Below are 144,179 nucleotides of genomic sequence, written 5' to 3'. Positions count from 1 at the left end.
TAAATAGACATCTCTTCCTACTGGAAAATCTGTTAACAAATAATTCATTAGTAACTAGAAGCTACCACAAACCTCATATTCCTAGGAAAGAAAGAGTTCTATTAGAAGAATTTGTGTGCCTAAGGAGAAACACTGTGACATGGTGGAGAAAATACTGCACTAGAGGCCAAAGATCTTGGGATCTAGTTCTGAATTTTTTCTGTTGAACAAGCCATCAATATCCCTGGACTTTAGCAACTTCATTGAAGATGGAGAGATTAATATCTACCTGCCTAACTCAAAGGTTCTTCTGAGGATACCCTAAGATAAAATATATACAAGCACTTGCAAAACTATCAGTTTCACTATCAAGTGTTATTTAATGATTTCAGTGAGTTTAATTGAACAATTGAGGATAAGTTGGCAGGTTATACTAACGTAGAGATCTCTATACCAGGTGTGCGAGATTCTATGGCCACCAATTCTTCATTACATATCCTATTGAGAGGTGATGTCTAATTCTCTTCTCTTTGAACTTTGACCAATAGAATGCGACCGGAGTAGTATTCTTTGACTTCCAAGGCTAGGTCCCAAGAAGCCTTGTAGCTCGTGCCTTGGTCTCCTGGAATATTTGCTCTAGGTGAATCCAACCACAGCATAAGAAGTCCGGCCAGTGTGAAATCAATATACTGTGAGAAAACCTAAGGTAGCCATTAAGGGAGAGGGCATGAGGAGAGAGACGCCTGTCCAGTCGCATTATTTCCAGCTATTCCAGGCTTTCCAGCTTGGGTCCGGACAGGTGAATGAGGAAGCCATATTGGATGTTCCAGCATTAGCAGACGTGACGTGGGGAAGAGCCACCTTGGATATTGTGACACATACACAGACAAAATACTTATTCTCAGTATATACAAAGAATTCTCATAACTCAGTAATACAAAATTCAGTTTAAAAATGTAGTTCACAAAAGAAGATATAAGATATAAACTCATGGAAAAATGCTCAACATCATTACTCATCAGGGAAATGCAAATTAACACCGTCATTACATATCACTTCACAACCATTTGATTTGTTAATATTATAAAGAATGATTACATCAATGCTGGCAAAAAAATAGAACTCCCATACCCTACTGGTGGGAATGTAAAAGTGATACAACCACTTTGGCAGCTTCTTAAAAAGTTAAACATTCACTTACTGTAGGAACCCAACATTCCACTCCTAGGCATTTACTCGAGAAATGAGATCATATGTCCACACAAAAACTTGCACATGGATGTACATGGCAGCTTTATTTGTAATATCCCAAAACTGGAGAAAAGCCAAATGTCCCTCAACAGATGAGTGGATAAACAAACTGTGATACATCCATACAATGGAATGCTACTCAGCAGTGGAAAGGAATGAATTATGGATACACAGAGCAACATGGCTGAATCTCAAAATAATTAAGCTGAGTGAAAGAAGCCAGACAAAATGAATATATATATTGTATGAGTTTATTTATATAAAATTCTAAAGAATGCAAACTAATCTACAGTGATGGAAAATAGGTCAGTGATTGCTTGAGGACAGAGTAGAGGGAGAGATGGATTGCCAAGGAGCACAAGGAAACTTTTGGGAGTGATTTTAATCTTGATTTTAGTGATGGTGTATACGTGTGGTAAGCAAAATCTGAGGTGACCCAAATGATCTCTGCCACCTGGTGTTCACTCCTTTGTGTAATCCCCTTGCTTAAGTATGGGCAGGAACTATGGTTTGCTTCCAACCAATAGAATATTAAAAGTGGCTGGGGGCACCTGGGTGGCTCAGGAGGTTAAGCATCTGCCTTCAACTCAGGTCATGATCCCAGGGTCCTGGGGTCGAGCCCTGAGTCGGGCTCCCCATTCATTGGGGGGTCTGCTTCTCCCTCTCCCTCTGCCCCTCCCCCCTGCCCATGCTCTCACTCACTCTCTCTCTCAAATGAATAAATTTAAAAATCTTAAAAAAAAAAGTGATTGGCTGTCACTCTTGTAATTACATTATTTAAAATTCCATCTTAGCAGACTGGATTTAGAGACTTTCCTTGCATGCTTGATGAAGTGATCATGCTGGAGAAGCTGACGTGGTAAGGAACGAAGGATGGCCTCTGAGAACTGTGAGTGGCCCCTGGGGCCTGAGGGTGCCCTCAAGCCTTTCATCATACATCCACAAAGAAGTAAATTCTGCCAGCAACTTCAATGAGCTTGGAAATGTATTCTTCTTCAATTAAGCCGCTGGATGAGAATGCAGCCCAGAAGACGCCTTGACTGCAGCTTTGTGAGACCTGAGCAGAAACCCCTGTTAAGCTGTGTGCCTGGACTCTTGACCCACAGAAATCATGAGGTGATAAATGTGTGTTGTTTTAGGCCACTAAGTTTTGGTAAATTGTTATGCAGCAATAGAAAACTAATACAATACATATGTCACACTGACCAAATTGAGGTCCTTGGGGGACCTCAGTCTTTTCCCTCAAGGACTTCAACTAAATTGGATGAGGCCCACCTGTATTATGGAGGGTAATCGACTTTACTCAGTTTGCTGATTTATGAAATAAGTCAGAGAAGGACAAATACCACATGATTTCACTCGTATGTGGAATTTAAGAAACAAAACAAATAAGCAAAGGGGAAAAATGAGAGAGAGAGAGAGAGAGAGAGAGAGAAAGTAAGAAATAGACTCTTAACTATAGAGAACAAACTGATGGTTACCAGAAGGGGCTGGGTGAAACAGGTGATGGGGATTAAGAAGCCTGCTTGTCATGATGAGGTCCAGGTGATGTATGGAACTATTGAATTACTATATTGTACACCTGAAACCAATATAACACTGTATGTTAACTGGACTTGAAATGATAAAATTAAAAAAGTTTGCTGATTTACATGTTAATCACATCTAAAAATTCTCTTCACAGCAACCTCTAGATTGGTATTTTACAGAGTACCATGACCCAGCCAAGTTGGCATGTAAAATTAGCCATTATATATGGTCACAGATACAAGCAGATCTGGCCGCTCTGTGCCTCTGTCTCTAGTGGATTTAATGGATGTGAAGTTCAGTGGATTCACCAGCCCTGGAGGAACTTGCAGGTCAGAAGGGCCAAGAGCCTTGGCTTACTGCCTTTTGCATCTTTTCAGGCTAGGGGGCGGGGGCAGGAGGAATGCGGCCATACTCCGGGGTCACCTTGTTACCCTGGAAAGGAGTTTTTGTGTCAGTCACAAAGCCAAGTTACTTCTGTGCTTTATTTCTTACCTACTCCTACAGCCCACGCACCCTGTCAGTGCTCCAGGCCCCGTCAGAGCCCCTGAGAGCTGCATGTGGCTGCCGTCAGCTGTCTCACATAGAACTCTGGCAGCACTGGACGTACCACCGGGCTGGGCACTCAGCAAAGCCATGGAAAAGGTCTCATTCCTTACAAATAGTTGATCATAACTGTCATGTCCTTTCATAAGTATTTCTTTTCCTAAACACACTTGATTTCAGTCTTACCCCTTTACAACTTTGGACATACAGGGTCATCTTGGTGGGGGAGGAGGGGGCAGGGGAAGGCGTGAGAGCACTTTCTCATTTTAACAGATGTTATTGGGCAACGGAGCTAAAGGCAGACTGAAAACAGTGAAATTTTATGTTTAAGTTGAATAATAAAAGTAGTTTGTTTCTGGGCATTTAACTGTTTCGGTAGAGGAAAGGAATCCTAGCCCCACTGGGAGGGTTTCTTTTGTGAGCGTGCAGCTCCCTCCCACTTGTGATCTGATGTGGTGACAGCTCATTTTGCAGACAGCACAGCTGGAGAGACTCCAGGTCAGCAGAACAGAGGGGGAAGGAGGAGGCTATCTGGTGAGACTGTAGCTAAATGGTAGCTCTGCTCTGCTTTCCTGCAAATCCTCCAGCTCCGAGGTCCAGGTAGAGTGGATGGGGTAGAAACAGAATGTGATCCCTGTAGTGTACTTGCAATTATGGATGGTGGTGTCTCCTTGATTTTTGCTTATGCCACATAAGGAAGTCTTATGTGAATGGAGAGGAATAGTGGCATGGGATGGGATGGGAGGAATACATTTCAGAACTAAAGAAATGATATATAAATATTATCAGTATAATTTTATAAAAAAGAAAAAACACGTGTATACCTTTCATTTGAAACTTCCTCGGTTTCCATCGCCCAGCTGCAGAAGGCCACCCAATTAGTTAAGAAGAAAAGGGCTTGAGGTCATGGCTGGTTATTTCATGTGTACTAAAATAGAGGAAATGGCTACAGTTGCTTTGCCAGGGGTGTCCAACCCTGAATTAGACTAAAAAGGCATCTTATAGCATCAGACAGCTTAAAAAGATGTAATAAGGGAACTGCTTTCTTTGCACATCTGTTCAGAACATCTGGCTCTGGAATGAGCCTGGTAACTTTGACGGTTAGTTGGTGACCCACACACTGAAAAAGAGGCAAAGCTCAAGTCGTCAGCCTGGTCTGTAGAATTTCCTGGTGGCAGAACCACCATGGCCAAGGGTGAAAAGCAGCTGGGGCACGGAAGCAGCTGCCAGTGTTGCCTGTCCTGAGCTCATCCCTGACCAAGATGTAGATGACTCAGGTGCTCAGAAAGCAGTCCATCTGAACTCTGTCCCCGATGGCCCTTTACCACAAGCGTTATGGGGACATTCGAGAAGCTCTACCCCTTAATTACTGCTCCATCTCCTGTGTGGTAGTGGGTTATTGAAGAGATGAGTCCCGTGGCTGGTAGCATTTTCCAGAGATAGCCCTATCATCTCCCATCCCACATGCTCATCTGCAAGGTCACTGTCAAGAGGCAGGGTCCCATTGCCCTGCTCTTGAATCTAAGCTGGCCAGGGCGACTCGCTTGCAGCCAGTTACGTGTTGTGGAGGTGATGCCTGTGCCTTCTGAGGTTAGGCTGGGCGGGCCCTGCAGTTTCCACTTGGGTCTCTCTCGGAAGGTGTGTCCTCTGGACATCCTCCTGAGGTGATCCCTCTCAGAGCTCTCGCCGTGCTGTGGGAAACATAAGTTACCTAGGGAGGCCATGTGCATGTGCTAGGTTTGGGGTCATTTGTTACCCAGCAATAGATAATCAAAGCACACCCATAAGAATGCTTTGGGAGGAATCTGAATGTCATTCCCTCCACTCCCACCCGCTCCCTCCACCCCAGGATCCTTTTCTGTGTGCCTAGCGCTATATCAGGCAATGGGCACTTTGTAAGAGAAGGAAAGGGCTTCCATCTGCCTCTTCTTTGTAGGCGCTGGAAAAAGATACCTGTTCCTCTGGGACAATGCAGCCCAGGCCCACAGCCCACAACCTTGCAGGTCAAGTGCACGGTCCCATTCAACCCCCTCCCCAAGCCGGTCAGATTTCCTGTGCAGGGTCCAAACTGCATGATGATACACAGTGCAGTGGCCCTCAAGAAATATAAAAGTAAGTCTCCTCAAGAAGTTTACATTCTCACTGATGATATAAAATATGTGTGGTTAAAATAGAAAAGTATCAAATGCTAAATCATGTGATAACACTGATTTAGAAGGAGTTTTGTAAAAATAAGAAAAAAGAGTTGTAGGAAAAGCAATGGACTTCTATTTTATTTTATTTTACTTTATCTTATCTTATCTTCTTTTATTTTTAAGCACTAGACTTTTAAATAGGAGATCTGGGTAGAGGAGCAAGGCTCAAGTCACGTTCTGCTACCAACTAGCATGGCCTTGCTTGGTGCCTGGGAACAAATGCTTGAATTCTTTGGGCTTCAGTTTCCTTCACCTGGGGAATGAAGCAGCTGACCCAACTGGTGCTTCTCAAACTTTTCCATTGAGATATCCCTTAGAGTAGAGCTGGGTCTGAGGATTTAGTCTGAATTGGCTGCCAAAAGATGGATTCAAAAATCGTATGCACATCTCATTTCTTCATATGGCTCACTTCTCACTGCCTTCAGTTTTTGGGAAAAAAAAGTCACATTAGTAGAAAAGTGTCCCCCAACCATCATATTTAAAATAGCACAGCTCCTTTACCACTACCATTCTCTATCTGTGGTGGATTAAAGATGGCCCCAAATTCTTTGATACTCCTCCTGCTGAGAGAGAGGGTCTCTGTTCACTTAAATGTAGGCAGGTTCTGTGGTTGCTTTGAGCAATAGAATATGGCAGATGTGGTGCTGGGACAGTTTCCAGGCCCAGGCCTTAAGGGATTGGCAGCTTCTACTTCCTGCCTCTTAGAACAGTTTCTCTGGGTGTTATTATTTGAGACCACGAAGCTGAAGTGGCCACCTATGGGTCCTCCAGTCAACAGTTCCAGCTGAGCCCAGCCTTCTAGTCATCCCTACCATGATACCAGACACATGAACAAAGCCATCTTGGACCCTAAACACTAGGCCATCTGCCAGTTGATGTTACTGTGTAGAAGGACTGCCCAGCCAAAATGTCTGTCCCCCAAAATTGTGAGATGCGATAGAGCAGTTCTTATTACAAATCACTAAGTCTTGAGGTGGTTTGTTACACAGAAATAGATAACTGGAACACCCACCCTCACCCTGCCTTATTTTCTTTACTGCCAGTAGTGTCTTGGATTTGGCCCATATTGGCTTCTGAGAGCTGATTATTAAATTTTCAGGAATTTTGTGAGCCAGTCATTAAAGCCATCATTAAAAATTATTCAACCTACAATTAAATGAACTATATTTTTAAAAGGTAATAAATCCTCAAAATTCATCACTTCCTGGTTATTTATTACATTCTACTCTTGTCTATGCTCTTGAGGGTATTTATGTCTCCTGTATCTATCCGTATAGTGAAGCTACTCTACAATAGAGTATGATTGCATGTCTTTTCTCAAATATAAGATCAGTGACATCACATCATTAGCTTGAAATTGACCATGGTGGAAGTATTCACACTACAGAAATGGTCCAATGCCTTCCAGGAAGCTGGTTATTAAACACAACTACAACCATATATTGCACTTATTAACCATCTGATACATTAACTATTTATTGATCGTTTGCTTACTGTTTTCCCCCCAGTGGAATGTAAGACTTCCAAGAGTAAGAGCTTTGCCTTTTTTTGTTGTTCATTCTTATATCCCCAGAGCCTAGAAGAGTGTCAGGCACAGAGGAGGTCTTCAATATTTTTGCATGAAGGTGTTCTGCTCTGTTACTGTTATATGTAGTGAATGTAGTTTGCCATGTTCCTCTTCTCTGGAGACTGCTGGCCTCACTCCTGGCAGCTGTTCAACTGCCCTGCTGGCCATAAATACCTGATTTAAGCTGTACCAGCGAGCATGCCTAAACTACGCATTTGGAATCAGCTGAGAGAACCCATGACGATAGTTGTGTGTCTGTGTGTGAGAGGGAGAGTTAAGAGATGAGCCAGCAATTGGGTGACTGGTATTTTAAAATGTATGAACTTGCAAGATATTGATGGCCATTTCTTATTCATCATGAGAACTGAACAGCAAAGAAAGTCTTCTTTTAGGAAGAATGAAGCCATTTCTCCAAGAGAGGAGAGGAGAGGACTTCCTAATGTTAGCTTCTCCTGAGGTCTCATGTGATCTTGCCTTTCGGGTCTGGCAGACTCCCTGTATCTTTATAAACATTCTCACTGTGTGTATTCGCCTACTTAAGTTGATATCTGTTACTTGCAACCCAAAGCATCCTAAGAAACACAACCTCCACGTTTGTTTTAGGTAGGCTTTAAAATTACTTAGGAAAAAATAACAAAAACACTTCCTATGGGTGTCTTCGGTAATTTTGGAAGGATGAGTCACATTTAGTCTCTAGTGTCTGGAAACATGTACACTGGGTTTAGCTCCCAGCAATTTGTGTTCACTTCTCAGAGGCATGGTGTGTTGAAAATTAGGTTAATATATGATTGTGGGTTCAAATAGCACCAGTGTTCTTGTTCAGCAGTTCACGATCTCTATGAGGGTCATGACTATGGAAAAGACACTAAGAACTGACAGGGTGTGCAGTGCCACATCAGGGGAAGTTTTACTTAACTGTATCTCCCTCTTATATGGTCAATTCAGGGGAGAGAGAAAAACTAATTTAAGATAGTCTCTCTCTCTTTTTTATTCATAATGGATTTTATTTTAAATCTAGACATGTGCCAGATAAGCATCAGGTCAGATAGTCTTGTTTGAGGCCCCTGGGTGGCTCAGTCGGTTAAGCATCTGCCTTCAGCTCAGGTCATGATCCCAGGGTCCTGGGATGGAGCCTGGTGTCAGGCTCTTTCCTCAGCAGGGAGTCTGCTTCTCCCTCTGCCCACCCCCCTCCCCACTCATGCTTTCTCTCTCTCCCAAATAAATAAATAAATAAATCTTAAAAAAAAAAAGTCTCTTTTGCTGTTGTCAAAGAAATACTTGAGAAAGGGCTTTTTTATGAGTGAAGGTGATTGTTGATATTATTCTTAATTTGTCACTTACACCCGGAAATTTTCATCACAAGTAAATGAACTGAAGATCTCAAACAACTGGTAGTTCCCCACAATCCACACTTTATGGTTTTTCAGATTTCATTTTCCTCACAGCAGCCCCCTTCTGTGCAGGGAAAATGTTTACAGTCTGGCCTTGCACGTGACAATGGAGCATGGCTGGCCTGACCGACGACATTTGCTGAAGAAGCCCACTTCGGGAGGCACCTTCATGGTTAGCTGGCGCACCGAAGCCATCCACCCTATCTGGGTTTCTCGTCTTTGCTTGGATGCATTGTTTCTTTTCTTTCCTCATGAAGAAACATAACAATCCAATTCTTTTTTTTTTTAAGATTTTATTTATTTATTTGACAGAGAGAGACACAGTGAGAGAGGGAACACAAGCAGGGGGAGTGGGAGAGGGAGAAGCAGGCTTCCTGCGGAGCAGGGAGCCCGATGTGGGGCTCGATCCCAGGACCCTGGGACCATGATCTGAGCCGAAGGCAGATACTTAATGACTGAGCCATCCAGGAGCCCCAACAATCCAATTCTGAATTTGTATATGGACTGTGTTTTCTTGGTTACACCAGCCTACGTTTTTTAGAAAGGGGAGTTTTCAAAGTTACTTCCGATTTCATCCCTTTTGGTCTAAACCAATTCGTATCCAAACCACTGTTTTGTTGTTACTGCATATTTGTTAGATTATTTAAAATGACATTTCATTACCTCACTGAAGTCAGGAAGAGTGTGTGGAGCTGCTCCTGGTGAGTTCAGGGGAGGCTTCCTTCCACACAGGCCATCGGCCCAGGCCTTCGGCTCCTTTAACTTAAAACACATTTGGCCACATCAAAGGGAGAGGGAAAGGTTTTCCCTTTACATGGGCTGCACCTTCCAGAGTCATTCTGAAAACCTACCTCAAAGGAAGCTTTGAGCTACTCCTCACTTACTTTATTTGCTTTTTATTGTGCTGTGCTTTGCAAAGACTGCTCCCTTTTTGGTTGCCAAAAACTCTGTTGCTTTTCCTTCAAAATCTACACAATTGTTTAAAAATATTTTGAAATACTTTTAAACATGCAGCCAGGTGCAGAGAGCAACACAACCAATACCTGTGACTCACCACCTAAATATAACAAATATTTAGCATTTTGCCATACTTGCTTTAGGTCCTTTTTCTTGAAGAAATCCAATATTACAAATGGCAATAAAGCCCCTTTTGTAGGCTCTCCTTGCTTCTTCCCCTTCCTTCCTCATGACTGGTTGTTTTAAAATGTCACTGCAAGAGTGACGGCTTCATGCTGTTATTCCTCAGGGCTTTCTCCCACGAGAGGTGCTGTGATTTAGGCCCATTTACATCTTCTTGATAATACGACTCATATTCGAAATGAGCATCCAGGTACATATCCTATGCTTTGTAGAGTGACTAATTGTAATGGGGACCGTGCTATTTTCTCTCCTTTGTTCCTACTACGGTGTGAGGGTCCTCAGGCACCTCATGTCTGTCACAACCTTCAGTGGTTTCTTTTGATTTTGAATTTCTCCTACATTCCACAGTTTTACCAGTGTTCAGTTTATGCTTCAAACTTCCTCCAACTCATGTTCCCAGTTGAAATTATTACCCTCTTAATAAGGTAGATGAAGAATGACATTAAGTTTACAAAACTGAGAATTTTGGTACTTCTGGGCTAAGGGAAACTCAAGAGGCACTTAAGTGAACCAGCAAGGGAGGACAGCCAAATGCTGAATCATCTGATTCTCTTAGAAGTGGAACCTTGGCCTTAGAAGTTTCCAGCGGCCAGCTCAGTTCCCTGAGTCTTGCCTTGCCATCTGGCCAGCATCCTGTCATTTCAGGGGCCATAATGTTACGCCCACCAGGCCCTGGGCTCGGATCCACCTCCTGGGCCTTTCTGGCCTGTATCGGGCTGTGGCCACAGGAGAGAGAGGGCAGCGTGAGCCCAGGAGTTTCTGACAATGTACACTCTTCCCTCGGAATTACAGGAAGTCACTGTTTCCTGTCTCCCTCCAGCTCAGCCTGAGAGGACCTGTGTGTCCCTTTCCCGATGCCCATCCTAGCCTCATCTTGGAGCTCTGCACCCACTTCACCTCCCACACCTTGGGGGCCTCCGCTCTAGGGAATATTGATATTGCCCAGCATGGCAGCCCTGAATTTATGTGGGCTTTAAATATTTTTTAAGAAATATGATATACTTGGGTGCCTGGGTAGCTCAGTTGGTTAAGGGTCTGCGTTCGGCTCAGGTCATGATCTCAGGGTCCTGGGATGGAGTCCCACATCGGGCTCCCTGCTCAGCAGAGAGCCTGCTTCTCCCTCTACCCTCCCCCTGCCCCCCTCGTGCTGGCTCTCTCAAATAAATAAATAAGATCTTAACAAAAAAAATATGATACACTTTAGGTTTCTTTTTTTTAAATAAAATCAAAGAATTGAAAAAATGTAATTTTCCACATAGACAAATATGCTGTGGTGTTTTAGCTACAGACTGAGGTGGCATAAGGCAGCCTGTGTGCTCACTTCCAAAAAGGTGGATCCCATTTATGATTAATGAAGAATCTGGAAGAAAAAACAAATTGCAGACAGCCCTACCTTCGAGGTGCCATCTACCAAATCTCTGATTGTAAAGCTACAAAATATGCAAAGGGCGTAGGAAACAGGGAGGCTAATCCACACGGCACATGTCCCAGGTATCCAATATTTACCGAAGAAACTCCATTTCTCTAGGAAAGAAAGCCCTGACTTGAAGAGGCCTTTGTGCCCAGGGACAGCTGTCCCTTCAGCACACAGCACGTGGCCTCTGAGGGCCGGCCCTGCCAGGGTCCCATTCACTAGTCACCTGGATGAGTCCAGTGGCCTGGGCCAGGGGAAATCACGCCAGGAAGAGCTAACGCTTGCAGAGCGCACTGCCCAAAGTGGCTGATAGGCTTTCTTTCTCTTACTCCTCCGGACGGCCCGGTAGGCAGGCATTAGGATCCTCGAGGTGTCACAGGAGTGAGTTGGAAGGGAAGGCAGCGTGACCCGGAGCGGGGACCCCGTGGTATTGCTGTGTTCTGTTCCACCCAGCTCCCGCCCAGTTACCATAAAGCCACCTCAGCAGCCAGACACTCCTAATAGCTCACTGTCTAGCAAAGGCTGCATTGTCTTGGGAGCTTTCAACACAGCCCTTTTAATTAGAATTGCTTCCTAATTCAGCTTCATATATCTTCTCTCCTCCCACACAAAGAATCCATTGTGTTGGTCTCAGGGACAAACTGGATGCTCCTTTGATATACTTTGCATGTAAATGTAAGGAACAAGACTCATTTGATTTCATTATATCCTTTATTGATGCGCCTGCTGCATTTTATTGTCGGTTTTTTGTGACTAGAATTCCTAACAAAGGAGGGAGTGGGCTCCTAGGCTGGCAGCTCCGCGGAGCGAGGATTTACCACATTGGGCTCTAAAGGGACCTTCACTCCGCTGCTGTTGTCATTTCTGAGCTTTTAAAGAGGGCTGGGCGTTTTCAAGAGCTGCTGCTATTCTGTGACTCTAAAAGTGTTATCAAGCATGAGACAAATGCAAGATACCGTCCTTGCCCCGATGCAGTAGGTGGGGAATTTACGGAACCTGCCAGAAAAGAGGCGGGGTGACACTGTATCACAGGGGGAAATGCGCTGGCTCTCAGGCCAGAACTGACAAAGCTGGTACCAAATCCTTCCTACCTGCAATGACAGGCTCCTGGGACTACAGAATGGGGTTAATTATTCCCAACATTCTTCATTGTAATTCTAAATGAGATAATGATTGCAAATAGTACATAGTCATTGAACTGAAAATGCCTGAGGCATTCTCCTGCTGGAGAAACTAGCATTTTTTCTTTTTCCTGTGGCATGTTTATTTCCTTCGGCGCTGTCTTTTTCTTTTCTTTTTTTTCCCCAGGTTTAGTCAGTGTTTTTTAATCATTGGAACCTCTACAGCTCCAAACAGAAACAGCTAACAATGATTAGAAACTTCACCCTGTACTTCATTGCGTTCTTGCATTTAATCCTAACAGTAGTCTTATGAAATTGGGATTTTGTGATTTTCATTTTACAGGTAACAGATGACATAGAGTGGCCAAGTGCTACCCCTGGGGACACAACTGGTACCCTGAGGTTCCAGGACCTGAGCCCTTGGAATCGACTGTGAAATATAAGACACTCTCTCCTAAGACCTTGAGCTTTACTTTCGTGAACATCCTGATTTAGAGGTCTGTCCGTATCCCACCTAGAGGCCCATGGGATCTATAGCCCTCCTGGTGGAGATAGCTTTTAAATAGCCCATCAGCCTTTTTTTTCCAGTGTTCCAGATCAATCTGTGTTCATATCGCTGTCTTCCACAAGGCCTGTCTGGGACCCTTCCACATTAGCAGAGGTTTCTATGGGTACTGCACTTGACAAAAACGAATTGAGCATAGTTTTTGGTAACTGTAAAAAGTCTTGATATATAAAAATTCATATCAATACAACAGAAGTCTTAGTTTGCCTAAGTATATACCCTACGAAAACCAGATTTGCTTTACTTTGGCTTACTGTAGAGCTCCTTCAAATATTGAGCTCCCTGATGGATTGAAAATGAGATTCAACTGATGACAAAGTTGATTTACAGCTTTTCAAGAACTAAAGCATAAAGAAGGCAACTAAAGGTTTCTCAAGGCTTCCACACATGAGTGAAGACCAATTCTCTCCCCTTCTCTTCATTCCATTTCCCACTGAGCATCAGAATGATAACAAATCAGGGATCAGACCGTGCTTTTCAGTGACCCCAGGACTCCCACACTGTTCTCTTCAAGTCTTTGAAAGAGTATCTTCAGATTTGCTAGCTGATTGGAGAGTTGGATGGGAGAGCAGTAGGGTCTAAATACTATTATTTTTCAAAAACATTGCAAAGGAGCCAGAATTGCTGACTAAAACACATAAAGGCTTTTGAAGATGATCAATAACCTTGAGATTATGTTTCTGTTTTCCCTTAGCTCTGCAAAAGAAATTGGACTTAAATAGCAAAACCAGCTATGATTATGAATGCGCTTCAGATGATAATCAAACAATTGGTGGTGTTTACTTCACATCTGAAAAGAAATCTATTACTGCCTTTCTCACTTCTGTTTCCCTGTCAAGCAGGCAGTCCCATGCTGGGCTTCTTAGCAGCTGAGCATTTCCAGTTAGCTTTAATCATCATCCAGCTCATGATTTCCTTGGTAGGTTGGGTTTCCTATTTGGCCCTCATTCCTAATTTTCTTCTCCCCTCTATTAAGTTTAATTTGTGTTGCAAATTACCAGTCACAGGGTGACTTGAAATGGCATGCATTTGTGATCTCACAGTTCTGTGGATCAGGAATCTGGGTATCGCTTAACTGCCTTCTCTGCTTAGAGTCTCACAAAGCTGAAATTAAGGGGTCAACTGGGGGTATGGTCTCACCTGAGGCTGGGGGTCCTCGTCCAAGTTCATGTCGCTATTGGCAGGCTTCATTTTCTTGCTGCCATAGAATCAACAGCAGCTTGCTTCTTCAAAGCCAACACCTCTGAACTGCAGACTCTTCTAAAGGGCTCACCTAGTTAAGTCAGGCCCACCCAGGATCATCGCCTTTTGATTAATTTAAAGCCAACTGATTGTAGACCTTAATTACATCTGAAAAAACTCTCTTCATCTTTACTATATAATATAATCATGGGAGTGATGTCCCATCACCTTTGACATATTCTATCTAAGTTGCAGGTCCCACGGATGCTCAGGGATTTGGGTCGTGGGAGGTAATCTTACATTCTGCCTACCACATCCTCCTTCTGGATGAGAACTGAAACAAGGCTAGTGAGCATCACTAGCCACTCTCTCATGCATTCAGGACAGTATAATGTAGATTAATGCTCAAGAAAATGTCCCGTGTCATCCATGTACATCATTGAATCATATCCCAAAGTCGAAGATCCCTGTTTCAAGGGTTTAAGGGTTTTCCCTTCTTGGACAACTTTGACATTAATGTCACTTTAGATGTGGAGGTGAAAAATACATACAAGACATCATTTTGGATGTTTAATTTTTCTTTTCTAGAGGGTATCAGGGAGCAAAGAAAGCTGAGTCTATCAGCAGGACTTTTCTTCACCCTCAAATGGAAAAGCAAAGGTGCTTCAGGATAAGAAAATTGATATGGGTCAAAGATCCAAGGGAAGTAGTCAGCCTCCCCTATGTTTGGAATAACGTGAGTTCATTCTGTTCCTTAGTGTTCTCAGAGGAAAAATGCTCTAATCATGTTTACAGTAAGGCTGGGCCATGACTCTACTATTTGTGTTAAAAACATTTCTCCATAAACAGAGGTATTGCTTTCATTGCCTATACCCTTCTACTTTCCTTTTTTTTTTTTTTAAAGATTTTATTTATTTATTTGAGAGAGAGAGAATGAGAGATAGAGAGCACGAGAGGGGAGAGGGTCAGAGGGAGAAGCAGACTCCCCGCTGAGCAGGGAGCCCGATGTGGGACTCGATCCCGGGACTCCAGGATCATGACCTGAGCCGAAGGCAGTCGCTTAACCAACTGAGCCACCCAGGTGCCCCTACCCTTCTACTTTCCTATAACACTTTCTTTTGATTGTAGGTCTGGGCCTGGAAATCCTGATATTAGAGAGGCACCCAAAACATGTGTGCGCACATGAACACATGTATGTTCACACTTTTCACACTTTCTCATTACTACTCTAAGTATGACCCTAAAATGACAATAATGCCACCCATTTATTGAACATAACCATGTAACAGCCATGTTGGATACAATATTACTAATATATACCATTAACATATATAATTATATATAATACAATACATATACTATTCTCTCTCTCTCCATGTATGTATATATATATAATTGCTAATGTAATATAGAAAACATTGGGCTTACCCTACCTTTGAAATTTATAAAAGGTTTGAATGCCCTAATATTCTGTGGAAATCCAATGCTGTTACCGAGATTGGGGTAGATTCTTATGGTTACTGTTAGCTCTGATTTCATGTTCATACTGCATTCTCATTCTCATTGATATCTGGCCCTTTGCAGCTCTTTCCTTAACTGTGCAACAGACCCATGGACCCCGACAGAGACATGGATCCTCTCTCTGGAAAAGAACTGGCTACATAATTTGGAGCTCCTTCGTCAAAAATAACTAAAAATTTCAAGATGGCAATAAGAGAGCATTAAAGCAAGCCTGGGGCCTTTCTAAGCTTGGGGCACTATACAACTGCATGGGTTACATGCCCACAAAGGTGGCCCTGTCTGAGAATTTTCCCAAACACCACTCCTACAAGGCAATAGGATGGACTACACATTTGCTAAAGTGCCTAGAGTAAAACAGCAGGGGTCAGCTCATAAAAGAGAATTTAAGATTAATTAGCTCCCACAAATTTGTGTTCATATCTGAAATTTAGCCCCTCTATAATTCCCTTTTTTTTTCTCTGATAACTTTCTAAACCATGGCTCATGCTCAGGGTTTGAGTTTGAGGCTCTCGTCAAAGTATTTTGCTGGGCAAAAACTTGACCTACTCCTAGAAGAAATTTTTTTCCTTCCCAGGGTTGGAAGTAGTAATGGTTGTATTTTAAACAGCAAATCATTCTCTCTGCTGCAAATTAATCTCTTTTGTATAAAGTATTATTATCATCATTCTCAGTGTACCAATAGGGAGTCCTGATGCTCAAGAGAACATAGCTGGTAAAATGGTATCTAGCACCAACATTTATATTCTTTCCACTGTGCTTGCTGCTCTTGAAATCTGGAAAGGTTTATGTGAGATTACAAATGAGCCCCCAGTGTGCCAAGCCTATCTCAGTGGGGTGCAGCTTGGTAGAAATCTTTCAGTGGCTCCATAGAACCCAACAGTCTGGACTGCTGAAGTCAGATTATCCTGTGAAGCAAGGTCAGTCAGCCAGAGGGGCATCATGGAAGAAGGTTGGGCTGTGTCTCTCTCTCTCTTCTGGGTTGAAGGAGTATTTAAGGTCCCTTTCTTCAACTCTCTATAGAACTGAAGATCACGATTGATACCCTTATGCTCTGTGTACAGTGAGAAACATCACCTTCTCTTGGGACTGCCAGAGCCACTCCTTTAACGGAGTTTCTCTTTGTCCAAAAGGCATGAAGAACACTCCAAAGCTTGGCAGACATCCTTAGAGACATTCTGTCCATCGTTGGTGTTGTCAGTGTTTTGTAGTCATCCATTACCCTGTCTGAGGATCACCTAATTCAAAGCCAACTGAGCCATCGAACTATCTGCTGTCTACTTTTTGCAATAACTATCAGTGTGAGAATGCCTCTTTATGAAAAGAGTGATCATATAATTCTGGACACTTTTGATTTGTTTTGTTTTTTCAAATCTGGACACTTTTTTTAAAGATTTTATTTATTTGTGAGAGAGAGAGAGAGAGAGAGCAAGCAGGGGGAGCAGCAGGCAGAGGGAGAAGCAGGCTCCCAGCTGAGCAAGGAGCCTTTGGCAGAACTCGATCCCAGGACCCTGGGATCCTGACCTGAGACGAAGGCAGCCGCTTAACTGATTGAGCCACCCACGCGTCCTCAAATCTGGACACTTTTAAGAATGACAAGGGTACTAAAAATAATTATATATTTTAAAAATTGTGTATTTATTAACTTATAAGTTAATTTTATTAGACTGGTAGATTATAAAGTCTGTTCAAAAACTATCTTAAAAAATGAAATTATTTCTAACTAAAAATAATATATCAGTGTACAGAAAGAAAAAATTTAATTATTTATATCTATTATCTGAACTTAAAAATGGCATCATCAGAATAATTATTCTTGGTAAATATTAATGTGCTTGAATCAGTTTCATAATATTCTGTCTAATATTATGCCATTGGTATTTTTCTGATGAATTTATTTTGTTCAATATGGTCTTATAAGTGAAATTTTTACATATAATTACTCACAATCATCTTTTTTTTAAACGATTTATTTATTTATCTGACAGATAGAGACACAGTGAGAGAGGGAGCACAAACAGGGGGAGTGGGAGAGGGAGAAGCAGGCTTCCCACCGAGCAGGGAGCCCGATGCGGGGCTCAGTCCCAGGATGCCGGGATCATGACCTGAGCTGAAGGCAGACGCTTAACGGACTGAGCCACCCAGGTGCCCCTACTCACAATCATCTTAAAGATGGCATTTTAAGGTTAATAAATTTTAAAATTGTTAACACCTTTAATTGGCTTTTGTCTGAGAAAATACTCCCTGTACAGATGCTAAGGCACTTGTTAAGCTCGGAGTAAATTTTGCTAAATGAAATATATTTTCAATTTAATTTTTTATTTGAATTTTCTCAAATGAAATATTCCATTTTCAAATTGAATATTTTAGCTCAAATATCTTCACAAGGGCCATCTTTTTGCTCTAGAGTAACTATTTCAACAAATAATCTTACAAGCAAAAACCCATTGAATAAAGTTTTCTCTATTTATGACTCTTTTGAAATGTTTTGCCAAGTTTAGATGTTCCAAAACTGTAGATCTTCTCAAATTTCTTTCCATTCTGGTAGAGAATATAAATGTATCCTGTTAAAAACAGGAATTTTATCAAAAGATACTTCATAGAAAATGAGATATTCCAAAGCACAATTACAGAATTTCAAATCATATCTGAGAATCATTTTAACTCTCCTATGTTGTTCATGTTCTCTCTTGCTTATGTAACAAAATATTTCAGTATCTTTTCAGATGTGAGCCTAGTTTTCAATAAATATGATTTCATTAACCTTCAGAAGCTGAAATATTTGGCATTCCATTCAATAAATACTTTAAGTATTTCCAACAAATTTTGAATAAAATGCAGCCCAAATTTAGAAAATTTGCTTACAAAAATGTTCAATGTCATCAATGGGCACAGAGGTTGATATAGACAATAGTTCTCCAAAGGCTTAAGCATTTCTCAAACATTATAAATATCAGACAGAAAATAAAAAAAAGCATGCAGTGTCATGCTGGCATAATTTAGAATGTTCAACATCAGCTTTGCGGTTCAGCAAAGCTATGTATATGTTATCATATTTGTTCCATTTTGTTAATTGCAGCTTCTTTTTCACTGGTAGAATCTAATTTGATAGAATTGATAGAATCAATTTGTTTGGATATGACTATAAATTATATGAACATTACACTAATTCTTAATACATTTCTGCTCCATTACTGGAGAACACTGTTTTTTACCATGATGTTCTGCTCCACCAAAACTTGTACAGTTGACCCTTGGATAACATTAGCTTGAACTGTGCGGGTCTACTTATATACAAATTTTTTACAGTTCAGGACCAGTATTTTCTCTTCCTTATGGTATTTTGAATAACATTTTCTTTTCTCTAGCTTATTTTCTTGTCAGAATACAGTATATAGTACATATAACATACAAAATATGTGTTGACTGTTTACATTATCAATAAGGCTTCTGGTCAACAGTAGGCAATTTGTAGTTAAGTTTTGGGGGAGTCAAAAGTTATGCACGGGGGCACCTGGGTGGCTCAGTCAGTTAAGCCTCCAACTCTTGAATTCTGCTGAGGTCATGGTCTCAGGGTCCTGAGATTGAGCCTTGCCTAGGGCTCTCTGCTCAATGGGGAGTCTGCCAAAGATTCTCTCTCCCTCTCCTTCTGTCCCTCCTCCTGTTTGCACTCACTCTCTCTCTCTCAAATAAATAAATAAATCTTTAAAAAAAGAAAAGTTATGCACAGATTTTTGACTCCAGAGAGTGTCAGTGCCCCATCCCTGCATTGTCCAAGGGTCCTTTGTATTATTATCACCACAAAAATAATTTTAATTTAATTTATTTACTTTTTAAAAAGATTTATTTATTTATTGGGGTTGGGGGGCTGCAGAGAGAATCCCAAGCAGGCTCCATCCTCTGCTCATTGAGCCCGACACAGGCTGATCCCATGACCCTGAGATCACGACCCTGAGATCATGACTTGAGCTGAAACCAAGAGTTGGATGCTCAACCAACCAACTGTACCACCCAGGCACTCCAATAATTTCAATTTTAGTTTCAAACTTTTAAATGGAATTTTCAATAGCATTCACGGTAATATCAGGTGTGGAAGAATTAACATCTAAAAGCTTTACTCTGATTCCATGAATTGGATGAAAAACATTGAACCAATATTACAATTAAAAGATTTCTGGGGCACCTGGGTGGCTTGATCGGTTAAACATCTGCCTTTGGCTCAGGTCATGATCCTAGGGTCCTGGGATCAAGTCCCGCATCAGGCTCCCTGCTCAGCAGGGGGGGTCTGCTTCTCTGTCTCCTTCTGCCCCTCCTCCCTACTTGTGCTCTCTCTCTCTCTCTTTCTCAAACAAATAAATAAAATCTTTTAAAAAAAACCGGTGGCATATAATTGTGATTCTGTTAATGGAGACAACACGTAACATCTCGTTTTACTTTTTCTATGTACCCAAGAAAACTTGGAATATATTGAAATGTGTTTAGAAGAACAGTCATTTGATTTAAACAGAAAGTCATGCTTCACAGAGTGATGTGTAAATGCATCTCCTGAAGCTTTAGTGGTAAACTTTTCTTTCAGCACATTCTTCTTAAAGTAACTATTAATCATTGATACTAATGCTTCCTTAGCAGATTTAGTCTTCTGGTGGCATCTCATCAGTGATATCACTATGATCCCCATGAAGAATGATAAATGTCAACCAACTTTTTGTCTGAGAAATATGTTCATCATCAATTTCCTCAGACGTTTAGTACTTAATTTTTTATTAAATATACTCTTATTGAGTTCATTGCTGTAAAAAGGATTTATTGCAATATAAACACATGTTTTCAAAAATAAATAGTTGCAAACTTACAATAAATGGTAAAACCATCATGTAAAAACTTAATCTCTAGACTCTTCATATGGTTAAAGTAGGGTATTCCTATGTCCCATGTTTCTCATTGATCCCAGCATCTTTCTGGCTCTGAATTGGCCATAGCACTGCTGGCTGGTCTACCAAGTGGCAAGCAGGGCAACAAGTTCAAAAACTTCTCCTGCCATCCCTAAGATCTGAAAGAGTAGGTAGCCCTTGGTTACTTTTATTTCAGTTCTCTGTTGTATCAATGAGTGCCCTGTGTACAACCTTAAAAGAGAGATATTAGTTATGTATCACATGGAAAGGGTCAGGAGATGAGAGACAGAGTGTCACTGGCAGTCTTTGAGATATAACCAGGGGTTTCAGTGAGAACTTGTTCACTGCACATGCATCTTATATACTATGAGATGGGGCCTGGCAGAAGCTGGAAATAAGAAGTGTGGGGGCCTCTGAAATCTACCCCAGCTTATTTTAATGCAGCTAGTCATACTTCATTAAAAAATGAAAAATCTAGAAAAAAAGTGCTAAACCACATGGGATACTAAACAACAAGCATAAATCAGGACTGCCCCAAGCAAAATGGGAGATAGAGATATCCTATTGATGAAGAACCCAAGTTCTGCTCACTAATATTCTAGGATCCACCCAAAAACCCTGGACACTTTTCAAAATATCTCCAATTAGTATTTTTATAATGTGACATGTGAGTGAATTAGTTGCCAATGCCAGACAGAGCTCTTCTATTATTTTTTTTAGGTAAGAAAAGCTAAAGAAATATTTAATGATGTAGAATCTGATATAAATATTATAGATAAAACTTTGCATATTAGGAGTGAAGATTATCAGTTTTTGTTTTTTAAAGTAAGGAAGTTAAATTTCATTGTGTTTATCTCCATGCTTTATGAGATACTATTATTTTAGAAATGCCTTTTACTTACAATAGCTAAAATAAAAATGGTGCCAATACCAAATGCTGGGGAGGATGTGGAGAAACTGGATTTCTAATAGTCATTCTGGAAAATAGCTTGGCAGTTTCTTATCAAACTGAAAATGCGTTTATTGTTCAAACCAGCAGTTGCACTCAGGCATTTATTCCAGAGAGATAAAAACTTACGGTCAAACAAAAAATGTATACACATGTTCATAGAAACTTTATTTGTAATAGCTTAAATCAGAAACAACCCCACTGTCCTTCAATGGTTAAACAAACTGTGGTACATCCATAACATCCATAACATAGAATACTACTCAGCAATAGAAAAGAATGAACTATTCATATATGCAATAGGTAGGAAGGATCTCAAGGGCATTATGCCCAGTTTAAAAAGCCAGTCCCTAAAGGTCGTACACTGCATGATTCTATTTCTGTAATATTCTCAAAAGGACAAAATTATGGATATGTAGAAAATATTTATGGTAGCCAGGAATTAGAGACGGGGTAATGCAACTGTAAAGTAGAATGAGGGAGTTCCTTGATGGTTATATGAATCTACATGTGGTAAAATTGCACAGAACCACACACATACACACACATACACACACACACACACACACACGTGCGATTTCCTGGTATGGATAGTACACCATAGTTATGTAAGATGATGATTGGGGGAAATTGTGTGAAAGATACTATTTCTGCAACTTTCCATGAGTTTATAATTATTTTTAAACACAAAGTTAAACAAGCAAAAATGTATTGGCTCTTTTATAGTATATTTGGTTTTATGATATCTGTTTATCTAGAGAGAACAAGTAATGATCAAATGATTTCAAATTCCAGTTATCTTTTTTCTTTCTTCCTATCTGTATTTCCTATTTGTTTTGCAGTGGGGATGTATTACTAACATAATAAAAATACTGAAGAGCCAACCAGAAATACATCAGGGGCCATATTTTCCATGCCATGCATAAAGCATGACCCCAGTAGGTGCTCAATGATAATTTACTGAACAAAAGAATGAGTGTTCAAAAGGTGCTAGACAGAATTCAGAGCAGGTGGAAAGAGAATCAGAGAGAGGCTAGAAAGCCAACAACTAGCAATTTCTCCCTAAACCCAGGGGCACATAATTGGAATCTGTCAAGAGAGGACTGATAATCTGCAAATGTGCAAGAAACCTAGGTCAGAACTGTTTAGACCAGGCTTAAATGCCTGATAAAACCTCACTGAGTTCAGAGAATAAAACTTGGACCACGAATACATCCGCTTCCATGTTGATAAGCCAAGATCAGGTCAGGTAGGGACCTTTGGATTATAAAAAGCTGAGGAATCTGAAGTCTCATCAGGCACAGGTACCATAACTTGGAAGGACCTAGATCTGAGTCTAAAGAAGGAAAATTGCATGTCTCTCAGAGCAGAGCTGTGAAAGTTTCAAAACTGATTTGAAAGCTTCTTGGAGCGAATCATTACCTTAATCCTATAGGTCAGATTTAGCTCATGACAAGGGAAAAATGGAGATTGGGTTCTTTGCTGGGCTTAAGTCACATAAGATTATCCCACAGGAGTTCCATTAACCCTGTGTTCACTAGCACTTGCCCTACCACTAGTAACTCACCTTGGTGTCTTCATGGATGCCCAGAAAAAAGCTCATCTTGTATACCGTATGCAGTGTGAGCTTCTCCATTATTCATGTGTCAACTGCACAGGCACATTTCAGTACCTGTCTTCCCTCTGACAGTAATTGTTATTATGTAAACAATCTAATCTGACTATAATTTCAACTGAACCAAAGTAATCAATATTGAATGTGCTGTTCCACCAACTTGCTTCTTTCCTAGGTGCGGGGCAGCAATAACGAACATTCCATTCTGTGGCCCCATGGAGTGTGTGGGTTTTCAAGGTTTTTAGAGGGGTAGGGAGTACTTTCTTTGAAGGAGAACATACATTTTCAGGTCAGTACCCCTCTTCTTCATGAATGTTGAATGAAAGTGGTCATAAAGCATCTAATTGGTGGTAATGGAGAAGCAACATACTGTAACTCAAGAGCAGAATTACAGACTTTTAGAATTACTTTTGATGGCTTTTGGGGACATTTTTCTGGTTGAACAATTAATTCTTGGGAGCATGACTCTGTAAGCCAACCTAGTTTTAGCAAATAAGCCACCTAATTTCACATCTAGTCTGTGGTCAGTATCTTTCACGGTCAGTCCCCTGGCTGACGCATATACTTGGATTTTTGAGCTCCCACCCTTGCATTTTATGGTTCAGGGAAACTGAGGCCACAGATAGAGTAGTGACAGAGCTAGTCAGTTCTCACCACAGTGCCATTTCTCCTAAGCCATGCTCTTCATCGAGGCACCAACTTTATAGGCTGCAGGACACCAGAGGACCAGAGACCAGTTGTTAGGAGTGACGGGAAGAGGGCAGTTAGAAGTGATATTACTCCGTGGCCTCCAAAGCCGTGAGGAATGATGGTAGCAAAATGTATTCATCTAATCCATTCGGCAATTATTTATCGAGCACTCTTCACATGCCAGGACTGTTTTAGGTGCTTGGGATACAGAAATGAACAAAACAGCAAAATCCCTGCCCTTGTGGAGACCACATTCTAGTCATAGTAAAAAGGAATACAAGCACCTACTATGTTATGTCCCAGTGCTATTCTCAATGCTGTGGGTGGGGTGCCTACTCCCAAACATCCTCTGGCTTCTCAGTCTCCACCCCATCACACTCAGCCCCAAAGGTTTGAGAAAAAGCTGGAGTAAAAGTATGCAAAACCACAGAACAAAGCTGTCTAGGTCAGTCCTGGGGGTTTAGAAGGGTTGTGGTATTAATTCTAGCAGAATAAGCCAGTACTTTTTGTCTATACCCAGAGAGCATTTGTTCTTGGGGGGCGCTCTCCTATCCTTTGAGAATAGCTGATGCTGTGGTGTCTTCTGTGACAGGAGAGAGTCTAAGGGGGGAAGAGAGAGAGAGAGGTTGAAGGCATATATTACAAACATGGGGATGCTTTTCTTCCTCTCACAATTCCTTTTTTCCCTCTTGCCTTGACAGTCTCTGGCACTGCACGGAGAAGCCACAGGCAGTGCCAGAAAGATGCCTCCCAGCTCTCAGGCTGATGGTGTGTACATCCATTTGAACACCCAGAGGTCAAGGTCGCAAGGACTTCAAGAGGCTACTATGGCAGTACTGGGGAAATTGCCTTCTAGTGGCCGCCATCATTTCATTGTCTTCTAAAATTGTACACTAAATGCTACCCCTCTTCTCCCCAAAAGAGCCTGCCCAAAGTTGCCAGATTCAAGGAGTAGGCCTCCAGGGCAGTGCCTGTGGTGTTTTGTTTTGGAAAGTCCTGGAGTGGAGCAGTTTATGAAGTCATCTCACTAAGCCTTCCTCTGGCAACCACGCCTATTTCCAGCCCTCAGCCATCAGCTGGAAGTGTGGAGATCTCTTGCCTAGGCTGGCAGTTCCCCCTTTGAATTGCTAATTTCCTCCCCGAAGGTACATCCTAACTTTGTTAGCAGGTCTGACACTGTCTGGCTGCTTGCAGAGAGCAGCTAGTACCAATTAGGTGCTAGCACTGATCTAGGCCTGGGAGGCACAGACGGGAGAAGAATCCTTGTGCTAAACTCAGGTGCCCACAGTTTAGCGGGGAGATGGCCAGGCAAAGACGTAATTGCACCCTGGTGTGATATCATACCGTAATTGTCAAAGAAAGGGTGTGGAGGGAGAGAGCAGAAGGAGGCCTAATCTGCTTGGGAGACGAGGGAAGGCTCTCTGGGGGTGGGGGTGGGGGGAAACCTAGAGCTGAAATTTGGAAGGAAAGAAAAAGCTTCCAGGGATGTATGGATCAAGCTGGAAGAAAACCAGTACAGAAGGCATGTGGCATTATGCCATATTTAAGGCACTGGGCTGCGCTCCTGAAAGAGAGAGGCACTGATGTCCAATTCCTACTTGTCTACCATCAGGGCAATCAAGTCTCTAGTTTAGAATTTGATCATTACTTCCTTTGAATTCTCATCCAAACCTCCTTGAGAACAGGTGCTTTCTCAAATTTCACGTTTCCTCCTTTCCTATATTTATAGGAAAGGATAAATATACTGCCTTTACCAATCAGCACTAAATAATGGGAACTGAACTATGAAACTGAATAATGCATTGATAATGAAAGATGAAACTGGGAAATAAAAGTTGGAAGGTGGCTGGGCCAGACCGTGGAGAGCCTTCAATACCTGGCTGTGGAAACCGGGAGTAGTTTGGTGGCAGAGTGCGAATCCGTCAGGGACTAGGACTTCCGAGACAGGTCAGAGCTAGAGAGAAGGGTAAGCACTGGCTGAAAGCAGCGAAATGGTACACTTCTCAGGGAAGAGAGAACCAGAAAACAAAAGAAGCGAAAGCTGCAGATAGAATCTTGAGAGCACCACAATCAGAGAGCAGACCCAGAAAAACTCATCTTCCAAAGACCTACCTAAAGCTGCAGTTTCCACGTCCCTACGTGGGTGTTAAGAGCACCACCTGATCTGGCCGCTGCGAGGATTCAGTGAAATATCGCAAGAAAAGTGTTTGGTGCGGTGCCTTAATAAATATTACGTTTTCTTATTATTATAAAGGAGTGATATTCTTTTTTTTTTTGCATTGGGATAAGGTCAACTGATGTACAAATGCTAATTGTTAATATGTGCATCGATGATTTGTTGCCCTGTAACTACGATATATAGAAGTGACAAACTCATTTCGGTGTTTGCCTTTTAATTAAAATGGGTATTTCAGCATTCTAACATTCATTTTTGAAGGAACCCCCTACTGAGCTACAGCATCTCGGGCACAGCAGGGGGATACTACCATTTTTAAAAAGCCAGCTAACAATTAATGTCATAATTTTATATTTATCCTGCTAATTATAGCGAAGACAAACCCCAGTTTGTCCACGACTGTGCAAACAAACAAAGAAGTCTCAGCACCAAGGGGCAAGTTACTTGCAAATTTGCATATTAATTACTGTTTACTGCCTTTGCCCCCGTGGCTGATTACTTCTAACAAAGTGCATGGTATGTACAGTGGCTTGGATTGTCTGAGACAACCTGAAATGCAGCTCACCACCCTAGGAGCAGGCATGGAGAAGGTCACAGTGCTTACTTCCTAACGGTGAAAGGACCAGAAGGAAGCAGTCCATGCCTCCGGCTCAAGAGATCTTTATGTAAGTAGCCACAAAGAGTTCCGAGGCGCATTTTAATAAAGACCAACAGACAACAAAGATGGTCCTAGAGATTCTCACTCAAATAAGACCGTCTTTGCTTTAATATATTTTAGAGCAATATTATTCTTGATATGTGCTATGCAATGTGAAAGGTAATATACATTGTCTTTTGTGCTTTAAAAGGTTACTTGCACATTAGAACTAAACTGTGGTCACAGTGCCCTGGAATGGAAATTTCCTAAAACTCAGGGTTCTACTTTATTTCCTCAGTGCTGACACCAGCTGCTAAGAGGACGGGGTGTTCTGGGAGGAGCCACCCATAACCCAGTCCTGTTTTCTCCTGAAGGTGTTGGATAGATGGGGACATTCCTGTGACTAGCTTGGGGAGGGAAGTCTAGTGTATATTGGAGAATTTTAACTTGGTTGTAATTGGAGACAAAAATCACATTAGTTGGTTTAAAGACACTATGTCTGAAAGAAACTCTTTGTGCTTGCAATTTAGAGAAAGCAAGAACAGCCTCCTCTTGAGACAAAGTCCTGTCTGACAAAACCTTTGATGGAGGCAGGAGAAAAATCAATGGAAAAAATTTAATCTTGACATAAGCATAATACATTATGCATGATAATCTTCAGAATTTGAAAGCCACTTAAAGGCAATCATCTGAAAAAGCAGTGACTGGTTTACAAGGTGACTTCAGCTTCCTGCAGTTGTGTGAAAAATGTTTAGGAAGTACAAGAGTGTTGAAACAGAATGACCCCTCTCTGTTTTTAATCTCTAGAAATAAGAAAATGAATACTTTCACGTATTGTTTAAATAGCCGCTCCTTGGGAAATTTCACAGTAATATGATAATAATAATAATAATAATAACAATAATAATAATAATAGCTAACCATTATCAAGTGCTTGCTTTGTCCCAGGTACTTAATATGCATGATCTTATTTAATCCTTTCAGTGAAGAAGGGTATATTTTTTATCCCCATGAAAACAGCTGAGACTGAAGCTCAGACAGATTAGGGAATTTGCCCAAATCACAAAAGTAGAATGTGGCAAGGCTGGAATTTGAACCCAGGCAGTCTGAGTTTATGGGCCACCATGCCATGCTGGCCCATTTTATGCTGCTTCTCATTTTATGCATTTGGAAATGGAGTTTATTTTCCTAATGCCCCAAGATTTATTGTAAAATTGGAATTCTAGCCCAGCTTTCTGAGTTCCTTAAACTCATTGTCTTTATATTCTTCTATGCTACTCCTCTATTTAAAACTGAGTGTTGGGATTTACAATATCCTAATATCTTAGGGCAGAGGTCAGTGAACTCTGGCCTGTGGGCCAAATTTACCCGCTCCCTGTTTTTATAAATAAAGTTTTATTGGAACATAGGCATGCTCCCTTGTTTAAGTGTTATCTGTGTCTGCTTTTGTGCTGCAACTACAAAGCTGAGTACTTGTGACAGATACTGTAAGGTCCACAAGTCCAAAACATTTACTATTTGGCCATTTACAGAAAAAGCTTGTTGACTCCTGACTTATGGAAAACATTTCCTTTCTTTTTCCCAATTAACATGTGACCAGGTTTTCAGGAGCAGCAGCTTTGAGCATGAGAGTTGGCGTAGTGATGCCTAGCCCAGCTAACTGTGCTTATTTTATTTTATTTATTATGATTTTTTAAAGGTTTTATTTATCTATTTGACCGAGAGAGAGCACAAGCAGGGGGAGCAGCAGGCAGAGGGAGAGGGAGAAGCAGGCTTGCCGTGGAGCAGGAAGCCCAATGCGGGGCTGGATGCGGGGCTGGATTCAGGGCTCGATGCCAGGACCCTGGGATCATGGCCTGAGCTGAAGGCAGCCGCTTAACCAACTGAGCCACCCAGGCGCCCCTAACTGCTTATTTTAAATCTGAGAGGTTGTCCGGGGCTAGAAGAGACCAGGTGGGCTTGAGGACAGAGGCTGTGGGTGGCTCGTTATTGATTATCATTACTGGTCTTTGGTGCTTTCTCCTTAATTGTTCCCAGAACCCCAAGAAATAACTACTTCCCACTGTATCCCCAGACATAGAGTGGGCACACGCAGATTATTGCTGGATTAATAGTTAGAGCTATCTTTTTGAATTAATAGTTAGAAATATCTTGCAATTGGTCCATGAATTCTGTTTCCAGCCAGTCTCCCCTCCAATGGCACCTCCAACAACTCGCCGGATTGTGTTTGCTAAAACACCATTTTCATCTTGTCATTTTCCTGATGGACGTGTCTTCTAACAGCTTGCCCTTCTTGGCTTCCAGGATGGAGTTCAAATTCGTTAGCCTGGCAGTTATGATCTCTGCTCCCGCCACCCCCCCCCCGCCCCGCCCCGCCGGGTCCTTTCCTCCACTCCTACTTACCATAACTTATTTGCCACGCAACACTTTCTGTTTTTTCAAGATTTAACTCGGGACCATTTGACCACTCAGGGAGGTCAGGTTTGCCGGGTGGGCCAGATCACAGCCGATTTAGGAAAAGGATTGACATGATCAAAACGATGCTTATGACATGCAAAAGAACCTGTAGGGGGGAGAGACTAGAGGCTAGGAGGCCAATTAGGAGTCTATTTGAGGTGATAATTGTGTAGACCAGGGCAATGAGAATAGAGAGGAAGGGACAAACTGGAGAGATACTTGAAAGGAACAATTTACAGGAATTTGATAAATTAGTAATCTGAGGGATGAAGGAGAGGGAAGAGTAAATAGGAAGAACAAGAATTTTCGTTTTAGGACTAGTAGATTATGTTGTTATTGACCAAAATTGATACTCTGGGAAGAGAGGCAGGATAAGGGGGATGAGAGAAAGTGAAGTGCATCTGGAAATAAGATTGAGATAATCCTTGTGACAATTTAGTGGTTTATATGGAATAGGACATGTGGCATTAGTGTCAATTTGGGGGTCAGGACTAGAGATTTTGATATAATAAAGTGATGACAAACTGACTCATTCATTCATTCACTCAAAATATTTATTGGAGCAAGCACAGAGCACCAGGTACAGTTTTAGGTCCTTGGGGTATATCAGTCAACAAAACAAAGATCCCTGCTTTTGTGGGGCATGCATTCTAGCAAGAGAGACAGGCAAGAAACAATGAACATGATAAATAAGTAAATTGCATAGTGTAATAAGGTGTTAAACGCTATGGAAAAAAGACAAGGTGAGGCAGGGTAGGGTGGCTGGAGGTTGTGGGGCAGCGTGAGGGCTGTTGCCATTTTAAAGCTGATCCCAGACAACACCTAGAGCTTTTTTCTATGACCAGTGGTTTGTTATTCATATTCTGACCCAGATGACGGAAGAAGAAATTATAAGCCATCAGCTCCTGTGTGATATTTTAATAAAGATTCTTCTGTATGTCACATCTGGAGGCAATTTGGAAAAAAAAAAAGGGAAACTCTCGTGGTTCCCATTTCCTGAAGGAGTAGCACGGCAATGAAATTCAGATGAGTTGAAGCTGATAATTTTCAGCAATTTAAATGTCGTTGCCTTTCCTAGAAGGAAACGCTTTGTTTATAAACACCTAGGTCAATAGGAAAGGTAGTCTCATTATTCGCATTCTTCCGATAGGCTCCCAGGCAGAACACATGGGTAGAAGCGGTACACAGAGGACTGAAACATAATCACAGAGCTTGGGGTTTTTGTTCTTTTGTGGTAACATGGAGGAAAGGTAAAAAGCTAATTTTACTCTTTTTTGGAAGACAAATTTTACGGGATGACACATTTTTTTGGTAAAGACCAAGGATTCGAGCAATTACCTAGCAATGCGTGGGGAATATAGACTATATGTATCTGCATTCTTCCCCTCTTGAGTTATTAATGATCAAAGTCTGCACTTGGGGCATATGATCTCAGTTTTCTGTGTTTCTTCAACAGGATCCGGTGTGCCGAAGATCCACTTTAGTTTCCACAGCCTTCCATTGCCAGGCTGCTTCTTTAGGATTCTCAGAGGACGGGAGATATTTAAAAAGGAAGGAGGGAAAATGGTGGGATAACATGACTCGGACAAGGTCGGAAGACGCGCTGGTGCAGATAACAAGAGTGGTATGTGTTACAGTTCGAAAACGGGCTCAGCTCTATTGAAAACAGAGAAACTTAATTCTATGATGTGGAAATGAGCTAAAAGGGAAAGGAAAAGGTGTGCCTGTAAACTCTGGCCTTTTTTTTTTTTTTTTTTAAGCCCGTGGATCCCCCAGGTGCACGGTGCAGCATGATGCATAGGCGTGATGCATAAAGGGACACCCGTTGTGCAGCAGAACCAGGTTTCCCTCCCTTTGTGCTGACTCAGCCAGCTGCAGCTACAGCAGCACTTGGCAAGGTAAGATCCCGGCTTCCTGGAAAAATCTTGGGAAGAGCCCTGTGTGAGTCAGAGTATATTTGGGTCTGTCAGGTACATGTTCAGTAAAACAGAAGGGCTTGGGGTTTGAAGTTTGTTGTTGTTGTTGGCTTTTTTTTTTTTAAGTTTTTAATTCTAGTTAACATGCAGTGTTATATTAGTTCCAGGTTGACAGTGTTTGATGTAAATCTTTCTGTTCAGAGAAGTGGGCTCACGCACCCATCTTTGGAAAGAAACCACTCTCAGAAGAGCCCTCACTAAAGCATCTCCGTGGACGTGGCATGTGTTTAATATTTTGTTAGTGATTTCTTCCTCTTGCGCCTATTTAATTCAGCAATGTTTATTAAACTCCTAGTTGGTGCTTAGGACTCTGTGAGGTGCTCCGCCTGATCCCAAAGGAGTAAATTTGAATAAATGACAAAACAAAATAAAACCATTTTCCCAAGAATCTTCATAGGAATTCCGTTACCGGAAGCAATGAGAAAGTATGAATCCCAAAGTAGTGATAACCCCTTCCATTCCTCATCCTCACATGCACCCGCCGACACAGAGGTGTGCTCAGGTAGAAGTGAGTGCTCTCTAGATAAAAGTACCCAGCTCTTCACACACTGCCAGTTGGCTGGGCTGGGCTACCCAGTGCCACCTCATTGATGAAATGCTGATTAAGCTGCTTTGTGCTCCAGAATGGACCCATGGGTCATTCTCTGTTTCTTGTCAACTTCAGACAGGCTAGGCAGTCTGAGTTTGTTTTAACTCTACTGACCTCAAATGCCTTTTGTCTTTATCAGACTTTATTCTTATCTTTTCAGAAATGGAACTGTTTCACTTTTTCCTGTTTCCTCATTTTTTTTTCCTAAAAGGCACAAACTTACAAAAGACGCTTCTGAAAGTGGAACAGACAGGAAAATCACCCAATTTTCGTTTGTTTCTGAGTATCTATTTATAGAATTTTCCGAAGTTGGTCCTTTCGGTGTGTCATAGACAGGGGATTCCATCTCAATCTACCTTGAAAGGCGATTGAATTAAACAAGCATTTGGTGAGTATCTGCTTTATATCCAGCTTTGTTCTTTTTTTTAAAAAGATTTTATTTATTTATTTGAGAGAGAGAGAATGAGAGATAGAGAGCACGAGAGGGAAGAGGGTCAGAGGGAGAAGCAGACTCCCTGCTGAGCAGGGAGCCCGATGTGGGACTCGATCCGGGGACTCCAGGATCATGACCTGAGCCGAAGGCAGTCGCTTAACCAACTGAGCCACCCAGGCGCCCCCAGCTTTGTTCTGAGGGAGTTAGAGATGAAGTAGGATTTGGCCCTGCCCTTGAGGAGTTTAAAATCTAATTGAACAAGAGAGACAACACTAATTAAGCCAAGAATGTACTTCTAAGTTTTTGAAGTCACATTCTTGGCTTCCATGTTTTCTACGTATAATAACGGTCCAAAGGGTCCATTAGTTTTAATCTATGTGACAATAGATTTAGTTGTTTATGAAAAACATCTCTCCGACCCCAACAAAGGGAAGGCAACAGGACATGTATGCTTTAGGAAAAACTTCAAAACGCTATATGGAAACTGTCAAAGCAATAGTTAATGATAATTTGTATCTGATCGGGACGTCTTTCAACGCCCATGCTGTGTGGGTGTGTGGGTGTGCTCACGCATGTGTGACATTTGGGGTAACCGACATTTCTTTCTAGACATTTCACAACCTCTCTCTAAGGTTAAGTATAAGCCCCATTATACAGATGAGAAAAACAAGGCTGAGAGAGGTCAAAGTCAGCAATACCAGCGTATGGCGAACACTACCCAGGATCACAGCATGGTGTGGCTGGAGTTCAAATCCACGCTGTCCTGACCCCAGCTGTAAACACTCTCACCACATCAGTAAGTGCTGCGTTAGAATCAGATTCTTTCTCCTGTGGGAACAGCTTCTATTAAAGGCAAGAGAGGGTCAACCTAATTCCTCCATAGGGCAGGGGTGGGGGGGGGCGGGGAGTGTAACAAAATGTCAGTTTCTTTGTCATTAGGCAAAACTCCCTCTGAATTCAATCTGCTCGAACCAAGCTGAACACAAGTGAATTGTCCCATCTGTTGTCAAAACCATCCTCCCTGACTTCAAAGAACCCTGGCTCTGGAGGGAGAGACCCCTGAGGTGCAGAGAGAGATGGAAATGGAGCCCCTGGCCCTCCTATCAGCCGCTTCAGTCTCTGGGGGCTGGAGCCGCATACGGCCACTGCCTGTCATCCCAGCTGACTTCTCTTTGAATCTGAGGCTCTTCTCAACCCCCAGCCTTCCCCTTAGCCCAAACATACCCAGAGACCACTTTCTGTTTGAAGTGGACGTGTGACTCTTCACACACGCCGCTGCAAACGTGCAAGGGCATCAGAGGAACCAGTCTCCCCGTGGGGCCGCCTAAGCCTCCGCCAACATTGAGAGCTTTCAGCCGCTCAGGGCTCACGGGGTGATAGTGGCATTCTGGGCTTTTCCACAGGGATCCCTAGGCCCCTGAGGGATCTTAATTAAAGCGGCTTTGTGGGTCTTGGAAGGAAACACGGGCCCAGAACTCAGCGTGGGAGCTTGTTTTGAGTTCTGGTTCAGTTTCTGCCTAGCCTATTTGGTTCATGGAGCAAAGGAAATGGAGGAACTGGACCCAACTGTCTCGGTCCCAAAGCCAAAGCTTCTGCTTTCATGTTAGTGATCTAGAGCTCTACTGTAGAACATCACCTCGGTCATCTCTCTTTGCTGGTGTAGAAATGATCAGGAAACCATCCTGGAAATTGCTCATAGTACCATGAATTGGAGTGATGCTTTCTCTTTCTCCTTTCTGAGATTGTTCTGAGGAAAAGAGAAATAGATTTTTAAAATAATTCATGATCTTGAAATTTTATTATATATACTAGCTACTACTTTCCAATGAATGATATTTAGATGAAAATACTGAATTGTTTTGCTATACAGCAAGTATCTCCCTATAGACATTTTTAACGTAGCTTTTAGGGGAGTAAATATTTTTTTAAAAAGATAATAAAAAGTAAAAATCATTTTTTATAAATGTGATAATTTTTTTGTGACTTGAGTATGACTTTTTAGATATAATCAGCATATGTCTGCTTTGAAAATATCATTTTGCAAATTGTGATAGTTGTTTCACAATTTGGAATTATTTATAAATTTGGAAATATCTGTGTATTTAGAAATATATATGGAAACATATTCTAAAGTATAGAACAATACATGGAAATATGTGTATATATTTGAATATAAATATCATAGATATATGTATGTAATTATTTAATTAGTGCCAGTTTCCCTCCTAGACCATAAGCTTCATAAAGGTAGGGATTAAGTCAGCTTTGTTCATCACTGTATTCCCCAGTACCTGTCATGTATTGGAAAGGCAATACCTATCTGTTGAATAAATGAATGGTCACTTAAAGAGGTGCAAAGCAACGATGATGGTACGTATTTGTTTTATCTTATGGGAATGCCTGCTTTAAAGTTTTCTTCTCTCATGCAAGAGACTCAGGTTATAATTAGATTATTATTTTAAGAAATCACTAATGCTTATCTACAAATAAACATGATTGAATATGTTCTGTGGATTATCAAATTAGATTTGTAATAGTTTGCTAGTTCATGAGATGGAGAATTTCAAATATTTAGGGACCAGTTCCAACAAAGCAGAGTAAGTGCAAGATCTACCAAATACAATTGTTTAAAGTGACCACTTGTCTCTGAAACAGTTTTCAATTTTGCCTGGGAATGAAGTAGTTTTGTGGGATTAGTACCAGAGTATGTTCTAGGGTATTTGCACACCTGGTATGAGGCACCTTCCGTCTGTAAATGGCAGAGCTAAGGGACTGAAGTCTGAGGTTGGTGGAGACATCAGTGATGGAGGCCAGGGGAATGCAAGTCACTCCTAGCGTGCGTGTTTGGAACTCAGGGTGCGCTGTATAAGGAAGCTGAGCTTCCTGAAGAACTCACCCCCATTCATGGAATCATCTAGGGCTTCTTCGACAGAAACCTGGTGACTGGAAACCTTTATAACAATGCTAAAACAGTTAACAGATAACCTTTTCTTCCAGGAATAAGAAAGTGTGTGGTTGTGCACGAGTCAATGAGGGTGGAAAGAGCTGTTTCATAGTCTTGCAAACAAGACGAGCATTGTCAAAACCTTGCTGGTTCCACCACCAATCCCTTATTCCCCTCTGCCCTCAAAAGATTTTTAAAAGTGGTCAGGGCCATGATTTTGCCCAGTTTTGCTACCAACTTTCCTTTTTCTTGATCTTTTGTTTCAATGTCTGCTTTCTTTCCCCCATATGCTCACTGAAGCCTGATTGTGGAGTCAAGCTATAATTAGTTTATATATGAAGTTTAATTCACTGTGGCTCTTTTGGCATTAGACTCAAATGGGCTTTGATGTCTGGCTGGAGCTTTGATCCCAGACCCTCGAATGGTGGTCATCACCCCAACTCAAAGGATTGCCCTTTATTTTTTCCCTCCTATTTGGAGACAGCTTTTCCCAATTACATCATTTGTGTTTGGCCATAAAAGCTGCAAGGCATCATTTTGTTGCTTTTCTCTATAGCAAAACTTGCAACTGATGCTCCTTACTTTGCCTGGCTGCAGTAGAATGTTCATTGCTGGATGAGGTATTTGTAGACTGCTACTCAGACTTTAGTGGGGGGGCTGGTGGGAGCTGTTCTGCCCAAGGGCAAGGGGTCAGACTGTGTGATCTGAGGGACTCTTCTTGGCTCTGCCCAGGAAATGCTCTGAAGCATAAACTACCCAACTAAGATATATTCAGTCAAGACTTTTTTTTTCACATTAGCAACTTTATCTTACTCTCCAGATTCTCCAGGCAGCAGATCCACTCCATCTTTAGTGCCACCACTTTCTGAGTGTAGATTAACAGCTTTTCTGCGAAACCGAAAGAGAGGCTTCAGTGAGGGGGTGGAAGCAGAAGAATTAACTAGAGCTGAACAAATACTGGAAAGGAGATAACAAAGTAGCATCAGTGGAGGAAGAAGCACCAGCACCTGCTTTAAAAAGTAGAGAAAGAAAAATCAAAACAGTAGGGGGAAGTGAGATCCTGTTGGCAACAGAAGGGAGCAATGAGCGGTGGGTGATTACCTTCAACTGCCTCCGGAATACCTGCAACCAAAACAAAGAATCAAAGGGGAGAAAGGAAAGCCAGGACTAGATGGGAGAGGAGAAAATTTGGCTGTTGAGTAAAGAAGAGAATAGGGGCAACCCAACTAGTTACACTTAATCTGACAACATTGGGAGTTTTCCTGAAAAAACAAACAAACAAACAAAAAACCCTACAATTACAGCATTGAGCTCCTTGCTTCTAATTTCACTTGACAGCCCGAGTTTGTTTTAATTGGCATGTGAATGAACAGCATTATTTATTAATGTGTAATGGATACTTTGGAAAGCATAACCTTTTTTTCCTATTTGTGACCATTTTACTGGTGGAACCATTTGAATACATTAATTTTAATATTTAAACTTGCTGGGAACACTTTCTCATGGAGATGTACAAGCTGTTATGGCAAATGGTTTGCTTTGGACTAATGAGCCAGTTCCAAGTGGCATTTGGTGGGGAGGGGAGGTGAGATGGGGGTGGGGAAGACTTGGAGACATAGTGATTTGTCTGTCCACTTTAACAAGATTTATTAGTAGTGTGTAAAACATGTTTCAGCTTTTCTCCCCTCCAACTCTATAAATATAGTTGTCCATGTGTGACATAACCCAGGCCACAATAATAGACTCTACCAAGCCAGAAGCAATCTAATTCGGAGCTAGAAAGCAAGAGGCTTGCTTAGAAATAAATAGAATGAGACAATGATAGAGGACATGGGCGAGTGGCCTTTACTATAGGGGATCTGTCATATTCTTCAGTGCCTTCAGTGCTTTACTAAAGTTATGGGGGAAAATTAGTTCCTGTGTTACTAAGTGAATTGTTTGGCACACAGTAAGCATAAAGAAGAGGTGACCCGAATAGAATTGATTTTGTATGCTGATGAACACTTGAACATAATTCTGTTTTTAGATCTAATACACAATCTTGTTGATCATGAATCATGATTGTTACAGTTTGTTTTGTGTCTGTGAGGGACAGCAATGGGGAGGTCAATGGAGTGTGGCAAGGGAATTTGGTTTTTGTTGTTTTTGTTTTAGTAAATGCTGAGTTGATTCTACTTGTTGCAGAGATTAAATGGGTACTATTATTTAGTTAGAAAGTATGTTAATGTAAAAACAATTGACAACCAGCCTACATTTTCTTGAGTCTCTATAGATCATCAGGTGAATGCTTGCAAGGCACTGTTTTGAGTACAGTAATACTAAAGAGGGTATTAAAACAGTCTCTGCCTTCAAGGAACGTTTATAAGGTAATTGGAGAGAAGAATACACATAAACACCTACATACATAGATATGTGTGTACACACCCAGATAAATAACCAAACAAATAGCATTTGGTAAGAATCAGATATTCATACAGTTATCTGGAGTTCAGAGGAGAGAAGTGAACTGATCTTGGAGGAAAGGCTAGACCACACGGGGTAGAAAGGGCAGCAGGCAAAGGTGTAAGAGTCTGAAATAATGATAGAGGATGCATTCCTTCACACAACACTTTGCCTGAACTTCTGCAGATTGTGTCTTGTTGGATTTAATTTCTGAGGCTCTTCAATGTATTGATTTTTAAAACAGATCTGGTGCTTTTCCACAGACAAGCCAGCTAGTGGCGCTTCCAAACCTCTATCCCACCAAGACTCCTTGTGACCAGTGTCCCAAGCAGAAGTGACCATGCCACAAATGCCACTTCGGGGGAAAGTTTATAGGTCCCTCTAGAAGAAAACAAAAAGCCACAACTCCTATAATCTTGACTATCTATGTGCCTGCCACTTTGTAAAACGCTCACCCTCTCCCCGCCATATTATATACCGTATATTACTATAATTCTTAAAACGGGCATAGTCTGCTAGTGGCTCCATTTTACCGTTGGGGAAAGAGAGGCATAGAGAAGCGGAGTAACTTGTTTGCACAGCTAGTCAAGGCTGGAACAGAATTCACATTCAGACAGTCTGGTTTCAGAGTCAGAGCTCTTTTGTTTGCCCAAGATAGCAAATAACAACAATAAAAAACTCAAACAAAAACCAAAGCGCGCAGGCGCACGCGCCAGCATTAAACCCGGGTCTGGTAAAAGAATTGATGCAACGGCTTGCTTTACAGCGACATTCCTTTCGCCTAATTTTATATGCCTTCGATACATACATACATACATACATACACGCGTACATACAACAACCACAGAACTAAAAGTGAGACAGTTTTAGAACAACATTGCACTGTGCTTTGGTATCGCTTGCCTCCACAAAGCGGAGTCAAAGAAACCAAACCCACAGAAATTGTCTTTGCATACACTCTGAGTACCTTGCTTGGCAAGGTGAAAGAAACCTAAATCGGTGTGAGCGGATGTGAACAGTGGACGTGGGGGGAAAGGGTTAAGATTGTGTGCTGCAACTCGGTCGAGTTTCAGAAAGTTCTCTGGGGAGCCCAACTGCTGCGTCCCTTCGCGACCCTGCCAGCGAGGCCGACTGTAACAGGATGCTGGGACTCGAGGCGCTCGCCCCTTGCTTTGTGCGAGGCAAAAGAACCAATAAGGAGCGAGGCAAAAATTGGGTGCAGTAAACCCGAAAAGGGGGCGAGGAGGCCCGCGGGAAGAGCGGGGGAGGAGAGAGGGAGGAGCGGGGAGGGCCGAGCGCGGAGGAGGCCGGTGCTGAGCGCCAGCGGCGCCCCTGACAGAAGAGGGGGAAGCCTGGGGGAGCGGGCCTCGGCGCGGAGGGGCCGGCGCGGGGAGGCGGGCGCCAGGCGGGGGTTTGCCCGGCCGCCGCGCGTGACGTAGCGCCGGGCAGGGCGTTATCAGCTGCGGGGCCGCGGCGAGGGACGCGCGGCGACAGCGGACGGCGCCGCCCGGGCCCGGACGGCGGCAGCGCGCGGCCGCGAGCGGGTCCTGAGCGCCTCTGGCTCTCGCCCCGTCGCCGTGCCCCGTCTCAGGGCGGCATGAGCCCTCGGCCGCAGCCCTAGTGCCCGCTTCTCCGCCCGGGCGGCCCGGCTGCGGTGACGGGTGCTCGCTGCGAGGGTGGGGGCCATGAAGCCGAGTGCGGCCGGGACGGCGAGGGAGCTGGAGTCGCAGGCGCCGGCCCGGGGCGAGCAGCGCGCGGGGGAGCCAGAGGGGCGCTGGCGGGAGAAGGGCGAGGCGGACACGGAGCGGCAGCGCACCCGGGAGCGGCAGGAGGCCACGCTGGCCGGGCTGGCAGAGCTGGAGTACCTGCGCCAGCGCCAGGAGCTGCTAGTTCGGGGCGCCCTACGTGGCGCCGGGGGCTCGGGAGTCGCTGCGCCCCGCGCTGGGGAGCTGCCGGCGGAGGCGGCGCAACGCAGCCGCCTGGAGGAGAAGTTCTTGGAGGAGAATATCTTGCTGCTGCGGAAGCAATTGGTAGGTCGTGCCTGGAGGTAGGGGCACGGCTGTCCCTGCACAGGGGCTGGGATTCGGGCAGGTGGTCTGGGGGTGGGCGCGAGGGTGCCTCCGCCTGGGGGGAGTCTCCCTGTTCCGGGGTCCCCATTCCTGCGTGGGGCGTGTGCCCGCTTTGTGTCAGGTAAGGGGGGTGGTCACAGGGGCTGGCGACCTCGCGCGGATTACCGGGAGGGGGTGGCAGCACTCCCCTCCTCGCGCTGTCTTCGGGGTTCTTGGAGTCGCCTGGTTGTAACCTTCAACCTCTCTAGTTGGACGAATGCAACGCCCCCTCCCCGAATGTTTGCAAACCCTCCTTTAAAATAACCATTTCATTTGGAGCTCTGAGCTTCGTGTCCTCCCGCCGAGAGGGGACAAAAGCCGAGGAGGGGGCTTGTGGCGAGGTTAACTGTCCAATGCTGAATTTTACGATTACGCGGAAGTGCACGTAGGGAGCCCTGCCCCTCCCAGGGCTCTCGGCCTGCCGGCTTTTGCCTGGGCTGCTGCTTGATTTCAAATAGAAGCCCTTTGTATGAGGCAGCTAAAACACGCAAATGATAGAAATTTGGCTGGAGAGAGTGCCCCGTCCTCTCATATTTTATGTGACCGGTGGTGGAGGTGGGAGAAGAGAGAACCTGCTCTTAGGCAGCATTTATCTTACTGGATTTCCGTCAGTGTCTCAGTCATTCTATGCCATCTGCATTAATGGGGAAGAAAAAGAACTTTGGCGCTTAATGTATTGATGAACAGCTTTTGACCCCGCCTCAGAATAATGGCGGCAGCTTTGTTATGGTGACCTCAAAAATGTAGTTTTGAAAACAGAGAGGAAAAAATCTTTTTCTGACCATGTGATACTGTCTGAAACTAGACACATGCTAGATAATGTCCTTCCTACAATAGTGAACACAGGTGATGCCATGTGGTTATTTGTCAAGGGGTTTCTTGTATTATCTCTTTTCAGATAATTTTTCTCTCTCCTCTCTCCCTCTTTCTCTCCAGCATCAAAGGGCTTTTACTTTGGTTCATTTTTCCTGAAGAAACTCATTCTAGCAAACATGCATATATGGTTTTGTCTACAAGCTTTTTAAATCAAAGGTCAGCCAGGGAATAATATTCCTGTGCATCTATTTTTTTAAAGCTGTATCCTGGTTTGTGCACTACCTTTTTTGGCTTTTTACTGTTTTTTTGGTACCAAACCAGATTCGTGTGTAACATGGATTTGAGTCAATTCTTGCCGGTTATGCCTGGTCATTGACATTTTATGCATTGTCTTGTATGATAGCACCTTTTTCTCTTCACGAGTTTCAAGATTGTGAGTGGCACATTCCTGTTGTTCCCTGGAGGGGAGCAAGGCAGCATGTCAGGAGAATTTCAGTCCAGTCAGTGTTTGTGGTACTCTTTTCATTTGTAGACTTGGCATTTATGATTTGAACCAGATGCCTTTTTAGTTCTTTTGCTTTCCCAGCAGTAGGAAGCACTAGGTGGCGGTGTGAGTTAGCACTACAGATCTGTCACCTTTGGAAACCCGAGTTGAATTCAAATCTTGATGGACCTTCCCTTGAGGGTTTTGGATTTTGCCAGCTCACATTATACTTGGCACTGGCTATTAGTATTAGTTTCTCACTTTCAAAGGCCCTAAGACTGATTAAACCCACAAAGCAACTAATAGAAAACAAAACTCTGTGGGACATTTGGCCAGAAAATCTCACCTAAGTAGGAGTATAGTATATTGTAGGAAATATCTTACACCCTGAGTTCAAATTAAAGAGTCTACTGTGAAGTATGGTTTTGTAAAAAATTGGTTGTATGCAGAGGGTTAAAAAAAAAATCTCCTTTTCTGGAGCGCCTGGGTGGCTCAGTCCTTAAGCATCTGCCTTTGGCTCAGGTCATGATCCCGGGGTCCTGGGATCGAGCCCCACATCAGGCCCCACATTGGACCCCACATCGGGCTCCCTGCTCGGTGGGAAGCCTGCTTCTCCCTCTCCCAGTCCCCCTGTTTGTGTTTCCTCTCTCGCTGTCTCTCTGTCAAATAAATAAAATCTTTTTAAAAATATTTTTTAAAAATCTCCTTTTCTTGTCCTTACCTATAAAAAGCGAGTTTGTATATATTTGTTTATACAAAAAGCAAGTACCACAAAATCTAAGAAAGTAAAATGAAACGTAGGACATATTCTTGAAGTTTTTTTTTTTTTTTAAATTTCAGGTCATCCAGTAAAATTTTGGTTTTGGAAGATTTAGTGAACTCTTCAAATGGTAATCTGAATGGTTCTTTGTGACCAAAAATGTGTTCATTTTTCCTTTCTGTGTTTCTTCCTAATCAGAATTGTTTGAGGAGAAGAGATGCTGGTTTGTTGAATCAGTTGCAAGAACTTGACAAGCAGATAAGTGACCTGAGACTAGATGTAGAAAAGACATCTGAAGAGCACCTGGAGACAGACAGTCGGCCCAGCTCAGGTGAGTGTGTGAGCACAAGGATAGAATTCTGCACTCAAGTTCTACTTCAGGCCCCTGGGTTTAGCATTCCCAGACCTGCAAATGGCAATGGAGTTTGTTTCTGGGGCAGAGAGAATTAAAAAAAAAAAAAAAAAAAAGCAGTCTGCCATTCAGCTGTATGAGAGGGAAATAAAACCAGATGACAAAATTTTTAATAATGAGATTGATCTGACTGGAGTCTCCTGAGTTTAAAAATAAAAGCTTCTATTCAAATTTCTGGAAGAGCAGTCCTCCTTTGAAACTTGAGAAAGTCAGAACTGGGCTAGAAAATTAGTCACACTTCAACTTCCTGAGACCACTTCAAAAGTTTTTTTTTTTTTTTTCCTTTTAAGCCATTTGGCTCCTTAAATAGATTTGTTTTTTTCTTCAAATTATTCCTTCTGAGACATTCATGATAAAGTTGAGGCTTTGACAGATCTAAGTCTCTTTCCTTGCACATCTTTAAAGGTGGGGTCAAGGAGGACAGTCGATTTGAGGGTGAGAGTAACTTTGAAATGTATCCATAGATACGGGCTCTTTGCCTTTTCCTCAGAATCGCTTGAAATAAAACCATACAGTCACAATGCTAAATCCAGTGAACCAAAATTGACCCCCCCACCAAAACCTCCCTTTCCTACCTTTCCTAGTTGATTAACCCTTTTCCTTTTAAGCACAAATGTGTACTATTGCTTGACATGATCTTAGTTCCAAACGGTGTTTTTATTTGTAGGGTTTTATGAGCTGAGTGATGGGGCTTCAGGATCCCTTTCCAATTCCTCTAACTCGGTCTTCAGTGAGTGTTTATCCAGTTGTCATTCCAGTACCTGCTTTTGCAGCCCCTTGGAGGCAACCTTGACGATCTCCGATGGTTGCCCCAAATCTGCAGGTAAGACTTTTTAGAATTGATAGACATTTTTTTAAAAGATTTTATTTATTTATTTGACAGAGAGAGACACAGCGAGCGAGGGAACACAAGCAGGGGGAGTGGGAGAGGGAGAAGCAGGCTTCCCGCCGGGCAGGGAGCCCGATGCGGGGCTCGATCCCAGGACCCTGGGATCATGACCTGAGCCCAAGGCAGACGCTTAACGACTGAGCCACCCTGGCGCCCCTTGATAGACATTTTTAATTGGAAGGGGTCAAAGGCCCTTAAAGATTATCTAGCTTCAACCCCTTCTATTGATAGAAAAACAGAAGGTCAGAGAATTTCATCAACGTGTTACATTTCATGACATAGTTGATCTAGAACCACGATGACCACTATTCAAGTCCTCTTTGAGGACCAGTTAGCTGATGGTGGCAAGATAGCTTATCTTTAGAAATCCTGTTCCAATATTACAGATCTTGGGCTCTGTTTGTGAGCCTTTGCCATTAGTTTAACTTGTTTTCATTTTCTCTTAAAATCCACGTTGGATCTGTTTTTTTTCTTCTTTTAATCATTTAAAGCTCAAACTTAAACTAAGTTAAATATATCTGTCAGACTGATTGGCACTTCAGGGAGCAGTGGCCTCTCCAGGTTCTCCAGAATGGCGAGCTGTCTTTTCTTCTAGCAGGTGGGTGGGGTGAGATTCCCCTGGGCCATGTGCCACTGTTCCCCATTTTGGGTTATCCTTGCAGTGACCTCCAGAGAGAGTCATGCTGTTGTTGGTATTGGAAGATTTTCTGCATTTCCACTGTATGTCACACACTGTACCGAATGCTCTGCATACATTTAGCTCCTTTGAATCCTCCCAATAGTTCTACAGGGTGTGCAGGTATCGTTAGCTCCATTTTATGTCTCAGAAAAATGAGGTCCAGTGAGGTTAGGTTAATTGTTTAAGGTTATATAGCTAGTGGGTGGCAGAGGCAGGATTCACACTCGGGACTAACTGCCAGGTCCAAGTTTTTTCCACCACACCCAGAGAATTCAGAAATTGCTGTGTTCGACCTTCTCACTGAACAGAGGAGGAATTTGGTTTTATAAAAACAGTTCGTCAGAGGCTCCTCATTTGCTGAATGGCAGAGTTGTTGCTGAAACTTGGGACTCCTTGCGTAGTTCTGCTTTATTGTGGTTCCTCAGAACAGAGAAAACATGGAGAGGAGCTGTAGGTGCACAAGTCATTGCACTCTTGGTTGGTCTGTGTCCTCCACTTTGGTGGAAAGGCTGAATTTTTGAGATCTGAGCAATGCAAACGTAATGCCACACAACTGAGGCCGCTGACTGACTGGTTTCTTTGTGTTTGTACTGTGTGCTGTCAGCAGCAATCATTTGGGGAAGCACAAATCTGTGTTATCTAGAGTGTCCAGGCCTCAAGTTCATTGGTAATTGCTCCCCTTCACTCTGCAGATCTGGTTTCAGAGGGAAACTTTAAAACCCATCAAAGGCGCTTTGGTATAGGTTTTCCTTGAAGACAGACCCTTGATCTCCCAAATGCCACATCTTCACATAATTGAGACAGTTGTACTGGGCCTTGGGGACTGAGAGGTCTGTCTTGTTCCTTAACTCTAAATAGGGAACAGGGACAGAATGGTAAAGTGTAGGTAAATGTAGGGCAGTGCTTAAATGTAGGGCGAAGATAGAGTAGTGGAGGAAGAGGGATGGGCAACGATATTAGGTAGAAAGGTTTCCCTTTCTTACAATTAGCTATTTATTAGGAGTGGAGGTGGAGGGGGTAAGGACACAGCACTTTTACTTTATAATAATCTTTTCTTTACAAATGAATCATAGCATTTCTGGGTCCAAAATGTATTTTTCCCCAGGACTGCTAATTATTATTGAAGGTCATGGAGCTTTCCCTTAAATTAAGCAATTTACATAGACTCTGGCACATAGTAGGTTTTAATATTTGAGTGAGTAAATATAATACGGGATATATTAGTGATAAAAACTTTGATTTTCCTTAGCTGAAGTTCATTAAAGGCACTTGCTATTTATAATAGTCACCAAGGTAAGACATCAAAATCATTTAATAAAGCAAGAAAGCTTGATTTCATTGTGTTTTGGCATCTACATTTTTGAGATGTGGAAAATTTATTCATTAATACTACAACTCAGTCTTCTAAAACCTTATCAAGAATCCCTTCCTATTTAAAAATAGTTTTATTTTTTAGTGTCATTATTGAAAGTATAAGGTGATTATTATTTATATTTGGTTAGTCTCCTTTGAAATTTGATCAGTTTCTTTGAATTTCCATTTGACAGTTATACCAAACATATGTCATTAAGTAGTAGGTCTAAAAAAAAATAGAAAATGAGGAGAAAGCTCTCAGAAAGTAGTTTATCTGCAATATTTCAAAAGGAAACCAGGAATAGAATATGGAGGGTAGAGTAGCCCAGAGAAAGAATGATTCAAAAAATGTTTTTTTCCTAGTTACAAATGCAGTGCATACTTACTGAAAATTTAGAAAATAGGAAATGAAGTAAATCTCCCTTGCTTTCTACACTGCAGTGCTACCATTGGCATCTTGGTGTGCTTCATCTAAGACTTTTCTCTTTGCATATATACAGCCAATAAAATTATAATCATAGTCTGGTATTATATCATGATTTTCACTAAACTTTAAAGGATTTTCCCCATATTATTCAGCAGTGTAAAAGTATTTTTAACGGCTGAATACTTTTCCTTCAGAAGATATATCATTTCTTGTTACACATTTCTTCCCTTATCCAGTAGTATGGACTGTATGTAAAAGAGTATAGTAGCTTCTAGGAATAGTTGTGGATTCTTTAGTATTCTCTATCTCTGAATTCGTTTTCATAGAAACTGGCCTGAGTCAAGCTGGCGCTGACCAATTCATTTCTTCAGAGTGTACCTTTAAATGTCTTTCAGATCTCATAGGATGGTTGGAATATAAAGAAGGCCGCTGTGAAGACCAGGCCTCAGGGGCAGTTTGTCATTCCCAATCCACATCACAATTTAATTCCCTTGGTATCATTGCAGATGTGAATCCCAAGTACCAGTGTGATCTGGTGTCTAAAAACGGGAACGATGTGTATCGCTATCCCAGTCCACTTCATGCCGTGGCGGTGCAGAGCCCAATGTTTCTCCTTTGCCTGACGGGCAACCCTCTGAGGGAAGAGGAGAGGCTTGGTAACCATGCCAGTGACATTTGTGTGGGATCTGAGCTGGACGCCATCAAGACAGACACTTCCTTACCAGCTCCAAGCAGTTTGTGGTCTGCTCCCCATTCTTCATCCAGTAAGAAAATGGATGGCTACATTCTGAGCCTGGTCCAGAAAAAAACACACCCTGTAAGGACCAACAAACCAAGAACCAGTGTGAATGCTGACCCCACGAAGGGGCTTCTGAGGAATGGGAGCGTCTGTGTCAGAGTGACTGGGGGTGTCTCACAGGGCAACGGCGGGAACCTTAAGAATTCTAAACAGGTGCTTTTGCCCTCTGGCGGAATCCCCTCTTTGGACAATGGGACATTCTCTCCACTGAAGCAGTGGTCAAAAGAATCAAAGGCAGAACAAGTGGAAAGCAAGAGGTTGTCCCCACCAGAGGGCTGCTCGCCAGGCGCTGCCACTGAACTTCCAAGTAAGCATCTGCCCAAAAATACCAAGCCCGCCTCCCAGGAACACGCTCGGTGTCCCACCGCTGTGACCGGGGAGTCCCCCAAAGACGGCATTCAGGTCCTAGCCGCCTCCCCAAAGGAGAGCCCCGGGAGGGGCCCCGCGCCGCCGCAAGAGAACAAAGTCGTCCAGCCACTGAAAAAGCTGTCACCGAAAAGCGGCCTGCCGCCTGCCCCTCCAGCAGCGCCCCCTCCTGCCCCGGCTGCGCTGCTGTCTTCCGCTTTCTCCGTGGAAGAGCGGCCGGCACTGGATTTCAAGAGCGAGGGCTCCTCTTCTCAGAGCCTGGAGGAAGGGCCCCCGGCGAAGGCGCCGTCGGTCCCCGGCCCGCAGGCCACGGGCGGCCGGCCCCACCGTGGCGCCCGGACCGCGGCCGCCCCGCGGGGCTCGGCCCCGAAGCACCGGGGCGCCCTGGCCCTCCACGGGCCCGACAGCGCGCTGCCCCCCGTGAGGGAGAAGAACCGCGCGGCCGGCAAGAAGTGCCGGTTCCCCGACGACGCGGATACAAATAAGAAACTCAGGAAGGCCTCGTCCCGGGGGAGGAAGGGCGGGGGCGGCCAGCCGGACGCCGGTCTCCCCAGCCGGCCGCCCGGTGCCGGCCATAGGGCCGGGGGCAGGGCGCACGGCCACGGCCGGGAGGCGCTGGTGGCCAAGCCCAAGCACAAGCGAACGGACCCGCGGCGCTGGCGCTCGGCCGCCGAGGTCTCCCTGGAAGAGGCCCTGCGGAGGTCGCGGCGCGGCCGGCGCGAGCACGTGGGGCTGTACCCCGCTGCCGTGCCGCTGCCCTACGCCAGCCCCTACGCATACGTGGCCAGCGACTCAGAGTACTCGGCCGAGTGCGAGTCGCTCTTCCACTCCACCGTGCTGGACACCAGCGAGGACGAGCGCAGCAATTACACCACCAACTGCTTCGGGGACAGCGAGTCCAGCGTGAGCGAGGGTGAGTTTGCAGGCGACAGCACGAGCTCCAGTGACTCCGAAGAAAGCGGGGGCTTGATCTGGTCCCAGTTTGTCCAGACTCTTCCCATCCAGGCAGTCACAGCCCCAGTCCTCCACAGCAACCCCACGAAAACCTTTGTCAAAATTAAGGCTTCGCATAACCTCAAGAAGAAAATCCTCCGCTTTCGGTCCGGCTCGCTGAAACTCATGACGACCGTCTGAGGAACACCACTGGTGGGGAGGGTGGGGTGTTTTCTAGTTTTCTAGCGCAAAAGGTGGCGTCTTATTTTTTGTGTGACAATTTCACGGAATGCTCTCCTTTTGTTGAGATAAACCGGAGGTAAATTGTGTCGTCTTCATCCTGTAGGGACGCTAGTGCCTTTAACGGAAGGTAAAGAATGTTTTGCTGGCTAGGAGTAAATACTGGGTTTTTAATGGTGGTGATAGTGAATGAATTTTGTGGTATCAGGTGATTTTTATCGGAAGTTCTCCGAGCATCTCTGAAGGCACAGGTTTCGATGTTCACATCTTATTGGGATGGGACCTTTTGATCTGAAGGTCAGGTGGATGGAATTTAGGACATACGTTTGCTTCTTGATTCTCTCGGGCAGTGTCTCCACCAGGGTTTTCCTGTTGAGGGGCATCACATACAATTGTGTGAAGTAGGTACGATGGACAGTCATTGTTTTCTGTAATTTTTTATATAGTCTCCCTTTCTTAGATGTATCCCCCATTCTATTTTCTTCTCAGAACTGTTTGGTTTACTGGACTCCGAACTTGAAGACCAGACCCTAACTCCAGAGCTGGTGACCTGGATAGGGAGGCTGGTAATAACCTTAAAAGGATTCACTAAAACTTTCGTCACACTTGGTGCCTAGGCCCTGGTTACAGTAACCCTTTTATAGGGCCGATTAGCCAACATTTTGATGCCTTTCTCCTCCTCCCTGATTTGCAGCAGATCCAACCATTTCTTTCTGGAAGGACTTGCCTTTGTGATAAAATTTTGGTCCTTGGGTACTGAGAAATTCACTAATTGAATAACCCCTAGGTATGACTCCAAGCCCAGAATTGCTCACTGAGCACTGTGCCACCTAAGTATTGGCCCGAACATTTTAGTGCAATCCAGTCCAGATTGGACCACTGACCCTGTCTGGAAGGGCTTTAAAAAAATTTTTTTTTGTTTTGGTAAACAGTATTGTGTAAAATGGTTTTTTGTACCAATATATGCATGTTTTGTGCATGAGTAGTATTTGTTTTGATATTTCTATGGATGTTAAATTACTGTATGATATAAACAGTATGTGTTTTTATATATCATTGTGTAAATTTAATATAACGCATTTTATGCTGTAATAAACAATTTGTTTTACTGCTGTTAACTTTGTTGTTTGGGTATAAAACCAGCTACACATATAAATCTTGTGCTGATTATTTTGGGATTTCTATTCTAAGCATTAGAATATTTGCAATAATTAAAGCAGGTTTTAGCTGTAGGCTTCGAATGGATGGTGAGTGAACAAATAGGAAAAGCAAACCACTTCTTTAGAATAGTTAAGGTATTTCTTTAAAATTTAAGGTAAATTTGGTAGGTGTCTTCTAAGGAAGATATTTCTGAGAAGTCTTCCCCCTCCCCCAACTTTTCAGTATAAAAAATTTCTGATATGGAAAAGTTGAAATGATAGTACAGTAAACACCCAGATTTTACATTTGCTAGCAATTGCTAACACTTGCTTTAACTCTCTTTATGTATATATTAGGTTAAGCCATATTGCTGGTTTTGAAGGTTAAAGACAGATTTTGGCAATCTTCCCTCTTTCTACCACATGGCTGTACTCAAAGTAAATTTCAGGCATCATGGTATTTCATCTCTAAAAACTTAAGCATGTATTTCCCAAGAACAAGGAAATTCCTGTGTATATAACTACAACATCATGATCACACCTAAGGAAAACTGACAATAATTCTGAATATCATCAAATATTTAATCTCTATTCAGATTTTCCAATTGGTTTCAGAATTTTTAACAGCAGTTTCCTCCCTTTTTCTTGCCAGGTTTCAGTGAGTATGTGGCATTTGGTTGTAGATCTTTTGTCTTTTTAGTTTAGAATAGTCTCCCCACATTTCTTAAAAATGACATTGGGTTTTTTAAAGTCATAGTTACAGAAGGGCCCACATTCTGGATTTGGTTCCTTATGCTGTCTTTTAATGCCTAGTTCTATTTCCAGTAAACCGTGTAAGGCTTGATTGGATTCAGGTTAAACATTCTTGGCAAGAAGATTTCGCTAGTGATCTTGTGTATCTTTATTGTTTCACGTTAAGAAACATAATATCAGGTTGCCCTACTGTTACTGAATTTAAGAGTGATTCCTTGGTTAAGTGGGTGAGCAGGGATTTATCCGCTATAAAGGTTTTTTTCTCTTTGCAAATGGTTATTATTTGTGGGTGATTTTTCAATATTGTGTGGATATTCTTCACAACCTTCTGCTTAATGGCTTTAGCTTACACTGCTGATCCTTGCATGAACCATTTATTGCTTTGGGGATTCAAAGTGGTGGTTTTCTAAATATCTTTCCTTATACATTCTACAAAAAAGGGCTTTCCCTATTTTTTTCCCCTTTTTCTTTTTTTAATTTAAATTTTAGTCTGTTAACATACAGTGCAATATTGGTTTCTGGAGTAGAATTCAGTGATTCATCACATACAACAGCCAGTGCTCATCACAAGTGTCCCCTTTAATACCCATTACCCACCTAGCTCATCCCCCACCCACCTCCCTGCATGAACCCTCAGTTTGTTCTCTTATATTGAGTCTCTCTCTCTCTCTCTTTTTTTTTTAAGAGTCTCTTATGGTTTGTTTCCCTCTCGTTTTTTTCTTTTCCCCCTTCCCATATGTTCATCTGTTTTACTTCTTAAATTCCACAAATGAGGGAGATCATATGGTATTTGTCTTTCTCTGACTTATTACACTTAGCATAATACACTGTAGCTCCATCCACGTTGTTGGAAATGGCAAGATTTTTTTAAGCAATATTCAAATAATATTACTTCAGTAATATCCCATTGTGTATGTATGTATACCATATCTTTATCCATTCATTAGTCTTTGGACTTTTGGGCTGTCTCCATAATTTGGCTATTGTTAATAATACCCCTTTTTCTTTTTGGAATATCATAATGGACTCATGGATTTTTGTTCATTTGATATCTTATAATAATAATTATTGTTTGTTTGTTTTTGATGCTCAACATGTCCCAAATTTGGCCAATGGGAGGACAAATTTTGTTGAAACTAGAATCAGCCCAGTCTCATAATTATATTTACTCTGAAATGTACTCAATTATAATGAATTTTTCAGATGCTAAATTTCAATGCAACAAAAATTCTTTAACCATTTTTTAAATTTCGTCTTGGAAATTTTCTTTTCCTATACTCTATATGCCTCTTAAGTCTGAGAAGGCTTTTAACTTTGGAACATAGCAGGTAATTTCCCCATGGCTTATAAAGGTAAGACATCTTTTTTCTTTTTTTAAATAAGACATCTTTTTAGCAAGAACTCTCAGACAACTCAGTTCTTCAAAATGTTAGTCTTTTACTACTCATATGTATTTAAAAAAATTTTACTTGTTTATCAGAGAGCACAAGCTGAGGGAGCTGCAGGGGGAGAAGCAGACTCCCCACTGAGCAGGGAGCCTGATGTGGGGACTTGATCTCAGAGGAGACCTTTCCCAAGGCAGGAGAGCTTCCTTATTTTTTCCTGGGCTAACAAGTGGAATGTTTTCTTGGACCAACCTTTTACCGAGGGTGTAGTCCTTTACTGCTTCAGGAATTTGGGGAAGTCTCAGTCCTAAGTCCTACCCTCAGTCCCAAATCCAAGCCAGGTTCTTGTCCGTGAGTGCTTGTCTAAACCAAAGCCACTTGCTTAAGGGACCAGCAATCTCTCCCCCTACTCTTTAAGGGTAGACCAAAGTTGTGTGTCTTTCTTTCTAATGAAGTCAAAACACACTTAAGAGGATGTTTGTTAATAGTTTACCAATCATTTCTGTTTTATAGTGAGACAGGTTATCCAGTTCACCATATGGCTTTGGAAGCATAGAACTGCTTGTTGCCTTTGTCAATAAGTTGGAGTCTCCCTTCCCTCTCTTATTTTTGGTATTATTTTATTGAGATGCAATTGAAGTCCAGTAAAATGCACATATTTGAACTGCACAAGGTGAACAGTTCTGACATATGTATATACCCATGTAAACCCCACAATCAATATAACATTTCCATCAGTCTCAAAAGTTTCTTTGATACCTTTGGTAATCCATCTCTCCCTCTTTTCCCCAGGCAACCACTGAGTAGCTTCCTGTCAGTATAGATTACTTTGTATTATACTCTTTTTTGCCCAAATTTTTCATTCCACATCATGATTTTTAGATGTTAACATGCTATGTCCTTTCTCAATAAGTTCATTCCTTTTTTATTACTGAGTTGTATTCCTTTGTGTAGATATGTAACAGTTTGTTTATCCTATTTACTTGTTGATGGACATTTGGGTTATTTCCAGTTTGGGGCTATTATAAATAAAGCTGTGAAGAACATTCATATATAGGTCTTTGTGGGGACAGATGTCTTTGTTTCTTATAGCTAGATGCCCAGAGTGGAATGCCTTGGTCTTGGTCTTGTGGTAGGTATATGTTTAACTTTTTAAGAAATTACAAAAATATTTTCCAAACTAATTATACCGTTTTACATTCCTACCAGGAATGTATGAGAATTTTGGCTACTCCATATCCTTGCTATCATTTGGCATGCTCAGTCTTTTTCATTTTAGCCACTCTAATGGATATGTAATGATATCTCACTGTGGTTTTAATTTGAATTTTCCTGATAACTAATGATGTTGAGTATCTTTTTCATGTGCTTATTGGCCATCTGTATATTTTCTTTGATTAGTTGTCTGCTCAAATAGTTTGTCCATTTAAAAAATTGGGTTGTTGGGCTTCGTATTACTGAGTTGTAAGAGTTTATAAATACCATGTAAAAGTCCTTTGATATATGTTGTCAATATTTTCTCCCAGTCTGTGGCTTGACTTTCACTTTCTTTTTTCCTTTTAAAAGATTTATTTATTTATTTGAGAGAGCATGTGCACGTGACTGTCAGGGGAGGGTCAGAGGGAGAGATCTGCCTTGAGATCGAGTTCAGTACACACTCGATCTCACCATCCATGAATGAGAGATCACAACTTGAGCTGAAACCAAGAGTCAGACACTCAACCAACTGAGCCAGGCACCCCTTGCCTTTTCACTTTCTTAATGGTGCCTTATGAAAAACAAAAGTTTTAAATTTGTATCAAGTCCAATTCTTTATTTTTTCTCTTATGGTTTGGGTTTTGGTGTCCCATCTAAGAAACCTTGCTTAATCCAAAGTTGTAAAGATTTTTTTCTGTGTTTTCTTCTAGAAGTTTTATGATTTTAGATTTACATATAGGCCAATGACCTTCTTTTGAATTAATTTTTGTGTGTGATGTGAAGTAAAAATAGATGTTCAATTTTTGGACACAGATATTCAATTGGTCTATAACTATTTGTTGAAATGATTTTCCCTTCTGAATTGGCACCATTGTATACACACCCACACCCACACACACACACACACACACACACATGACACATGTATGTATCTATTTCTGGATTCTGTTGATTCATTTATCTATATGCCTATTTTTTTTAACCAATACCAAACTGTCTTGATTTTTGTAGCTTTATGGTATTGAGATCAGGTAGGGCAAGTCTTCCAACTTTGTTTTTCTCTTTCTCTCTCTCTTTTTTTAAAAAAAAGATTATTTATTTGACAGAGAGAGAGAGAGAGTATGAGTAGGGATAGGGGCAGAGGGAGAAGATGAGGGGAAGCAGACTCCCTGCTGAGCAGGGCTTGTGGGCAGATCCCAGGACCCAGAGATCAGGACCTTAGCTGAAGTCAGATGCTTAACTGAGCCACCCAGGTGCCCCTTTCTCTTTCTGCTTCTTAATTCCTTTGATTAGTCTAGATCTTTTGCATTATCATATAAATTTTGGAATCAGATTGTCAACTTCTACAAAACAAAACAAAAACCTGCTGAAATTTTATTGGTATCACATGGAATATAGTTTGTACTAGAGCTATTGCCATTTTAAAAATAATGAGTTTTTAATCCATGACTATGCTATATCTTTCCACTTATTTAGGTCTTCTTTAATTTTCTTCAGCAATGTTTTATAGTTTTTAGTGTAGAGGTCTTAGTCCTCTTTTGCTAGATTTATTCCTATGTATTTTATGATTTTTGGTGATACTGTAAGTAGAAATTTTGTAAATTTTATTTTCCAATTGCTGGTGGAATAAAAGTATACAATTGATGTTGCATATTATCCTTGAGCTGTGCACCTTGTTAACTTCATTTCTTTGTTTTAGTGATAGTTTTGTAGAATTCTAATGCTAGGCTTTTTTGATACTGTCCTAAAGTCTGGAAACTGTTGTTCATTTTTTCCAATCTTTTCTCTTTGTTCTTCAGTTTGGATGATTACTATTGATCTAGCTTCATTGTCCTTTGTTATCTGCATTCTGCTATTGGACCCATACAGTGAAAAAAAGTGTTTTTTTTTTTTAATTTAGATAATGTATTTTTCAATCCTAAAGTTTCCAAATGGGTGTGTTTTGTAGTTGTTGTTTTCAGTTTCTTTACTGAGATTTCTCTTTTCATTCATTTCAAATATGTTTTCCTTTACCTCATGGAGCATACTTATAGTACCTCCTTTAAAGTCTTTGATAGTGGGACACCTGGGTGTCTCAGTTAGTTAAGCATCTGCCTTTGGCTCAGGTCATGATCCCAGGGTCCTGGGATCTAGCCAGCATCAAGGTCCTTGCTCAGCGGGAGGCCTGCTTCTCCTTCTGCTTGCTGCTCCCCCTGCTTGTGCTCTCTCTCTGACAAATAAATAAATAAAATCTTTAAAAAAAAAAAAGTCTTTTCACCTACCATTTAGGTGATCTTGAGGTTGTCATCTATTGATTGTTTTTCCCTTAAGAATTGGTCACATTTTCCCGTTTCTTTGGTTGTCAAGTAATTTCAGATTGTATCCTGAACATTGTCAATGTAATATTGTACGGGTTCATTCTGAGTTTTTTTTAAATCCTTAGGAGAATGTTGATGTTTTTGCTTTAGCAAGCAATCAGCCCAGTTAGTTTCTAACCTTAACTAAGTTCTTCTTACCTTTGTGGGCAGTGGTTTAAATCTCAGTTAAATTAGGTCTGTCCTGCACATGTGTAGTTCAGGGGTTAGTCTGAGACTTAGGCAGGTGGTTCATATCTCATTTAAATTGTCAATGCCTTTGCTATGTTGATTTGAGGCTATACCTTACATGCTTGGCTCAGATGTTAGAGGGAGCCAAGGGCTTATACACCGAATTGGGGAACCCCTTTCTCTGTTTCTTTCCCTTTGGGGATTTCTCCCACTCACTCCACCCCACAGGATCAACATTTCTGGTCCCTGTGGCTAGAAAGACATGTTTCTATTGGAATTTTAGCTACCTATAGCACAAACTGCTCTGAAACTGGGGCCTGTCTTCAGGATAAAGCTGCATGAGAAAAGAGAGAAAACGGAAAACTCACCCATCCCCCCAAATCCATCTGCTTTTATTTACTTTCACAGTTCTCAGGTAGTTCCCTGCCTCCCCCCATATTTTTATCAGAGCTTTTAACTGTAAACAGTAGGAGGACTAGGTTATTGTGGACTCACACTGCCTTGGCAGAACCAGAATCCACTGACCCATTTATTTTTATATGGATGGAATTCAAAGACCCAGCAGAGTCATACCGGAGAGCCAATCAATGTGCTTCCCCCAAATTCCCCACCTACTCTGAAAAACACACATAGGCTTTCTGTGTTCTGATTCTTAAATGTCATATAATAGTAAGAGTCATTGAAAGCAAGGAAATCCTTTATCAATGTTGAGGAGGGTGTATTTAGGGTTGGCACAGTCAATTTTATTTTACTTTTTTTCTAGGTGCAAACCTTTAATTTAGAAGGTACAAGGGAACTATATAATTTATTTCTATACTACTTTTTCTTTTGGGGCTAAAAAATACATAACATTCTTTACACATATGTATATTGCTTGAACGGTGACATAAAAGTACCTTTTGTTTCCTTGGGATCATTTTGTTTCATTTCAGACCTGTCACTTTTAATTATTTAGCTGATCATCATATCTCTCACTATAATGTAAATACAGTATATAATTATGCTTTTGAAAATGGTTATTTCCTCCTTGGCCCACAGAGCTTTTTTGGAGCTGCTACAACCTATCTGTTAAACATAAGGAGCAGCAGCATGGAGCCTAGAGCTGATTCAGAGAATTATTTTAATTTGAGGACCGTTGCCCAGGTAAATAACAGCTGCTTTGGAATCATTACAGATGAAGTGGTCAATGAATAATTTACCTTTATATTTAAGCATAACAGGTGAATATTTCAGGGTTACCAAAATATAAAAAATGTCTTAAGTATCACTAGTTCATCTAGATGTTATATTTTAAAGGGAACGCTACAAACAGATACTAGGATGTAGAGTTGCAGCCTAGAGAGTTTTGTTGGGAGGTTATAGTTAATGATGGGGAACATCAAAATGATCAGAGTAGAATTTGGTTTTGGTAAACAACCCTAAAATCTATTTATTAAAATCTTATGCAAAATGTGTTAAGTCTTTGAACTGGCAAACTTGGGCAGGAAATCTTGCAGAACATCTTTTTCCCATGAAATTTTCTTTTTAAATATTTATTCCTTACTTAAGAGGAGGCTATTCCCACATTTCTGGCTTTCTAGTGGGTTCTGGCATTTTTTTTCTGAATACCGTACTTAGCTAGAACCATGAAATGCAGAGGTCTATTTTTTACTCTAAGGGGAGTTTTTTGTTTTATTTTATTAAACAATTTTTTAACGTATTCATTTGAGAGAGAGAAAATGAGCAGGGGAGAGAGGCAGAGGGCAAGGAGAAGCAGGCTCCCCGCTGAGCCAGGAACCCAACATGGGGCTCCATCCCAGGACCTGGAGATCATGACCTGAGCCAAAGGCAGATGCCTAAACCATCTGAGCCATTCAGGCACCCAGGGGAGTTTTTTTCATTTTTTTGTTTTTAATTGAAAGTAATCTTTTATGATTACAAACACAGTATATGTGTATTATAGAAAATTTAAAAAATACAAATAAGCAAAAAATAGGAATATAAAGTACTATTTTTATTATTCAGAGATGATTCCTACCCACCTTTCATTGTATGTCTTTCCAGATCCCCTTCAATTATGCATATGTATGTATTTTTGTTCTAGAATGGGATCATACCTTACTTGCTATTTTGCCACTGGATTTTTAAAGTCAGGAGTCTCTGACTTTCCATGTAAATGCATCTTCATCTTATCTAATATCCAGGACACATTCACATTTCCCCAACTGTTAGGGAAACTTTAGAAAAAAATTTAAAATTAAATTAAAAATCAATCCTTGATAAAAGGATGTTATTCTAAACATTTGCCTAAATTCAGTTGATTCAGAAAATTCATGGGAAGTCTTTGGTAGGCGTAATGGTTGATACTGATAAACATGTGGTTAATCTGTTGCATGGTTTAATTGATTCTGACCACAACTATAGAGTTACCAAAATCAAAGATAACCTTGTGCTCTGGTGAATTCAGGGACTGAAATGATACCCATCCTGTCAAGAAGTTCCTAATAAGAATGAAGAAACATGCACTGTGAGGAATGTAACAGTCCTTATATTTGTAACCTTTGCTTTCTTTTGTATTACTTCATGTAATATGTGAATAAGGTTTACCAAGTTAGAATCTTTGAAAAGGACTCAGGTAATTGCTGACCACTAGCATATATACCATAAGTGAGTTTTTTGAGTTTTGTTCCCTAAATGATATCCTATGTCAGGAAAGAGTTAACAGTTATTTCCCCAAAGCCAAAACTAGGCCAAGGGAGGAACATTCTTTCTCCAGAATCTCATCAATTGATATTTAGAGGACAGGATTTAGGATGCTGAAAATGTGGCTTGTTGCCTAAGACACACATATTTTATTCCTAACAAATTTCTGGAAAAGTAGCACTGTAACATTTAGATAAATGTGCCTAATTTTCTTTTTGTCCTCACACCCAAGTTTTTAAATAAAAAAGTTATTTAGGGGCACCTGGGTGGCTCAGTTGGTTGAGCATCCGACTCTCAGTTTCGGCTCAGGTCATGATCTCAGGGTCCTGGGATCAAGCCCCACGTCAGGCTCCATACTCAGTGGGCAGTCTGAGATTCTCTCTCTCACCCTCTCCCCCGACTTGTGCTTGCTCTCTCTCTAAAATAAAAATAAGTATTTTTTAAAAATTTATTTAAAACTTACACCTTAAGTAAAATTTAACAAATAAAAAGGCAAATCCAACATTACTCTACCTTCCTAATCAAACAATTACTAGTATTTTGATGTGGTTCCTCCAAGTATTTTTTCTATGCATATGCCATAGTTGCTATCATATACATAAATATATGTGTGTGTATACATACATATATGTAAACTTATGTACATATACATATAAACATATATATTATATAAGTATATATATGTATATTTACATATGCATGTGGTATGTACTTATATATGTCTTTATAAAACCCTATGTACCTAGCAATAGTCAAACATTTTCTTCTGTTTACTATAGTCTTTCTAATCAGTACTTTTTTTAATGGTACATAATATTTTATTGCAGTATTCAATACTTTATTTAGCCATTCCTCCCTTGTTGGAAATTTATTTTGTTTCTATTCAGGACTCAGCAACTCTGGCCCACCCACCAACTGTTCCTGAGATATTCTTCCTTTCCTTTCCCACCCATTCTCAGGGCATCTTTCCAGGATCCACATTCTCGAATGTTCCCTCAAGGAGCTTGATCTCAGGGGTCAAGCTTCATTTTGGCTCTCTTGCTCTGCTCTACCCTGATGTACTTGACATTTTGAACTATTCCTTCTGGTAAGGCTGTCTTGCCAGGAATTTGGACTTAAGTCTTTTTGTCTCTTCCCAACCCTGTCTGTATCTTCCCAGCTAGTCTTGGGTTTATAGATCTTGGCTTGGGCCAGAGCACGAGGCCTCAGCTCACCATTGGATGAGAGTCAGGGTGGCAGGGAAATGTCACTAAATCTCTGGTTTGTGCATATTAAAAATGACTCTGGGATGAGCAGCTTTTTACATAACATTTCCTCTTAGGATTATTTTCTTAGGATAGAATCCCAGAAATGGAATTACTAAATTAAAGGTTATGACTATTTTTAAAGCTATTAGTATTTATTATCAACTGAATATAGCTAACGTTTATTAACTGGTTTTGAGACATTATCTCATTTACTTCTTACAACAGTCATATACATATCCTCACTATGGATAAGGAAATGGATGCATAGAGAGTATGTGTAACACTACAATGCATTGTTTTGATCATGGCACCATCATTGTTTATTATAATTCAAGGCAACAATAGGCTTTGTTAATGTGTTTAACCTAATTTGGGGGGATGGGGAGTATGATAGAAGAGGTTGGTTAAATAATTTTGTTTCTTTTATTTCAAAAATTTATTTATTATTTATTTAATTGAATTTTTTTTTCAAACACCAAAGTAGAGAGAATAGTATACCCATTTTCTAGATTAAGTAATTAACATTTTGTCATACTGACTTTATCTTTTTTTGTCTCTCTACTATTTTTTTTTCAATTTTCTTTTTAAAAAATTTGTATTTATATTCAATTAATGAACATATAATGTATTATTAGTTTCAGAGGTAGAGGTCAGTGATTCATCAGTCTTATATAATATCCAGTGCTCATTTACATCATGTGCCCTCCTTAATGTCCATCACCCAGTTAGCCCATTCCCCCACCCCTGCCCCTCCAGCAACCCTCAGTTAATTTTGCTTCTTTTAAAAAGTAGTTGTGATTTCTTTCTTTGAGCATTATTTGTACAAAGATTCTCAGATTTATGAGCACAAAATCAGCTTTAAACCAAAAGATAAACAGGAGGACTCATTGTTGACTTGTTCATCAGATATTCCAGATGCATACACTGTGTTGGGACCCGTGTGGATGTTGAGCTAGAATGCAAGCTCCATGATGGGAAGAGAGGAGAGGAATACTGCCTACTTTGTTCACTGCTGTATTTCTAGAGCCAGGACAATGCTTAGCACATAGTGGGTGCTCAGGAAAAATTTGTAGAATGAATGAAAGTATTAGGGTCATCAGTGAGTGACAGGAACTTCAAAATAGCAAAGACTTAAGATGGATGGAAATTTATTTCTTACATAAAATTAATCTAGAGAAAAGCAGTCCAGGCTGTTAGGGAAGGTTCATAATATCAGGGCCCAGTTTATTCGTGTCTTATTGCTCTATATTCCTGGACATGGGCATGTGACTTTCACTTTAGGGTCCCAGCTGACTGCTTCTGCTCCAGCCATCACATCAACATTTCCAAGAAAAAGGAGAAAAGGAGAGCATGCTTGCTTTCTTTAAAGGCATTTCCCGTAAGTTGCACAGAGGAATTAATTAATTAATTAATTATTCTCACACTGGCCAGTCACATTGTGAATTCTAACAGCAAGGAGGCTAGGAAATGTGGACTTTGTTATGGCTGGCTATGTGCCCCAGGTAAAATTGGAAGCTCTATTACTCTGGAGGAAGGGGAAAAAAATGTATTTTGGGGACAACTAGCAGGATCTCCTGGTAGTAAACTGAAATCTTCTTAAGAGGTGAAGCCATATACACATTATATATATATATTTTTTTTTTAAAGATTATTTATTTATTTATTTATTTGAGAGAGAGAATGAGACAGAGAGAGAGCATGAGAGGGGAGAGGGTCAGAGGGAGAAGCAGACTCCCTGCTGAGCAGGGAGCCCGATGTGGGACTCGATCCCGGGACTCCAGGATCATGACCTGAGCCGAAGGCAGTCGCTTAACCAACTGAGCCACCCAGGCGCCCCTATACACATTATATTTTAAATAACCACATAAAGGTTTTATATTACTGAAACCAAAAGTTGTATAGATGATAGGAAGCACAGAAAGAATATAGTTAAAAACAGCGTCATAGTTGAGGCGTGGACCTGGACACATGGTAGGTAGCAGGCACATTGGAGTATAGTCCAAGGGCAACAGATGTTTTATATTAGGTAGTGGTGGTAAAAATACAAAAAGAAAATTATGATGGTTATGAATAAAATTCTATCTACTTTTGATCATCAAGAAAAGATCATAGTAATCGTTTCAAAATCAATATATTTTGTTTAAAGCATACTTTTATTTCCTTTAAACAACTTTTTAAAGCCATGTTACTTGGACCTCCTCCTTCAAGCCTCCTGAAATTCTTCTGTGTTTAATGAGTGGTTCTCCAAGGCCTCATTTTCTTTATAAGGCTCTTCTGTTCCTTTGTGGGGCACAGAGCACTTAAGGAACTCTTGTGGCCAATGGAGATTTCTCCCAGAGTTAGGGAACTGTAGTGCCCCTGTCCAATGACTGCTGTCTCAAAAGTGCCCAACATAAAAAAAGGAAAAAAAATGTTCCACATATTTAGAGGCTGAATTTCTTTATCTTAACTTGCTATTTAAAAAAATTATGCATATTGTACATATTCATCAAAGAATTAGAAAACAAAGGTGGGCAAAATGAAAAAATAACTTATAATTCCACTTTACAGAGATGATCATGGTTAATATTTGATGTAATCCCTTACAGACTTTCTAATGCCTTAAAAAATACTCACGTAAACAGTTATTTAAAAAACACTATCAGATTAATATTTTATAATCTGCACTTTCAATGTAATGATCTACAGTGAAATTTTTTTGGTCAACAAGTATAATAGCATCATTGTTTCGAAGGGCTGTATAATGTTTTGTTGGGGGGGTTATGGAAGGGTCTATTTTCAGTGATAGGAAATTTGTTTGCAATGCTTCTTTTTATCAGGAATTTAGAAGAACTGCTAACTCACTGAGAGGGAGCAGAAGGCTTGAAAGAAGGTCATCAGAGAAGGTTAGTTTCACACTTGCCTGAGGCTGAGAGAGTGAATCTAATACCTGGACAACTGGTTGCTCCCGAAGGAGGCTGTCTGGAGAGGTGGCTATCAGTGGGGATCAGTATTGCTCATTGCCTGGGGCTCCCCCAGGAAGCGGCCTGGAGCCCAGGTGAGAGTCTCTTTGGAGGCAGATGGTGCTGCAGAAGTCACATCAGGCCAGCTGGTGTTCTGTAAACAGCCCTCATTTGCTGGATTCTTGCCTTTTCTGCAGTTGGTGTTAGGGGGTAAGGGCTCTGTCAAATTGGGTGTAGATTTGTAACTTCTTTGACTGCTACCTCATTCCTCAGTTACCTCACCCCCTTATTCCCTAGTTGCTCACATTCTGCTACCGGTATCTGGCGTACACTGAATGCAATTACTTCATGAACTAGGTATGTGCAAGCCCTTAAGTCTTCCCACTCAGAAGCCTTTAGAAATAAAACTAAGATTAGGTAACAGCTAGGGTGGGATAATCAAGTACATTTTTTAACAGTGACATAATAACTCTTCTCAGTTATTTCGTATTGTTTGAAGGGGGTCATTATCTCTCTGTGAAACCACATCTGACATTGAGGCTGAAGTGAATTGCTGAAATACTGGTCCTTACCTCTGAATGTTAAGAGCCCGCCTGCCTCCATCTAATGGGTTTTCCATCATCAGGGCACCGAGTGGATGCTGGGTGCTTGCGGGCTGCCTTGATTTTGTGCATTAAGGGTACATATCTTATAATGTGAGAACTGCACCTGATACAGTTTCTGCTCCACAAGAAAAAACTTGTTCTTTCTAGAGGATAAATGACCTCAGGGATCATTGGCTTTTAAGTGTTATAAACTTTTGTGACATTATGAAAGAAATGGGGGCTACAATAAATCACTTAGTATCCTATTTCCATTTTCTGGGTAACGGATTGGGTGTAATGTCCCAGCAGATGTGAGTAGACTACAGAAGGGGGTCTAGAAACAGGACAGGATACAAAGTATACACAACAAGCTTGCCCAAGAAAGTCGTGTTACCTCCCCTCCAGTATGACCGATTATTGAAATGTGAGGAAAATGCTCGGGAGCAGTGTTAATGATTGACGGGAAATTTAATGAAAATAAAACCTGTTTAAGTTCTTAGAGGACCCTAAAATGGGAATTTGGAAAGGTAAAGGTAGCCAGGATAGCAGAGACTCAGGTTAGATCTCAAACCATGAGCTGGGAAAGTCAACGAAGATTAGAGCAGAAGAATTCAGAGGGGATTAAGGCAGAGTATAGGAACTTGAGCGGAATGAAAGAAAGAAAGGAAGGGAGGGAGGAAGGGAAATAATTAAAGATATCACTTTTATGTAGTATAGAAATAAAAACATGTCAAAATGCTAAAAATGGTTTTTCAGTTAGAAGAGCAGGAGTTTGACTGGATTCTCATGTTAAGTAGAATTCTGCGTATTCAGAAGGATCATTTTTACTCTTTTTGATAAGACAGAAAGCTGCTGCATGTTTCTAGGGGACAGTCTTTTCGAGGCATATTGCCTAGAAGCTATTCCTTCTGTTAATAGTCATGAAGTTAAAATAAGTAGCTTTTTAAAGGGGAACTGAGATCAGAGACTATGAGGAGTCTTGTAATTTGGCCGTCAAGGCTCCTGGCCACTGGGCTATGTGTCCACAGGTGCTGGTGTTCAGAGAAACAAAACTCTGAAAAGAGATGAGGAAACAGAGCTAGAGAATCATAAAACACTTTGTTGAAGGTCACACTGCTGAATATTGGCATAGCAAATTCCTTCATGATTTAGATACTGCTAAGGAATTCAGTGACTCTGGGGTAGGTTGTGGATCAGTTGGCAGAAGTCAAGTGAATAGGAGGTTTTAGGGCTTTACAGTTAGATGTACTTTATATTTTCCTCACCTTCTGTGAAATGTTGGTACTGGAATAGATGGTTGGAACCCTACAAAGGTTGGGGAAGAGGTCATGTCTGTGCAGGTGGGAATGTTGAGTTGGGTGTTATTATCTAAGATAATAATGGATCAGTCATCTAGGTAGAGCTAGCCAGGAGCATCAAATCTGCAGGAGTCATGAAGCTTAAGTGGTGGTGGGGGGGTCAAAGATGGAAGAGGGAATTTCTAGGACACAGTCTCCAGACAGGGTCAGTGGCCAAAAGCTTTGGCATTTTGCTAAGAACTTGTTTCTGCCTTGCTCTGTACCTTAAAGACTGGCCTTGCCAGTCTTTAAGCAGCTGCATTTGGGAGCAGCTGTTAAACACAGACGTTGTATTTATGAGAGAAAGTTTGCAAGTATCAGAAAACAGTGGAGCCAACCCAAGCAAAAGAAGAGACAGGGTGCTTTGGGATAGACTAGAAGCAAAGGCTGGAAGGCTGTTGGGACTTTCTGTACCTAGTCTTTGCTCCTCTCTGTGTGTCTGCTTGGTCTGTTGGGAAACAACCTTATTCTAATCAGTACTGCCTGCACACGACTGGAGTCCAGTGTCCAGGCCTGCACTCTGCATCGGGAGGGGGCAACATGAAGATTATCCAAAGGAGAGCCATAGGTATGATGAAGAGCTAAAAACAATTAGGCCTGAGAAGAGATGCTAAAGGACTGGGGATAATTCATTGAGAAAAGGCCTGCAGTTGGGCATAAAACAGTCTTAAGCATATGGGAGATTATTAGTGTAAGAGGTGGGGATGGCCTGACCATCCTTTGTTGTCACTAAGGATAAACTGCGAGGGACCAGACTTGGATCACAGCAGAAAGGATTCAGGCTGGATGATAAGTAGGAGGTGGTGACAGTGGAGACTGCAGGCATCTTGATGGCTTTGGGGAGAAAGTAGACATCTCTTCTATAGCTATTTTGACAAACAGGTGATTCTTGTTTCTCTGGAATGATGTTTGCTCTGTTTTCAGGCAGGGTGATAACATGGAAGGGCCTGTCAGTCCTTAATTTGCAAGACAAAAAGTTGGTTGGGTCAGAGAAGCTCTGAATTTTTTCTGGCTGGTGTCTGAAGGGACTTCTCTAAGCTCTTTGGCATTTTTCTTGGAGTTACAACCATATTGTGCCATTAAATAATTTTCTACCTTCTGTTCATTAGTCTCAAGTTTCAGTGTCTAGCTGACAAAGTTCATGTATGTTAGACTTGCAGGTTTGGGACATATGTTGTTGTTTATTTAGAAAATGATTAAATGATATGATGTCCAAGCTGCTTTTTGCCTTCAAATCATCCAGCGGCTATTTCACAGATATGAGACTAAAATGCTTATTTTGTTTTCAATCACATGATTTAATTCTCAAATAAAAATAATTATATACCTTCCAATTGCAAAAGAAAGTAATTAACATTTCCTTCTCTCAATTGCTTTAAACTCAACATTTACTTTATCCAGGTACCCATGATTTAAGTATGCTGCTCAGCTCATAGTGTGAAGGTAGAGGGGGGAGCAGTATATTATAATGAAATCCTCAAAATTAGCTCTAAATCCTGGCTGTGTTACATATTCAATGGAAACCTTCAGATGATTGCAAAAAATCAATTGAAACTTTCATCTAATACTTAGCAGAAAAATGGCTTCATGTGTTTCCCAGCCAAATGCACCATGGCAGAAAAATTATCCTGAAAGAGTAGGAGTGTTGTTATGGGTTGCTTAGTGCCCAGGAAGTCCTCGGAATATAACTCAGCCTCACATTTTGATTCCTTTTCCAGGCGCATTCATCTCTCAACTGCAAGTCCCTGTCTAGGTTGGTGGTGTCTCAGACCAGCTGGAAGTAATTTCATGGTGAGCAGGATTCTTTTCTAATAGAATGAAGCTGTCACCCAAAATAAGGCCTCTGAATAACAATAAACAATGTCTGTATCTGATAATTACACACAAAATTTGTATGCGCTACACATTTTGACACTAATAGACTGTTTTGCTTCCAGATGGATGTCAATTTAAATCACCCTATAATGCCTTCCCTCCCATACTACCGACTTCCCCACTATTAGAGTCCCTAATGATTGAAATTTCATATGGAATTTCACATTTCATATGGAACAGTTATGGCCCCAACTGTCATATTTACTGTGTGGTTTTGTTTTATTTCTCTGTATTAGGTTTGGGTGAAATTACAAAGAATTAGTTAAGAGGTGTGCTAGCGTCCCACAGCATCCATCGCTCAGGGGAGAGGTATCTTTGAAGGGAGTGTGCTCCCTGAACCCACCAGCTGCCAAAAGGGTCGGCTGACAGTGGGCAGGGGAGGCTTCAAGGCAGCCTGGGCTGCTGCAAATGGCTTGTGTGGTCCAGGAGTCTATACTGGGTGCAGAGGGAATAGAGGATGGGAAAGTATCTGCTCTTTGAGGTGGGCAGGTGGTGAGGGGCCAGAGAAAAGGCCAAGGGCTTGGTGAGGCTGGCAGGAGTAGAATTCAGTTGTTCTTTTTTGGAGGAATGGCTGATGTTGGCCTTGGAGACCTGGCTGCTTGCTGCTAGAGCAATGTCTGCCCTTGTAGGCCATCACCCCAGTTTTCCCAGAAGTCCTTTTAGAAATGTTGTATTTTCATTAGACAGGACATTGCATCCTAATCTCAGAGTATCCCCAAGCACTAGTCTTGAAACTGTTGTTTTTCTTATGATAATGTTCTTTATCCCAGTACCAATGGTTTCCTGTTTACAATGGTTCGATTTATGATTTTTTTGACCTTACGATGGTGCAAAAGTGCTAGACATTCAGTAGAAACTGTACTTTGAATTTTGAATTTGGATCTTCTCCTGGTCTAGAGATATGTGGCACCAGACTGTCTTGTGATGCTGGGCGGCCACAGTGAGCTGCAGTGCTGTTAGCTACGTGGTCATGAGGGTCAACAACCAATACATAGACTGACAACCATTCTGTACCCATACAGCCATTCTGTTTTTCACTTTCAGTACAGCATTCAGTATACTACACTATCTAGTCAACACTTGATGATAGAATAGGCTTTGTGGTAGCTGTTGGTTCAGAGCACACGTAAGGTAGGCTAAGCTATCATGTTTGGTAGGTTATGTATGTTAAATGCATTTTCAACTTACGACATTTCCAACTTTCAACAGGTTTATTGGGATATAACCCTGTCATAAGACAGGGAAGATTTGTACGACATCGTTTTTGCAAGGCAAAACCTGAATGCCTGGTCTCCAGTGTTTTTCCAGTCCTGTAGCCCTTGGTTGCAAGGCCATTCTGGGGTTATTTAGATACTCTTCCTCTCCCTTTTCATGCTTAGGCTTTGCTTTCAGTTAGTTGGGTACCCCAAGTCTAAGAGTAGGGGTCCTTTTAAAGCAATGCCTGTCCTATGTAAAGCAAGCCTATTGGGTTATGAATCTATGTGACTTGTCCACATTTGTTGAGGGAAAAGCATGCATGTTCACTTAGACAAAGGGAGCCTGTCTCACCACATTATACTTTGGATGGCATATAGTCCCTTAATTGGTTCAAAGTAGAACGAAAGTGATTAATCTACTCGGTGAACATTTTTACAACAAATAGAAATGCACATTTTTTTGTGTGTTTCTCTTAATAGGGAAAAGGGGGCGGGTGCCATGTGGCCATTGAAGCAACAGCACTTTTCCTGAGTCCCCTGGTGAGGGTAGACAGTGTCCGCATCATCCTGTTCAACTGTGCTGTGCTGTCTGTGTCTGTTGTCAGCTGTCAGCTCTAGGCCCTGAGGACACAGAGTGGAATAGGAGTGGGGGTGGGCGAGTGGACGTGATTGGCAAAACCCTGAAGTAGATATGCTTAACTTTAATCTCTTCCTGATGTCTGTTTTTAGATTTGCTAAAGAAAGAAGCTTTGAGAGTGAGAACAATGAAGGAGAGAGAGCATCTTGTTAAAGAGGTGTTGGGGTGGTGGGGTCAGATGGCTTCAGGAAAGCCAAGGTAGGGGCGGTGTACTTTCAAGCCACATAGGGGCGTGTGAGGAGTGAGCCAGCCGGCCCAGAGGCAAAGCAAAATGAAATAGGGAGGATTGTGAGAATTCTCAGCAATTTGACTGACCCCTGCTGCCTGACCTCTGGTTCTCAGCACAGTGTGGACTCACCTTCTAAGTAGCTTATAGTATGCACTCCTACTTTGGAGCTGGCGGGGAGAGAGTTGGCCAGAAGAGGAGTCAGGGAAAGTCAACGCCCCAAGTTCTGGATTAAGTAGAAGACAGCCTTGCTACCCTGCATAGTGACAGCTGAAAATCACAAGGGAGACTTCTGTTTGGGCATTATGACCTTTCCTGTCACATATCTCCGTGTTCTGGCAGGCTGTTGGAGAGGAGATTTTTGTGACAGCCTTACCTTTCAGCATGCCTCAATCACACCACTTAGATTGCAGGAGGGAAGGGGGAGGAGAGAGAAGAGAGCTGGCCCCTGCTTCCTAGACACCCTCTTCTCTGGAGTCGGGACCAGGTCACAGGGGTCACCAATCATGCCCTAACATCCTGATGATAAGGAGGAATGTTTCTCTCCTAATCCCTTCGAATGTGGCCTTTGCATGGGTTATTAAAGAAAGGATGTTTATCTCACCTGGGCCTTCATGTACACACATCCCAGCCCCTTTTCCATCTCCCTGGGCAGAGACACCTGCCATAGTTAGAATCCCAGCATCCTCAGGGGGAGCTCTTGATTCTTTTTTTTTTCTCTTGATTCTTAATTATGCAGGTAAGCACTCTCTCTCTCTCTCTCTCCTCTTTTAAAAATGATAAATGACTTTGGAGAAGCAGACACAACCATGTCTTTTCAGGATTGTTTAGGAGATTTGGAGGTAGAAATATTATAGTTTGGATTTGAATTCGCTTAGCTCTAAGATAAATTGTCACTAAAATCGTAAGGTTGTGTATTTTCACAATCAAGCCCATTTCACTTTTGGAACTAGCTATTCTCTATTGGCTTTTTGTCAGCAACAGGAAAGGAATGGGGCAATAATTATCAGATTAGAGGAATATCATTAAAAGCACTAAGGCAGTTGGTTTGCCTGGTTGAAATATGTGGTTTGGTGTTTGTCTCGTTGCTTCCCCTGCACCGGGAAGAGCAAGAAAACCGTTGGTGCCTGTGGCCACCATGATAATGAAATGAACACATACCTGTTTGTAGCAGGCACAATGTTGTTCCACAATAAATTGAAAGTGACTTCTGTTCACATTGTGTAAAAAAAAAACCCAAAAAAACACTTATCAATTTATTTTTATATACTCAGATAAAGCAATATTTTCCCAAAGATTATATATTTATAATTACTTTTTGCATAGGCCACCTTTGAAATAATACATATAAAACCTGGTAAGTTTGGTTGCCTTTGTGTCGGGGAACTGGATGATTTTGGGAGTGGGCTATTATTTAATAATTTAAAAATGACCCATGAGAATATTATCTATGAGAATGAAAATTAAAAAAATTCATCTTAAAAGTTTCCTTTACTGAAAAGTGGATATCATGCTACTTGGTGTGTTTTTTTGTTAATGTGCATGATCAACTCATAGTATACAGTCACCCATCCTGGCTGGTGTTGGAGACAGGTACAAAGGGATAACAGAAAACCAAATCTATCAGACTAATTGTCCCACACCTCCCTGGAAGGTCCACGATTATATTTGGTTAGAGAGTGCTAATTGATGTTAACTTAAACATGAATTTAAGATCAACTGTCTTTTATTATTTATCATATAAATACGCTATGTGTTTAGAGAAGGACATTTAGAAACGTGAGAAATAGAAGAAGTTACCCATAATCTAGCTACTCACATCATTGTTGTTAATCTTTCAAAATATGGCCATATATATCTGTAAGGGCCCCATTTCTCTGTTTCTCTGTATGGCTGTATCTGTGTGTGTGGGCATGTGTGATGCTGCCAAGAAAATTCCCTCTAAGGGCCAGACAGATAAATGTGTGAAATCAGCTGGATATAAGGCAAAGTAGAGAATGACAAGGCTTATGCTAAACCCAAGTGCTTATACTTAGCCTAAAGATACTCACAGTTTCAATAACATGTGGCCAAATATAACAATCTGGAGGCTGGATGTAGCTTGTGGGCTACCAGTTTACTTCGTAGGAGGTAATCAGGGTTATTATTTTCTTCTGTATCCACTCAGAAATATTCTGTGTGTGTGTGTGTCCATGTTTTCTACGTGTACCTTATACAACTCCTTACCCTCTTCTCTTCACTTTAAACCTTAAACCATATCAAATTCCTTTTACTTTCTTGCTTCTGCCTTGTTAGTATTTTTGTCACCTATCAGTTATGATTATCTTCAGATTCCTTTTTTAAAAGATTTTATTTATTTATTTGTCAGAGAGAGAGAGAATGACGCACAAGCAGAGGGAGTGGCAGGCAGAGGGAGAATCAGGCTCCCCACTGAGCAAGGAGCCTGATGCGGGACTCAATCCCAGGACCCTGGAATCAAGACCTGAGCTGAAGGCAGCTGCTTAACCAAGTGAGCCACCCAAGTGCCCCAGCTTCAGATTCTATTCACATTTATAATGCATGCTGAAAGAATCACAAGAGATGCTGAATAGGACTAAGCCTGAGCTTGACCCTTGGGTCACCCAATTAGACTCATCCACCTTCCCTAAATTGAATATTATATCATCCATCATTGTACAATATAAATGCTCTTACCAACAGCTTTTAGCTGTAAGGAGCTGCTTTCACTACCTACCATCTGCTACCAACCCCCATCTAACTATGTAACAAATTTAGTGAGGACTCTTGTTCAACTAATAAGATTATCCGGCATGATTCTGTTGACAGTGCACACATTGGCAGCTTTACTTGAGAGCTTTTAAAAAAATTGCTTGGCTGCATATAATTTGTGTAAAGTAGCACAATCTTCCAAAGTGCTTAGAGTGAACAAAGTGAGGTGAAAAGAACTGAGTTCTGTCTTGATTTGATGTACTACTTTAACTCCCACACCTTGATTTCTTCACTGACAAAACAGGGTTAGTGATATCCATTCCAGTTATGTCTTATGGTTGTTGGAATCCAGTTACAAAACAAATGCACAAGCAACCTTATTAAATGCTATACGAATCGATCCTTTTCACTCCAGGGCTGCTTAACAATCAACTGAGAAAATGGGGTAGCTGTTGATTTACACTTAATGTCATTTCAAATTGCAATTTCCCCTCAACCTCTCTACTTTCTTTCAACTTCTCCCCTGTACTCCTTATTTGGCAGGTGACTTTGATTCTGACCTCTCAGAGGCTCTAGGTGAAGGCTTCTTCAGTGTCTTTCTTCTCTGCCTCCCAGATTCTCACTTTCAATCTTTCTCTCACTGTTGCCCTGAAGATGGTGGGTTTAGCTCTTCATCCTTGCACACCTCTCTACCTGTGTATGGACTGCACTGTCTCTCAGCTCCTCCCTGTCTTTGCTCTCTTCTCCTAGGGCGTACTGCTCCCTCCTCTGTTGGTTCCTTCTCCTCTCCTATACATATGCTCATGTTTCTTTTTCTACAGCCCTCCCCTTAGTGCAGCTTTCTATAAAGGCTGCCACTCAGCCCACCTTCCTCCTTCTCTCCTCCACATATCTACTCCTTTTCCTTTGTTTCCACTCACTTTGGCCTTAGCTTTTTGTAGTCCTATCCCTCTCTATTATCCTGCTGAATCCACTGTCCTGAAGGCCACATTCTAATACCCACATTTGCTGGTTTTTACTTCGTTCTCATCTTTCTTGAATTTCTTACATCATTTAACACTACCGGTAATAAAATATAATTCCATTTCCATTCCCACCTTCCCAATAAAGCCTGGTTTCTCTTTTCCCTACTTCTTAAATTTAGGTATTCTCCAAGGTTCTGTTCACAAATTTTGGTGGTCTTACCAGGTCACATGACTTATTGTGGATAATCCCCAAATACCCAGGTCATATTTTAATAGCAGTCCCAAATTCCAGACCTGCATTCCCACTTACTGGAAGAGCATCTCCACTTGAAGGTCATGATGAAACCATTTTAGTTCAACATTTCAAAGTTCAGCTCATCATTTCCTTAAAGCTAGTCTGTATCCTTGATTTTTCTATTTTTGTTCCAATGTTTTTTTTCCTACAAATTGACAATTACTTCTAAAGCCGCAAAATAAACTAAACCATAGACCTCTAGGCTGGTGAGGAATTAGGTAGAAAGCAAATCAGGAAAAATATTAGAGTAGCAGCGAAATTAACACAAACGTAGGAGAAAACCAGCAGGGGAACGGAAATTAACATCACACATTTTGCTTACAATAGAGTCAGAAGACCAGGACCACTTGATATGCCAGTGTTTGTATTTCTAGTTTTCTATCAAGGCTCCTGACCGGCAGATAGAAACCTGGTCCCTCACTGTAGTGACTCACTGTTTAAAAATTGCTGTGTGATAACAGTATCTCTTTAGACTTTCTAATTCCTTATACTCAGATTTTAAGTTTATACATCCTTCATTTTTTCTCTTACTATAAAATATTTTATACATACAGAGTATAGATAATAGATACTTCCTTACCATTAAAATTTTTCGTTATGTTAGCTTCAGCTATTTGTAAAACATTTTATTTTAAAATATTTATTTATTTATTTATTTGACAGAGAGAGCGAGAGCAGGAACACAAGCAGGGGGAGTGGGAGAGAGAGAAGCAGGCTTCCCACCGAGCAGGGAGCCCGATGTGGGACTCGATCCCAGGACGCTGGGATCACGACCTGAGCCGAAGGCAGATGCTTAACGACCGAGCCACCCAGGCGCACTATTTTGAAATAATTTTAGACTTAAAAAAATAGCAAAAAATAGAGTCTGCATAAATTCTTCATCTAGATCCCTCAAATGTGTTAACACTTTACATAACCATAGTACAAAGATCAAAACCAGGAAATTAAGATTGGTACCATACCCTTAACTAGCACACAGACGTTATTCAGATGTCATCAATTTTTCCCACTGATGTCTCCTTTTCTTGTTCAAGATCCTACATTACATCTAGCATAGTTCCTCGGTTTTCTTTTGTCTTGTATGAGCCTGTACTTTTGGAAAATACTGACCAGTTATTTTTGTGGACTGTCTCTCAATTTTGATTTGTCTAGTGTTTTCTTATGTTTAAAATCATGTTATGCATTTTTAGCAAGAATACCACAGAAGCGACTTTGTGCCCTTTTCAGTGCATCATAGCAAGAAGCTTTCAATGTTGGTATGTTCCATTATTGGTTATGTACACTTTGATCACTTGGCTAAGGAGATGGTTTCCAGGTTTTCACTCTGAAGTTTGTAATTAGTAAATATTAGTAAGTATCTTGTGCAGAAATACTTTGAGACTATGAACATATCCTGTTTCTCATCATATTTACTAGTTTTAGCATCCATTGGTGATTCTTGCATGTAACAATTAGTACTTTGGTGTTTGCCACCTGGTGATTTTTCTATTTCCATCATGCCTCTCTCCCATTTATTTATTTATTTATTTACATCAGTATGGACTCATGGCATTTGCTGTATTCTAAAAGCTATAATCTGTTACTGTCATTATTTTGTCACTCAAGATGTCCTAGATTTGGCCATTGGTAACTCCTTCCAGATGACTCCTACATCCTTTCTACAGACCCTATCTTTTTTGAGTACTTCTTTATTTTCTGTTACCACAAGGTGTTTTGGCTCATCTTTTAATTTCCCTACTCCATCCATAGAATATTTTTTTTCTCTTTTTTAAAATAACAAAACATCATGGAAATCCCCTGTCCCTGTGACCCTGTGAACCCTTTATTTATTTTTTTAAGATTGATTTATTTATTTTAGAGAGAGGAAAAGAGAGAGAGAGTGCACAAATGGGGGGAGGGGTGGGCAGAGGGAGAGGAAGAGAGAATCTTAAGCAGACTCCATGCTAAGTACAGACCCTGATCTCAGGATCCTGAGATCATGACCAGAGCCAAAACTAGGAGTTGGATGCTTAACCAACTGTGCCACCCAAGTGCCTTCTCTGTGAACACTTTCTCATTCAAATTTCATTGTTTCTTTCATCAAATGTTTCTATTCTCCTGATGTCAGACATATCAACCCTATATACTTTCTGTTCCATGACTTTATATATTAACTACATGCATCTGTATCCATAAATAATATAGGTTCTTGCATATTATATAACACTAGATAAATGAAATAACATTATGAATATATATAACCAGACATTTACAAATTCATTGTTGGTACATGTGGCTGAAAAGCTCACTCATTTTGTTTTTATTTTATTATGATTAAAAAAATTTATTACAGTATAGTTGACACAATGTTATATTAGTTTTTGGTGTACAACATAGTGATTCAACATCTCTGTATGTTATACTATGCTTACCACAAGTGTAGCTTCCATCTGTCACCATACAACATAGATCATTTATTTTAATTTCTGTACAATATCCCATTATAGGATTATACCAAATTTATTTACCTTTCATTATCTGGTAGACATTTTGATTGCAACCCAATTTTTGCCATTATAAATATATTCTTGTAAGCTATCAGCTTGAACTATTATGTTAGAGTTTCCCTGAATTATATACTTCAAAGGATAATTACTAGACCTTAGTGTATGCATGTCTTTAACCTCATTAGATCTTGTCTCCAAAATACCTGTTTTTATTTATAATACAGCCAGCCATATGTGTCACCAACCCTTGGTATTGTCAGTCATTTAAATTTTTGCCAAAGTGATAGGAGTGACATGATCTTTGTTGTTTTTATCTGCATTTCCCTGATTATTAGTGAGACTGAGCATCTTTTAATGCTTATTGGCCATTTCTCTCTTATAAACTGCAATCTTGGGCCCATTTTTCTTTTGGAGTATTGTTCTCTTGTTGATTTGCAGTTTTCTAAAATAAGTTTCAGCTACTGGCATTTTGCTGGCTATCTGTGATGCAAATACTTCTTTCAGGGGATGACTTGTTTTCTCATTGCTCAAAGTGTCTTTTCATCCTGATTTCAATTCAATCTTCCAAGTGGGTTTCCTAATTGGACATGTTAATGAAGTGGCCTTTGGCATGCTACTCATAAATCATTTATTTTAACTGAATTTGTTCACCAGGAGTTTGAAACAACTGGATGGGTTTAAAATGAATTTTTGGACTCAAGAATCGGAAACTCACTCAGGGATGTTTAAAAAAAAAAGAAAGAAATAAAAAAGTAACTTTGATCCTTTCACAACTAAGATGTAGCTTTCATCTGTTTCTTTGTAATAGAATCTGAGGCTGGGAAGGGGGTTCTTTGATATCTGTTAATATCCAATTTAAAATTCACTGAAATCTAGAAATAAAGTACTAGAAGGAATCATTGGGACCATCTGGTTCAACCCTCTCATTTTACAGGAAATAGAGTCTCAGGGAGATGAAATGAAATATTTAGGGTTGAGATCTAGTTTCTTTTCCCCCAAAGATTTCAATTTTTAAATGGATGGGTTTAGCCCTTCATTCTGCCAGGGGAATGGGACTCTCCCAATTTAATGTGGGCACACATAATCTTTTATAAATTTCCCTCTTTTGACATATAAGGACCCCCGTCCCCATTTATTATCACTCTTGGAATTGAGTATAAGTCCTGGTCAAATGCTTTGGACACACAGCAATTCATATTCCCCTGAACCTAATGGGTATTATAAATCAGTCTGCAGAATGGATGGGTGACTTCCGTTTTCTCTTTTTCTTTCTTCTTCTTTTTTTAAAAATTAAGATCCATTTCTCTTCTCTAGGGAGAGAATACAATAATATTCTTTCTTGGATTTAGGAAACCTCGGTTAGAAATAAATCTCTCCAAGTGGTTAGGTGAGAGTCCCTTGAGCAAGAGTAAAAGGTCTCAATGTTTTTTTCCCACTTATTTTTTTTATGCATCGTCCACATCTAAATGGCCTAAAAGTTTATTTTGGTAAAATCAGTTTTCTTTTCTAAATAAAGTGCTAAATGAGGGGTTATGTTTGTAGTTAGAGTCGTTTTTTAGCTCTAAACATCCATGCATCTAGGGTAAGATGTATCAAAAGGGCTTTGAGAAGAAGCAGAGCAAGCAACTGAACCACTAGGAATGGGAACCCTAGTAATAACCATTGATCATAACTGCCCACTGTTGTTAAACCAGCCCTGGATTTCCTTTAAGCTACCATCCATAGTGATTGTCAGATTTCTCTGGATCCTTTCTTTAAAAAAAAAAACAGCTCTCCACAAACAACTCAGCATGGATAGGAATCAGATGGTTAGCTCCTAGAGGACAGTGGCTGTTGTCTCCTTTGTTTTCTAGTGCTGCCTGATTTGACAATGATGATGATGATAGTGATAGAAATAAAAATAAAATAAATATGCTTACTAGATGCTAGGCATTGTTCTAAGTATTTCATGTGTATTATTAACTCATTTAATCCTCACAAGTCCAGGAGGTAAGTTTGTATTATTATCACCATTTTATACATAGAGGCATGAAGAGGTTATGTAATTCATCCTGAGTCACACTGTTTATCAGTCAGCGTCCAAACAGAGCATAGATGACACATGAAAATAGTTAAGTTGGGAGGGTTTGTTTACAAAATGGGCTAACTCAGGAGAAGAAAGACATGTGTGAAGCCAATTGTACCTTGCACAGAATAGTGTGAATTCTGGGCAGGGGTGCTGTTAGCTCCTGGCAGCCTTGCAGGAAAGGAGCCAAGGGAATAGACACCCTGATCTCCCTCACCTCCCTCCCATGGGCTCCTGCCAGGAGGAGAACCTGGGCAGAACTTCATCAAAAGTTCAAGTGTTCTGAAGCCCGTTGATGTCATTTATAGAGTCCAACATCAGGGCAAGGAGCAGGGTCCTTCTGGTACACACCACATAGTAAGTAACAGAGCTAGGATTTGAAACCGGGCAGTCTAACTCCAAAGTCCATATTTCTAGCCTTGTAGATTGAGGAGGCACGATATCACACAGTGACTAGCATATAACTGGATCATATAACATATCTAAGAGGCAGTGACTGGTTCAGTAAAACCCTGGACAGGCTCACATGCGGCTGCTGTTTGTCCTGATGGCAAAAGAACCAACAGTACCATGTTGATTTCATGACTTATTTATTTGTATGTTCCTCCCTTGATCCAGAAAGGATTTAAAGCTGTTGAACTCATCTTCCTCTCTGTCATTAATCATGTGTTGATTTTTGCTTTTTAGGTAAAATAATTTCCCTCCACTTATATATGCTTTCTTATAGTTGTATTCTCTTGTTGATTATTCCAGAATAATTGGATTATAGCCGATCTGTAATGAAAAGTTGTTAAGGGTTACATTGCTCCCTTTTAGTTTCCAGTTTTGGGAGAGATCACATAAACTGAGCTGAATGCAGAATCAGATTTTCTTGACTCAGTTACTTCAAGAATCATCCATCACTAGGGCAAAATATTTTTATGTTATCGTTTTCAATTTAGTTTCTGTTTTCCAAAGTGGAAAAATCCTGAGGCACTGTGTGATGGTTTGGGAGTAGGAAAACTGGCATAAGGAATTTTGGGTTCTGCATGAAAAGTCATTGAGGCAGGAGTGGAGGGTGAGTTCCATCCAGATAAAGTGCCTAATGGCAGATTTCACATCAGAGGCTTCATCAGGGAGGGAGGGAATGCACAGTTTTAAGGGCAGAGGAAAGAAAATAGCATTAGGAGGAGAATGCAGAGTGCCGTTTTAGAAAGATCTATCTGCCTTTGATTTTCTTTTTTAAACTTTGGGAGTTGAAAAATTCCAGTGGGAATAAGAATTCTGATTCCACTAAGATTATACAGGTTGCAATTTATTCTGAAGTTTCAAAAGTAGAGTAATATAAGAAAGGCAGTTACAACACTCTCCAGCTTTAATTGTGCATCCTGTCAGCATTTTCCCGGCTGCTCCACCTGGGACTCAAAACCCCTGGGACTTAGGACAGATAGTTCTCTTTAAATAAAGGAACTCATTGTGGGAGAAAAGAATAGCTAAGATGCTATACTTCAAGATCTTTCCTCTCAATTGGAGAAACACAAAACAGAGTATTGAAGTATGATTCACTCTCCTTTTTTGAGGTGTGAGTTATATTAAATTGCCAAAGAATGTGGAGAAATGTTTCAGTGTCATGAGCCACAGAGCCATTTCGAGTCTGAGTAGCATTATTCAGTGAAGCTGTCAACAGCGATGGTCTTGAGAACTGGTGTGTTCAGTGGGTGGTGATGCCCTGTCAATAAGGTCTGGCTCCTGGTGGCTGGGACAGAGTAAGAAAATGAAAAAGTCTGAATTGAAAGGGTATTGGCTGGTTTGGCAGAAAGCCTCTTTATTGAACTTAAACATGGGGAGTGGACAGCTCAGCCCTGAAGAGTTGCTGCCAACTTAGCCCCTGTGGTTCTTATGGTAGCTAGAGATATTGTCTATCTTCTCTGCACTTGGGAGATGATTCATCGATTGTACCCCACCAGCAACCCTCAGCTTCAGTCCGTGCCTTGTGACAGGGCTCTGCTGGATTGGACTTGCTCTTTATACACTTGAAAGGCCTGAGCAGTCCCAGGACACAGAACAGAAAGGTGGTCAGGGCCTTGGATAGATCAGAATTCCTGCTATTAACCACCACATGGTGTTTCAGCCTCACTCTTTAGGAATTTATGGTGTGTGTTATTTGTACCCCAAACTGTATAGATGGCTTCTTGTTTTTTTTTTTTTTTAAAGAATTTTTTATTTATTCATTTGAGACAGAGAGATACGGAGAGAGAGAGAGGGAGAGAGCAGGAGCAGTGGGGAGAGGCAGAGGAAGAGGGAGAAGCAGACTCCCTGCTGAGCAGGAAGCCCCATGCAGAGCTCTATCCCAGGACCTGGAGATCATAACCTGAGCCAAAGGCAGATGCTTAACCATCTGAGCCACCCAGGCGCTCCAGATTGCTTCTTGTTTATAGAGCATATAATCCCTACTCCCATAGAAGATTCTCTATTTATAAAATTGTGAAAAATATAAAGGATAGTTAGACATGTTATCCTGTACCAGATGACTTGAATACCTGGGGGCAAAGTATTGGGTAAGTTAGTTTTTAATATATATTTTTTAAACTAAAAAACTATAGGACATAGGTACAGGAATAAAATCCTTTATAATATTGCTGTCTTTGCAGACATTTATTTGGCATTTGATTGAAAAACTTCCAGGCTTCTCTTGAAAAGGCTTTTACCAGCCTTGAAATTTTCCAGCCAGCATTTGTGGGGAGCTGGTTGGTGTCTCCTGGCACAGATTCCCAGTGCAGACATCACAAAGAGTATATTTCTACTTGGCCAAGTGGCTTAAGTGGTCAACATTAAGCGAGTTTGGTGGGGATACCCAGATTGAAATAATGCTCTGCCTTATGATTTGGGGCTGAGCAGCAGAGCAGAATCAGAATTGGACTCAAGGAGGGGCGCCTGGGTGGCTCAGTTGGTTAAGCGACTGCCTTCGGCTCAGGTCATGATCCTGGAGTCCTGGGATCGAGTCCCGCATCGGGCTGCCTGCTCGGCAGGGAGTCTGCTTCTCCCTCTGACCCTCTTCCCTCTCGTGCTCTCTATCTCTCATTCTCTCTCTCTCAAATAAATAAATAAAATCTTTAAAAAAATAAAAATCTTTAAAAAAAAAAGAATTGGACTCAAGGAGAGGCTTGTATGCTTTCAGCTCTACTGTTCTTTTCCATGAAATCATTGGATCAAAGAGAAAGCTGGAGTATTAGGATTTAGGGACAATGGGACTGGGCTGAAATACCAATTGCACACTGTCCTGAGGAAAAAGAAAGCACCAGGTATGCTCTGACCAACTGAGAGAAAGTTGCTTTTTCCATCACTGAGAAAAGAGTGGGTTTGAGCCCCACAGCTCCTTCTTTATTTCCTGAAGATGAGAGGGCAAGTTGTAATCTCTTTGAGGTTACCCAGAGGCTCTGTCTCTGGACTTTAAATAAGAGCTCTTATAAAGTAGGTCATTTCCCCAAACATGGGCATAGGGGTACTTTCTCTTCTATAAAGTGGAGATCTCATAAAAGATTGTAGGAGAGAAAGTGGGAAGTCAAGAGTAGGGCTGCTGAGACAGTCTGCTCATTGCCAGTACCCTGTGGAATGCCTGACCCATGCTGGTCCCAGTTTAGTGGGCATTTATAGGTCCTCTGTGTCAGGCAGTGTGAATCCTTGCCCTCAAGACACAAGTTTTTGCTTTCTCCTTACAGCATTTTTGAGACCAGAAATCACTAGTGCTACAGTTTGGTGATAATCAGATTCAATTAAACTCAAAGTATTTTTTAGAGATCTTCCTAGGAGCTGTACCTACCACCACACTTGTACTCTTTAGGTATCTACCAGAAATTATAAGACAATGTCTTAAGTGTCTAAATCAGGAATGGTAAATATGTGGCATGCATACTACTAGCACACAACACTGCTTGCCTGTGGCAGACATTACTATCTATTGTATCACTTTTCCTACCAAACCCAGAGGCATTCTTGGAACCTTCATCAACATGGGGCTTCAGACAATTGATTAGATTAGCTCCTGGGGAGAATCCAGTTTGCCATCCTTGGTCCAGGAAGTCAACTTAAGAACTCCAATTTTTCATAACCATAAATACTTAACTACGTAAATACATAAAACACTTTTAGTTTTGTCCATTTAAGAGTCACTTACTGTAGACACTTTACCTTTGGACCCTTTCTCTCCAGAGGTTCCATTCTTTTTGAATTAGGGGCAGAGGGTGCAGTGGAAGGCTGTTGACCTTTAGGTTCGGATGCCTCTTTTACTGACTCAGTTACTTAATGCTTCCTGACCTCACTCTTAATCATCCACAAAATGGGGAGTCTTCAATGGAAATATTTAAATGTGTCTGGTCATTGTCATTTAAGTAAAAGTCATACTGTGTTATCTGTATTTTTGGGTCATTAACAACTGTAAAGCACTCTATTTAGTTTTTAAAAAAAGATTTAGAGGGGCACCTGGGTGGCTCAGTCAGTTAAGCCTATGACTCTTGGTTTTGGCTCGGGTCATGATCTCAGGGTCATGAGACTAAGCCCTGCATAGGGCTCCGGGCTGAGTGTGGAGCCTGCTTAAGATTCTCTCTCTCCCTCTGACCCTCCCCACAGCCCCCTGCTTGCATACATGCTCTCTCTCTCTCTAAAAAAAAAAGAATGATTTAGAAAGTTTTGCCTCGATTTGTCAATTCTTGGTCAGACTTTTCTGTCCCAGTAGTCTTATTCAGTTCCATTTAAAATCTAACCAGAATCCAGGGTACTTATTATGTTTCGATCCTTATATTAATTGCATATAGCTTTGGCAACATGGCTCTATTTGTTTAAAGGTTATACCCCTTTCTCTTCACTGGCACTCAGCAGAGCATCTTTATTTTATTTTATTTTATTTTATTTTAAAGATTTTATTTATTTATTTGAGAGAGAGAGAGCACATGAGAGAGGGGAGGGTCAGAGGGAGAAGCAGACTCCCTGCCGAGCAGGGAGCCCGATGAGGGACTCGATCCCGGGACTCCAGGATCATGACCTGAGCCGAAGGCAGTCACTTAACCTACTGAGCCACCCAGGCACCCAGAGCATCTTTAGAATCTAGTCGTTCCACACTCGAGAAATGAGAAGTGAACTCAGCTCTCCTTGGCTGAATGCTTTCTGAGCTTTACCTATTGACTTGTGTTTCAGGTTAGCTTTTACATATTTAAAGTCAGGCACTTGTTGGCCTGCTACTTTCATGTTTCAGCATGGATGCTAATCCTAGGGTCCTGTGAGATAGAAAATAATAATTTTGATCCCCTTTCTGGTGTTTGTAGCCTATTTCTGAGATACTGTTTTGATAACTTCCCTGGGGTATTGAGTGTCATGGTTTGGAGGTAAGCAAGGTTTGTTTTAGAAACAGGATTTCACATTTCTTTAGGTGGTGTTTACAGTGTATAACTCCTAATCAATTATTTAATTAGAGAGTAGCCAGTAAATCCTGCTAAAGTTTTACCCATCATTCCTGGGTCATAAGGAAAGTCAAGGTCACTGACGAAAGAGAGGTGTTTAACTGTCATTTGGGTTGTGTCTAATCAGTAACAAAAGCAAATAATTTATACATATACAGTCAGGTATAAATGTCAGACATTTACTGAGCAATTATCACTGGGAATCATGCTAGGTCCTAGGGATATTAAGTTTTGCAAAACATGGCTTCTGCCTTTGAAAGGCTAAGTCTCTCTGGACATGTGGAACCTGCATGCTGAGAGGTGACAACATGAGGGGTGCATCTCAGTTGGCAGAAGCCTGTATCATCTGGGTTCAGAGAAGTTTCTGTTTCTAAGATCTTGGAGGAGTCATGAAAGTTGAGGGGCCTCTCAAGCAAGTGTGGGGCTTGGGTGGGGTACATTGTAGGTGAAGGAAGGAAAGTGGGAGAAAACCACAGAGCTGGGTGAGGCATTCCAGTGTTCTGGGGGACAAAAGGGAAGGCGTTTGCCTGGAGTCAGGGTTCATGTAGGGCGTTCTAGGAGGGGGGCGGTGAGAAACAGGTTGGGACCAGGCCTTAGGTGCCTTCGAGTTCTAGCCATGGCATTTGGAACTTCTGGTTATGGACAGCCTCTGATGATAGTTTTAGGTGGCATTTTAAAAAGAGTGAATCCATCCATGTTGTGTGGGAGGAACTGGGTAGTGGGAAGACTAGAAGCAGGGGAAATATTGAAGAGATAGCTACAATTTTAGTTGTAAGATGAAAAAAGTATTTTTTTTTTTTAATCCCAGGACAAAGAAATAAACTGAATGTCACCAAGGAGCTGGGATGAAGAAAGAGCCAGAATTTACCACTATAAAAAGTTTTCTTTTTGATTTACTACTTGTGAAAAATAAAGGATTGGATTTGGACCGTGATGGAACTGTATAGCCACAGGTCATCTCTGATTGCACGTGGGTTTTAGCATTAAGCAAGAGGTGTTCCCATTTGCTGGAAGGTGCTGTGACACCATGGTGGGTTCTTCAGTGACAGTGTGTGCTGTGTTCATCTCTGTACCCTCTGTACGGCAGAGTGCATTGCCTGGTGGACTCGTGGTACTTGAAAATCTTCCTTGAATAATTGAAAGCCATTAAAAAGAAAAGTGGATAGGGCGCCCGGGTGGCTCAGTTGGTTAAGCTACTGCCTTCGGCTCAGGTCATGATCGTGGAGTCCCGGGATCGAGTCCTGCATCGGGCTCCCTGCTCGGCAGGGAGTCTGCTTCTCCCCCTGGCCCTCCCCGCTCTCATGCTCTCTCTCTATCTCATTCTCTCTCTCAAATAAATAAATAAAATCTTAAAAAAAAAGAAAAAGAAAAGTGGATAAACAACAGGATTGCCAGAGGAAAGAGGAAGGAAGAGAATAAGGAAACAATCCCCAGGAAAGAAGTCATGAAACATCCCCCAGGTGAGGGAAGCTGGAGAATAAAATATATAATGTGTCAAGGCCATTGTGTTGCAAGTGGCAAGGAAAGAGCCAAATCTGCCTACCTTGGTGGAAGGGTGTAAGACAAGGATTCAAGGGAGAAGTGAGAAAGACAGGAGTGATCCCAGTATAGTTAGTCCTAGATTATCTGGTCACCTGTTCATTTATTGAACAAAAGTTAACAAGCTCTTACCCCGAGGAAAACTAAGCAGTTGGAATGTTTGGATTGAGGGAACAGCATTTGCAAAGGCATTAGGGTACAAATAAGCAAGGTGCTGGTAGATACTCCAAGTGTTTGGGAATTGCTAGAGCAAATGAATGTTACACGGAACTTCTGGCAGCCTACAGAAATGTAGAATTTGGAACAGTGTTTTGTGTTCTAAATTTGTATTATTTGTCAATGCTATCATTGGAGAGTGTCACACAAAAATATCTGTTTCCATAAGACACCATCACAAAACTTAGTGGTTTAAAATTTAGCCATTATTTTAGTAACTCTCATGGTTCTAGGAATTGACTGGACTCAGCTAGAGATTCTCATCCAGGGTCTTTCATGTGGTCGCAGTCCCCAGGCAGCTGGGATTGGAGTTGAAATTGAAATCGAAAGCATCTCACCCACATATCTTGTGGTCGATTGGACTTTAGCAGGGGCTATTAGCTAGAACACCTACACATGGTGTCTCCATGTGGCCTGAGCTTCTTCAGAGCATGACTGTTGGGTTCCAATAGCAAGTGTTGCAGAGATAGGAAGAGGAAGAGAGGAAGCTCCCAGTTTTTTAAAGCTTGGGCCTAGATATAGACACAACATCACATCCACCATATTCTATTGGTCCAAGTAGTGTATGAGCTGAATTCTCCCCTTCCCCATTCATATGTTGAAGACCTAATCCCCAGTACCCCAGAATGGGAGTGTATTTGGAGATAGAGTCTTTAAAGAGGTAATTAAATTAAAATGGGGTTATTAGGGTCAACCTTAATCCAATATGACTGGTGCCCTTATAAGGACGCCAGACATGTGCACCTATAAACTGAGAGGTGACCACGTGAGGACACAGCAAGAAGGTGGCCATCCGCAAGCTAAAGAGAGAGGCCTCAGAAGAAACCAAATCTGCTGACACCTCCACCTTAGACGTCTAGCCTTCGGAACTCTGAGAGTATAAATTTCCGTTTTTTAAGCCACCCAGTCTGTGGTATTGTGTTACAGGAACCCGAGTGCCCTGATAAACCACTGAAAGGCTTTGGGTCATAGGGTGAAATGACTCAGTCTCTCTCTCTCTCTCTCTCTCCAGCCACTCACCCATCTGTCTGTCTCTCAAGGGGCAGTGTGAAGGTTGTGCTGAAGGTTAGTGACCAGAGGCAAGAAGTCTAGCTCAGCAGTCCTTGCAGTGGTGAGATGAATGGGCCGGTGATGAACAGCATATTGGGAATGGGAGAAGCAGACAAAGCAGGTGTCAGATTCTAAGATGTAAAATTGGCAGTATTTGGTAATGGGATATTTGGGGTGGAGGATTCCTCAGAGAGAAAGGCCAATGAATGCCAGGTGCAGAGTGATGGAATCCTATGGAGGGGGCATTTGATTGGCAACATTCAATAGCACCTTTCACTGATAGGAATTTATAGTGGCATGAAGTACTACAAGATGCATATGGCTGTGCCCCAGAACTTAGGCCCCCTTGTTCTACCTTCTTCCTTCTCGGCAAGGTGGGCTAAGGCTCTGTTTTGTGGAAGGGAGGATGATTGGCAAAGCACATCCTTTCAGATAGCCCTCTGAGCACACCCACACCACACCTGGGTTGCACCAGCCTACAGAAGTATGGGCTGGGCTCTGGCCCTACAGGCATGTCCAGAATCAGGGACACACAGATGAAGCCTCCTGCGGCTCACCGCTATTGCCACCAAACCAGTCCCGAGCGTCCCAACATCACCATCCTCTCAATGCCCCGGCTGTCTTTGTTCACATGGGAGCCTGTTAATAAGGCACCACTACAAAATAGTTATGATCGTAAAACCGTATGTGTGGGACAACATTTGACCAGTGAAAATAGATTAATTTGGAATTTGTGATCATCCCTAATAGGAGTTAAAGTTGACTTTTTTTTTTTTTAGATATATCAAGAAAAAAGTGGGAGGGAGGATAACCAAATGAGGAGAATAACGAGATATTAAGAAGTTTACCTCCTCCAGGAAGGGAAGTATTTTCTAGTGCCTTCAGAAGAAGTCATTTGCGTATAAACAAAGCTCTTTCGTGCTGAGGCCAGTGTGGCTCAAGCTGCCATTTTAGAGTTAATTGTTACATCTTTTTTCTTCTTTAACTAAAGCAGGTCTCTTCCACTTTACCTCTTCTGCTTCAATGCCAACTGCACTTGAATTTAAAAAAAATCACATTTCCTCATCCACAAACACCATTTCAGACTTTCTTAATTTGGCAGGTCTTCTTTCTCAAATACTGGAACACCAATTAGGAAAGAAAAAAACGGATGAAAAGAATTTACAAAATTTTAAGTCCAAATGAATGTCATTGGATCTGCTCTCCCACCGTCCCCACCTCCCTTGATTTCTACTTGTTGCAGGAAGCACTGAGCTGTGTGCGGTGCTCTGGGCTTCTACGAATACGTTGAACATGTCACAGCCAGCCAGAGGGGTCGTTTTCCCAATTGTATCTCTGGCAAGCTGTAAACCCACTATGTCTTACACAGCAACTGTGCCAGGAATTTCCCCCTTAAAAGATGCACAGAGATGGTGTATTTTGATTAAAGGAGAAAAAAAAAATCTAGATAGTTTCACTTAAGATTACAACACCCTCTACTCATGTTATTCACATCCACAATGCCACCACTGTTTCCTTTCCTTGATCCTTAGATTCCTGGTCTGGCACTTCCATTCTAAAGTTTGAATGCGAACACAATGACTTCTGAATCACCACTCTGGGCACAAACAGCCCTCAAGCTCTAGCCATGTATTTTTTTTTTCCTTGTATCTGTTTCTCCCCGCCCCCCCATCTGTTTAAATATTTCAGCTCAGTGTGCATTGTGTCTAAAAACAGCTCGGATGTCGTTACTAACAATATTACCTCTCTGCTGAAGCCTATAATTCCCTCTTGATTAAGATGGTGATATTGATTTGACTGGGATTGCATGCAAATAAACCGTGATATTGAGAGAGGTGTAGTTTTTCAGTTTGCAGTGTGTCTGTGATTTCAGTGTAGTAGTCAAGGTTCCCCTACCCAGATGGTTTGACTACAGCATTTATACGGATTAGTACCTGCCTGCTAGGCTCAGAAGGAAACTGTAGCCATCAGAAGTTCTCATCTGGAGTCTTTGTTTAGGTTGAGCCTATCAACCACAGCCATCTCTGCTCTTACATTTATCAAAGTAATTGAAGAGGAATGGGCTCTCTTGGTCAGGCTGGCTGTCAAAAGGTCATGGTACTTCAGAAGGAGACAGGTGGAGGAAGGGATTGGAAAAATATATTTTTTAAATATTTATTTATTTGTCAGAGAGAGACAGCACCCACAAGCAGGGGGGTGGCAGGGAGAGGGAGCGGCAGGGAGAGGGAGAAGCAGGCTCCCTGATGAGCAGGGAGCCTGATTCGGGACTCCATCCCAGGACCCTGGGATCATGACCCAAGCCAAAAGCAGACACTTACCTGACTGAGCCACCCAGGCATCCTTGGAAAAATATTTTAAGGCAGTGAAGTGATTTGGTAATTCACCACCACAAAAGGGTCTGTACCACATTCTCCAGTCAGGCATTGAAGAATATATTCTCTTCAAGTAAATGGTCACCAGTTCATATTGATTTGGAATAAAATTTCCAGCCATGAGTCCTATCAAGGCTAAGAAAAAAAGAAAAAAAAAAAGAACTGCTTTGGGCAGACATAACTATACCTACCACCCAAACGGACTTTGTTACCTGGAGTTCCACCATAAGAGAGATCAGACAGGATGGGTGCCATTGAGGGCAAATCTCTTAGCAAAACTGATTTGGAAAGTGTGTAATTCATATAAAAATGATTTCTGAATGGAGGGGAAGACTCTGTGTGTGTGTGTGTGTGTGTGTGTGTGTGTGTGTATGTGTGTATGTGTGTAGCATTAATTTGTTTCAAATTAAAGGAGACTAAAGAGACATAGCAACTAACTGCAATACCTGATTCTAGACTGACTCTGGTATTAGAGGAGAACAGCACTTCAAAGTACATGATTACATCAACTGATGAAATTGGAATATGGGCAATAGGTTATATAAAATTATAGCATCAGTGTTAAAATTGCTGAAGTTGGTAGACAACTGTAATATGGTTTTATAAAAGAATATCCTAATTTTGAAAAATACACATGAGGTACACAACTTACTCTTAAGTAATTATAAATTACACATATGTTTTGCATATGTATATTTACATATGTATACTTTTACATATGTATAAGAGAGAGACAGGGAGAAAGGGAAAGAGAACAAGTGATAAAATAAATGAGTAAAGCCCCATGTCGGGCTCCCTGCCCATCGGAGAGCCTGCTTCTCTCTCTCCCTCTGCTGCTCTCCCTGGTATGCACTCTTCCTCTTCTCTGTCAAATAAATAAATAAAATCTGTAAAAAATATAAATGAGTAAAATATCAATAGTAAGTGAATTTGGGTAAAGGGTATATGGTATTCTTTTTTCTATTCTTATTCTTGAAATTTTTCTTTAAGTTTGAAATTATTTCCAGGTAAAAAGTAAAGAGGGAGGGATGCCTTTAGATATTTGACCCAAAGCTTGCCTAATCCAAAGCTCTTTTGCCATGGGATAAGTGAAAATTCTGACCTTGCTTTTTTGGTATTAGTGTTCTACTTCTTTCCTGTTTCCCCCTTTCTACAAAGACACTTAAGTGGGATAAGATACCAAAGCCTCATTTGTTGCTCAGATAGATGTTGAGTTACTCAAGATGCATGACTAGAGCAGATGTTTTGCTAAAGCCAAAATCTTGACAGGGTGAGAGAAACCTAAACCTGGGCTGTGTACGCGCGTACATATTGACTTAGCAGCCAGGGATATTGCAGAAGCCCTCTAGCTGGTCTTCTTTTTCTCTCCTCTCTCCACCAGACCTCCTCCTAGCAGTTAGAATCACCTGCATCTAACACTGCTTTCCTCTCATGATTTCCTTGTTCAAGCACTTAGAATTCCTTCTGTTCATGCTTTGTCCAGTCTCATCCTCAAGTTTCAGTTATTTCCCACACCACGTTCCCAAATGGAACTTCCCTTCATTTCTGCTGATCACTCCAACTCACACTTCATACACTTCAACCAACCATGGCTCTCTGATTACTTATTCTCTTCCTTTTATATAATGTGATTTTTTTCTGATAACTTACGAAAATAATCCATGTTGATCATAGATGATTTGAGAAACATAGAAAAGTACAAAGAAAGAAAATGAGTTACCAATAATCCCACCAGTCATGACTGATAATCTCACCACTCAAAACATCCACTATATTTTGGTATTTTCCTTCCATTTTTTCTATGCATACATTTATAAATGTGGTCTTTTATAATAAGGTCTTTTCTCTTTTTTTCCTACTTTCCACTGTGATTAAACATGGTTTTTAAAAGTTGTATGATTTTCAGTTAAATGGAAGGACCTTGGCTGACATGCCCCTGTTAGGTAACGTGGTGTCTTACTAACTGGTTGGTGTATCTGTTATGATTGGTTAGTCTATTGGTTTTGATTGGTTGGTGTGTTGGTTGTAATTACAATTGGTTGGTGCCTGTGCCATACCAGTTGTTAAAATATTTTGAATATCACCAGTAGTTATACCATTACAGACTTAACCTTTTCCCTATCATTGGACATTTGGATTGTATTTAATTCATGCTATTATAAGTAAATCTATAAAAAACACAATAATTTCTTTATAAATGGCTATTAATTTCCTCTGGTTAAATTTCTAGAAATTCAATAACACGCCAAAGATATGATTATTTTAAAGGTATCGATGCATATTGCCCTGCAGAAAGATTAGATTCATTTATAGTATACTGTGGCTAAAAAGGCACAGGGGTTTCACTGAACCCTGCAAGCCTGAGTATTATCGTTTTTAAAAGATCTTTGCCAGTCTGACGGTTGAAAAATGGTGTCTTGCTTGAATTTGTATTTCTTTTGGTTATAATTTTAATGTGAGCATTTGAAAATTTTACAGTGTGTTTTACCATTTTCTCTGCTCACTTTTCTGCTCTACAATTCATCGTGTTTCTAAGCTTTGTCTTTACTCTTTTTATAGATGGGACAGCTGTCCCCTCACTGACTGCCAGGATTAGTTTGCCTACTTTCCTTGGCAAGGCTCATGCCACTTTCTTCCCAAACCCACTCGCAGGCTTCCTGAAGTAGTTCCCTAGTTGGAAAAGATTGTTTTCATATTTGCAGATGAGTTATGTTGTAGGGTATTTATGTTGCTTTCTGTGGGCGTGCTGCTGCCTCGCTTATAATCTAAGTTCTCCAAAGGCAAGGGCTTTGACTTTCAATAAAAAGAAAATATTTCTTTGGGTCTAGTTTGATTATTTACTGCTATGTAACAAACCACCGTGAAACTTAGAGGTTTACAACACCAACCAATTTATTATTATCTCTCATGGTGTGTGTGTGTGTGTGTGTGTGTGTGTGTGTGTGTGTGTGTGTGTGTGTGTGTGTGTGTGTGTGTGTGTGTGTGTGTGTGTGAGCTAGGCTATTGTTACTTGAGGTCTCCCTTGAAGTTGTAGCCAGATGGGGGTAGAGACTAGAGTCATCTGAAAGCTTGACTGGCCTAGATATCCAAGATGGTTTTTGTCTCACATGTCTGACTCCTCATAGGAGATAGTGGAACAGCTAAGGGCTGTCTGGGCTTTCTCTCTATTCCTCTCTTATGTGACTTTTTCACATGGCAACCTTGGGTTTTCTCAAAGCGTGGCACTCTCAAGGTATTTGAACTTCTTACCTTGGGGCTAGCTTCTCCCAGAGCAAGTACTCCAAAGAGATCAAGGTAGAAGCTGTAAGGCTTCTTATGACATAGGCTTAGAAATCATGGAGCATCACTTTAGCCACATTCTGTTGATCAGAAGGGAGTCGCAGAGTCTTAAAAGTGAGAGCCCTGGTTAAGGAGGAGGGGACTCCACAGGGGAGTAGACAGCAGGAGGCATGGGGGGAGGGGCGTCTTTGGAGACAAGCTACCACAGGTGCCCAACATTGATTGTGTTACATCCATATTTAGCATTCAATAAATTCTTATTAAATCAACAGCCTAGAAACTGGGGATAAATTGTTTTGTAAAAAAGCCATTTGACCTTAATTTCCTTTGCTAATGGGGAGGACCCAGAAACTGAGCCATGAAAAATGAGATTTTGGCATAGCTGCAATCTAATCTTTGAGGAGCAAGTAACCTCAAAGAAATTCACTTATGGGTGTAATTATATCCTACTGACAACTGGATATTTTATTCCAAGATTCTATTATCCTTAGTTATCTAACCAATATTTTCCTATTTATCCTCATTTTCTGCCGCTGAATAGGGAGGCAGCTGCACTGATGCCAAATCTCCCATCACACATACTGTTGTTAAACATAATAAAGTTACTCTAGTGCCATTACATATCCTTTCTAATTCATAACATTAGAAGTTTGGTGTTAGTTACAGTGACAGCCCATCTTTTCACAAGAGATCTAGACCTCAAGGTTTGTTTTTGAATGTAGTTTGGGGAAGGAGCCACCATTGTGTCTCTGATTGAGTCAGTCAGGGAAGTTTTGGGTCAAGTCTACTTTGGCTGAAAGTGTAAAATTGATCCATTCATTTCCCATACTATAACAACTTCCTCTGACAGCCTCCAAATGGAAAACACATGATGCTTTAAGTTTCCATTAATTCAGTTAAAGATAGTTTCTCATTAACAATGTTTAGGCTTATACCACATGCCTTCTAGGAACTTAGAGAAGGGATAAGATGAGTATCTTGATACAAAGGTAGGCAGCCTCCACCAAAGGCCATATAAATGATACAGGTGTGAAATGCCACTGGGATTCAGAGATGGAAGAAATTATTGAGTAGGGTGGCATCTGTCAGATTCTGAAAAGGATTCTGGATGGATAAATGTTCCCATTTTTAGAGCTAAAAACAGTCTCAACACAGAGCCTGCTGCAACTGGGAAGGGAATGGAGCTTTGTTGCTCTGGAAGCATTTTGTAAGCATGCTTAAGCATGGGGAGACCAAAGTGAGTTAGCCCCCTCTGTGCCCTCTAAACAGAAACCAGACAACCAGAGGAGGAGTCTCCGTGGAGCCCCATGGAAGGCGGCCTCATGTCTTCTCAACTGGTGCCAATATTTGAAATATCAGTAGGTGTGGTGGTTTCTCTGCTGTAGGTTTGCAGGTCCCCTGATGGGTGGGGAGGCCTGGCAGAGGACCAGTCCCAGCACACACTGGGAAACAAATGTACAAATGTTCATTTGGGCGCCTTGAACAGCACACGTGGGTTTCAGCTCTGGAGACTGCACGGGTTCTTAGCAGGGAAGCGGTTAATGTGTCACAGCACACTTTTAAAACCAGAAGAATCTCACTGCCCCTTCCCCCATCTGGGGCTGGCTTCTAGCTGAGTTTAAGGGATTTGGAAGGGATTTGAGGGGGGGGGGTGTGGTTCTGGTGGTTGAGTTCCTAGGAAATAAAACAATCCTTTTCTTTGACCTTTAATGTGATTCAGATCAGCATCTCCTTGGCACAAAGCCTTTTCTGTGCAGCCAATTTGCTATGAGTGTAGCCACTTGACTTCAGTTTTGTGCTTCTCCTATCACCAGCAGCCTGAATTCTGAGTGGGAAACCCAGGGATTCAGAGCTCAACCTTTCACTCTTGTATTGGCTGATGCTCGAGAAGTTCAAACCCAGCTCAAAGCCTGATTCCTCAGGTAATTGTTTCTCCTCCCTTTTCTGTAAATGATGAAGGGGAACAGCCTTCCTTTAACACTTGGTGAATGGCAAAATTGCAGGGGCTTAAGGAAGGACTTAGAACTAGTGATTGGATGGTCTGGAGCCACACTTTGGAATTGTCGCCTAATCCCAAATGACATATGTGCTCTCTGGAGGGAAGTTGAAAAGCAAGAATTAAAGAAGTTAGGGACAAAGGAGTGTACAATAACTCCCTCACAAACCAGGGATTTGATTAATCCCAATGGAGTCCTGAATCTGACTGAGGGAAGTTCTGTTTTTCATGTACCCATGATGCATGGTGCCCCTCTGTTGAAACAAAGATCCTGTCATATTGGTGCTGCCTCTTTCCCTCTGCTCTGATGTTATACCATGTTTTTTGTTTTTTGTTTTTTAAGATTTTATTTATTTATTTGACAGAGAGAGACACAGCGAGAGAGGGAACACAAGCAGGGGGAGTGGGAGAGGGAGAAGCTGGCCTCCTGTGGAGCAGGAAGCCCGATGTGGGGCTTGATCCCAGGACCCTGGGATCATGACCTGAGCCAAAGGCAAATGCTTAACGACTGAGCCACCAGGTGCCCCATGATGTTATGCCATGTTTTGGCTATGCAATTTGTAGCTAAGAACACATTTGTATATAGCATCTACAATAAAAGTCTAGGCTGGGTTATCAGGTAGCTTTTGAAATCTGTAAAGGCTCAATATAACAAAGATAATTTTTTCATTGGTAAGGAAACATAGATTTAGTTTAATCATTGGGGCACAAGCAAGTTTAACTACAAAATCAACAGAATTTGAGATAGACAATCTACCCTGAGTGATAAAGGCCGGTTGTTCAAACTGGAGTCAATATACAGAGAAGCATTGTAAAAGGCAGGTAGTACTGCAGTGGTTCTCAAACTTCAGTAGACATTAAAGCCTTCATGAGGACTTGTTAAAGATGTAGATTCCCAAAGATTCTGATTCAGCAAACCATTTTGAAGGCAAGGAACCAGAGTTTAAAAGCATTCCAGGTAATTCTGATACTCTGGGGTTCACACATTGAGACGTAGATGAGGGTTCTAAAGGGAATCTTTCTCTTTTATGCGAAAGTGCCAGTGCAGAGATTCAGAACCCCATTTGTTTAAACTATTATGAGGATCCACCTCTGAAATCCTCCCAACATCCTCACTAAGTTAAGCAATCTATTAGTTAGGGAGTATTTGGTTGTAGGTTATAGAAATCCTGGAAAACAGTGACTTAAACTAATAAGGATTTTTATTTTTGAGAGGAGAGGATAAATGAGAAGTCTTGAGATAGTCAATCCAGGTGTAGTGGCTAGGCCCCCAGTGGTGGTCCCCCAAAAGATATGTCCAACATCCAAATCCTTGGAAACTGAATGTTACCTTATTTGGAAAAAGGGTCTTTGCAGATGTCATTAAATATCTTGAGATCATCCGATATTACCCAGGGAAACCTAAATCCAGTGACAGGTGCCCTTTAGAAGAGAGAAGCAGAGAGAGAAGAGACAGAAGACGCAGCAGTGTGACTGTGGAGGTAGAGATGCGAATGATGCAGCCACAAGCCCAGGGGCGGCCGCGGGAAACTGGACGAGGCAAAGAATGGATTCTTTTCTAAAGCCCCCAGATGGATTCCTTTCTAAATCAGGTCCTACCTGATTTCGAACTTCTAGTCTCCAGAGCTGTGAAAGAGTAAATCTGTGTTGTTTTAAGACCCTGAGTTTATAATAATTTGTTACAGCAACCCTAGGAAACTAATACACCAGCGTTGGTATGGAGAGGTTCCAACAGGGACCAAATTTCCTTCTGTCTTTCTACTCAGCCATTCTTAGCCTGAACTTGCTGCTTCATGGTCATGAGATGGCTCTTCCATCTCTATATGGTGTTTGTGTTCCAAGCAGAAAGATGAAAGAGCAAAGGGAAAGGCATGGATAATTTAGTCTGCCTCCATTTTAAGGAGCTTTCCTGGAAGGCTCACCTAATAATTTCCTATTGACTCTCATTGGCCAAAACTGAGTCAAACAGCCACCCTACCTGCAAGGGAGGCTTGGAAAAATACCTTTCTTTCTTTCTTTTTTTTTTTTTTATTAATGTTAGGTAACTTGTCACATCATACAAAATTGGAGTTTTATTTGTAAAGGGGATGATGGATACTGGGTAGGTAACCAGAAAACCCTGCCAAGGCAAGTATGCCCAACAAACCCCAGTGTCCCAGTAAAGTGGCTCCTCCTTAGAACCTGGACCATGAAAAGCTGAGACTGGCTGGTCTGAGTTGCTTGGGAACACTACATGAGGGATTCCTTCTCAAGCTGGTTGAGATTTCTTCTCAATCAGTCCTTGGTGATGAATACTTTCATATCTTAATGACATCAGCCTAAGGTAAAGGAAGTTCTTGACCTCTTTACCCCACTTTGTTCTTTTTTTTTTTTTTAAGATTTTATTTATTTATTTGACAGAGGCACAGCGAGAGAGGTAACACAAGCAGGGGGAGTGGGAGAGGGAGAAGCAGGCTTCCCGCGGAGCAGGGAGCCCGATGCAGGGCTGAATCCCAGGACCCCGGGATCATGACCTGAGCCGAAGGCAGACGCTTGACGACTGAGCCACCCAGGCGCCCCAACCTCACTTTGTTCTTAAAAGGAATTTCCTTTCAACCAAAAAATGGCAAGTCTCTTGCGTGTGACCCTCAAGTTTTGCAAACTTGGATATCTAGAATTTTTATTGAGGACATCTCCTTTTACCCGTGTCCTTCTAAACACTATGGTTTTCCTAATTCTTCTTCTTCTTCTTTTTTTTTTCAATTAGAAGATAATGCAGTTGGTACTGTCTTTACCCAGGAGGGCTGGTGTGATTGAAAGCATTATGGTAGGTAGTCTTTTTACCTCAGCTGTGGAGGTTTAGAAAGGAGTGAATGTGGCTAAGGAGCTTGTGATTTTTTAGAATTAAAGTTTGACTTTTCTTGGCCAGCCTTTGGTTAATAAACACTCAGGTCCCCAGAGGGGCCATTGCCGTAGCGGTATAAGCTCTGGACCCAGCGGCACTGGACCATAAACAAAGCTGCCCAATCAGTACCCTGCTATAGACAGTCGCTGCCGATGGCCCCTCTGCCTCCATTTCCTGGTCTGACAGCCACATTACTTTGTTGCAGAACATACTTGTGTGAAACAGAATTCCTTGAGCCAAACTTTTACATTTGGTGGTTCTCAGTGGGGAAACATTTGACAACATCTGAAGACATTTTTGTTTGTCACAACTGGCTGGGGAGGGATTTGGAGGTGGTGCTACTGATACCTAGGAGGAAGAAGCTAGGGATGCTGCTAAACATTTTACAGTGCATAGAACAGCCCCTATGACAAAGAATTACTGAACCCTAGATGTCAATAGGACTGAGGTAGAGAAACCCTGTCATACACAAACAATAACTTTTATGGGTAAAAATTAAAACCCTTAAGTTAAACAAACAAACAGTCTTTTCCTAATGTCCTTTCAATTCTTCCATGAAAACCAGAGGCAATTGAGACCCAAGCTGGCTGCTAGCTATGGATGGAATTACTATTGTTTTTATTATTGTCTGAATGAGAAAGATTGTATTTCTAGGTAAGACACAGCAGGTAAAATTTTCCAAAAATAAATCGCATTTTCACAGTGTTATCTTGCTTAACTTTTGTGAAAGTTTTAAATGGGGAACATTTGATCTTGCCACGACTTTCTGCATTAGTCATTCTGACAGCACTTCCTAGGAGGAGAATGGTTGAGACCAGCCTGTCAGGATCTTCTGACAAGTCCCAGATCTATTCTAACCATCAGGAGGGGGTGATTTGCTTCCTATTCAGTACAAATGGAATAAAAGGTTTTGAACCAGGCAGTTAAGAATCATTATGAATGCATCAGCACATATTGGCCAAAGGGGTGAAGGCTGTTGCACAATGTAACCAAACATTTTTGAGAAAGGCTGTGTCATGCCACGAACTAATGGTGTTAGTCTATATTGTGTGATTTTTCCTTTCCATTTGCTGGCCCCTTCAGTTATGTCCAAGTGAGGATCTGTTAAGTAGATTAACAGATAACGTTACTGAGATGGCTTCATCTTTTAAACTTCAGTTAATTTACAATGAGTTATATTTCAATAAATTGATTGCATACAAATTAAGAGCATTAAATAATGTTCCTTGACAGTTTTCAACCTTTGTTTCATCATCTTTCATCATCACTGATACTTTTGCCCATAGTCCTCCAGGATTAGTAGATAGACAACTCAATCAGATGCTTAATAATAGTTACACCTATTTGCATGATCTAAGAGAAAAAGTTGGTAAAAACATCTGTGGGGAATCTGGTCCCTTTCTGCCTGGAAGGATTAACCACATGAGACAACCCTTATGAATCATGTTTATTCCTCTTGCAGGCACTATTTGTATCTGAGCTTTGCACAAGCCCAAATTCAAAAGATAAGTTCCCCTTCCTGAGTATTGTTATTTACATAAGTCTCTGGACCTTGGAGTTTAAGGTTATAAAAGCCAATACGTAAATGTTCTTCTTAAGCTTTTTAAAATTGTAGGTGATCTCCGGCTACACTAGAGCTTTTGCATTATGGGAAGAGAGGTCTATTAAATGTCTGCTTTTTCCAGTAAAATATAACTGAGATTGGCCAACTGCTTAATGACTAAGACTAAATTCTCTCTGGGCAGACGAGTCTGTTCGAATCTCTGACCCGTGGTCAAGAAATGCAAATATATGTGAGCTTGTATGGAAAATTGTTCCTTTACCAATGGAGAAATATGTGGAATTGATTTTGTTTTCTAGTACTTAAGTGGATGCATCTTTTCTATTTCTTCTCCCCCTTTTCTCCTTCCTGTTTTTTTTCCCACTATTTCTGCTAACCTATTGACCCAATGTGGAATGAATTCCTAGTTTTGAAGAAGCAGACTACACTGCTGCTTTTAGTTGTAGAGGGACTTGCTCAGCCAATTTGGATGCTGAGATAAAAACAGTTATGCTTTGGAAGCCTTTGCTTCAATAGGAAAGCTTTCTTAAAGTCCATAGTCCTTTGTGTTTGGAACTTTCTTTGTGTACCTGGAAGTTCTACTATTTTTCAAATAATTCAGCTATTTGAAAACACATGGAACAGTTTGTGCTGATCTTAGGACATTTCTTCTCTAATTGACTACCGAGGCCTGCATTTTAATTGCTAATATTTCAATCAAGAAAGATTTCCACAGGTAGAACCATGTAACTTGTGTAAATCGTTTTAACTCTGTGGGTCTGCTTTCTTATCTATAACATGAGAGATTAGAGGCACTAAGTGACCTCTAATGTTTCTTCAAGGTCTAAAATTATATGATTCTATGATTTGTTTTTCTATATGCATATTATCCTTTGTTGAATTGAAGTTGAAAGTCTGTAGCACACGTCAGCAGTAAATGAAACCCGGTTTATAGACTTGGAATAATATCCTAGCTCCCCACCACTTATTTTGAATTTAAATGTATCTCTCTGGGATGGCTTCTTTTATCCAGAAATAGGGATGGAATTACCAATCTCATAAGATTTTCATGAGAATGAAAGATAACTTTCAAGAGATAATTTTCAAGTCTTGAAATAATGCCTGGCACTTAGTAGATGCTCAACAAATATTAGTTTTCTTCTCTTTTGGAGCCTTGTAATAAAACTCTTAAAAGCTAATTTTTCTTCCAAGTTTGTGAATTATTCCTCAGCAAAAGACATTGGCATGGCTGTCCCTCCTTATTAAGGGAAGGCAAAATGGGACAAGGTGAAATCAAGCTCAAGGGGTCTGTCTCTTGCTGCAGACACAACATCCTCATTTTTGCGATTATAAACTCTTGGCAGCAAAAGCAACTTGGGATTTAACAGGAAAAAGCTATCAGCCAGATTGACTCCTATCAAAGCCTCCAAGTCAATAAACATTTATGAGAAATGAAGCTTGACAAATGTGACTTAATTCCAAGAAATGGGTGGCAATATCAGCTTTGTGTCAGGTGTTAAGAATCTTTCAAGGTTATATTTCCATTCTATAGCAGTTTATCCCCAGTATAGAAGTAATCAAAGTTGAGTGCCTATGAAGAAGTTTATAGATAGTGAAACTGACTCCTTTTAACCAAGGAAAGAGATGTCCTTCTAAAATAAGATAGACATCCTCTGCACCTAAGACCCAACCTTGCCTTCTTTGCTGAAGATGAACCTGCCATTCTTTATGCTGGTCAAACCTCGCTGAGATTTATTTTGGCCAAAGAAAACTTTATTTGTTCAGGCTTTGTTATGCTGATGGAATCATAGAATTTCACAAAGAAGTGAAAGAGAACTCAGAAATGATTGCCTGAATCCTCCTCTTTCCCCCACTTGAAAGTGAATGAGGTGGGCATAACTGGGATGTTAATGTAACAGACCAGGGCCCAAAAGAGAGAGTGGTATTCAGGGGTGAACCAAAGTCATTATCCTTTTAGGAGAGTCAAAGACACCATCAACTGTGTAATTGATGGGGAGCAGGAGCCCTGGAGATGGAGCCAAGAGAGAGGAACCAAGCTGGAAGAAAACAAGGAGGGTCCTTGCTTCAAAGAATGGGCAGGTATGTGCCTTATATTTTGCAGGTGCCTGGACACAGGAGGGTCAGGCTGGTTTGAAAATCCAGGCAGACAATAAAGTCCAACCTCATCATTTCTTAAAGGAGAAAATTGCTGCACTGAGAAGCTAAGAGATAACGCTAACATTAACATAGCTAGTTGGTAGCACAAAGGACTAGCTCTGGGTCCTCCAGATTTCTTTTTTATCTCTCTTCCCATGATGCATTCTTTCTTTGTTGTTTCATTAATGGGCCCCCGTTTACACTTGAATAATAATTCTTATTATAATGATTCTCTGTATATTGTTCAATGTGAGTATGGGATAATATCTGTTAAGTGTAGCCTATCTCTTATTGCAAGACAATAGTACCACACTGTCTGAATGTAAAGCTCCAGAGAAATGTAAGGAATTATTTTTATTGTTAGTGGGTTGTTGTTACTATTATCATTTATCCAGAGGCTTAAAAGGATCTTCTGGGATGAACCGGCTGTCACAGATAACCTTCTCTGGGGGTGTCATTCCCTGCATATTCACGTCCTCATTTGAGGGTGACTCCACCAATAGAACTGTCAGATATCACAGATGCCTAGAGAAAGATATCTTGGGGCACAGGGGCTTAGTGGGGCTTAGTGAGAGGAGCCTACTGACTCATAACCTCCAAGGCTGCTTCACTGGTGTAGCAGAGAATAGTAGTAAGACAGTGGACTGATGGTTCCCTACTATATGTGTTGGTGGCTTCTGGAAAGCAAGGACCATGGCATATATAGCTTGGCATCCCCAGAGCCCATGTTGGTAACCTGCCACCTAGGAATGAATGGTACTGAATTTTCCCTTCTTGCTGGTAGAAGTTAGTGATGATCTTATCTGTTCAACCAACTTAACCATTCCATAGCAATTAACTAATTAATTCAGTAAATAATTATGAATAACTTGCATGTACCAGACACAATTATAACTCATTTTTACCTCTTAAAATCCACACCAACCTCCATAGGTCCCCTGGATTTTGCATGGATGAGCCCATTCCTAAATCATCTTGCTAAAAGATGAGCCCTGGATAACATGGACTAAAGTCACTATATTTTGTCTGCCAGATTTTATGATTTAAAATTTTATTATTTGACTGTTGAGTTCTGAATTTTATTCGCTATTTATAATGATTTATGTTCTACTTATTAAAAAGTTATTTCATAAGCATTATATGTCTGGATTAAGTATCCTTTTTAAAAGTTCCTAGTATTTGCTGCAAATCCAAAACTTAACAAGTGTAAGGTTTATTTTGAAATCACAGCAGTGAAATTGTATGGTCTTCAATGTCCATGAGGGAACAGACTTTCCCTGCATTCTGAACCACAATTTATTATTGTTTAAATCAATGCATGACTCTTTGCATACCAGCCTGTACTTTGGGTCATACAGACTTAACCTCTGAACAAAATCACTTTGTTCAATAAAAAACAGGGCCCCTCCAGTCCTCTGGACCTTTTTCCATGTATTCCATAAGAAAAAAAGTTTATTTGACTGCATGATAACCTCAAGCATAATTCCTCATTAGATATAAACCTGACAAACATCTTGCTCACCCCACTACAGAGGGGGAATTTAATGCCAGCTTTAGCATTAACTCCTGAAAGGCAGGTAGACAGTATTCTAAAAAACAAGAGGCTAGGAGAGTGGATACAAATTCTTAATAAAGTAATAATAATATAAAAATCCTCATATTTGCTCAAAGTTCTTTTACATGCATTCTCAATTTTATCCTTTCAATAGTTCCAAGTCTTTAATGATGCTATGCTTCTAAAGACATTTTCTAGAATTATGGAAATTACTTCAGTTTTAACTCCCCTAAAAGCAAGGTGGTTAGTAGGTGAGCAGGGTTTTAAAAGTTTCTAACATGTCTGCAGTTTACCTCCACTTTGAAGGAGACATTTGTTCAATAGCCACCCAGTTTTGGTATCATCTTAGAGATGGAGGTGCTGCTTCTTAAGGGGCCACTCCATGCATTTGATTCTACCCTGGTATAGTATTTGTCATCTTGCTTCATTAAGGGTACCTAAGACACCTATGTGTATGGTAAACACTTCTGTGTGTTTCTCCTTTACTCTCACACCACCACCACACTCACAACATTTCTTTTCTTTTCTTTTTTTTAAGATTTTATTTATTTATTTGAGAGAGAGAATGAGAGAAAGAGAGAGAGAGCATAAGAGGTGGGAGGGTAGAGGGAGAAGCAGACTCTCTGCTGAGCAGGGAGCCCGATGTGGGACTCGATCCCGGGACTCCAGGATCATGACCTGAGCTGAAGGCAAGTCTTGCCCAACCAACTGAGCCACCCAGGCACCCCACTCACAACATTTCTGATACCAGATGCAGGGTTCCCCCCAACCCCACGAAACAATTCCCTGTGACACCAGCTGGCTGTCCTACAATTCAGTTCTGACACTAACTGGGGTTACTGCAGACCCCACAGGCTAAGGACTCAGTCCCCCAAGACTGCTCCCACTTCAAAATCAATTACAAGTAATAGGTCTCCAGATTACCCACAACTTCTGTCCAACTTGGCTATAAATCAAAGTTTCCCATGATCCCCTCTGTGGATTTGATCATTTCCTAGAACAGATCATAAAATTCAGGGAAATATTTGCTTATGTTTACCAATTTATTATATAATGAAGGATATCATAAAGGATATATATGAACAGCCAGATAAAAGATACATAGGGGGAGGTCTGGAGGGGTCCTGAGCACAGGAGCTTCTGTCTCCATGGAGTTGGAGTGTGCCACACTTTGGTCCATGGCTGTGTTCACCAACCTGGAAGCTCTCTGAATCCCGCACTTTTGAGATTTTTATGGAGACTTCATCACAGTCATGATTGATCATTAGCTCAATTTCCAGTACTTCTCCCCTCCTTGGAGAATGGGGGGTGAGGCTGAAAATTCCAAGCTTCTAATCATAGTTTGGTCTTTCTGATTATAAGCCCCCATCCAGGAGCCCACCAAAAATCACCTCATTAGAACAAAAGACATTCCTATCACCCAGAAAATTCCAAAGGATTTAGGAGCTCTGTGTCAGGAATCAGGGTCAAAGACCAAATATTAGAACAAAAGATACTTCTAGTGCTCTTATCACTTAGGAAATTACAAGGGTTTTAAGAGCTCTGTTCCAGGAACCGGGGGTGGAGATCAACATATATTTTCTGTTATTTCACATAAGAGAGATGATGTTAGACTATTCAGACTTTGTAGCCTGGAAACTCCAGGGTTCTGTATGTCTACTATTTTGGGTCTAGTAACCTCTGTGGCTGAGAAGCCAAGAATAGGAATAGTTTTTTATAGAATTTTGATAAAGGCACAGCTTACTCCCCACCGCTCCACCTCTGGGATAGATTATCAGTGCCTCAAGACCCTTCTGGTCTGGTCTCTTCAGTACTGTTTGTTGCTATGCCTATCATTCAGGGTCTACATGTAGTAGGCACTCAGTATTCTGTTTGTGCAATACATCCTTATTGTCTGAGAATAGCACCCCCCTTTCCCTACTAAATTTTTTGAGAACTTCTCCTCCTCTTACTCTCATTGTGTGGCTCCAATGATAGCTGCTATGGTCTTTTATGTATTTGTACCAGGGCACCAATTGGCCATGACTGATTAGTCCAGAGTTGGCATTGACGGAGTCTGGGTCAATAAGAGTCCTTCCCTGGAAACTTTTCAAACTGGAGTGAGGAATATAGTCAGTCCCTCTCTGGAGATTCCAATGATGGGCTGTAAAGCTCAGGAGAGCTCTTGGAGTCTTTGTTTCCTAGCGGAAATGGTGCTGCCATGTAGAGAGAAGCGGAAATGAGATGGGACCAGGATTTTTGTTTCTGGTTCCAAGTGCTCCTAAGCAAAGCTGGATCCTTGCCTTTCTCTTAGTTTGGTCCTTCAGCTCTTCCTCGGATTTTGTGAACTAACATATTCCCCCCTTCAGTTTGGCTAGTTCAAATTGTGTTTCTGTCACTTGCGACTGAAAGAGTCCCAATACCCCCAAACCCCTCTCTCCAGTGTTTGAAAGACCTATCTTTCAACTTATCTTTTCTGTGCACAAAACATCAACTATCTAATTTGATTAGAGAACCACTTACTCATGGTTTAGAGGAAACATAGGTGAGTTCTCACTAGACTCTGGAGAAACTTCTGTGCTTTGTTATCTTATCAATGATTGATAGTAAGGTGGGATTTTGGGGCTTGGCAGACAGAGGGTGAAGAGTCCTGGCAATATGCCTCAAGTTACACAGAGGCAGCTTAATGGGGCCCTGGTGTTGCATTAACACCTGCTGCTCTTGGAATAAGAGGGTCGTTGACTTGGCATACTTTGCTGACTAAGGTATTGAGGAAATATAAACCTGAAAGAGTGAGTCTGATTGTAGTTTTTCTAAACTGTGTAGTTTATACCAACTGTAAATGCCAGTATCTTGGAATATCTGGATCAGACTTTAAGGAATTCTCTCTGTTCTATCTAATGACTTTCTCAATCTTGCTTATCTTTTCTGTATCTAAATGTTGTAACTTTTCAGGTTGACCTAACTTTCTGGAGCAAAAATATTAATACCTCAAATGAAAAAAAGTCTTGGAAGTAGTGAATTGGATAGAGAAGAGAGAAAATGTAGAACTTGAAAAAGACAAAAAGAATAGAGAAGGAATACAACAAAGGAGATGGAAAAATGAGTTGAGTGATAGGGCAAACACATCATGAAACAGGAAATAGGGTAGAAAGATCAGTGAAACCAACAAGAAATTAAATAGGGAACTTGAATCCTCTTCATCTATTTTGGAAGAAATGCAGAGTTTCTCATGCTTCCAGAAGAGAAAAAAGTCAAAAGTAACAGCAAAGTTCCAACCCACGGTTTCCTGTCCAGCTGGAGTGAGTTTTAGCTAAGGAATGAATGCCAGCAGTAATAGCTTAGTAGTATTTCCCACTCACAGTCCAGGTTGGTCTTGATTTGGCTCTGGGCATGATATTCTGAGCCAAAATAACTGTCAATTTGGGATGGGTCCAGTTTTACCTGGATTCTTTGGTTCAAAAGGATGCCTCTCCTGACGGCAATGACTTGAAGCCAGGAACTAATGTAGCATCCTGCAAGCTTCCTCCTTGACTTACAAATTGGGGCATGCATCTGCCCATCTTCCTGGATATACAGTATCTAATTTAGGTTCTGGAGTGACTGCAATAAGTACTACCTCGAAAATGATGTATCTGTCTTGTACTCTCATTTTTCTCCTTTATTTTCCTTTCTTTGCTGTCTAGTGTTGGTTACATGAGCTGTTTTCTTACATTTTCATTAACTAATGCCTCCAGTGGCTTGTAAAGCACAAAGAATCAGCTGATTCATCTAGAAAACAGCTTCATGCTTCGTACACACTGTGGATTCAGCGTAAGTGCAGTTTAATCCTATCACCTCTCAGACAAAGTCAGCCTTTCAGTTCTTTCTTGAAGGGTGAGGAAGAACAATATGTGTTTCAGAATAGTTAGGAGCAAGAATGTTGTAAGTCATGGAATATATAAAACCTTTGCCAGGCAATATGTTTGATAGATGATAAATATGTTTGTAAAATAAATCCACACTTGGGCAGGCACCCATTATCAACAGCTGCAAAGCTTAAAGAGGATATCCTGCAGGGATATCTTTCACAAACACACAAATATGTAAATAAATACCAGGGTTGTTTCAGATGGACTCTGTCACTACTAAAAATTCACTTTTCAGAGATAAAATGTCACCATGAGAATTTCATTGCTTCAAGAATGATCTTAGCTATGTTATTTATGGACTAGGAAGGATGATAAGGACTTTTCCTCAATATGCTACTTTATCAAGCTGGAAATCCAGTGGAGCCAAGATGGTGGAGAGGAGTTGTTTGTTTTGTGTTGTGTTGGAATAGCATGAGAATCCCAACTGCTAAAACAGCTGCACCATAAATAACCTACATAGAACAGATGCAATGTGGGTGGGTGTGTGGGTAGTTTGGAGATGCTGCAGGACAAATTTGTGAATGGAATGGTTAGTCACATAAAACCCTCTACAAATATTGAAAGTAGCTAAAATCACTGACATATATTTTTATTGAAAACCTGAGTTGGAATGTTAGACCCAAAGCTAATGGTGATGTCATAGCTGGTCCTCATGGATTCAGTGTTTTAGTGAATCTGCTTTCCATTTGATACACCCCTCCAAGCCAGAAACCTGAGCAGAAAACCTTCTTCTCCTCCATCTCCCACACTTGATCAGTCACCAAGCCCATCAGGCTTAGATATTTATTGAGTCTGTCCCTACCTCTTTTTTCTTTTTCAGCTTTTTTGAGATATAATTGACATATAATATTGTATTAGTTTAAGATGTACAACATACTAATTTGATATATGTATCTATCATGAAATGATCACCACAGTAAGTTTAGTTAACTTTCATCACTGGCACAGTTATACTCTTTTTTTTTTTCTTGTGATGAGAACTTTTAAGATCTACTCTCTAAGCAATTTTCAAATATACAGTACATGATTGTTAACTATAGTCACCATGCTGTACATTACTTCCCCAGAACTTATTTATCTTATATCTGGAAGTCTGTACCTTTTGACTACCTTCACCCATTTCCCTCACCCTCCACCCCCCACCTCAAGCAACCACTAATCTGTTGTTTCTGTGGGTTCAGTTTTTTCTATATTCTACATATGAGTGAGATCATACAGTATTTATTTTTCTGACTTATATCCTTAGCATAATGCCCTCAGAGTTCATCCCTGTTATCAAAAATGGCAGAATTTCCTTTTTTTTTTTTATTAATTAGCCCCACCTCTTAATCTCCGTGGACAGTGACCTTGGTTCAGGATATATGAGATATTTTTGACTGAGGTTCCTCTACATTCTCATAGCCCTTTTCTCATCCATCCGACATAGCAACCATCCTGTTCAGGAGCTCACTTGCTGGCTTAATGTTTCTATGTCAGCGTTCCCCATTTCTTCATGAAGAATAAAAATTTAAATTCCTGGGTATGGCATAAAAAGCCCAACATAATTAGCCTACTCTAAAGCCTCAATTATAACAGCCTTCCACAGGCACATTCATACAGAGCTTACTTGAATTTCCTGGAAAAGATCATGACCTTTTGCCTGTTCATTGCATTTGTGCATGATATTCTTCTAGCTTTGGACAGCCTGTCTGCTCTCGTTCCAGCCTTCTTTGGCCTATCAAATTCCTACTGATACTTAAAACTTAGACTCAAAGTTTGTTCCAGTTTCCTCTATGAAGCATTTCTTTTCTTTTCTTTTCTTTAAAGATTTTTATTTATTTATTGAGAGGGAGAGAGAATGATAGAGAGCATGAGAGGGAGGAGGGTCAGAGGGAGAAGCAGACTCCCTGCTGTCTATGAAGCATTTCTTGCTCATCCCTGAAGAGTTGGGGAAGCATAACGAATGCTTATTAACTTTACCATTCACCACCTGCACACCTTTCATGGGGACACAAATTTAATTTAATGGCACCCTTTTCCAGTTTCAGTCTATGTGCTTCATGTGAGGCTGACTTTATCTCCGGGCCTGAGGTAGTAGAGCATGTGACTTAAGCAGAGCCAATCTGTGTAGTTCATTCCCTTGGCCACAGCCGTTGTTCAGGTATGAGCATATGGTCAAAGAGTGGGCCAAAGTCAGATGAAATTCAATGGTGGCACTTCTGATTGAGCTATTGGGGAAGATTTTCTTTTTATTGAATTAGGGGTTGTGATGATATGAGCATGAAGTTATTAGGAACCATCCTGTGGAGTCAAATTTTGGAGCCCATCCAAAGTAAGAAGAGCAGGAAAGAGGGGCCCAGAGACATTGTGATGAACCAAGCTTCTCCAGTAGGCAAGATCCAACACAGACCCTTTTGTGAGCCCATAAAATATCCCTTTTCTCTTCTTTTGCTTAAGCCAGTTGGGGTTAGATTTTCTGTCACTTGTAACCCAAAGAACCCCAACTGATGTGTCAATTATTTCTCTCTGCTTCATATCACCTTTTATATCCTTATATTTTGCACTTGGTCCACTCTGGAGAGTTGAGTAAAACCTAATGTTGAGTAAAGATGAAGAATCTAGGGCTTTCCTGTCTAAGGGAGGCATGGAAGTCAACTACCAAAGTCTTTCCTGAGTGCTAATGATTGAACGTATTATATATCTGGCATAGGATTGTGTGCCTGGAGGAACAGATAAAAACTGGAGAGGGCAAAAATAGAAGAAAGTAGGGCAAGAGAGGTAGTTTCCATACTATGGGAGAAGATTTCCATCTTGGGTCTTTGTTTATCTCTGAATCTTTGTTTCTATTCAAATACAAAGGAAAGGAAGGATTGAGCTGAGAAGGGGAGTGTGGAGGTTTCTACCCCAGCCACTCACAATAGTGAGGACTAAGAAGATAATTGCTCTCCTATTTATATTTGCAAAGAATATGGAGGTAGGAGTCAGATGAACCTAGACTTGACCTGCCTTAGTTATGGTTCCCATGGAAATTGACCATGAGAATAGGCATTTTCACGACTTTCAGAAGGAGATTCCTTGACTTTTTAGAATTTAGGTGAAATCAAGGCAATAGAGTTGCCACAGGTGGCAATGTGGAGACCATGGGTTAATTTAATAGATCAAATTAAGAATGAGAGCCTAGTGATCATGATGATGCTTAACAGGGCCCTGTTGGCCCTCTTCCAACAGTAGATTTGCTTCAGATGCCCACAGGAGCTCTGTTAAATAGTCTTAATACTTCTTGGACCAAACCCAGGATTCTCTTATTTGGGAATTCTGAGTTTGGATGTGTCCTCAGCAGAGTATTTGGTGGATGCTGGAATAGCACATGCAGAGGAAGTAAGTTATTTCAAAATTCTCTTGGATTAAAGAAAAGGCCAAAGACTGTTAGACGTCACTGCTAAAATATCCAATTAATGTTCCTTATTCTGGAAGGAAAAGGTACTATAGTTAATAACAGAGACCATGGTTAGCTAGTTAACCCCACACGTGGAATCTAGAAACACTTTAAGTATTTCAAATCCAAGTGCTGTGTTCTGTTTCTTTCCAGGTCTTTAGGGTAGTCGAGATTGCAAAGTTCAACTTGTTCCCGAACTCTGCCTCTGAGGCTTTAGTCTTAAATACTTGAGACACATTATAGAGTCAACCACACGGGTAACTAAGACTGTTTTGTCCTCTTTCCCTTATAGTCTCTCTCTTCTTTCCTTGCCTTATAGCTTTTCAGTGCTCAGCTCCTTTTCCCCCCCTTTCTTCCAACCTCCTTCTTGTCTAACCTTGTGTCTAGCCTCAGGGGAGGGTTGTCTGTTATTTTTTGCTTTCCTGGGGGTGGGAGTAGGAGTGAGGTAAGGGCTTGGGTCCTAAATGCAGAGAAAGGATATGAAGATTACCTTAGGGTAGAGGATTTGAGTTGCAAATATTAGTTTTCTGCTAGCACTTCCCCTTGTAATTAAAATAAATGAGTTTCTTTCTCCTACCTAGGCTTGTATTACCGTACAGAAATGCTTTATTCTTGGTAGGTTCCAGGATCCAAAAGCAGGTACTGGGAAGACTTGTTACATGAGAAAAATACCTGCACAGAGAGAATCACCTTACTCCTGAGATCTAGGGCAGGAGACACTGAGCTATTCTTTTAGACTTTTACTTGACCACAGGAAAATTGCTCTTTTTCATGGCTTTTGGATTAAAGTGCCTGAACTGAGAAATCAGGGCCTGGGTGGCTTGTATTTTCTTGGTTTTCACTAGGAAAAGGAGTCATGGTCTTGACAGGGATAACAATATCTTCTTGGTTTTCTATCATCTCAAAACAGATGGAGCCCTTGCTCTATTCTATTTTGGTTTTGCTATGCAGTTGGTATGTGGAAGTTAAATAGGACTGTACTTACATACATTTGTCCCATTGTGTTTTAATGACTTGTTTATGTATTTATCTCTTCCCATTAGACTGTAGGCGCCTGGAAGTCTGCTTTTTTTTTTTTTCTTTAAATCCCCATTGCCCAGCACCATGCCTAGGACATCATTGGTGCTTGTATCCTTTGAATGCAAGTGTAAAATAACCCTTGGTAGAGAACATCAGAAATGTTTATTTGAAAATTTCAGAATGGATTTGGGGAAATTTTCATGCTTTACTCATGTGTAAAATATCTTTATTGACAAAACTGTTGTAAAGGAAGCATGATAAAAAATAAAGAGGTTGAATAAGCTGAAAAAATAGTCACTGTTGACAGTGTTTCTCAGGATGTGTCCTGCAGACCACCAGCCTCTCCTGAAAACATGCTTGTGGTCCACATTGTTGGTTTTTTTCCTCTCTCATTCTATCTGTGCTCCCTACCCCCTAATCCTCCTATAATATATTAAGTTTAATTTATTATTGCTTCAAATGAAGGAAATCATGTAGACTTTTTAATGCTTTAATGCCCAGTGAATCCCTAGACTCAGACCTTCCAGCCTTAATCTTTTTTTAAAAATTTCAAGTTTTTATTTAAATTCCAGTTACTTAACATATAGTAATTTAGTTTCATTATAGTAAAATTAGTTACTATATTACATATAGTGATATTATATATATTATTATATATATTAGTAATATTATATTAGTAATATTAGTAATAAAGTAATATTATATAGTAATATAATGCTAGTTTAAATTAGTAATAATTTAGTGATTCATCACTTACATATAACACCCAGTGCTCATCATAACAAGTGCCCTCTTTAATATCCATCACCCATTTAACCCATCAACCCATCCACCAGAACTTATTCTGTTTTTCACCATCTCCCCAACCTGATTTTAAATATTCTGTTTGAGATTGGGCTGAGTGCCCTCCCCTGATCCATTTTGTAGCAGATGGAAGAAAAGGCAGTGAGAATGATGTGGAGATACATGAGTTTGTTTTCTGAAGAATTAATGTAACTCAAGGATTTTTTTTTATTTTGAATTTTATTAATTTGATCACCACAAACACTCATCTGGATCTATGAATATTTATATTGCAAATACAAAATGGCTTATCCTCAGATATGCCAGCTGTTCATAAATTTTACCTAGAAAATAAAAGAGGATACGATGTATATTTTATATATTTTTCTTTAAACACACATTTGTTTCCTTTTTAGTCTCTTCTTGATGGGCCATAGAATTATTTTGCTTGGCAGATAATGGAATAATTGCTTAACATGTTCACAAAAGAAAAAGTGGAAAAGGATTAGTTCCTAGGCATACAAACTTTGCTCTAAGTCACAGTGCAGATGAGTCTGATATTTTTAAGGATTAGCAATAACCAAAATGTGTCCCATTAGCTTAATAGCTGCTAAAAATGTATTAATATTGGGAGAAGGTTTCCTTTATACCCTTTTCTCTTCTCCTCCCTGTCCTTTCCCTTCACCTCCTCTCCCTTCACCGCTGCCCTCCCCTCCTCTCCTCTTGTTTTCTTCTGAAGAACACTTCATATACTAAGGACACTTATCAGGATATTTGATTGTAGTAACATCTTGTCTATTATAACTCTCATTTGGGGACCCATTTATGGCTCAGGTAATTAGGCTGCCTGATGCCTTTCAAGTTGCACCAAACCACTCACGTTTTAGGTAAGCTGAGGTTACCCCAGTCCTACATGAGAAATATTTAAATTCCTGTATCTTATGTTTTTAGTAACTGTGTAGGGTCAAGTATAACAGGTGGGTGAAGAGTGTTTTTTGCCTAGAGACAGGGTAGTGGTAGAGGAGATAAGAAATATCTCACTGGGAATAATGTTAAGATGGAGTTAAAACTTTACATTTTCAATAAATCAACATCTAAAAAAAAGTTTTAATAACTCAAGAAAGTAGTGCCTGGCCTCAAGTTCACAGTATCACTCTCTTCTGTTGATTTTATGTTTTCCTGGACAAGAGTTTCAATAAAATGAATATACCATTGACCTTCCTCCATGGGTATCTGGAGGAAAACAAAGGAATCATAAAAGAGTTTTCCTACTCTTGCATGAAAAGTGCTGTAATACTACAAAGTGTTGCTCTGTTTTATAGTGGGAACCATACAGTGATATTGTCTTTATGAAGAGGTTTCTTGGAATTTTTGTAATGCATGTTATATGGATTTAAAGATGCAGATGCGATGTAAGTTATTAAGCATCAAGACCATGGCAATAAAGATGCCACTGTTCTTTTGATAATATACAGAACTTTGTGTGTGTGCATGTCTGTGTGGGCCTTCATTTCAGAAGATAAATATATTTTTAAAGCTTTGACAAATGAAGTATTTTTTGAGTGTTTACAAGTTGAGGCAAAACCCTCCCCAAACCCCCAAAAACCCTGATGGCATGAAATCAGTCAAGTGCCGAGTGATTGAGTGGACTCCAGATTCATATTGAGAGTAAAGCCTTCTTAAGATGCTCCTATGAAAAAGATTTTCCACATGATATATACTGTTTTAAATGTCTATATTTTTCATTTTACTCCTAATAAATTTTCTCTTGTATATTTTTGTTGTTGTTGTTAGCTGCTGTTTCTTGGAATAATGTTTAAAAAAAGGATTTACTATATATATAGGATTTAAATATTTTGAAACTTTCTTTACTTTTTTCTTCTTAAAAGTCAAGACAATGCTGATGAGATCAAAGGAATCTCTTTTTCAGATTATCCACGAGTAGAATTTGGGATTTTATCTTAGAAGAAGTAAATTCAGAAAATGTAAAAAGAAAAACAACAAAACTCCCAGCTGGAGTGAGAAATATCAAACCCTCACATTTTTGTCTGTAGCCAGTTGGTGACGTTCCAGCAGAGTCTGTCTTTTGAAATCTTGTTTCCTCTCTCCAAAATTAAACCCCAGTTGTGTCTTAAAAAGGAAAGGCTCCACCGTTCTGTCCATCATGACTCTCTATAAACTTTCTTTCATGAAGGAAAAGGAGAGTGTTTCTGAGAGTCTTGGAATAGTCGACAAGGTGATTTCACAATTGAATTCATATTTTCTGCATTCTCCCCTATAATATTTCTGTAGCCTAAAATAAATTCTATATTGAAAACTCGATAGCATCAGAAATCTTCTTTGAGAACAAGAAGTCTCCACTGTTCATTGTAACACAATATAATATTCATAGAGCGTTTACATGTGGCCTTGAAGTTGCATATTATTAACTGTAACTGATGATCTGTTTGGTTCATCAAACTTTGGTCTAGTGAAATGTTTGAGGATTTTAGCTGTAATGAGAAGGCAACCAATATGGCTGAAGACATAAAAACCCAGTCTATCTGTATGTATCATTGTATCATGTACATTCTCTGGACCTGCCAATGTTCAAGGATCTATGGGGTAATTCAGCAGATGACACAACCCCTGTCTATGAAAAACTGGAGTCTGGAAGGAGATTTGGAGGCAAAAAGGTATTAACATATTCTAGAGGCAGAGGTCTCAGCTGAAGTCATAACAGCTAATAGGAAGAGAAAGGAAGGCAAGAAACAATTCTCAGATGTCAGAAGACATATATAACGGTAAAATATTAGAGTTTTAATACTCTTTGAATTTAGTTTTAGAAATTAACAGTCATCACATTTTGCTTTTCAAATGACTGAAGTTTCCTTCTGGCATTGTTATGAGTTGATCCCTTTATGTCTCATATCTGTCACCCAAGGACCCTGGAGCTTAGATAGTGAGTGTTTCCAAGTATCATCAGTAATTACTACCCTCCTCACTTGATAGATATGCTCTGCTGTAGGGCAGGTGAGGGGTTAGTAGAAACTACCATTATCAGAAAAAATTAGCCATTTAGCCAGAGGGGAAGGCTTAGTGGCCTAACTATGGGCTTTACCCATCCAGGTGGGATCAGGAGCTCTATTCTCTAGGGGATATTTTTAGCCTCTTTATCTCAGAACCAGCAAGTTTGCTATATGTGTCTTTTGGCTAAGAATTTTTTCTTCTCTCAAAAATCTTTTGAAAAATCACTAGGGTCCCAGGTGGGAGAAGCATACCTGACTTTGGAGGGATAAGAACCTTTGCCTTTTCATTAGGGGACTCAGTGATGTTTTCCTACAGTTCCTCTTACAGTACTTAGTTTCCTGGTTTGACTGCTCCAACAGAGATACTGTGGAGCTCCAGATGGCTACATGGTCATTCCTGCAGGAGCAGCAGAAAGGGATAACAACAGGCAGAATGTGGGATAGCTGGAAGGGGAGACATGCCATATATATTAAATCTCCAAGAAAAGAGAACATGAAGAGTACGGTCATGAGTAGGAACCCCCAGTCGAAAGACGTAAGAACAGACATGCTGAGATGCAATAGTTCATTTAGGATAAAGATGTTTCTCATATGGACATTTCTATCTAGGATGCTCCAGGATGAGTAGTCACAAATATTTACTTACTTAGTGAATATTAATCATTTTTTAAAGTAGCACCCTTTAATAGAAATAAAATATGTATGGCATATGTAATTTAAAATTAGAAGCCATACTAAAAAAGTAAAAAGAAATGAGTGAAATTAATTTTAATAATATACTTTCTTCAACCCAATATATCCAAAATATTATCATTTCAGCATGCAGTCAATATAAACATTATGAATGAGATGTTTTACATTTTTTTTTCTGGTCTGGGTCTTCAAACTTTGGTGTAAATTGTACAGTTACAGCATACGTCAGTTTGGTCTAGCTGTATTTCACATACTCCCTAGCCACGTGTGGGACGTGGCTCCTGAATTGGAGTGTCACTCTAGGCTTAGTAGGCCAGGTGGTCTTCTTTATGAATAAAGTATTTTATTTCTTAAACTTGTATTACTGAACAGCAATAACCAAAAAATTACTCCCCCCTCATCAAATAAAACCAACCAACCAAATAAATAAAAGAGTCTTAAGAACAGTGAGCTGGATTCTCACCAAATTTGAATTCATTATAATGGGGTCCAGAGGTGGGCCTTGGAGAGACAGCAATTCTCCACAGAAGCTTTAGTAAAGATTTTGTCATTAAATCGCTCCCCCCAGCTCAACTCTATATGGTGTGCTCCTGGGTGACAGTAGCAATATATAAATTTATTGCTGGTTGGAGCTTCCAGTAAGTGAAGGAGGGAAGATCAGCTAGTGTTTTCGATACTCAGGCAGCCACATGGGTCTTTCACACTGAGACAGACCAGTGGGAGAAGGGCTAAGTCAAATTTATTTTCTTTTCTGTGCCGAGATTTAACCCAGATGGCTTCGTCTATCAACCAGGGTCTGTATGCCCCAGTGCCTTCACTGAAGGATGGCACGTTGTTGGAATCACTTGAGGGTTGGAAATAGTGAGGGGATTTGGAATAAAGGACGTTTGCAGTAGAAAGAAAAATGATTGTTGGCTTGCTCTCCTTGTTTTTCCCTGATACCAAAATAAGCAAAGTGGGTATTTTGAACTTATTTTAAAAGCAGTCAGGAAAAGAGTCTTAGTGGGCAACTGTTACAGCACTAATTCACCAGGCACCATTGTTCTTTCTTAGAAAACCCAGATAAAACAAAAGGATAAATTTGGTTTTTGTACTGTTGCTGAGTAAGAATATAATTTTTAACAAGTAGTGAACCCCACTTACAGGTAACATTTTGGTTTTGTTTTCCTGTTATAAATGCGATTTTTTATAAAACTGGAAAATTCAGAAAAGTATAAAGAAAAAAATATACTCATTACCTCACTATCTAGTGATTACAATATAAGTAGTCGTTATTTTCTTGAGTTTTTTTTGTCCACAAATGTAAATATATTTAAATGAGTTGGTATTATAAATAAATTTGTGTTCTTTTTCACTTGACATAGATAACATAGACATTTTACCATGTTTTAAATCATGTTTTATAAACTATACATTTATAGAATATACTGTATGACAATGTACTCATTCTTTCCCTTTTTAGACTTTGAAATTTTTTCTAATATTTTCTAAGTGACATGCAGAAAAATTTTAATTTACTCAATTGAAATCTTAAATAGCTTGGTTTCAAATCAGTATTTGGCATTTACAGTAAAATAATAAACTGTAAGGTGAAGATAAAAGAAAGAATATTTTCATTTCATAACCCTTTGACTTGTATCCAGAACTTACCACTTGAAGTCAAATTGTGCTGTGTCTTGAATAAAGCAAGTACCAATTGTGAGCAAATCAGTGAGGACTTTTATTTTTCTCAAAGATTTATTTATTTATTTGAGAGAGAGAGATTGCACGAGCAGGGGAAGGAACAGAGGGGAAGCAGACTCCCTGCCCAGCGGGGAGAGAGACGAAGGACTTGTCCCCCTGCCTGATCTCCCTACCGGGAGATTGTGACCTGAACCGAAACCAAGAGTCCGGCATTCAACTGACTGAGCCACCCTGTTTTTGTTTTGTTTTTTTAAAGATTTATTTATTTATTTTAGAGAGAGAGAGTGTGTTGGGGGAAGGGTAGAGGGAGAGAATCATCAAGCAGACTCCCTGAGTGTGGAGCCTGATACGGGGCTCGATCCCAGTACCCTGAGATCACGACCTGAGCTGAAACCAAGAATCAGACGCTTAACTGACTGAGCCACCCAGGCAACTCTCAATGAGGACTTTTTTTCTGGTCATGGGCTTTTTGAGTTATTAGACACAACAATGGTGCACAGTGTATGTCAAGAGAAAAGTATACCCTCTGCCCTGCAAATTATGACATGTTCTGCCTCATATTCAGGAGATACCTGGTTGGTATACTTATTCTTGCAATGGCATTTGATTCCTAAATGTACTTTTTCTGGAAAAATATCCTTGGAAAATGTGCTGATGACATTGACTAAATGGCAAGAGACTTTGCTTTTTAACTTCATATTATTTAAATTTCAAATAGATACGAAGGAAACAGAATAGTGTAATGATAGTCCTGTACCCATCATGCAGCTCCGATAATTATCAGTATTCTGTCATTCTTGCTTCACCTATACTTTTATCCTCTCCCCAGACCTTCTACTTTGGATAGTCTTCTGTTACTCACATACCTATCGTGATATGGAACATTTTTATCTTCCCAGAAAATTCCTTCATGTCCCTTCCTATGCAATCCTCCTGCCCATCCCCCTCTCCCAAGGGGCAACCACCATTCTGATAATCTTTACATTAGATTTGCTTTGCCTATTTTAGAATTTCATGTAAATGGAATCATATGGTATATACCCTTTGTGTGCAGTCTCTTTCACTTAGTAGTATGTCTGTGAGATTAATCCCTGATGTTGCAGGTGTGAGTAGTTTGTTCATTTTTATTGCTGAGTAGTAGTCTCTTGTAGAAATATACCATAATTTGCTTATTTATTCTTCTACTAACTGACATTTGAATTATTTCCAGTTTGGGACTATGAGCATTGTATAAATCTTAGTGTGAACTTATGTTTTCAGTTCTCTTGGGTAAATATGTAAGAGTGGAATTAAAAAGTAGATATATTTTTTTATTTTTTTATTGTTATGTTAATCACCATATATTACATCATTAGTTTTGGATGTAGTGTTCCATGATTCATTGTTTGTGCATAACACCTAGTGCTCCATGCAGTACGTGCCCTCTTTAATACCCATCACCAGGCTAACCCATCCCCCCACCCCCCTCCCCTCTAGAACCCTCAGTTTGTTTTTCAGAGTCCATCGTCTCTCATGGTTTGTCAAAAAGTAGATATATTTTAAAAGTAAGTGTATTTTGACTTTATAAGAAATTGCCAATTCTTTTTCCATTCTTTCCAGCCATGTGTGATGATTCTGGTTGTTCTGCATCCTTGCTAACATTTGCTATTGTCAGTCTTTTTAATTTTAGCCATGGTGGTGGGTGTGTAGAGGTATATTGTTGTGGTCTTATTTTGCATTTCCCTGATGATAAACAATGTCAAGCATTTCCCCCCCCATTGGCTTATTGTCCATTTGTGAGATGTCAGACTGTTCAAGAAAGACTTACATTTTTTCAGATCTGCTGGACTAAGCTCATGTCCTAGGCATTGTTTCTTGGTGCCAGGGCTTAGGCTAGAAGTATATTTCTCAAAGGAGGTGCTTAGGAAAGCCCTGCAAGGTCACAGTATGCTTCTGTGCTTTGTTGTAGATTTGTCCTCCATTTGTAGCCCTCGTTCAGTTCTCTGGAATCACTCATTCCCTAAAACTTGCCTTCTGTGATTTCTCCCTTGTCTGGGATTGTGAATCCCTTTGCTTTTTCTGTGTCTGCTTAGTGCAAGGTTCACTGGGAGGAAACCATTGCCAAGCTCCTTAGTGCTATGTAGCATTAACTCATAATACATTTGTATCTCAAAATGTCCACTAAGTACTCAGGATCCCATTCTAATCCAGCACCATGAGAACTAAAAATACCTCAAATAACTCTATTTTGAAATGTTGGAATTGAATCAAGGAGTAATATATTTGGGGATTGCAAAGTGACACTAACATTATTCATAGAAACGTAAGAGCATTCAGAGAGAAGTTGTGATTTATATCTAAATCACTGTGCTTATGCTACAAGCTAAAAAATGATCCTTAAGCTCTGGTGAAAATAAGATTTAAAAAATTTCCAATCCACCATGGACCAATGCTTCTATAAATAAAAAGCGTTGCAGCAAGGTCGGCTTGCTATGAAGGTTTTGATACATGTATTTTCAGTTTCTCCTCACAGACCGTTAATAGTTTATAGACTGCAACCAGTCTGCAGGCCACTCTGTGAGCAGACCTGATTCCCAGCACTGACTCAGCGCCAGACTGCTCAAGTTTGAACACTGACTCCATTACTTGTTAGCCGGGTGGACTTAAGGAAGTTATTTGTCTCGGTTTTCTCATTTGTAAAACGGAGATGATGATGACATATACTGCATGGGATTGTGGCAAAGATGAAATCAGTTAATATATAGGAAGCACTGACAGCAGTGCCTAGAACACAAATGCTGTGTGAGGGTTAGCTATTATTCTCATTATCATCTCCTAAGTCCTCTATCAGCCAGGAGGCTTTTAGTTATAACTAACAGCAACCGAGTTCAAGTTAAACAAAAAAGAAATATGTTGGTATTTGTAACAGGTGCTCATATGATGGTATCTAAATCTGATACTTCTTTTTTTTTTTTTAAGATTTTATTTATTTATTTGACAGAGAGAGACACAGCAAGAGAGGGAACACAAGCAGGGGGAGAGGGAGAAGCAGGCTTCCTGCCGAGCAGGGAGCCCAATGCGGGGCTCGATCCCAGGACCCTGGGACCATGACCTGATCCAAAAGCAGATGCTTAACGACTGAGCCACCCAGGCACCCCTAAATCTGATACTTCTTTCTTTTGTGCTAGCTCTGCTCTCAGATGGGCTCGCCCTGTAGGTGCCAAGATGGCCACCAGCTGCTCCCAGCTTCCATCTTACCAGCTTAGCAACCTAGTGGAAAGAGAAACCTTCCTAGTTTTCCACATTTTTGGTTATTACTTTCACTGATCTGGCTTGGTTCATGTCATGAGCCCACCAGGACCACAAAAACTAAAAATTCAGGACAAGTGATCTTCTGAGGAAGAATGCAGTGCTGTTTCCAGAATAATAGAGAATGGTGGTTTTTTTGTTCAATAATTGAGTAAATGGGTTAGAATCTACTAGCTCTTTGAGATGGATAATGGTTTTGATCTATGGTGGAACTTTTAGAAAATGATACCCTACAGGAGAATACCATTTCTTCCTTGGAAGAAACTTCCAGCATATGAGGTAGAAGGGTGTAGATATTTTCTTAATAAATTAAACCATGATTGGGTCTTCTAAAACACAGTCTTAACAACGGAATACAGCATGTTGGAAATATTTACTAAAAATACCTTTATAAAATTAGCCAACATAAACCAGAAAAACCTAACCTGCCACCAGTTAAGAAATTTACGTAGTCTTATCATGGAAAAGCTGAGTCCAGTGGTCACATATGTGGCACCTGCAATGTGAGAGGAAAGAAGACATTGACATTTTGCTTAGATCATATGAGAAGGTGAGTGGGTACCCTTTCCATTGCATCATTTGTTGGGAAAGTCTGTACTGAGAACTCTATAGGTTTTTTGTATGATGTGATGGAGGAAATGATCAGCGTGTTGTGAATATTCTTCTCATTTGCACCCTTAACACTTGCCAGATTATTAGAAGTTGGGAAGAAATTGTTTGATGCAGGGTATGGAAACTTAGTTTTTCTCTGCATGCAGATGGCTAGGTAATGGAAAGTTTTTGAAAAGATGGGATTTATTGAGTGGCTTTCTTAGATCAAGGGCTTTGGGGATTAAGGGGCTTTGAGAGACCCAATTTATTGGATCCCAGAGATTCCTAAGATTATACTTTCCTACTGATGAGAGAAGACATCTGAATACATTCACCTTGAAACTGTGAGGAAAAAAAGGCAAGAGTTGCTGATATGTTTAAGGAAGTGTAGGTATTCAGGCTTGTGCACTCATTTTCCATTGCTGAACTGCTCTGAGTTCCATGGAATCCTACAATTTAAAGAATGACACGGCTATTTAATAGAGATAAAGCCCCACTTGCAGGCTGATATCACAAAATTTGATCCATTGGAATCCTACTTTACATTTCTGCAGCTGTCTATTGGAGTATAAACCTCAGGGTGTATCCCAATTATCAAGCATCCCCCTTCAGGATACCATAATTTAAAGAGGAAATGCTTGAGTTGAATTTCAGGTCTGTCCACCAAAATGAAAAATAACTCTAGAATTTTGGAGATCAGTATGTGAATTTCAAGTGATCTATAAATATAGCCAAACTTTAGGAAATGTTTGTTTGCATCAACCTAGGTTTGTGATGCAAACTGGAAGTAATGAAATTAAATCTGCACGACACCAATAACATTGGAAACATGATATAGGAATTGGGATGGGCCTAGACTGAAAATATTGAGTAATTTTCAAGCATGGCTTACGAGCCCTTGCTACTCAAAGTGTGGCTCATGGACCAGCATCATAGGCATAACCTAGGAACTTAAGAATGTAGAATCTCAGCCTGTCCTCCTTTCTCACAGACCTACTGTTTCAGAATCTGCACCTTAATAAGATTGCCAAATAATTCCAATACACTTAAAGTTTGAGAAGTTTTGGAATATGTTTTTTTTTTCCTTTATCGGGCACCTAGGGTGATGACTAAAACTAAAGTTTTTTGTCCTACCCCAGACTTTTACTGAATTAGAGTGGAGGATTTTATAAATCCCCAGGGAATTGGGGTTAGTCTTTTAAAGGGGATTCTCATCAATTTGATTAAAATTCATTAACGATTAATACTAGACTCCTGTGTGTTTTTATCTAGGTAAAGTTGATGGAACTGCTTTAGGAGCTGCCTTTTTTTTTTAAGATTGTTTATTTATTTATTTATTTGAGAGGGAGGGAGGGAGAGAGAGAGAGAGAGAGAGAGCATGCACAAGCAGGGGGTGGGTAGGGGCAGAAGGAGAGGGAGAAGCAGACTCTCCACTGAGCAGGGAGCCCAATGTGAGGCTCAATCCAGGACTCTGAGATCGTGACCTGAGCTGAAGGCAGCCACTTAATGGACTGAGCCACCCAGGCACCCCAGGAGCTGCTTTTATATTACTGCCAAGGTTATATATTTTTGAATACTTAACAAGGAATATTCTACTAGTGTTTTCAATAAAAACTCATGTTACTCCCTTCTGTCCCTCTAGACACATATTTATGGATTTCTGACTCAGTGGTGTCTAATGGAGAAAAAAAATGGGATGCGATGGTCACCATGGGACCTCTTTGATCATAGCTATTTGGATACATGTCTATCTTTTCTTCTAGATTCCAGGGTAAGTATACATACTTTATTAAGAGTTATTATACAAGTTATTATAAATAACTTGAGGAATAAACTATTAAAGATACTGAGGTCTAAGTTCTAGAGACTGAAAGCATGAAGACGAGAGATCATTCCTGAAAAAAGGGAACTGAACTTGATGTTGGGGAGGACATTTCAGACAGGAATTTCATGGAATAAAGAGCAGTCTAGTTTGGTGGTTATTATTTGGCATAATAGGGTATAAATAAAGTAGGTGTGGGGTTTAAACCTTGGAAAATAAGTTAAGGTCATTGGAGATTATTAAACAGTAGGATGAGGAGCTTGGACTAGTCACTATTTGGACATTTAAGAACTAGTTGTTTTAGAGAGCGACATGACCAGAAACTCTGTCTCTGGGAGATCTGTTTGATAAAAAAGACTTTGGAGGGATGGGAGGTGGGAGGAAATGGAGGAAGGAAGACACTGGGAGATTACTGAAGCAGTAGCAGTAAGAATGGAAAGGAAGAAACATATTAAAGGCCCTCCAAGGATTTGAACTATGGTGGTGGTAGTAAGAATAAAAAGAAGGGGAGAGAGAATGTGAGAAATGTTGAGAACGATTGATAGAATTTGACACTCTCCTCAATCTTAAGGGCTAAGGATTATGAGATGACAAATTAACTCTAGATGAATGGGAAATAGTGATACCATTAATAGAAATAGGAAATCTGGGGAAAGATTTTGTTAGTTTGAGGTAGGATTACTCCTTAGAAGATGATGGTTGGAAATGTTTGGTTGCCAGACGGAAATGTGAGTCTAGAGCCAAAAAGTAATCTACCCAAACGATGATAACTGAAGCCACTGCAGGGGAGGAACTCATCAAAAGAGGGGGTGTCAGTGGAAGTAGATGTGGAGCAATGATGAAAATCAGGGGCCATCCACACTTGAGGATTAGAGGAAGAAAATGAACCTTTGAGGAAGTCAGAGGAAGACCAGAAAGGTTTGAACAGGATGAGGCATTGCTGTGTTTTGAAAGTAAGAGGGAGCTTTTCAAGATGAAGTAGGTGGGCAAGAGTATTAAATAGTATCACCAAATTGAGAAGGATCAGGCATGAGCTAAGGCATTCAGAGAGAAAAGGTGGGTAAGTGGCTGTGGGTGACCATGGAGGGATGCAGTTTTAGGAGACCAGTGGGGACTGAAGTCAGACCACAAACACTTAAAACAATGAATGGGTCTTTCAGTTGTAAAGACAAGGAGCAAATATGCCTCTCTTAAGGAACTAGTGGTGAAGGAAAGGGAAAATAGAGAAAAAGGGAAGGTAGTAGGTCTATATAATTGATAGTTTCTTTTTTTTAATGGAATAACTAGAGTTTATTGGAAGTCTGGACCTAACAGTGGGGAAGAAACAAATATCGTCATGCTTGGGGTAATTTATGGTACATAGGTATCAGGGGACTGAGAGGAAGTGCAAAAGGATATAATCAAACAAAGGCTGATGTGGTTTCTCCTTCAGAAACAGGCTGATCTCACCCCCATGATTATCCCTGGTGGTAAGGGAGGTAGACATCTTCCCTGAAGATATCTTTCTTGAAGACTGATCCTGTTGTCTCTTGCTGGATCCCTTTCACCATCAACAACTGTTGCTTCTCCTGTTTCCCTTCCCTTTTGGTGTCAGACTCTATCTCTGTGCTCTTACTGCTCTTAGGTTGCACATTCTGAAATTGTCACCAATTCACTGTCCATGATGAACTTGTTGAGCTTTTGAGGAATATTTTCATTTTAAGAGAAGATGGTGGGAAGGGGGCAATGCTTAGATACCTGGGACCAAAATGCTCATGATAGGCAGAATTTTCACATCAGCCTCTCAGTCGCATAAAAATACTGCCACTGTTCCAACACAGGCTAAACCTGCAAATGTGGCCATAGACATGAATCTTCAGCATCACCTGAGAGCTTGAAATAAATGCAGATTCTCAGGCCTCATCCAAAATCTTTAAATCAGAATCCGTGTGTTAAGACCACTGAGTGATTTATGTGTGCACATTAAAGTCTGGAAGGTAATGTTTTAGGGAAAGAACTATTTTATAAGGTGGTTGTGAGGATTTAATGAGAAAGCATGCAGAGTACCTAATACATGCTGGTGTATAAAGTGGGTGCTTAATAAATATTCTTGATAAATCCCAAGAGGGCAGAAGGAGGCCTCTATCTCCAGGGCCAGTGATGTGTAATGTAGATAAAGAGAAAGAAAAAGCAATGTAGGACTCTTTAGAGTACTAAAGGAGATTTTTTTGTTTTGTTTTGGTTTTTGGTTTTTTGCCAGAGGAAAGGAAAATAATAAAGGCAGAGGAAGGAATGAACATAACTGGCAAGCAAGAGCGAGAAAATATGGAATGGAAAAACAAGGTACTTAGGAATGAAATACCTTGAGGTGGTGAAAGAAGAAATAAACAAGGGGTACAGGGCTCTTAAAATGCACACTGCTGAAAAGCTGGTTGAGGGGAAAACTAGATTTCTCCAGGTTGGCAGGGAGGTGTGAGTGTGTGATATGTAGAGAGAGACAGCCAAACCCAAGTGATTTAGCATAAGGCCGGCTTAAAAAGTTTAATAGCCCTCATGTAACGTGGTAAGTTTGTGTTTTGAATTTTCACTCAACGACATCTTTGTACAGAAGAACTGCGTGGTTTGGTTTTGTGCCCAGCTGACTGGAATGAGTGGGAGGCAGGTGGCCAAAAGGGAGACTGCAGAGTTGTGTTGAGGTGTCAGTAAACAGGCAGGGGAAGTGCTGGCTCTCAACAACAGACCCTTTTTGGGGTCCTTATGACTGGATGAGTCTAATGTTAATCACTTCCACACAAATGGATGAGAACTAAATCATACCCCCCCCCATACACATCATGCCAATGGGATGGTTGCCAGCATGGGGTGAGTTAGGGACATGGTCACTTCTTCAGAAAGCTTCATGACAGTAGCTGGTGAGGGATGATGGTCAGCATTAGAGAAAGGTGGAGAGAGGGATTCTGGTTCTTTTCTGTCCCCCCCTCAGCCAATGTCAGTGAAGTATCCCAAGGCAGAATGGGGAAGAAGGAGGATCTGGCATTACGTGAAAGAGAGGGACATTAGTCCTTGACCCTGTGATAAAGTACTGAGTAAGGCAGCTACCTTTTCTGAATCTCTCCTTTTCATCTGCAGAATAAGTCATGTCTCTCCAAGATGTCATGAGGTGAACTAATATCAGTTCTGAGATATTTTAGCCTTAGATCAAGTTGGGAACTTAGAAATCTTGTAGAATCAAATCCCTTTCTTTTGCAGGCAAGAACTGAGGCCAGGGCAGTCAAGCAAGTTGCTTGGGGATGGAGTTACTTCATGACTAATCTGGGAGTAGAACAAGGTCTCCGGAGTCCCAAGCCGGGGCTTAAAACATTTGGAAGCTTATTCTACTCTCTTCTATGTTAAACTCCAGAGATAAAATTACTTGTACTTTTAATTTCTGGATTGGTGACTGTTTTGACCTTCAGAGCTAAGGCAAGGATGTTTAATGATAAATGTTTTAACAGCTGGTAATTCTGAACGTGACTTTCCGTTTTACTGAAAGGGATAAACTTTACATTTACCCACATTTTAACTTTTGGTTTTCCTCATCTTTATTATCCTGGAAATTTCAGTAAACTCAGCACGCTTTACTGTTGCGGATATTTGTTGGTGTCTTGGAAAGAATATGGACGGGCTTTGGAGTCACATCGGACTCAAATGACTCAAATCCTGCCTCTGCTACTTACTTACACTAAATCTGGGCAAGTTCCTTAACTGCTCTGAGTCATACTTTTCTTTATAATAGTTTATTAGGATTCTCCAGAGAAGCAGAACCTATGAGATCTTTCTCCCTATGTGGAGATTGATTATGAGGAATTGGCCCACAAGGTCATGGCAGCTGACAAGTCCCACAACTTGCTGTCTACAAGCTGGAGACCCAGGAGAGCCAGTGGTGTAATTCAGTCTACAGAGGCCTGAGAACCAGGGGAACTGATGGTGTAAATCTCAGGTGGAGGATTGGAAAAGATGAGATGTCCCAACTTAATCAGTGAGGGAGTTAAAAGGGGCCAAATTCCTTCTTACCCTCCTTTTGTACTTTTCTGGCCCCCAGCAGATTAGACAATGCCCACGCACGTTGGGGAGGACCATATACTTTACTGAGTCCACCAATTCAAATGCTAATCCCATCCCTCACAGGCCCACCCAGAAATAATATTTAATCCGGGCACCCCATGGCTGGGCTAGTTGACACATCAAATTCACCATCACAAATAGGTCCTACCTACCTATCTTACAGGGTGGTTGGATAATTATTAGAAATGATGTTGACAAGTGCTTAGAAGAGGATCTGGAATATAATAGGAGCTCAAAAAATGTTAGCTATCACTATCAACAAGTCCTCATCGAGTACCTAACTGAAAGAAGTGTGATGATTCACTGGAAACTCAACCCCACAGTTAGATATAAAATATTTCCCCATTGTCTTTACTGATCTGCCAGTGTTTACATTATAGCTAGCCAAACCAATAATTAATAGCCTATCATCCAGCTCCATCTAAAAACTGAGGGTGAACCTCTGACTGCAGGTAATTTTTTAAATACTCAAAAACACATCCTCTGGTGCCTTAGCCACCCTCCTTTCCCATAGTTTGTCTGGGTTGTCATGCTTGCCTTCTTCCTTTGGCTCCCACACTAGCTTGGGTGGCTGCTCTCCCCTCGGGTTCACCAGTTGGACTTGAGCTTTTCCGGGGAGAACAAGGGTAGGGGGCTCCTCTTTTCCTGGGTCATTTATTGTTTCGTTGCCTTTCTCTAGAGACATTCCCCTTGCATTTCAACTTCATGGGGGAGTTTCCTGTTTGGTCCTGATGTGGGTAGGCTGGCAAGGCTAGGAGATAGAGTGAAGCTACACAAGCAGCTGCTTTTACAAAGAAAAAGGGCAGAGGTGATCTACTTGCTTGCTTTTATTTTATTTTATTTTTTAAGAAAGGACAATTCACTTTTACTATTTTGCATAAAGTGGGTAGTTTGGGCTTTATCCATATTGATAAGTGGTAAATGGGCTATTGATGGAGGACAAGTGGGAAATCACTTTTTGTGACTGAAATAGGAAGAGACATGCTAATGTGATATTGAGCAGAATGTGGATTCCCATTTTGTCCTGCGATTGGTCTGTGTGTCCAGAGAGACGTACAAATGCAGCTCTAGGAAACTGATGAATGGCAGCATTAGTATTCAGTGGAAATCCCTGATCTGTTGGTCTCAGAATAATGGTGAGAAAAGGGATATAGAATAAATAATTAGAATATAATCCGATATTAGCAGCTATGGACTGGCTTCCCTTGCAGTGGATTTAGGGATGCTTCGATCCTCAGTACCATCAGCACACAATTGAAATACACACACACATCCAATGTGGGGGTCATAGCTGGTATGCCATTCAGTATTTTCAGGATGGGAAATAAAGGATTTGCAGGGGGCAGAAATAAATAAGCCACATTTCCCCCTGTCTGTGTCATGCCGGACAGGGAGACTGTATATTTATAAAATGACTCTTTCACTGTATATTTCTTAATGTCTTCATGTGCACAGACGAAATGCTATATGTCATTCCCTTTCAAATTTTATACCATTGCCTTCAAAACTTAGGGTGAGTAGATACCATACTGACTCTGGGGTGTTAATGTATCAGGAGAGAATCTCACCTGTCCTGAAGGTCAGCAGACCCAATTTGGTGTTATCTTACCCATATCAAAAGCTTGATTCTAACAGAAAGTCGAGAAATAGGTTTTTAAGTTTCAGAAGCAATCCAATTTAATACCCTAATATGACATTTAGGACTTAAGGGAGTGTATGGAATCACTTATGGGAGACATAAAGCAAAAAAATGAGACCCTGACAGCCTCCACACTCAGAGGAGAGCAAAGGCAGTGGGTCACAGGGTTTTGTTCCACTTGCACCTAGCATCAGGCACTCAGCGAGCTCGAGAACACAGGCTGAGCTGTGACTAGCATCCACTGTAACTGATTTATGTTTAAATGGAGCCATGCAAACTGCGGTAATCATGAGTCCATTCAGCGGGGATAAAAAAAGAAGTTAACCCTCCAGACATCTTGTCTCACAGAATATAATTGGCATTGCAGTGGTGTTTTGTTTTGGCTATTGTATCGATTGTACCAGTGTGATGTATTTCTGGAAAACTTGTTGATCCGTTACTCAAGCAGGTTCCTGCCAGCCTTGATTAATTTGTTCTTTTCTAGCCACATTCCACTGTTGCTTGCTTATAGAGCTTTTGGAAAGCCTGCTTGGTGGGTGGTGAATAACTGAAACTCCAAGCCATCAATCTCTTACTTTCAGAAGGCAAAAGATACCTTCAGATAATCTTCTCTTCCACCTCCAGATTTTAGGGGAGATAAACCTGAGTATGGCTCTTACTGGTATCATCTGGAGCTGATTTTGGCACCCTCAAGGAGCCAGGGATGGGAAATATGACGCAGCACGCCTGAGTGGAGCTTTTTTCTCAGGTGTTGCTTTGGAATGGGCCATGGAAACACAAAATTCCATTTAAGTCTGCAGCTTAGCAATCCCTCATGTCCAAAAGGGAAGCTAGAGTGATTCTTGTCCTGGCAGGAAAAGATGGTTTATGTCATGGCAGAACAAATAAAAATGGCCCCCAGTGAATAAAAATGGTCCTCAGTGTAAAACCTAATATCCTTCTCCTAAGACAACCAAAATGCCTCCCTGCCCTTTTCTCTTTTGAGCAGGGGCAGTGGTTTTGGTTAAGCAAAGATGAGGTTCTTGTTTGGTGGATGAGTTGGGAAGAGGGATGGTTTTGTGGGAAAAGTAGAGACTATAGGGAACCCTGACTAAGAGGAAAGAAGGCTAAGATGGAGAGGACAGAGCAGATGGACAAGCCTGCCCTTCTTGTCCCATCCCCAGAGAGGTGGAAGAGACCTCAGGATGATCACACACCTTGTCCAAAGGCACCTAAGCCTATGTCAAGACCTATCTCCCTGGAAGAATGGTGCCATTGCCTCACTCTTTGTGCCCAGGACACTGTTGCCTTGATGTGGCCTCACCAATTGGGTTTAAGCAAGGCTGAAGCTAAGTTACAACAGCTCTCCTGGAAATGTTGAGTCTGGCCGTTTCTGAGACTGCTTCTGTCCTGGTAAAGTCCCTTATTTGGGATTTGTCATGAGGGATCTTGTTGGAAATCTCTCTTTGCCTTTCTGTCTCTATCTCTCTTTTCTTCTCTTTGCAGTTAAGTCATAGAATCCAGAGGAGAAATTTGTATAGTTATTCACCTCCTCTCCGGGAAGAGGGATAGTGGGAAATAGCCAAAGCTGTTTCAGACTTATTTGGGTATTTATGACAAGGTACCAATCCAAGATCAAGTGCCACTATATCTATAAATGGATTCCTTCGAAGAGATCTCAGGAAGACTGGTAAGGATGTGGTCTGATTTGCTGCATTTGACTTTCTCAGAGAAGCAGCTTGCATAATAAATGACAAGGACTCATGTAGTTCACACTGAGGTTACTGTGTCAACTGAGTTTGCAAATAGAATTCTAAGAGGTAGTTATCACTGCATTGTAGTGGCTTTCGTCCAAGAATTTCATAGCCCCAGCAGCTCATTATGCTCATAGCATCTTGATGAGCAGGTAGCACATAAGAATGTCCTTGTTTTGCAGATGAAATGAAGGCAGAGAAAGATGTTCTTAGGACTAGGCAACCTGGACTTGTACCCATTTCTTATTAATCACAGATTCCGGAAAGCTCACTTTTCCGACAGGGCTTCTTTGCTCCCCAAATAGCAAGTATTGCCACTGGTAATATGGATTGCTAATGGTGCTCATGTTATTCATATGGGGATTAACTGAGAGAAGATCTCAGGTTTCTGAACAGAGAGTTGGCTCCTAAGTGGCAGAGACTAATTATATTCAGCGTAGAAGGGGAAAGAGTGCAAGAATTTCTATTTTTGACAGTAAACTGGTACAAGAAATAGAGTCAGTTCAGTTGGTCATTTTTCACACAGCAGACAACAGACTAAACAGTTCTCAATCAGGCAGTTATTTTAGTAATGATAATTTTAGTTTTCCTTGAATGATTTGAAAATGCTTAATAAAACAGAACTATTTTTTCATAACCAATTTCCTCCATTCACCTGCAGGGGTGTTCATGAATTTACTAACCTCTGGAGGTGAGGCTCTGATGAGCAGTTCGGAATGGCTTGGGTTCTGGGCAAGCCTTTCTCAGACCAGGAACTTCACAGCCACCTCCTCACTCCCTCCTGGGTTAGCTTACTCTGCTAGGTTTTGCCAACCAGGCCAACCATAAGCAGACCTCCTTGAATCCTGGGTAGCCACAGTGGCTCAGAAGGCAGATACAGAAGCTAATTTTATTTGCTGCAACAAGCAAGGAGACTAGGGTTTACTGAGCAATAATCGAGATCTATTAAACTTGCTTCAGCATTGCCCAAGACCAGCAAAATAAACATAATAAATGATGGAGAGTGACCCGTTTTCTACTTTGCTGTGTTGGAGGCTGACAAAATTGCTCTTTACAGAATTGCAGCTGAATGAGAAATCATGACTATTGGGACTTTCCCTCCCCTCTATGTGAAATATTATCCTGAATGGTAGCTTGATTATATTATGAAGAATGAATTCTGAGCATGCCAGGGAGAGGAGCAGTGGGAAGCCACCTACAGCAGTTTTTAACCTCTCCTACTGCTACAAAGAGGTTATTGTTAGATTTATATTCAACACAAAGGCTCAGTGGATATTTGTGGAGTTATCACTTGCTTGTTATTTATTTTATGTATTATCATTTCTGCATGCATGACCCCTTTTTTTTTTTTTTTTTTTTTAGAGAGAGAACATGCACGCATGTGCTCAAGAGGGAGGTGGGGAGTGCAGAGAGAGAGGAAGAGAGAGAATCTTAAGCAGGTTCCATGCCCAGTGCGGAGCCTGAGGTGGGGCTCAATCTCCCAAACCTGAGATCTTGACCTGAGCCGAAATCAAGAGTCAGAAGCTTAATTGACTGAGCCACCCAGGTGCCCCTGTGTGACATCCCCCCACTTTTTATAAAACATTTTTATTAGAGAGAGCGTGAACAAGTGGGGGGAGGAGCAGAGGGAGAGGGACATGCAGACTCCCTGCTAAGCATGGAGCCCAAAACAGGGCTCAATCCCATAACCCCAAGATCATGACCTGAGCTGGAATCAAGAGTTGGATGCTTGCCTGATTGAGCCACCCAGGCATTGCCGCATGACCCTTTTAAAAATTAATCGATACAATGAACTCCTGTGAAACTTTCACTCATGGCAGAACCAGAACATGATCAACAACTTTCATCAACCGAACTTCTCCTTATTCTATCTTTTTTTTAAATATTTTATTTATTTATTTGACAGAGAGAGACAGCAAGAGAGGGAACACAAGCAGGGGGAGTGGGAGAGGGAGAAGCAGGTTTCCCGCTGAGCAGGGAGCCTGATGCGGGGCTGGAGCCCGATGTGGGGCTCGATACCAGGACCCTGGGTCATGACCTGAGCCCAAGGCAGACGCTTAATGACTGAGCCACCCAGGCGACCCGTTATTCTGTCTTTCTTCCCCCATCCCCAGAGGCATTTCTTATTCATTTGATTTTTCTTTTGGTTTATGACAATTAATTATTTAATATTATTTATTTTAAAATTTTATATAAAGGGCACCACACTATATGAAGTCTTTTAGAACTTGCTGTTTCACTCAACATTATGGTACTGAAATTTTTCTGTGTTGTTGAATAATTAATTTTCTCTGCTATATAATATTTCATTACATTGATATATTATCATTTATTTCTCCTCCTGTTGACAGTTTTTTAGTATTACACTGTTCAAGGCCATGAACATTCTCTCCTGGTATATATGAGTAAGTGTTTCTCTTGAGGATATATCTAGAAATGGAATGCAGGGCATAAAAATGGTTGACTTTAAAAGATAATGCCAGTTGGTCTTCTAGGAGTTGTATTTTTTACCTAAGAACAAGTCTAGTTTAATTCTTCACATGGCACAAAACTGATCTGTTCTTTCTGAGATCTCATGAGACTTGTGAATAATCTTGAGGATGAGTGTTCATTGGGTCATGGTGGTGGGTAAATATGGCAATATGGAAAATTTGGCAACGTTTTCAAAGAGGTCTTGTCTGACAGATGTTTTCAGAGTTTAAATGAGTCAGAGAGTTGTTTACCTTTGGACCAAAGCCAATGTCTTCCGGACCTGGTGAGGAGTGATTTAGATGGAGAGGGATCAGGAGAGCATCTGCCACAGAAGTGCTGACGAAACGAGGGTTGGAATTGTGATGGGGTAGAGTCAGAAGCAAGGTCTTCTGCAAACTTGATCACAACTGCCTCCTCTTACCGTGTAGTTCAACTCTCTACTTTCGACTCACAGGGCCACTTACAGACTTATCATCCACTCTCACCAAAATTCCAGAGACTGTCAATTGCTGCTGTTTTGACAGCCTGCCACAGACAGAGTGACATGGGGGAAAACTGCAGATTTGTCTTCATTTTTGCTTGTGGAATGGTTAGAAAATGTTTGAGTTAGTAAGGGGGATATATCGTTCTATCACAACCTCCTTTTCGATAGGTGGGGCTATTTTTCCCTCCTTGATAGTTACCTTTGCATCTCCTGGAGTCTCTTATGGAAACACCAGCCTGTGGGGTACTTTGGACCTTTTTCAAATTTCCATGGACCTCTGGCCATTGGTCTGTATATTTTCTGTCAAACCAAGGAGACCAGATTTCTTAATTTTCACTATGTTTTCTTCTCATCCAATAGGCATCTTTCAGTGGCTCATGGAAATTTGAAATAAGGCATGCCATTGCTTTTCTAAGTTGAGAACTGAAGCCGCTGGGTTGGAGTGAAGTTTGAATTAATAGGGGACATGGGATTGCTGGCTTTGACTCTTCCCAGGGGTCCTTAAGGTCTGAGACAGGTCACTTACTGGTTTTGAGGGTTTGGGTTAGATATAGTCCTGCTTGGAGACAAAGAAACTAAAGTGTGACTGCTGGTTTTTCCAGCTATAAGAGTCTCTGTATGATCTGTTCTGTTAACCTTGAGCCAGGCCAAGGAACTGTTATATGTGAGTCTACTCAGAGCACAAAGGAAATAGAATAGTGAGCTTGAACACTGTAATAAATGACAGAGCTTTTACCCATACTTTGTTAGCATTTAGGGTGGAGGTGAGATTGAAAGCTGTGTGACTTAGCAAATGGAATAAGGTGGATGACTAGTTTTCTCTGTGCTTAAGGCTGATAGTATCAGCTAACAAACAGCCACTGCCATGCCAGGCTCCCTTTCTTCATTCTAGTCACACCATCTTACAGGCACAATCAAATTAAACTGTCACAGAAGTCTTATAAGGAAAATATAATTATTGCAGCTATTTTTCAGATAAGCAAACCAAGGTTTAGAAAAGTTAAGTATCAGGGCACCTGAGTAGCTCAGTCGGTTCAGCCTCCAACTCTTGATTTCAGCTCAGGTCATGATCTCAGGGTTGTGGGATTGAGCCCCGTATTAAGCTCCATGCTCAGTGGGGAGTCTGCTTGAGATTCTCTCTCCCTCTCCTCCTCCCCCTCACTCACATGCGCACATGTGCTCTCTCTCTCTCAAATAAATGAATCCTTTTTTAAAAAAAGAAAAGTTAAGTACCTTGCTCAAAGTTATATATTTAGATAGAGGAGGGGCTAACTTTAACTGAAAGCCTGGCTTGGCAAACATCCCTCAGAGTGGCTTGCTGTTGTTAGAAAGAGCAGGGGCCTAGAACTAGCTGATGAAGAACGAAACTGCTGATCTTTCATGACTACCTTTGAGCTACCAAAAGCTGGGTGTGTAAGCTACAGCTTTTGCCACAGACAGCAAAGGCCCACCCTGATCTCAACACTGTAACTCAAGCCACAATGACCTGCTTCAGTGTGTTTCTTAATTCAAATCAGGAATACTTTGTTTCGCTCCATAAAACAAGTCCATTAAATTATAAGCATAGTTGTTGCACCTAAACAATCAGAAGTAATGCCTCTTTCACATTAAAATGCATACTGTGTTTTGTGAAAAAACTGGCCTTTCATAATTTAAATCTATGAAAGGATGTGATATTTTAATGAAAACGTTAGTAAGCACACAATTATTGTGAATCCAGTGTTTATTCCAAGCTCAGAGTATGGCCCACACTCATTGGGGTTTTATTAATACTTCCAGCCAAGTGCTGTGAATCAAGGAGTGTTCCTGGCAAGGTCTTGGCTCAGTTACTGTTGTAGGCAACAGTAGAAAACATGGTTCCACGCAAACGTTAGGAGCAAAAGAGTGTTGCTGATAGCAGTTTTGGCAGGCAGCGCCAGGGCACTTTTAGAAACTTCGCTGAACGAGTTCCATGTTGCCCCAAGAGTTTCACAAGGGAAGCTCAGAAAACTGAAAGAAGGGGCCCCATGTGATCAGTCCACTATGTGACTTCTGAGGCTAGATCATCACAGGTTTTATGAAAGAGGCTCCTACCCATGTTACTAGTTCCTATTTTTCTATTAACTGTTACTGCTTAACAGAATAACCTTCCTGGTGCTGATTTAACCAACAAAAATAAATTTGATGAGATCTTAAATTATTAGGGTAGAAGAAACAGAAGATATAAATTCTTAAAACAAAATGTGACTACATATAAGAGTGAGGAGGCCAGGAGCTCCGTATTTTAATTACAAGTTGAAAAAATCTCAATCTTGAAATTTTCTTCAAAGGCAATTGTTACTCAGTTTCTAATACTTCCTATATTCTACAGTTCTTTAATCTCTCTTTTCACTTGTCCTTCCCAGAAGCAGTATTTAATTTACGAACATACTTTGTTTTAAATATTATTTGTAAACTGAAAGTTGGGAACTAAAAATACATACCCATATAATGTGAGAGATAGCAGGTAGAATCCCAATCAATTGTTAAAACAGTAAAATTCATCCTAATAATAATATATAATTACTTCTATAGGAAAATAAGCTTCTCATTCTAATTCTAAATTAAATCTCCATCTAATTAACCAACTCCTCTGAGCTTTTTGTTGTTCCAGTCAAAAGTTACAGAACAATTCAAAATGAAAACTATCAAGTGTTTGTGGAATTAAATAATAAGCTCAGTGAGATGTCACAGAGTGGCATGAAGACATTAGGCCACTGCTCTTGGGGAAGGTGGTTTGGAAAGTGGTTAGCATTTGAACTGGTCAAGGGAAAATGGGAAAGCATTTCAGGCAAAATGAGCAAAAACATGGAAATAGAAATAATCATGGATAAGAAACAGGGAATGTTAATGGGGAAGCTCTGGTGAAATCAAAGACTTGTATCGAAGAGTAGAAGACCATACTTGGGATGCTTTAGCATTTGGACTGCTTTGAATGAAGAATTTGAAATTTAAGAATGGAAGAAGGTGTTTAACAAATATTTGTTGAATGAATGTCTTATTTATATTATATTTTAGTCCCTGTCTTTCCCTCTTGTTTATTTTATGTCATCTTCTTCTGTTTTTTTTTCTTCCCAGCCCTCTTGAGCCTTCCAGCTGCTTCCTCCTTTCCCAAGCTTACGTAAGACTTTATCTTCCTACTCAAGGGAGTGGAAGAATCTTAGTTATTCTTAATGAGATCCAGTTGTTTTTTGGAAATCTTGCTAATGAGGCTTGTAATGCATCATGCTCATTTTCTGGCTTTCATTTCTGTTATGAGCCTCTTATCCTCCCTACTGTGGATCTGGACCCCAGGAGAGAGAGTGCTCTTGACATCTTTGCAAATTGCTCACTCAGCAGGCTCTCCTGCCCCCTGCAGGTCCCCAGCAGCCCAGAGCTCTATGGCTTTGCCCACATGGCAGGTTGTAGTTGAGCAAAGCTCAGACTAGAAATCAGAGGGATGAGTAAGAAAGATCTTCCCCAGGCATCACCATTCCCCTCTCTGCTCCTATCCTTCTACCTCTGTCAGTCTTTCTGGCTCAGATGCCTATAATTTGCTTTATCACTGTCCCCAAATATTTCTTACTGCTCCTAGCTTCCACCATCCAATGGGGTCTATTAATTTGAGGTTTCATAAGGTCATCTTGAAGAAGGAATCTTGATTAGTTTTCAAATTACAGTACCCAATTCATGATTGATTTCTCAGTTGAAACAATCAATTTTTATTCCACTCTTTTGTTTTTGTTTGTTTGTTTAGTTGTGGTCTTGATCACAATAAAATTTAGATTTTGCTTACCTGTGGAATCTAAAAAACCAAAACAAACCAAAAAACAGACTCTTAAATGCAGAGAACAAACTGGTGGTTGCCAGAGGGGAGGTAGGTGGCAGGATGAGTGAAATAGATAAAGGGCATTAGGAGGTACAAATGTCCAGTTGTAAAATAAATAAGCCATGGAGTTGAAAAGTATAGCATAGGGAATATATTCAATAATACTGTAATACATTGTATGGTGACAGATGGTGGCTACCCTTACTGTGATGAGCATTGAGTGATGTATAGAATAGTTGAATCAGTATCTTGTGTACCTGAAACTAATATAACATTATATGCCAAAACGTTTGAAATTGGGATAGTTAAGCTAGATCCTGAATGTGTAGGTGCTATATCTACATTCTCATCAAAATAATCTCCATGAACCCTATAACTGGATCTGAGTTTTCACTCTTAAGAGAATCGTTTCTTTCCTCTAGGGCAGATTTCTGTAAAAATGTAGGAACCTACATGGTTAAGGCTTCTGGCTCATTCAATCCCAAATGTGAATTAGTTTCAGATCCTTTGAGCTGTTAGACTCTTAAGAGAACAGGCTCCATAGAGTAGGAGGAGGGGCCACAAAGGTTCTTTGATTAGCCTTCAGCTGTTGCTCTCCACCTGGGGAGCTCTAAAAAAATGCAAATTCTTGGGCTTCACTCTTGGAAATTCTGGTTTGACAGGTCTGGGCATCTGTTTTATAAATACCCCCAAGTGATTCTGATACCTAACTGAAGTTATTGTAGTCACTAACTATGGCATAGTGCTTTCCTGCCTCAGAGAATCATTATGTTGACTGCTTGAAAATGGAGCCTGAGTTCGAGTAGGTGGACCGGCCTGGGTGGGATTCTGCAATAGGGGGCTTGTTTTGAAGTGGGGCTTGGTGTTAAAACGGGAGCAGTCTTTATAGAGGGTTTCTGGCCAGTTTGGGCTAGACACTTGGGGGGTAATTTCTGCTGCCATTAGGAAAACGGGGAGACGTCTTACCACTTCAGAGGCCTCCTTTGGGTATGCCAAACTGAATGATATTTAGGCCCTGGGCTGTGCAGAGCAGCTGGGGAAGGAGTTGGCCTGAAATTAGCGTCAGTGTGTAAGTAGATCAGTACGTACAAGCCAGGAGCGCGGCGCCTTTGGTGACACTTCGTCTCTGGGGCATTTCTATCCTGTGACTGTTGTGCCTGTGCTGTTTGTACATCAGTCCTTTCATCACGGCCTTCTCTGAGGCTTGTGATCGCCACATTTCTCCAGTATGAAAATAAATTTCCCCAGCATAGAAATACTTGTGGGGGAAGGTAGTTTTGAGCAAAATTATTCGGTAATCAGTCTCTCTGGGTGAGGACCTTTTTTTACACGTCCTTTCTCCTCTCCCTTCCCCCAAAACATCCATACAGGAAAAATACAAACTCAGCCCTCTTTCTGGATCATTATAATTTGGAGATTTGGCTCAGGCTGGGCGTAGACAGAGGAAAGAAATGATTTAGAGCAGATGTGCTAGTCTTATGTAACCTGAGCTTGAGGTACCAAAGGGAAACTTTTGAATCACTTAGGTCCTGAAACTGCACTTCTGAGGATCTGTTTTCTTGACAACCACCTTCCTCCTTCTGCCCACTTCATCCCCATCCCATTCCTCAGGAGAAAAGGCAATTGTAAACTCTTGCCAAGAGAGAATTCCCATATGGAGAGTTCATCAGACCAGGGTGTGGTTCTGCCTTCTACCTGAGGTACAGGGTGGGAGGTGTTGGTGTGGCCAGCAGAGTGGCCCTCAGAGATGTCATACCTCTGTCATTCTCCTGCCTCTGTCCAAAGAACTGCTGTCCTTCCATTTGTGCTCTTTGATAAACACGTTCCACGGAGGGCTCAGGGGAGATATTCCAAACCCGTGGAGTCCAAACCCTGGGGCCGTGGCATGTTTGCTATTGTATCCTACCATCTACCATGGGTCTTGGCCCCTAGTGGGTGATTTAAAAGGTTTTGTTGAATAAATGGTAATGACCATTCCACATTCTGGTTCTAGTCGAATTAAGGCTGATTATTTTTCCATTTCACAGCTAGCAAGGTTTCGTCCTTATTTCAGCAAAAACCTTCATGCCCTGCCCGCTCCCCTCAAAGACCAAGTTTGGGCCTGTGGAGATGGACAATAATTATTTTCATATGACCTTGATGAAGGATTGCTCCCTGTCACTGTGAAGACATGTGGATACAAGTCTGACTTCTCATTTCACCTGTTTTTTCTTAGAAGCTCCTCACCCACCACTGACAAGCTGAGACTTGTAAAATGCTCCTTAAATAAGCCAAAGCAGGGTATCACCAACACAAACAGCCTTAGCTCCAGTCCCAGCCTCCAGCCAAGCTTCTTGGACCAAGGTCAGGTGCAAGCACATATTCTTTATCCATAGACTGGGAATAAAAATACCACTTCATTTGTGGTGAGGAGATAAATGTATTTACCAACTAAAATAGTGTCCTGGCTGACTGTGGGCTCAGGATCCAATTGCCTGGATGTGGATATGGGCTTCATCACTTCCTAGCTATGTGACCTTGAGCAAGTGACTTAATCTCTCAGTGCTTCCGTTTCCCCCACGTTAAAATCAGGTTCATGATAGTACCTACCTTGTAGGATTGTTGTGTGAAATAAAATGAAATTACATGTACAGTGTGAGATCAGTGCCTGGCACATGGTGAGGCCCAGGGTATGTTAGCTTTGAATTGAGAGTAGACACTCATTGGATGATAACATTCAACGATCACTATAATTTGGCCAAATTCTTATTTTATCTATGATTTTTCCCACCCTCCTGCCCAAGCAACAGAGAACTACTACTACCATTCTGACTTTGGCATTTAGAATCTACTTAAAGTTTACAGTGGACAAAAGCAATGGAGCATTCCATTACTTTTTCCCCTTTAGAAACAGAAAAAGTGGAGTGCCTTTAAGTTGAAATGGTACAGAGGAACTGTCAACAGACTGGAGAATTAATGGATGGGTTTTGATCTGAGTTAGAAAGAATATATATATTTTCTCTAAAAAGTTAGTAGATAATAAATAATAATAATTTGTGGCTACCATTCCTGTTTTACTCTTTTGTTTTTTTTGAGGGAGAAAAATATATCATGTGCACAAAATAAAGTATAACATATATAAATAGTTTAAAGCAGGGGTTTGCAAACTACAGCCTATGAACCAAATTTTGCCTCTGGCCTCTTTCTGTAGGGTCCATGAGCTAATGAGAGATTTTTCATTTTTAAAGGATTGTGGAAAAAAAGCACCCAAAGAAGATATTTACTAAAATTTACTAAAATTACTAAAATATTTACTATCTTGCCCTTTACAGAAAAAGTTTGCCAACCCCTGGTTTAAAGAATAATAAATCAGTCCTCCTTTCACCTCTACCTATTTTATAGTACACCACTAATATTTTGAAACCCAACCACTGTTAGGAATTTTAGGTTATTCATTCCTTTGCTTGAATTTTTTAAATCATATACATATATGTAAGTATACAAGATATTGTTTATTTTGTCTTTTTCTTGACCTGTGTATAAATGGAATAATACTCTATATTTTCTTCCATCATATGTCTTATTCTCTCAGTACTATCTTTTTTTTCTCATTATTAAGATTTGAGAGCCATCCAGGTGCATATATGAAGGTGTAGTTCATTAATTGTCATTGCTGTAGCATCTTGGTATGTGCATATACCATGTTTCTCTATCTGTTCTATTCTTGATGGACATTTGAGTTGTTTTCTGTTTTTTTTGTTTCTATTATGAACACTTACTATCAGCATTCTTATTCCTATTCCCTGGCGCATATGTGTTAGAGATTCTGTAGAAGTAGAATCATTGGATCATTGGTATATGTGTTTTTAACTTTACGAAATAGGAATCAGTATTACAGTTTTCACAGATGGGCTGGAACTGACCTCATGGTGCACAAAACATGGTGGAGGAAGCAGATTCATTCCTTTCATCTAAATCAAGGCAATATTGCAACTTTTGTGATTTGATTAGCCCCAAAGGGAAGGATGAGAATGCTCTTGCCATAGTAGATTTTAGATCACACTTTCCTTAAAGCCTAAATCAGAATCTCAGTGGTCAATTTTCTGTTCTTTGCTCTTCCTTTTCCCAATGAATAGGAACAAACCTGGTGCCACATCGACATATCATTCACCAGCCAGACATTTACAATGAAAATTCCACTTCTCTGTAGTGTCAGGGCAAGAGCCAAAGACCCACAAAGGCACATGGAGACGACTCATGGTAGAGCTTTATGACCCAGCATAAACATTCTGCCCCCCACCCCTTCATTTATGGTATGGATTCCCTCGTCCTTAAGGAAAATACATATCTCGGATACATTTCAGAAATAACTCATGAGTTCAAGTCAAAACTGATTTCCGTGGACACATTAAGTACTTAATGCCTGGGATTTTAGATTCCAAATGATTTGGAATCATTTCTTAGATACATTATTCTTTCTTTAATCTTCAGTCTCTTTCACTGATTAATGTTCCCCATCCTTCTTTCCTCAGCCTGTTCTTTTCTAGGCACACCTTTTGACTCACCTTTCATACTCTTATACCCTTTGAGAAGTCTCAAGATGTATTCCTCACCTTTATTGCATCTCATCTTGACCAGCTTCTGTTGCATTGAAAATCAGTACTTTCAGGTTTTTACATGCATCCATTTCTCTGAATGTTGCCCAAAATGTCTAAGGTTAGAGTTTTATTTATAATATTTACCCAAGTGTGAATATCACCCAAAGGGATGGAACGTGGGCTATGTATGGGAACACTCATCCTTTGTTTCCTTGCCTTTTCTACCTTCAAGAATTTTGAGTTAGTGGTTTGCCAGCCTGGTTTCACTTTCTGCTACCCTGTTATTAGTTGAAAACTGGACTGGAAAAGTTCTGATCACATGGAAAATCTACAGCTGCTCCTATGACACACATACACACACACACATTATTGACTTAAAATAGCAAAATTAGAAATGCTTTAAGTTTTAGAATCTCATGTAGAATGCCATTTAGTATCTATAAATATATTTATGGTTAAAAAAATAACAGAACGAAAAGGGAGAAAATCTGAGCGTGAGGATAACACACTAACCACTTGATTGTGAGGACTCTTTCATGGTGAGGCTCCAAGTCCTGATAGCTATACTCTACTGGGTGATTTAGTAGCCCTCTTAGTCCGAGAAATGGATTTTTAATTGGGGTGAGCTCTAATGGTGACCATATGACATGGAGTCAGGGAGGAGCAGCAGATGTCTCTTGTAGAGGTGGTGATGCCGATGAAGTGTGAAAATGTGTCTACCTGTTCCTTAAATCAAAGCTAACAGTTCACTTGAAAAGATTCAGTAAGTACTAAGAGCTTTAAACTTAATTTTATTTTAACCTCAGTAGAAATAGGAGCTTTGGTTCTACTTAGCCCAAGGGAAAACATCTTATAAGCTTTTCTCAGGACCTAAAAGAAATACCTCTTATTTCAAACACAAGCAAAATGTGTAAAGGGATATTGTCATATTTTTCTACCTTGAACCAGAAGTGTTTCCTAGACAACCTCTAGGATTTCTACTTGCTCCAATTCTATGATTCAGTGTAGAATTGAGTCTTTTTCTTTTTTTTTTTTTTTAAGATTTTATTTATTTGACAGAGAGAGACAGCGAGAGCACGAACACAAGCAGGGGGAGTGGGAGAGGGAGAAGCAGGCTCCCCGCCAAGCAAGGAGACCGATGTGGGGCTCAATCCCAGGACCCTGGGATCATGACCTGAGCCGAAGGCAGATGCTTAATGACTGAGTCACCCAGGTGCCCCAAATTGAGTCTTGGGAGGCTATTTTTTCCTCCTTCTGGCTTCTCCAGTTTATCATGGTTATTGGCAGCGCCTCTTTAGACTTTTAGGGATGGTAGAAATAAAACGTAACACAACAAAATGTTCTCTACAGGCCTCATTGTCCTCTACAGGTTACCGCTGGCCTGATATGGGAGAAAGGTGGTTTAATTCAGAGCCAGCCACCTTTAAGATTGGTGGAAGAAAATCTCATTGTCTGTGTTTCAAAGGGGAGTCCTCTGGGGGGTATGTTGGAATTAGGAAGGCTTGAGGTCCCAGACACTATGTTCATCTTGCACGGATGCTCCAGCAAATGGGCTGTTGCTTTTAAGTCTCCTCTGGCAATCTATTCAGGATGCCTCTGTCTTCTTCCCTCTCCCCTCCTCTCAAAGGCTATGAATGATTTATTTGTGTTTGCTTTTTAAGTGAAGTCCTATTATGCTTAACTATTACACACTATATATACCTGAATATATGAATAAAAGATAATAAAGAGCCTAAAAAGGGGATTTGGTCAGTTTGAAATTCTTTATATACTTCATGAATGTTAGATGAGCCAGTTGTTAACTGATATTTACTTTATTAATACAACTACTTATCTATATTTAATATATCTAAAATAATAAAATAGAAATATTACCTTTTCTACTCCCAGCTTCCCAAAGTAATTCTATTTATTTACTCTACATGTATTTTTTTGTGATTTCCCCATCAGTGACCTAACATAGATTTCCAGAGCTCATTTTTCTCACTTAGGTATTTGAAAAAATAACTAAGTTATTTTTTCAAATAACTCACAAGTTATTTGAAAAATAGCACTTTTGAGTACCTGATTAATGTGATCACAAGAACCACTGTGCCAAGCAACAAGAACTTATTTGGCTAAGTTGGATTTTTTTTAAAATTTATGTTTGTAATTTTTTTTCTTTAAATTTTTATTGTTATGTTAATCACCATACATTACATCATTAGTTTTGGATGTAGTGTTCCATGATTCATTGTTTGTGCATAACACCCAGTGCTCCACGAAGAACGTGCCCTCTTTAATACCCATCACCAGGCTAACCCATCCCTCCACCTCCCTCCCCTCTAGATCCCTCAGTTTGTTTTTAAGAGTCCATCTTCTCTCATGGTTCGTCTCCCCCTCCGATTTACCCCCCTTCATCCTTCCCCTCCTGCTATCTTCTTCTTTTTTTTTTCTTAACATATATTGCATTATTTGTTTCAGAAGTACAGATCTGTGGTTCAACAGTCTTGCACAATTCACAGTGCTCACCATAGCACATACCCTCCCCAATGTCTATCACCTAGCCACCCCATCCCTCCCACCCCCCACCACTCCAGCAATCCTCAGTTTGTTTCCTGGGATTAAGAATTCCTCATATCAGTGAGGTCATATGATACATATCTTTCTCTGATTGACTTATTTCACTCAACATAACACCCTCCACTTACATCCATGTCGTTGCAAATGGCAAGATCTCATTCTTTTTGATAGCTGCATAATATTCCATTGTGTATATATACCACTTCTTCTTTATCCATTCATCTGTCGATGGACATCTTGGCTCTTTCCACAGTTTGGCTAATGTGGACATTGCTGCTATAAACATCGGGGTGCACGTACCCCTTCGGATCCCTACATTTGTATCTTTGTAGTAAATACCCAGTAGTGCAATTGCTGGATCGTATGGTAGCTCTATTTTCAACTGTTTGAGGAACCTCCATACTGTTTTCCAGAGTGGTTGCACCAGCTTGCATTCCCACCAACAGTGTAGGAAGGCTCCCCTTTCTCCACATCCCCGCCAACATCTGTTGTTTCCTGACTTGTTAATTTTAGCCATTCTGACTGGTGTGAGGTGGTATCTCATTGAGGTTTTGATTTGGATTTCCCTGATGCCGAGCGATGTTGAGCACTTTTTCATGTGTCTGTTGACCATTTGGATGTCTTCTTTGGAGAAATGTCTGTTCATGTCTTCTGCCCATTTCTTGATTGGGTTATTTGTTCTTTGGGTGTTGAGTTTGATAAGTTCTTTATAGATTTTGGATACTAGCCCTTTATCTGATGTGTCATTTGCAAATATCTTCTCCTATTCTGTCGGTTGTCTTTTGGTTTTGTGGACTGTTTCTTTTGCTGTGCAAAAGCTTTTTATCTTGATGAAATCCCAATAGTTCATTTTCGCCTTTGCTTCCCTTGACTTTGGCTATGTTTCTAGGAAGCAGTTGCTGCAGCTGAGGTCGAAGAGGTTGCTGCCTGTCTTCTCCTTGAGGATTTTGATGGACTTCTCTCTCACGTTTAAGTCTTTCAACCATTTGGAGTCTATTTTTGTGTGTGGTGTAAGGAAATGGTCCAGTTTCATTCTTCTGCATGTGGCTGTCCAATTTTCCCAAAACCATTTGTTGAAGAGCCTGTCTTTTTTCCATTGGACATTCCTTCCTGCTTTGTCAAAGATAAGTTGACCATAGAGTTGACGGCCCATTTCTGGGCTCTCTCTTCTGTTCCATTGATCTATGTGTCTGTTTTTGTGCCAGTACCATACTGTCTTGATGATGATAGCTTTGTAATAGAGCTGGAAGTCCGGAATTGTGATGCCGCCAGCTTTGCTTTTCTTTTTCAACATTCTTCTGGCTATTCGGGGTCTCTTCTGGTTCCATACAAATTTTAGGATTATTTGTTACATTTCTTTGAAAAAGTGGATGGTATTTTGATGGGGATTGCATTGAATGTATAGATTGCTCTAGGGAGCATTGACATCTTCACAATGTTTGTTCTTCCAATCCATGAGCATGGAACGTTTTTCCATTTCTTTGTGTCTTTCTCAACTTCTTTCATGAGTATTTTATAGTTTTCTGAGTACAGATCCTTTGCCTCTTTGGTTCGATTTATTCCTAGGTATCTTATGGTTTGGGGTGCAATTGTAAATGGGATTGACTCCTTAATTTCTCTCTCTTCTGTCTTGTGGTTGGTGTATAGGAATGCTACTGATTTCTGTGCATTGATTTTTTTTTTTTAATTTTTTTATTGTTATGTTAATCACCATATATTACATCATTAGTTTTTGGTGCAGTGTTCCATGATTCATTGTTTGTTCATAACACCCAGTGCTCCATGCAGAACGTGCCCTCCTCAATACCCATCACCAGGCTAACCCATCCCCCTACCCCCCTCCCCTCTAGAACCCTCAGTTTGTTTTTCAGAGTCCATCTCTCATGGTTCGTCTCCCCCTCTGACATACCCCTTTTCTTCCTCTCCTGTTATCTTCTTCTTTTTCTTTTTTCTTAAAATATGTTGCGTTATTTGTTTCAGAAGTACAGAACTGTGATTCAACAGTCTTGCACAATTCACAGCGCTCACCATAGCACATACCCTCCCCAATGTCTATCACCCAGCCACCCCATCCCTCCCACCCCCAACCACTCCAGTAACACTCAGTTTCTTTCCTGAGATTAAGAATTCCTCATATCAGTGAGGTCATGTGATACATGTCTTTCTCTGATTGACTTATTTCACTCAGCATAACACCCTCCAGTTCCATCCACGTCGTTGCAAATGGCAAGATCTCATTCCTTTTGATGGCTGCATAATATTCCATTGTGTATATATACCACATCTTCTTTATCCATTCATCTGTCGATGGGCATCTTGGCTCTTTCCACAGTTTGGCTATGGTGGACATTGCTGCTATAAACATTGGGGTACACGTACCCCTTCGGGTCCCTACATTTGTATCTTTGTGGTAAATACCCAGTAGTGCAATTGCTGGATCGAACGGTAGCTCTAATTTCAACTGTTTGAGGAACCTCCATACTGTTTTCCAGAGGGGTTGCACCAGCTTGCATTCCCACCAACAGTGTAGGAGGGTTCCCCTTTCTCCACATCCCCGCCAACATCTGTCGTTCCCTGACTTGTTAATTTTAGCCATTCTGACGGGTGTGAGGTGGTATCTCATGGAGGTTTTGATTTGGATTTCCCTGATGCCGAGCGATGTTGAGCACTTTTTCATGTGCCTGTTGGCCATTTGGATGTCTTCTTTGGAGAAATGTCTGTTCATGTCTTCTGCCCATTTCTTGATTGGATTATTTGTTCTTTGGGTGTTGAGTTTGATAAGTTCTTTATAGATTTTGGATACTAGCCCTTTATCTGATATGTCATTTGCAAATATTTTCTCCCATTCTGTCGGTTGTCTTTTGGTTTTGTGGACTGTTTCTT

General features: G+C 40.8%; 1 protein-coding gene across 4 annotated transcripts; it reads left to right on the top strand.

The window, feature by feature from the left end:
* Positions 1-38,553: 38,553 nt before the first annotated feature.
* Positions 38,554-82,007, top strand: DACT1 (dishevelled binding antagonist of beta catenin 1). Of its 4 annotated transcripts, XR_003515508.2 has the most exons (8): positions 38,554-39,226; positions 41,563-41,695; positions 42,444-42,599; positions 45,520-47,202; positions 55,500-55,604; positions 61,210-61,275; positions 64,972-65,044; positions 81,948-82,007. XR_003515508.2 is itself a non-coding variant. In XM_027568691.2 (4 exons), exons 1-4 carry the CDS (start codon positions 38,882-38,884, stop codon positions 47,421-47,423), a joined length of 2,427 nt encoding a protein of 808 aa, XP_027424492.2. In that variant the 5' UTR covers positions 38,554-38,881; the 3' UTR covers positions 47,424-48,599. The 4 variants fall into 4 exon arrangements, 3 of the variants coding, with proteins under 3 accessions (XP_027424492.2, XP_027424490.2, XP_027424493.2); XM_027568691.2 differs by lacking the exons at positions 55,500-55,604; positions 61,210-61,275; positions 64,972-65,044; positions 81,948-82,007 and having other exon boundaries at positions 45,631-48,599; XM_027568689.2 differs by lacking the exons at positions 55,500-55,604; positions 61,210-61,275; positions 64,972-65,044; positions 81,948-82,007 and having other exon boundaries at positions 45,520-48,599.
* Positions 82,008-144,179: the final 62,172 nt, after the last annotated feature.

Source organism: Zalophus californianus, chromosome 6, assembly GCF_009762305.2.
Source record: "Zalophus californianus isolate mZalCal1 chromosome 6, mZalCal1.pri.v2, whole genome shotgun sequence".
In the NCBI taxonomy this organism is placed as follows: domain Eukaryota; kingdom Metazoa; phylum Chordata; class Mammalia; order Carnivora; family Otariidae; genus Zalophus; species Zalophus californianus.
Note: the sequence above shows the minus strand (reverse complement) of the source record. Positions and strands in the feature narration are given on the sequence as shown.

What these genes read in the sequence shown, in the direction of transcription:
- DACT1 (XM_027568689.2), top strand. Translation starts at nt 38,882, where the DNA reads ATGAAGCCGAGTGCGGCCGGGACGGCGAGGGAGCTGGAGTCGCAGGCG. An exon ending in TGCTGCTGCGGAAGCAATTG is followed by an intron (nt 39,227 to 41,562) that starts GTAGGTCGTGCC and finishes CTTCCTAATCAG; the next exon opens with AATTGTTTGAGGAGAAGAGA. An exon ending in TGGTTGCCCCAAATCTGCAG is followed by an intron (nt 42,600 to 45,519) that starts GTAAGACTTTTT and finishes AATGTCTTTCAG; the next exon opens with ATCTCATAGGATGGTTGGAA.